The sequence below is a fragment of the Electrophorus electricus genome, chromosome 2 (genome assembly GCF_013358815.1).
Source record: "Electrophorus electricus isolate fEleEle1 chromosome 2, fEleEle1.pri, whole genome shotgun sequence".
NCBI lineage: Eukaryota > Metazoa > Chordata > Actinopteri > Gymnotiformes > Gymnotidae > Electrophorus > Electrophorus electricus.
The window spans coordinates 20,004,138-20,148,316 of NC_049536.1; the positions used below are offsets into that span (position 1 = coordinate 20,004,138).

Sequence of the window (144,179 nt, forward strand, 5' to 3'; positions counted from 1 at the left end):
TGACCTGTGCTATTTCTGTGCAATACACTGTGGAACAAATAGTAAACAGAGATGAAAATATCAGGAAAACTCTTTATAATTGGCCAGGTGTGGGTAAGAGTCTGATGTGTTTTGTAAATCTGTGTCTTCATTCAGTTCTCTGGACATTTGGAGATCACTGTCTCTCTGCCTCTGAGAAGAAGATGAGCAATGTGTGAGACAACAGCAGTTCCTCCCTGAGCACGGCTGGCTTTTCATCTGGCTCTGAGCTAATTCGAGATCAGTAGATTGGCTGAGTTCAGGAGTGTCTCTCTGAGGAGCTTCACCTGAATCTCATTAGCTCTGTTCTGGAAGCTGTCCAGGGTCCTGAAGCACACTGAGTTGCATGTTGCTGAAACAGATGTCACGACCCAGTCTAGATAGGGTCAGTGACAAAAATGATTAAATAATGAGTTGGGGTTAAATGGCAACAAACAAACAATGAATAAAAACAGACTGACCACATTTACCTTTTGTATGTTTTTACGTATCAAAGCTGGACATGCAACTATCAAGTGCCCTCTTTCGTGACAGTAAAAACTCCCATTTCCCAGGGACTTCACTGGTTTTCTGGACTGTGCAGATACACTGATCCTGGATCAGCTTGTGTACATGGATAATATGTTTAACCCACTGAAATCTCAAGGCATTGTCTCTGTTTTTGCATATTTATCTTCATTTCACTTTAAAGCTTCCTGCTTATACTTACATTTACTTATATTTAAACAAAAATTGAGTATTTTCAATTAATGATATTTTTACTAATCCACTTCCTAATACAGTTACTCTGCACGTTCATATTTTTTTCAGTGTAGTGTTTTCACAAGACCAGTGGAGGGCAGTCTCACGTTGTTCAATGCATCTTAATTTTTTAAAATGGCACTCTCTGTGACTGTTGTTTCTGTTGATTCTTTGACTGTTTTCATATTTGTTTTCATATTTGTTTGCAAATGCTGCCAAACAAAACAAGGCAGTAAATAAATAAACATTTTATTGGAGCATTATTTGATTATATAGCAGAATTTCACAGTAAATTTAACAGGACTGTTCAGATAGAGTTCTTTAATAAGTTCTCTTACTTTTCTCAGCATTGTTTATTGATTCTGTAAAATTATACTGACACATCCAGAAAATTTTATCAAAAGGTAATTTTATATTAAAATACTTGTTGACATTTTAATGACCAAATGTCTATTTGGTTACATATATGCAACTTTTGAAGCTGTATAAAATAAACAAATCCAATTTGTATCAGATCTCTTCACTAAATTCTTGAATGGCATTTACTCTTCTACCCACCTATGACTTCCAGTCATGTTTACTGTAGGAATTTAAAATGGTAGTGGTACCTGACTTGTAATCGGAAGGTTGCTGGTTCAAGCCCTGCCACTGTTGGGCTCCTGAGAAAGGGCCTTAACCCTCAATTACTCAAGTTGCACTCAGTCATAATTGTAAGTCATTTTGGATAAAAGCATCAGCTAAATGCCATAAATGTAAAATAATAGGATGGCTTTGGAGTAGGCATTTCAGATGTGAGCTGGTCTGTGCAGGCCTGCAGATGAGGCTGAAACTCCTTCAGGGCCAGGTGCTTTCTTCATTTTTTTTTTTTTTTTTGAATAGTCACCCATCCTCCTCTCAGATCTTCAGGGAAGGCTTAATGGGTAGCTGGGGGTTGATGAGGTGTGGATTGTGGTTGAATAGGTGTGGGGTGCTGGGCTTTTAAGGTCGTTACCAGCAGATGATCATACATTGTCTGGAGGTGTTGTCTTTGGTAGCTGGTGATGTCCTGAAGGCTTTTCCAGATGGTTGATGGCTTTTGGTGGATATCCTAAAAACTACTCATTTTTACTGAGTAATTTGGAATTTGGAATAATGGGGTAGCAAAATTCTGTCAAATATCTATTTGGTTCCATATCTGCAAAATTTGAAGTTCTATAAAATAAAGTATCCAAATTGTCATCAGATCACTCATCTGTATTCTGGATATACGCATACTCATCTACCCACCTATGGCTTTCAGTTAGTTTTACTTTAGTAGTTTGGAGTAATGGGATGGCAAATTTGTGTTTATTGTCTCTATATATCACTTTTTATACTATATATCACTTGGAAGAAAGCTAACTGCTGTAACAATTGGCCACCCTCCTGACATCCCTGTTTCCGTCTGTTTTCCTTTGCTTCCTGAGTGTTCCATTTCTTGGTTTCGTTTTCTCCGCCCCTTGTCTGTTCCTTAAATCCAGTCCTTGTTTTGTTGTTCCCTGTTCATACGTTCACCTGTGTCTAGTTAGTGCTTGATTGTCTTGGTTATTTAAGCCCTGTGTTTGGTTTCCCATGTTGTCATTTATTTTGGTAATTCTGGTCATGTGCGGAGTTGTCTTTCTTTCTTTCTTTCTTTCTTTCTTTCTTTCTTTCTTTCTTTCTTTCGGGTTTTCCCCGCATATGTGTTTTATTTGCCTCCCTGCCTCTCACCTTGTCCCTGCTAAAATGTTACAGAATAACCAACTGCTAACGAGAATTCAGCATGAGGGCCTCGTTAAGTCACGTCGTGTTCTGTCCGCTTCAGTTCAGCCACCTTCACGCCATGCTGGGAGGGGCACTGGTCTGCTCCCACAAGAAGACTCCGATTATCTCAAGACTGTTCTCTGTGCTTAAGGAGGGAGGCCTTTGGTTTTGCCCTCACTTATGGCCACCCTGAGAGAGTATGATGGGGAGGACCAGTCAGTGGTGAGATTTATTACGCAGTGCCGCATATACTTTCGGAAACTGACCCGCCTTAATTCCCCTGAGCTTGTGAAGGTACTGTTTATGAAAACCTTTCTTTGGGGTAAAGCAGTCCTTCCTGGCCCGGTGTTTGCAACAGCTGCAGGTTGGGACCTGCCCTCTGCGGCTGTTGCACCGCTGGTCCCCCAGCCAGACTCTGTTCCTGGAGTAGAGGATGCTGCTCGGCTAGTCCCTGTTTCTGGCATGGAGATCATTGCCCTGCCCACTCTTGTTCCTGGAGTGGAAGAAGCTGCTCCGCCTGTCCCTGTGGCTGCTCCTCAAGACTCACCTGTGCTTGGGACTCCTTCTGCCACACCTCGCAGCCAGCCAGTGACTCTTATGGCCTCTTGTGCAACTTCCCTGACTCCAATGGCTCCTTTGTTTACAGTTCATGCCACTCCTGTAATTACCTCCTTTGCTCCCTGAGGCTGCTGCGCCAGCCCCTATTACTGCCCCAGTGTCTGCTTCTACTGTTTCCTCAGCCCCTGTTTTGTCCATATTCCTGTCCATCCATCCTTGCCTATTTGTTACCCCAGTGAAGCTTGTTACCCTACCTTGTGGCATTTAGTGTTCACAGCGACACCTCGTATGAATGTCTTCTCTCCCTACTCTGTACTCGCCTCCTGTTCCAGCCATATTGCCGGTCTGACTCCCTTTCCCCGTCCTACCTCTGTCCCTCAGTCTGCCCTGACTCCTGTACCTGTTCATGGTTTAACCCCAAGTCCCATACACACTCCTGGTCTTGTCACATTCCCTGACCGCAGTCCTTCTATGTCTCTGTAGTCCTGAAGCTGTAGCTTCTTTGTTTACTCTACTCTGTCCTCCCCCATCTGTTTCTGCTCTTCAACCAGGTTCTGTTTCTATGCCCGCTTGTGTCCCTCAGGCTTCTATGTCCAGATCAACTTCCTCAACCGCCGATGGTTCTGTTTCCTGTCCTGCCTCATCATCCCTAGCTTCTCTTTTGGTCACGTCCCTGTCTCTGCTTTATGTAGTACTTTTATTCCTGCTCTCTTACTTGAACTCCTGCCTCTGCTCCTACGTCTGTTTCTGGTTCTTGTCCTGTTCCCTCGATTTCTATCCATTCCTTTTCTCCGGTTTCTGTATCCGTCCCCTTGTCTTCTCATGTTGAGTCTCCTGTTTGTCTGTTGTCTTGTCTGGGTTTTGTCCCTGCTCCGCGTCTTGCCTGTTATGCTCATCCGTGTCTTGTCCTAGTCCTATGTTCTGTTTTTGCATGCTTTAGTAGGGGGGCTTCTGTAACGATTGGCCACCCTCCTGACGTTCCTGTTTCCCTGTCATGTCTTTCGGGTATTTTGGTAATTCTGGTCATGTGGAGTTGTCATTTTTGCCAGTGTCATCCTTGTTTTGTTTGTTTTACTTTGGTGTTTTCCCTGTTTGTGTTTTATTTGCCTCCCTTGTTCACTGCCTCACCTTGTCCCTGCTAAAACGTTACAACTGCAAGCGCTGACATTTCTTGCATTGTTCACCATTTTTAAACAGAAATTACACTAAGTACATTTGTGAAAGTTTTCAAGTTATTTTCTATTATATTAAATGATTCAGCTGCTTTACAGTGAATAAAACTTTTATATATTGCATTTGTTGTGCAGGGATTTCTTTTTGTGGATATTGGAAGCTTAGGCTACAGACAACATCTTAACCTTGCTCCACCAAGGTCTTCAGGTCAGCAGTGTTCAGATCAGGTCATATAGGTCAGGTTGCTAGGGCAGCCATGACTAGTAACACCCCCAAATGTGGGTTTAAGAAGACTGGTAAAAACAACTCCTGTCCCATGCCATGGATACAAGAGTAAGTGTACTTTAAGAATCTACTAAAGTGATTTGATCATTTTGATTTGTGTATTTTAGTGAGCTTCAGGTAGTGATCTAGTGAATGGAATGGACATTTAAGAGCATTGTTATCCCATGACTCCAAAGTCCTATAGTAAAAACACTATCATATTCTGAATATGTTGGAAAGCTTTCAAGAATATATAGGAGTGAATTGATGCATTTGATTTGTGTATTTTATGCAATTTTAAAATGTACTCTAGTGAAATGATTAGCCATTTGCACAATATTGTTACAATATTTCTCAACCGTAAATATTTCTCACAGTAAAACATAAGGAAATATTTTCATGAGTAGCCAAGAAAGTGATCTTTATGAATATGGTGGATTTAACTGAAAATAAATAGGTTTTAAATGGGAAAGTATGAATTTCCAACAAATTTTAGACTTTTCTACATGTCCGATGCATTATACCTCAGTAAGATATGTTTAATCTGAAGAACACATTTATTTTATATTTTCAATGTCTGCGCTAAAAGTGCAATAAACCTTCCCCTTACGTCTTTTCACAAACTGGATACCGTAATACAAAATGTAGATGCGCACTTAAGCCGTCATTGTAGATAGCGTGACCGCGGTCTGTTACTAATATGGCAGAGAAGCCCCCGAAACTACTTGCCGAATTATTTCGTATTGCATATTTAATTAATCAGTATTGAACTTTTTTTTCATGCTATGGAAAGCAGACTGCATAATTACTTGTGCGCATCTGGAAAGCAAAAACGTGTTTACGGCGCCTTTGGGTGTTCGCTAGCTCGTGGGGTTGGACTGTACATAAATATTTGACGTAGCTTGAATGGCCGGTGTTTATATTGTCCTCAACTTTCATTCATACGCTTATTCGCGTAAAACGATAGGCTGCGCCGAGTCCGTTGGCTACTTGAGACAAAAATCCACGTCGTCACCCCATTGGAAAACGGTAAATGTACTATTTCTTATAGCTTTTAAAAGCTAACGTTTACAGCCAACTCCTCAACTAGGGCTAAAATTGCAGCAGTATCCTAGCTATGCAGTGCGGCTCTTCCACCAGTAACTAGGCTAAAGTGCACAGTGAGCCCACTTATGTTGTGTAACACCTTACAGGTGCACCTGAAACAGTGTTGTTTAGTCTTAATGCAGGCGTCTTAGCCAACTTAATAAATTGTTTAAAACCCACCATAAACATTAGATGATGTTTGGTTTACATTTAAAATATTTATGATTGCAGATGGTTGGCTTCATTATTTTTGTCATTTTTGGCTTCCTCAATCATGCCATCTTCTAAATTGCCCTTTTCAGCACCGTGTGTTATGCCACAAGGTCTCTGAGAGCAATAATAAACATTGTAAACGTGGTGTCAACACGCACAACGGTATAACAGGGTTAGTAGGTGCCCGTGTATTAAGGGCATTAGTCCAAAGTCATTTGAAATTAAATAGTAAGGGCAGTGTGTGTGTTTATAGATGAACATAGGAGTCCAACACATGCTGTGTAATGTGTCTCACATCACAGTGACTCCACGCTTTCAAAAAGCGGTTAAATTGTGAACGATTATTTTATATATTTTTAAGTGCATATATGCGCATATATATATAAATATATATATATATATATATATATATATATATATATATATATATATATATATATATATATATATATATATATATATATATATAAATATATAATTACATACACAGGGATTTTATTGTCTCATCTGTTGTAATAACGCAACAGATCGAAGGTAAAATAAAGACAATTTTAATAAGCCCAGTTCTAAAAAGCCATAACAGGTAATTCTGAAAGTATATTAGGTTCTCTCTTTGGGTCTCATTAAACAAAACCGCGCTTATTCTTTTCCACATAGTCCCATGCTACAGCACGATGACCTTTCCCCTAGTTTCCAGTTGCACCGACAAATCATGTGATCGCGGGAAAAGCGCTGGGGGATGGGGCAGTGAATTATGCTTTGACCTAGTACTGGTGCCTTAGCGTGCCCTTCATACGACTTTTTATATAAGCTATACAATTATATAAATGTATAGATTGTAAGTGTTGTGGCGTCAGTAATACTGTTTCAGCAGACCCTATTGTTTATACAGTAACAATAAGATTGTCTATGCGGAAACATGGAATACTACCAAAGTACGGTCAAATACAAAGATATCTGAACCAAACGCACCTGTAGCGTCCAAGTGTAACTAAGCGCACTAGTTTATAAAAAACAACAGTCAACTTAATGGATAATAATTTACCACTTCTGTTTTCACAGCCAGCCAGTTTGGTGCTAAAAGGACTATAGCTAACTGATATTCGGCAAATTTGTCCCTCAGCCCATAATGTGCTTATAAGGAGACTTTATTATTCGTAAAAACAAACAAACAAACAAACAACAACAACAACAAACAAACGGCATACCAGTTCGAAAGCAACTCGCGCCTTACACGTGTTGATGTTAAATATCTAATGCTGTCACGTCCGTTTCCATGATCGCAGCAGTTATAACGTGACATTATGCTCAGACAAACGGCTTACCTGTTTTACCAACAGCCTGAAGTCATTCATAGAAAAACCAGAGGTTTTTGCTGTTACTGTGCTGAGCATCCAGTATAATTCTTTGGTATTTAAATCCAAATTCTATTAAAAACAGGAATCGCTGCCCCCCAAAGCAATTTTGCTTTCAGGTTTATCTTCAGGGAGTAAAAATGTATGTAGATAAGCCCGTGTTTTCTGGCATATAGTTATATTATTGTTCTGCTACAACGACCAGCCACTGCATTTTAGACTTTTCATTAGAATTATTTTCCTTACAATTCTGAATTCATCCTGCTCCTGTTGGTGAATTGTGAGTTGATATGGTAGCCATATCATGATAAGGTCAGGATATTCTCTCCACTAACACATCTGCCAGCTATAAACCATTATTGATTTATTCAACAGTACTAGTTATTCACTAATGTGGTCTTGTCAGATTGTTTACTACCTGTAATTTGACCAGTGTCCTTCTGTTACTCTCACCAGTGTACGGTTGCTTTTGACACAACAGCCAGTGACTGATTTACTCTGTATGTATTCCACCAAGGATGACCTGCTATGCTGTGTTTTGCTATGCTCTAGCAACAGGCTCTATATGAAAATGTCATATCTAGAACCGACGTTTAATCAACGTTTATTGTCTTATCTCTTCTTTGAATGAACTAATGATGCAACAACACACCCTCCCCCCCCCCCCCCCAAAGACTTTCTTTTCTGTTACATATACTCTCCCTGAAATGGCAGACATTGTTTAAGAAAACATAATGCTGGCTCAAGAACCACATCTTTTTTCCTTTCCTTTAACAGTGAGTGTTTGTTGCCAGCATGGCAGAAGCTCACCAGGCTGTGGCCTTCCAGTTTACAGTCACTCCCGATGGGATTGACCTGCAGCTATGCCATGAGGCCCTACGGCAGATCTACCTGTCTGGCCTTCACTCCTGGAAGAAGAGGTTCACTAGGTTCAAGGTATTCTCATGGGATTTCCTTGTTACTCTGGAAAACATTTATCTTGGTGCTATAAGAAAGAGCACATTGTTATTACTAAGTTTATTGCGTTATATGAGCTATTAGGAAAGATTATAACCTAATGTGACATTTTATGATAATAACCTTGTTCAGTTTGTTGAGAATTATATTATATGCTAATTTTCTTTAAGGATATAATGTCTTCTCATGTTGTGTATTTTGGTAGAATGGTGTCATGACTGGAGTATATCCTGGAAGTCCTTCTGGACTCCTAGTTGTTGTTGTAGGATACATGTCCTATACGAAATACTCCAAGATAGACCCCACATTAGGACTCCTCACAAAACTTGGTACTCATGTACCGGTCAGGTAAATTATTTTAAGATTCATAAATTTAAGAATATTACATTTCTTAAGTACAAGATTATGAAGTACTTAGCATTGGGAATGTTTTGGGAAACCCAACCTAGAGTGTTCAGATGAAGATGAAGTTCAGATTACACTGTGATAACCTGTGGCTGCCACAACAGCTCAAAAGTCTGTCCTGTTTATTGTTCTCATGAATGGCTTGTGTAGGGAAGTAAAACCTGAGATAAAATATCTGCTATTTATTACCCGATCTTACCATATACCTGGGTTAAGGTCTTCCTACTAGTAACAATCTAAATATTTTATACCACCTAGAGATCTAATGGTGTGCCATTGCCTCATTGTGAATGGTTCTGTCTTCCTGCAGTAGATACATAACCACAGACGGCCAGCGTGCTGTTGGTGGAATACTGGTTGCTACTGGGTTGTGGGTCACCATCATCTTTATCATGAGGAACGTCCTTAAGCGCCTGCTATCCTGGCATGGTTGGATGAACAATCGCCATGGGTCCATGTCCTTGAGCACCAAGATTTGGCTGGTAAGATCGATCCTAAAGGAATCCATATGCACTAAATCTTACCTTGATAATGTATTAATGAATGAAAATCTCCCTACAGTCCATTTTAGTCAGTGAATTTGGTCTCTCATTGATCAGAACTATTCCTGTGCCCCATATCATTTGCACATATTGTCAAAGTATTGCACGTTGTGGAAGGTTACGTACTTTGAGCTTTATGGCATGCTCTTGTGTTTCCACTCAACCTGCTCGATGCATGAACCCCTAATAACTGCAGGTGCTGGTGAAGCTCTTCTCTGGTCGTAAGCCAATGCTCTACAGTTTCCAGACCTCACTGCCACACTTACCTGTGCCCTCTGTAAAGGACACCATGAAACGAGTGAGTTTGCTCTGGTTTAATATAGATAATTAGAACAAATATCTCAAGAAGACACACATAACACCTTACAGAACACTAAGTCCAGGTAGCTCTTTAAATATAGATGTTTTCCAAAGGTGCATATTCTGTTTAAGAACTATAAACACACTTCACATTTTACTCAGGTTTGCCTATGTCCTTTTTGTCTAGTATCTTGAATCAGTGCGGCCCCTCATGGATGATGAGCAGTACAACCGTATGGAAGGCCTAGCAAAAGACTTTGAGAAGAACCTTGGCCCAAAACTACAGTGGTACCTAAAGCTCAAATCCTGGTGGACTTCTAATTATGTAAGATAGAACCATTTATAACCATTAAGGTTAGTGTGATATGACCTTATCTTATATTATTCTTTAACAATTCTACTGTTGATATTGGCAGGTCACTGATTGGTGGGAAGAGTATGTTTACCTTAGAGGACGTGGGCCCATTATGGTCAACAGCAATTATTATGCCATGGTGAGACTTTTTTAGTTATGAATGGAAATATCAACATCTATGTTCTCTTAATGTACATATGTTTAGGGAAGACCCAGTGATCCGGTTATGTATCTTGTCTGTGGTACATGGTGTTTCTTGACTGAGCTGAGAGGGAGTGAGAGACAGAGAGAAATAGAAAGAGGGAGGGAGGAAGGAAGGTTTTCTCATAATTCCTTAATGTCTTACTTTGCATCCATAACTGCATCAATTTCCAGGGCAGAGTTGTGCCATTTTCAGCATGGTTAGCAATATCAGATCATCTGAGTTAATATTTCTCACTATTAGGAAGTACATCTGTTAATAATTTAGACTTTTTTTTATAGCTTAAACAATTTTTTGAGAATAATTAACATCAGTTTGACAGCTTTGATGTACGTGTCAATTCATTAAATCTATCATAAACCTTTGTAACTGTTGTAAGAACAGTCACTAGTTTTTCACCTGGTGACGTTTGTCTTGAAGTAAGAAGAGGGCATTGTAATCATAACTCAGTAACTGGAACTCAGTGAAACAATGCAATGAAAACAATGTCCTAGCATGACAGCAGGACTCTTAATTCTATTTGAAGTTGCACAAGCAGGCAATAGGTGGCATTATAACAGTTCACTGATCTTGACATGATCTATTTATATTTGATCTATTTATTCATGCATTCATTCATAAATCTTTATAAACAAACATTATGAAAATGTAATTGAACTCTTATGCACATGAAAACTGTTTGAATTTTACAACCACCAGGATTTTCTGTATGTCTTCCCTACACATTTGCAAGCTGCCAGGGCTGGAAATTCCATCCATGCTCTCATGTTGTACAGGAGGAACTTGGACCGAGCTCAGATCAAACCTGTGAGTCCTGCTTCCCTTCTCACAAATCCGCTGTATACTGCAGCAAAAATGCATCACAAAGTCTTATGGAGAGCATTTTCAAGGAAAACCTTTTACACACTACCCTGCACACATACAAAATATTATGTAAGGCAACACAGGCTTTTTCTCAATATATAGTGTCATCTGGTCACTTTCTTGTTCTTAGAGCTATCTATTAGTTGCAAGGTTGGCAATGATAAAAATATAAGGCTAATGTGACATGCAGGTCAATGGCAAAATCCAGCAGTAGAGGTTATCCAAGAAATAGATAAGATAGATATTTGAACCTAAACAAAGTTTGAAACTCAGATTAGCTAACTGAAACGCATTATAAATATGACATAAATAAATGAATTATAAATTAAATATTACTATTGTGTAGATGCAAACTAGTACTTATTGTATGTATCTTTTATATGTGCATTGGCATGTGTGTTTAGCTATTTTGCACTAATATGAAAAATTACTCCAATCTGTAGATGTCTAGCATATGCACTGAGAAGACTGCGTTTTGTCATTGTTTTCCTACACCTCTCTCTCTCTACCTCTCTACATCTTTACACTTCTCTCCCACTTCAACTTTCAGCTCCTATCTTTTTTCTTACCATCATTTGAGTGCATGGTTATTTATGAGTTCTCCTAAACAATGTTGTGTTTTTTCCTTTGCCCTTGGATCTCACTGTGTTTAATGTGTGTACGACAACGCGCGTGCAGGTTTACTTGCTGGAGAACAGAGTGCCACTATGTTCGGCACAGTGGGAGCGGATGTTTAACACATCCCGCCTCCCAGGCCAGGAGACAGGTAAGAGAGTCAGGTGTGATCAAAATCTGCTCTCCAAACCTCGCAGTGGGCTAAGCAACAGCATGCATCCTCACGTCACTTACTACTAACGATTTTTAGCTTTTAGCTAAATAATTGTTTTGTCATACATTTGGGTCTAAAATAGCCCTAATAAACTTTCAAATTGTTTTCTTGCTTTTGACAACATAGTAGGCAGGGAAAAAAAACAACAGTATGTTTAATTAGAAACAGTCTGACCAGACTTTAGTTCATACTCTGACCTACTGTCATGTTTGCTAGTGGTGTCTAGAGGCTGCATCTCCATGGTCCTGTATGCACTTCTCCTTCCCACATGAACCACTCTGGCATCCCTCCATTCGTTCATTCCGTCTTTTTTTTTTTATCCGACTTCTTCAGTCACCCTTTTCTCCGTGTCTAGGTGTCGCTGTCATTCGCTTGGGATTCCCCTCTGTGGTGTCTCTTAGGGTTTGACTGTCCCTCTTACTTTACAGCTCATGGCTCTAAACACTATTCCCATGTGCTCATCACAGTATGAGCGTATGTTCAACACAAGTCGAGTTCCAGGTGTAGAAGAAGGTAGAGCTCTCCTCTCTCCTCTGCTTCTGCACTTTATCCTCAAATCCAAATGATTATTTCAACAAACAATGCATGTGGGTGTGGGGTATGATGCATGTTACTACAGAACTCTGATCTGGCATTAATTTGTGTTTAATTTGGGTTTATATATCAAGGTACGAATTTTGTTATAGTTCTAACACATTGTCAAATAAGTTATTGATGAATTATTATGAAACTTAAAGAGTGGAGTGAGGTTAAGAGTTTATTTTATGTTTCACAATGGCAGGATGTGGGTGTCACTATTACTCAGATGCTGATTTACTGACACTAATTACTACACCTATGATAAGACAAGTGGAAAGCTCATGCCTGGCAGATTGTTTAAACTCTGATTATTATTTAGCTTTAACTAAATGTAAAGCCTCAACTAATTGAATTAGGACCTAACAAATAAATGCATAAACAGCATACTCCCATAAGCACTATTTTGTTGTGCAGTGAAGAGATGATTGATATTAATTTATAACCATTAAAGTTTATTTTGTTGAAATAAATGTTTGTGCACTTTTTCTATGTGCAATTATTATTTTTATAACATAGATATTGTATTAAGTGGACAGACTGACCTCAGATTGAGGGGTAAAACATGCATTTCAAATCTGAGGTCATTTATTAGGTTTCCCTGAAGTTGAAAAACTCTTGTGGCTGAAGTTTTAAAGAAGATTCTCCACAAAGCTCCTTTTCATAAGTGTTTGAACTTTGACCCCTCCTCCACCCTTATTTAATGTCTTCGATTTGCTTTTATGGCATTGTGAAACAGCTCCAGTGTGTGCATGCACTAGAGTAAATGCACAATGCTTGGCAAAAGTGCAATTTTCAAAGATACAACACATTACTGTGGCATGCACTGTTCCATACTGTACCACATTTTGTGGTAATTCTGTTGTTCATCTTTTGATTAGATTGTTAATGCAGATGTATTGGGCAGTTTGCTATTCATATTAAATTGAAATAGACTTTTGTTTGGAGAGTTATTCAATGTAACTCAATTCTATGTTGCATGCTGCTCAGACAACTCCACATCTCTCCCACATGTCTCGACAAGTAGATGTCATTCAGCACGTGAACGAGAGCAAGCACATTATGGTGTACCACAGGGGGCGCTATTTCAAGGTGTGGATGTTTTATGATGGTCGGTTGATGTTACCCAGAGAGATCGAGCAGCAGATGGAACGGATTCTGGCAGACAAGTCAGAACCTCTGCCTGGAGAAGAGAAACTAGCTGCACTCACTGCAGGAGACAGGTGAGGGAGCTGTCTGATCCTTGCCATGGTATAACACGCTGAGGAAGCTCAGCTTATTGAAGACCTAGTGCTAATGTTTTGTGTATTTAATCTTAGATTGGTTAACGTAATATTGTGAAATATCTGTGATATATATATATATTTATTTCTTATGCTGGCCAAGCAGGCAGATAAACACTGCAAAATGTATGTTTTATTAGGACTCTGTTGCCTCAGTGTGTCCCCTAGGGCTGTCATAGAAGGAAAGCACTGGCCTGTGTTATGCATGTACTTTTTTCTTTTGCTCTCCCTATTTTTCTCTACATTGTTATGGAAATGAAGAACTTGTGTAGATGTTAATGGTGAGGATTTATGTAATTGTACGTGTCACCTCCACTGATTCTTTGCAGAGTGCCCTGGGCTAAGGCCCGCGAAATGTTCTTCCGTAAAGGTAAAAATAAGCAGTCTCTGGATGCTGTAGAGAAGGCAGCGTTCTTTGTGACGTTGGATGACACCGAGCAGCGTTATGAACCTGATAACCCTGTCCAATCACTGGACAACTATGCTAAATCTCTACTCCATGGGAAATGCTATGACAGGTCAGAATGACTCCTTAGCTAATTTTCATTGGTTGTCTGGAGGATGTCTTCAGTGATATATTCTGTCTAGATCAAACAGACACAATGTTTGTAATTAGGTATTTTGAGAGTGGTTGTGAGATATACAGTAATGTAATGTAAATGTAACTTTATTTGCCTGTCTCCAGATGGTTTGATAAGTCCTTTAACCTGATCGTGTTTAAGAATGGCACCATGGGCCTGAATGCTGAGCATACCTGGGCCGACGCCCCCATCGTGGGCCACCTGTGGGAGGTGCATGCCTAAGAATACACTATTTACGTAGATGTGTTTATTAATACAAGCAACATAGCAACATGCTTACAAATCGAAATTGTCTAATGTCTCGTGTGTATAGCAAGTGTTAGCTCTGGATCCTGTGAAGCTGGGCTACACTGAGGATGGTCACTGCAAGGGTAAAGTCCACCCTAATTTGCCCGGACCCCTGCGCCTACAGTGGGATATTCCAGAAGAGGTATATAGCCACGGACATTGCAACATTCATTCCTTTTTTGTCTTAAATATTGAGTTCCCAACTGTTATTAATGTATTTATCCAGTTATGGCATATACAGGTAAATTCCATTATTGTATGTTCCAGAAATGCTTAATACCACAACCATTCATTGTCAGCTTTAATACTGTTTGCACTTAGAGGATGTTCAGCAGTCTTTTGTGTAGCTTGTCCTTGATTGCCATTTTCTTCCTTGCTTCAGTGCCAGTCAGTGATTACCAGTTCTCTGGAGGTGGCTAAAGCCTTAGCAGATGATGTGGACTCCCACATCTTTCCCTTCAACAACTTTGGCAAAGGCTTGATCAAGAAGTGTAAGACCAGCCCAGATGCTTTCATCCAGATCGCCCTACAGCTGGCCCACTTTAGGGTAACCATACTGACCACTATATTTGTCATTCTTGGATGAAATTCTGCGCATGTCCACAAATCGTAGCTCTAACTTAAAAGATATTATAATAAACGAGCCTCTCTCTATCCTCTTGTCCATCAGGATAAGGGCAGGTTCTGTCTCACATACGAGGCCTCCATGACACGGCTGTTCCGAGAGGGCCGCACCGAAACCGTCCGCTCCTGCACCGTGGAGACCTGTGACTTCGTCCATGCCATGATGGACGGAAAGCGGAGGGTACGACCCACAGTCGCACTTCATCATTACAAAGATCTGGCCATTTCCCCCAGTTTCTAAATATCGCCTTCATCATTTACTTCTCCAGAACCACAGGAGCCGCGTGAATAGCTAATAGCTAGTAGCATAGTCATAGCTCATTGTAGTCAACAACAGTGAATGCATCATGCAGCGTTCATCACACAGAGTTCCCTTCGCTCCTTCTCTGCTCAGAGAGAGGAGAAGCTAAGACTGCTGCATGTGGCCACAGAGAAGCACCAGATGCTCTACAGAATGGCCATGACGGGTAAAGGCATCGACCGCCATCTTTTCTGCCTCTATGTGGTGTCCAAATACCTGGGAGTGGACTCTCCCTTCCTCAAAGAGGTGAAGCCCCTCCTGCAGTCACAACTGGTTAATTTAGCTAATTTGCTAATATTTTTCACTGACAAATAAGATAAAAATGAAATATTAGACAGCAGAGTCTTTAACTACATAACACACCCCATGTGTGTAGGTTCTGTCTGAGCCCTGGAAACTGTCTACCAGTCAGACCCCTCTCCAGCAGGTTGAGCTGTTTGATCTGAGGAAGCACCCTGAGTATGTCACCAGTGGAGGCGGCTTTGGCCCGGTATGTGTTCTGCCGACAGAATGTATCCATTTGCTTATGACTGTGGTTAAAGTCCAGGCTTTTATTCAGGTTTAGTCAAAGAAGTGTTTGTAAATTTGTACTTTTTTAAATAGGAGCTTTAAGGTATGGATCTCAACTGGTACAACTCAGCAGGAAGCCAGCATTACCCTCTGTAATTTAATCCCTCTAAGAATGTGTTGTGGTTAAACATTGGCCTTGAAGCACTGGTCACACAAAATGTGAATGAAGTTCAGATTTTTACTTTTATGTTGCATTATTAGTATAACGTTCGTGAAATAAGATTTGGAGTAAATAAGCTTCATGTTTCTAGTAAGGAATTTGCTAATCTGTACCTTAGAAGTGTGGAGATGACACAGAAAACATCAATGGAATGCTAAGAGGTCAATGCTAGAGTGTAGTGTAGAATTTACATATCATGGCATGGTTTGATTATGCCCACCCTATGGCACATAATCATCTTAATCCTTAGTTAACAGTCCAAAGCATGGATTAGATGAGGTTGGCACAATATTCACATTGGGGTGTTCATGAGAGGTGTTTAGCTGAAATAAATACATTCTCACCTTAGGTGGCAGATGATGGATATGGAGTATCATATATCATCTTAGGAGAGGATCTCATCAACTTTCACATATCCAGCAAACACTCCAGTCACGAGACTGTAAGTATTTTTATTTCTTATAAAATCCATAGCATAAATGCCCCTTGGGTTTTGTGTGTTCACTGAAAGGAAAATCCCTCCTCTGTGTGTTTGTAGGACTCTCACCGGTTCGGCAGCCACATTAGACAGGCCATGCTGGACATTATGGATCTGTTCCACTTCAACGAGAACGCTATTAAGTGATTATTTATTCTTTTCTTTCACTCCATTCACCAAAAGGATTTCATTTCACTGAAATGCTCTAAATATTTGAGTACTATTCCTCCGTAGGTGTGTACAGAGGCATGTGCAGAAGGATTTGTTTAAATTTATGATTGATGTGACGAGAAATGGGAATGTAAATAGTTTAAATGAAGCATGGTTGATATTCATATCCTGTTTATTCATGTTATTTTAAGCTTGTGAATGAAAGAAACTGTTTAGTGGGACTTTTTATAAGATATTGCAATAGCCTTCTTTTTTTCTTCTAGTATTATTTGTTATTTCCATTTAGGCACAGAATGACCATCTCAGAAACTCTGAAACCCAGATAAAACTCCTGAAATATGCACAGCCTTTGTGATTCACAGTTTTCTGACAGTAGGTGCCCTATATCAATACAATGCAATGTTTTGGGCATGTGAAACTACTGCAATATATTGTAAGAATGCAGTAGGGCAGAATAAACACTAGAGGGCGAGCTTAGATCATGTAGCTCTTGCAACACTGACTGTGAGATCTTCAGCCTTGTGCTTTGCGCCTTGTACTGCAGGGATAGGCTACTTCCCTCTACAAGCCTAAATTGGATTAAGAGGTTTGGAAAATGAATGAATGACGTGAGATTTCTTCTGCATGAGTTACAATGTATAAATGATGACGATGTCTGAAGTCTTTTTTTAAGCTTATGCCTGATAGTCCTCACTAAAGGCTCTGTTAACTTGATATAGGCTGAGAATTCTATACTAAGCAGTTCATTATAGCACATCCTTTGCAGCTTGTCATACAAATGTACACTTGCAAGCATTTTCAACACAACCTGGAGAAAAGAAAAAAAATGGTAAACTACAACCAAACAATGTGGAACTATTGAAGTTATTGGCTGTGAGGTTTGTTGGTAGTTGATGCCTATAGGCAGCTATAAGACATAAAGTGCTAAAAATTCCACTAGAGTGGTCTGCCAAGAGAGAAGGTACTTCGCCCAGATGGGAATGGCACCATTTTTGTTGAAATAATGGGAACACAAATAAAAAGGGCAAAAAGTTGTTTTTTTTTCCTATATGTTCTCTTCAGTGGCAGAAAAATGTGTTATTTATTTATTCACTAAATCATTTTCAGCTTGGATTTTTATGCTTTGGTTTATTAATGGAGTGCTCCTATTCTTGGGAGCTGCTGCTCTTGTGTTCTTTATTACTTGTTTAAAAAGAGGCCTGAATGAAAATAAAATCAATCTTAAGAAGTGTTATTTTCACTCGATAGTCTTCTACATTGTAACTAGAGTATCCACTGAAGCAGCTGGCAAACCAAAGCACAATAAAATGTGTTTCAAAACAGACCTGGTCTAAGTCTAGAATGCTTAATTTGGATTGTATATCCTTTAGTTACAGAAGCACTAGATTGGCATAAAAAAGTCTTAAAAATGGGAAAACCACAAATGTAGTAACCTATAAGGTGGTCATTACAATTATATAGAATCAGTCATAATTGCAAAAAGCACTCATTCTAAGAAAAGAAAGAAAATGCCATTATGTTTTCAAAGTATGAAACAAAGTCCACACATTTGAGAAAAGGCCTGTTTGTGATTGCCTGCTGCAGTTTTCCACCAGAGGGAGCTTTAGATTGGCACGTGTTTGTCTAATACTTTTAAAGTAGGGTTACTACAGAACAGATTAAAATAGGTAACAGGAACAACATCATGTTGAAAATAAAATATTTTTGAGAGATGGATACACATGCTACAACCATCAGAAACATAGCACCAACAAATCAAATATAGGGATGAGTGAACTGAGCAGTTCTTTTTGAGGAGATATTTTTAATAGATCAGGCAGTATCTATCCGTTTACAGGAATTACACACAAATAGAAAAGCACAAGATACTGGTGAGAATCTGTGATGGTTTGAGGTTAGCCTAGGGTAAGAGGTCAGTTATTGCTTTGGCCAGTCTGCCTAAAGAGAAACATTCACACCTTAAAGTTTGTCTGAAAATAGCTATTTGTCCATCAACTTAAACATTTGTAACAGATATCAGAACCCACCCACCCATCCTCCAGACGGGATCTGGAGATAGAGCCTGGAACAACAGGGACATCTCTAAGTGCTGGTGGACCTTTTTCAAAAGCCCTACCTCTTCATCACCCATCAGCCCAGTCTTAAATGAGCACCTTGGGGAAAATGCCTTCTTCTGCCTCTGCCACTAATGAAATGTGTTGAAATGCAAGCCCTCCATACTGATCTGAGACTAGCAGTGCAACATATATTCTAAAAAATTCAGATCCAATTTAGAATTTTGGAGGCTTTTATGAGATCTGTCTAAAAGGGAACCCTCTGTTTGTGAGTTGGGATACTGCTGAGGTCCCAGACTAATCAGGAAGATGCTTAAAGCCATCATGGGGTGACAGATTTCTCATCAGGCAGAAGCAGGAAGTTGCTTCATGTGACCACAATGGTACACTTGTGTTACCCAGCAAACTGTTTCCGCTGGCCGGTTTACATTTCAAGGCCGCATTCCTCGTGCCCTCAGGCCCCCCAAAGGCACTCTGAGCTGTGAATCTTATATCATGACATGTTCAACAAGGGCCTCACAGTATATTTAAAGTAGAGATACTGCTGTTGACTAATAATCAATATTTAAATTCTTAATGGCTTCACACCTGGACTTTTTTATTGCCTTCTGATTGGCAAGCTTGGAAGTGTATTCAGTCTACCACAGAGTGAAACGTTACACCTTGACTTGCACTTTCTAAAAGTAGCCTGGGAGCAATGGCTGGTCCCATGGCTTGTCACCAGCTGAATCCATCTTCAGTGCAGCAGCCTGCCTTCTGCCATGCAGACAGAAAGCACTACTATGCTTCATTTGTCTTTCAAAAGTTATGATATTGTGCAATGCGTTCTGCACCAGTCCCCAGTATTATAGTACTTTGTCCTTTTAATTTTTCTGCAAAGTTCACTTGGTTTTAATGATCAATTGCAAAGAAAAAAAACAACAATTTCCATATTTAGAAATTCCAAATATTGCTCATACTAAATGTAGCCTAGCAGTACATACTATTTAGGTGGAGAAGTGAAAGTGCACCCCTTGGTGGAACAGGGCCAAGGTAAGGTGAGGGAGGGGTTCTTCACTGTGGTTTCCACGTGAATCCCGTTGCACGCTCACGCTCACTGTAGCTATAAATACATTTTATTGGCTTTAAGTGGAATTAGTAGAGATGTTTGTTGTCAGCATAGTGACTGGGATACTGTGACTGTAGCATAGATATGCACATTCACATACACACACACACACACACACACACACACACACACACACAAATATACGCAAAATACAAACGCTAATGTACTATATGGTGGTGCACATTCTTAAATACCTCTTTTGGTAATTGTGACATACTGGAATGACACCGCCTTTTTTACAGTATGAAATGTAAACTTTATTGTAAATTTACATTCTAGTTCTCTGTTTTACAGACCACAACAAACTACATAGCAGTTATTGCTGATTTGTTCAAAGCATTGCCAACCCTGATTTGTGTGAAAACACAGGGCTTACACTCAGTTAAAACTCGTGTAGCAGACAAAAGGAATAAATGAAAGCCTTAACATTAGGAAAACTCTTTCAATATAAAATCTAAGCGAGAGAGAGAGAGAGAGAGAGAGAGAGAGAGAGAGAGAGAGAGAGAAAAAGAAAGGCTGTTTAAATACAGATCTAAATAAAGACATCACAGTTTGATTTGTTTGAAATCTATGTGCTCACATAAAAAAAAGATTAAGACATTTAATCATGTTCCAAATGGGACCTCACTAAGACTTTGTTTAATGAATTTGCTACCTTTGACCTGAGAGACATGCAGTTACAGTAAACATTGATAATCTCACTCTGGATTAAGAAGAGATTCCCAGAAGGCTACTTGTACCAGTCACACTGGTCAAGCTCTCTCTCAGCACTGAAACATTGGGTGATTCTGGTTTCTGACTTAAGGACCAGCGATCAAATTAAGGGCTCCTTCAAATCCCTTCGAAAAATCTGTGTGCAAATGAATCAAGTGTGCAGAAGTTTGAAGACAATAAGTATTGAAGCATACCCTAAATGTACATCTGACATATGGCACTACAGAAATTCTTTTATTTCTGTGTTCACTTCTATAACTGGTGGATCAATAACTTAGACTTAGCTCCGAATTTAAAAAAAACCCACAGTTTGATTACATTTCTTATTTGAAACTCCTATTACATACATCTAAATCCATCAGATTAAGTTACTCAATTCATAAAATAGTTTTATATTAATGAACATAGATGTGCAGTACCTAAAGACGAATCAATATCAGTAAAGTTGTCTGTTAATTTTATCTATTAATATGATATAGTGCAGATTACTAAATTTAAATGTTAAAAATAATATTGGATCACTAGAGTTGCAACTTTTTGGATGCATAATGAAACAATCCTGAACAAGTGAACAGCACAATCATCATGACATAAAAGGCATCTGAAAAAACAACAACCAAAAATTACATTTGTAAGACTGTAAAGTGTTGATGATACTGAAGATGGACCATCTCATAGCATGGAAAGTGCTCACCTTTTACCCTACTGACACTGACAGTGGTTCAGATCCTGCACTAAAGATTTTTTGATTATTCACTTTCATATGTTTCATTTTTTAAAGAAATGAAGTGGCATCTTTGTGTTGTGTCACTTAACAAACTGACCAGGAAAAATCGGAAAATAATAAACAAAGTGAAAAGCCTGCTCAGACACTTAGGGGAAATGTTTCATAAATATTTCTGCTCTGCTTAATGTCAGTGTACAGCTTTTTCCTTAGCAGAAGGTCTATTGTCACTAATTGTTTGGTCTTCTTTTGAAAATTCATTGTTCTTAAACAAATGAAGAGCTTGATGTTTTACTCCATTTAATGAGAGGAGGAAACATTTAACATTTAAGGCTGTAAGAATTTATCAAGTGTAAACCACAGCTCTAAGAAAACAAATTGTAAATAAAAATATGGAAATTGCACAAATAAATAAGCAGCAGAGAGAGATGAAACCAGGTGGATTAAAATAAAAAGAAAATATTTATAATTTAACATCATTTTTCATTTATAAAGTGCATAAGCAGAACAAGACCCTGTACCTAAACCTCAAGAGTTTGTCTTAAAACAGAAATAGTCTGTGTGGAAAGTGCAACTCGAGATTGGCACATAAGAAAAAAAGAAAAGAAAATTAAATTAGAAAAATCAGCTTTGTGATAGCAAGCTTTGCATCAGGGCTTTTGTACAAACACAGGCACCTCTCTGAGACCAACAGGGTAACTAGCAAGGAGCATTCCTCCATCAAATACTTCAGCATTGTTTGTGTTCTGCCATGGAAAGTCACTCTTTGGCAGGTAAATATCTCTCTGCAAAACTCCCTTTTCTGTCACTGGTGCAACAAGTACCTGAAAGAACATATGACTTAATGCCATAGTGGTGTTTTTGGTATATGGCATAACAACTGCTTGTCATTTGCTAAAATTAGCTATTCATCCTTTATTCAAAAATCAAATAAACATGAACAATTAGCAAGGGGTCATTCTACGACGCGGGTAACAGTGGTTAGACACCAACCCAGACATTCTTATTCATATTTAGTACCAATTATTAACATGATCTCCTAAGAAAGACCTTTGTAAAATGAACAATTCTATTTTTAGGTTTCTGGGGTAATGTCAGGTGTATTGTAACATGGTGTTCCCATTATTCTGTCGAACTATATTTTTGTCATGCTGGTGGTAACTGGCGAGACAGAAGCTTACCTCATCTCCGATGAGAAACTCATCATTAATGGTGAATGTGGCCGGGTCATCAGGACTGATCCACCACAGAGGGCGGTAGATGGGGTCTCCGCTGGTCTGCCACTCCTTTGCATATTTCTCTATCAGAGGCACCACAAAGTTCTGGTGCTTATCTATGTAGAATCTGGTGAGGTTCATGACCTGTAGAAATCAGTCAAAATGCACAGAATCTTGGTACTCTGGTAGGATGCAACAATGAAGAAAAAGAGAAGCACTCATAACAGCAAGTATGGAATATCCATGTCAATAATAATGTAAATATATAAATGAACAGCATAACTAATATGATGTCTTCTCTTTTTTGAGCAGCCTTTTGTTTTGCTACAGTGATCTAAGAGTTAAGATTAGACACAAAATATGAACCTTGAAACATTTGTCCCTCTCATTTAGTTAACATTTTCTATGCCAAAGGCACGCTGCTTTAAGTCATCAGCTTCCATATGCCTAAAACCTTTAACCATCAGATTGTTCCAACTGGCTTACATCAACAAGAACGTAATGTTCTTCTCCATTTAATATGGAAAATGGATGCAAATATTTTTGTATTATGGTTTGACACTATCCAAATGTATGTCTGGTGTGGAGCATTTTGAACATTCCTAGAAGGGTCACATCCTTAAACTAACATCCCACCCAGCACTCTGGTGATGGAAACAAAATAAGACCACATTCAATAAAAATGTATTTTAAGGACAAGAAAATGTTTTGTGAGATGAATTTTGATATCACAGCCTAAGTTCAATATAATTTCCAATTGAAGAACAGGCCTGTGGTTTACTGGTTATTCTGGGCATTCTGCTTATAGTTCTATTCAGACTCATCATGCTCATTGATTTAATGATCTCTAATGGAAGTTGGACATGTGCACCCACCCACACCCAAACGCAGACACTCACACCCAGACACACACCCACACCTAACAACTTTTAGACACACAGACACACAAAGACACACACACACACACACACGCAATACCACACCTGGGACACGCCCGTACACACATAGGTAAGTCAATAACTCATTACACAGAGTACAGAGTAGAAAAATAAAGGTGACCAATATTATTTAGAAGCAGCTAAACTTGTTAATATGACTAACAACTATTACAAGGATAATATGCTTCAAACTGTATGTGACTTAAAAGCATTGTCCACCTATATCTTATCCTCCTGCTTTCAACAGAAAAAAAAACCCAACATAGTTATTTGTCCTAAGTTAGCTAAATAAAAACCTTTAATCACCTCTGTAAATACTATTTATTTTTCAGTTCATGTCTTGAGTGCTACAATGACTGTCATTACAGTCAAAACTGAAGACCACAAATTTGAAAGGAAAGCTAATGTAGACCAGATGGACCCTTAAACCACAGGTTACTGTTGGGGAAAGGCCAAGCAATTGCTCCCTAAAGCCCAAGAAAAACAGTCATCTGTAAGATCCTCTACATTTGTCTGAAACTTGAACTGTATTGCACAGACTCAGATACACCAATAGGTGTGACTGGACAGGATGAACTGTGAGGGCCAGATATTTTTCTAACCCTGTGTGAGATGTGGTTCTCACAGTCCCACACAGAGAGATCGAATACTTTATTCTGCTGCTATGAAGGGGGAAAGAGGCATTCTGTGAATCAGCCCTACAAGCTGACCAGTGCACCGAGGTAACTGTAAAACCACTAAGCCTTTTGGAGTTGTCATGCAAGGACCTGGTGATACAATATGCTACTTAGCACTGAATCACATTTTAGTTAGCATTTAGTTAAATATAAAAGAAAATAAATAAGTTAAATATTGACAATTTACTAAAACTATAATGGAACATAGCCAGAATATTTATTTTGCATTTCAACTAAATGTTTTGCTGTTTTAAATAAATAGCTCATATTGTTCAATATAAGCCCAAGCTGGTAAACAACAAAGGTTTTTGGCTCATTTTAACCATCTGGAGGCCACTTGTCCAGAATTGCTTGAATATTTTCGTGTTTCCTGGTTGAAACACCAGTGAGATTTTTGTTATAAACAAATACCAATCTTTTACAAACCAAAACATCAATAGCAGATGAAAAAAATGTCAGCATTACCTAGGCCATTCTAGACTCTTATCTCACAGCTAAAACATTAAGCCATAAGAAAAATTCCTCTGTGCATACTACAGCTTATTATTAAGAGAAAATATGATGTAGCAAAACCATTCAGTCATCCTCTAGAATGAGGTGCACATGTCTACAACGCAATAAACTAAAAGCTAGCTAGTAAAATGAGCTCATATGCACAACTGACAGCTATTCACCTCATCTTCTCCAGATGCCCATGGTGGTGTCTGAAAATTGAGGACAGGTAGAAAGGCCACAATCTGGAGCCAACGAATAAAAAGCTCCTTGTCCCTGATTAGGTCAGTGGAGAGAGAGCCTCCTGCAGCCCAGAAAAAAAAAAAAACATATTATGAGTCCAAACTTACTTCAAGAATCATACATGGAATAGAAAAGGCCGGAAAGGCATATCACATTCACCTAAAGAAATTATACATTGTATATAGCTTTAAGTTGACTCATTAGTGGAGCACTGGAGTAATAGCAGTATAGATGTATGAGTGGGTTGGAGGGTTAACTCATGTATTACCTACTGCATCAGGAATGAAGAAATTATAGCCCAGTAGGCTGTGATGCAGCAAGGATGGAATGATGCCCTTGAGGCCAGCATAGCTCCAATCAGGCTGCAGTGCACTCATATGGATGAACAAAGGTTTATGGCTGGACCTGAACTCAGAAAATAACACACAGATTACAGAGCCTCTACAAAAAGAAAAACATTAGAGGGAATGCAACAAATATAGTTGAAATGAGATATGTTTTAAAATGATGATGAGGGAGTTATTGAGTGTTAATGATCTGTTTGGATGTTAAGACTCTTGAGGTGAACAGAAACAGTGCCAGTAAAGTTAGGTTATTTCTAAATGGTGAGTAAAAATAACCAAAACATTAGGGATATTAGATGTAAAAAATGATCTAGTTGAGACTTTTGATTCAGTGGAAAAAAAAGAAAAAAGAATTCTGGCCAATACCTTGTCCCTACACTCATAATGGCATTGTCCCCAATCCTCTCAGCAAGTCCTGCCAGTAGTCCAATGTACACGTCTCCTTTCAGAGCAGGAGAGGGCCACAGGGCCTGCTCCTCAAAGGAGTCCCCTTCTCCCCCTTCCAGGAAGATGTATTCCATGCCCAGGTGATTGTGCAGGATATCCACCTTGTCTAAGAACCAATTCATGGCCTCTGGGTTGGTGATGTTCAACTTAACACAGTACTTTCCTCTCCAGTGAGTTAAAAGAGGTATCTGTATTGAATGGAGAGAAGGAGAAAGATAATTAGGAAGAGATAACAAGTAAACGATATCCTCATGGCTAAACTGCACAGTGGTGTAACCTGTATAAGCGGATAGGTATAAATGTACCAGATGGGCATGTGGGCCAGAGCGCAGACTGAGCCAGTAATGCTGCATTCCATCTTGCATGGAGGACTGAAACTGCTGTGAGTCCACACTCAAATATGGGGACAGGGTTACGGAAATGTTCAGATGCTTCACAAACGGGAGGTCCCTAGTCTCTCTCTTAGAAGACCTTTTCCTGCCACTGAGGTAGTCGTGGTCCTGCAGTCAACAAAGAAGACAATGGCAGTCCTTTCAGCACTGTTCAAGTACACACTAGCTTAGAGAAAACAGTTAATTTTGCTTATTAGGTTCAGGAAGTTTAGATTAGATTAATCATGGAACATACAAAACTATGAGATTTTCATTATGTTACTAGATATAAGTAGACGACAATCACACAACTGATTTTTGACATATGCTCCTATTGACTCTGCACATTGCTTTTAAAAATATACATTTATCTTGGTTCATTCACGCAAACAGTGTAAGGTCTTGGATACATGAAGAGTTAAGGTTATGGAAATATTCACAGTCTTTAAAACCTATTAGGGCAGGAAGTATTATGTTAGCATTATGGTAAACATGTGACACTGTGGTTAACATAGAATTACAGCTTTATTTAAGATGTGCATTATTATTCAAGGCCTAACTTGTACCTGGGGTGACAGGTAAGTAATTAGGAATAGCCAGGATTAGAGGTTGTGTAATGCAGTGAAATTTGTATCAGACCATACAAATTACTTTTTTGTTCTTGTATGAGAGAAGCACCCCTTGCAGCATATCTCTCAGCTGCTCAAATAACCTGTGGCAGGATGTCTGAGCAAGTTAACACACATCAGTATCGAATCCTATCATATAACCAACAGATGCCCATGCATTTATGCTGGCTAATGCCTGTCTGAGTGACTGTTTTCTCAGTGGCTGTGGAAGGACACTTGAGATCGGAACATTAATACCCAGAAGTGGGGTTCTGCTAAGGGGCAATTTTTTTGCTCCCTTAGTTTGTACAATTAATGTATAACATTATCTTACTACTACTGTTCTAAAAAGCAGCCAGGCACCAGTGATAATCATCAAAATTTAGAGTTAACACTTTAGGAATTTTATTTTACCAAATATTTGGGAAATTATTTAATCATTGTTGGAAAAAACAATGGGGCTTTCCTATTGGATTTACCATAACCCAATCTACAACTGCATCAGAACATTAAAGAATGGTCTAAGCTTAGGTCAATCAATCTGCTTAGTTTTGCTATGATCTGTGGTGCTCTATGCAAATGAAGGCATTGGGACAATAACGGAGACCACTGGCAAAAGTGTTTATAACCAGAATCCTTTCAGGTCAAGCTATTGATCCTGCTTATGGCTGTTATTTTAAGCTAATATGGAAACTAGAAAAAAAAGAAAAAGATCTTGCACAAGGCCTGTGGATTCCTTGAAATCTTGTTAAACTATCACATAATGAAAGACTTTCCTCAGTGATTAGATGGTTATACTTATGCTGTGCTACTCCTGGCTGGAAAGTATATACATTACCTATGGATTTACATAGAAAAAGAAGAAACATATTTTCTGTGATCAAAACTCAGTTACAAGAAGTCCAAGACAAAACCCTTTTAAGCAAACTGAAGATAATTAATGAATCTCACTGTATTCACTGAGGATAGTTTTCTGAACATGTCAACCAACAATGACTTTCAAATAAGAATAACAGAAGAGAGAAAGAGGAGCCAATGAAATGGACAAAACATATTTTAAAAATGTCCTTTAAAACATCTTCAATTCAGAGGTGGAAATCTAAATATTATAACAGCAGGTTTACAAATTGATTTAAATATTTCATATATAAAATTCTTCTCATTCCCGGGAAAGGGGAGAACCACAACTCTTTTCCCTCTTATCTCCTCCTGGTTGCCACTTCTAATCTTCCCTGATGGAATTCTGCATGGAAAGAAAGTATAACCTCAATGAGGTGACAGGCTGTGCTTCTGGAATAAGGATCCAGAGAACTCCTGCTTCCCCTCCTGGGCATATGAGCAGCTTACTGCATTACTGTAATATTAAACTGAACTGGAGAAGTTGTTGTTGGCTTGTCGCCTTCCCACTCTGTTATTCCCACACGCTCCACGGTTTTACTCAGATATACCTGGCTAAGTAATCACATCAGCTGCCTTATTGTTCAGGGTAAAGTTTTTGGTTATGGGGCTGAAGAGGTGTAAATTAGCACTACCTGGTGTGTCAATATTCAGATGGAACTTCACATAACCACAATGGCTTAGCCACCACACAATTTTTATACATATGCCTAAGATGAGTTCACATTTTTATATGCAAATGATATATGACCATATGAAAAAGAGAAACCTCTCATAGAAGCTATACAGAAAGCAAACGCATATCCTGGCCTATCCTCAGCATAGCGAACTCAGTAGAAGCCAGTGTCTCGTTGCTGACATTTCAGTGAACCTGAAAAGTGTCTCTCCATCTCTGGGCACTCGGCCCTACAACCCTCTGCCCTCTCCATGGCTGCCACCGATCCGCTCCGAAAAATAAAACCCTTCAGGTCCACGGCCACTATCACCAAGCCATTCATCAGCCAGACTGTTATCAAGTTGACAACTCAGCTGGTGGTTTTAATGTTAATGTGTGTTAAGCGCAGACCTGACCAAGTCTTGGGGAAACCCTTCTACCAATGCACCATGGCTCTTGCCAGGCCCCAGGCAGTGGCACTGATTATCAGTAACTTCACATACTTTGGATCGCACAGAATGTCAAGCCGATTGCACATTCCCCCTTTCTCATGCTCAACTGGTAAGCTGATCAAGTGCAGGCTTAACATTTTTTAAAGGTCAAACTAGGATTTAGGTTTAATGAAAAACAAAGTACAATCATTGCAGATCTGATTAAATCAATAAACACAACCAATTCATTGCAGTACAAAATGTAACTATAGGCAAGACTAATAAAGGATTAAAATCTGGAGTACTAAATATGGTCAGACAACAAGCTCTGCATTACAAACTATTGGTTACTTTTATGTTATCCAAATAAGTTAAGATCCAATAGTGATACAATGAGATCAGTTTATTGCATGTTACCATACACAAAGCTGTTAGGGCTGTGGCACCTAGGCAGCACTTGAAGGCCTTTGGGCCCTGGCTGCTGAAACAGGTGCAAGGCTCAAGCCTGCTGAGAGACAAAGATTATTCAGCTCAGAGCGCAGAGCTGACCCAGGCCCTGGAAGGTCAGAGCACAGAGCTGACCCAGGCCCTGGAGGGTCAGAGCTTGGGGTAACACACTGCCAACACACTGACAATGTTAAGCATGAAAATGGAGACGTGCAACCTGAAGGGCTCTCCCGCAGTATGGTGTTTGGTTTGTTTTTGTTTTTTGGTGTTAATCTGGATTACTTCTTGATACTTACAACTACTTTTCACCCAAAGCTTTTTCAAAAAAGATTAGCCACTATGGATTTTTGTCTTACTGAAAGTGGTTCACAGAGAATAAAACTGGTTATTGTCTGACATCTGACCAATGTCCACCTTGAACTATTACTGATGGAAAGAGGGGAGTATCCAAAAAACAGGAGAGTCACCCACCACATTTGAGAGGAGAGATGTGGAATGTTCATCAAGGCTGATGACCCCCTCCTCCAGATGGTGGCTTTTCAGCTGGTTAGAGAAGGTTCTCAGCTCCCTCTCAACCTTTGCGCCTGAGTTCACATTTGTCATAAGCTTCCAGAAAGGCAATCTTTACAATAGAAAGATCACATTATTAAGTAAGGTCACTGGTTTACAAGTAACACACTTGGGCATTCACAATTCATTGCTTACACATGTACAAACTATGCTAGATTTATTGAAACTAAATGTACAATATGAAGAAATTCATCATTAACCCTTTTGCTTAATAATGATTAACCCATACCGTAAGACATTCATGTTGGGCAGTTCTCGAGCAGGTACAGACAGCTGTTGTATTGAGTCTTGGTGGATGGCTTTGATATTTTGTCCAACGCAGACAGTGTATTGCAGAGGCATTCGCTGCATGTTGGGTCCTGTCTGAAGACAGAACTGCTTCTTCTTCTCCACCCCAACATGCAATGGGATATGTGGGTCAACAACTACTGCCACACCTTTAAGAGACCAAATGAAACATAAATATCCAGCTCATAAATCTTGATTATGCACCCAGGGTTATACTGAAAGGCAATTTTTGACCCTTACAAGAACCATGCAAATGAAAATGTATAATGTTGACATCAAAACTGTTCTGAGAGTTCAGATGATTTCAAACTTTTAGCAGTTTGGTACCTCACTTTTTTATTTAAGAAGAAAAACACTTTCTCATACATCACAAACAAGACTACTGTAGTAGGACCGAACACATATGTTTCATTAATTAAACCCCACATTTTGAGAGTGCAGGGTTTTTGTCTTCCTGTGTCAAGTACCTCACACCCTTAAACTTATTATTAAGTTATGGAGCTGAGTTAGAGCTCCCCCTATTTGAGGGTGAGAGTTGTGTGTCCTACTGTATTTTGGACCTTACTTTTTGTAGCCCACATACTTGAAGCATCTCAGAGTAATGTGGAACTCATCACTGTCCATTCAAGCATATTCAGTTGGATAATGAAAAGCAAAACTGATTCAATCATCTTTAAAAATAGGAAGAACAACTCTGCCAAACAGTGCTATATTCTGTTAACTAATGCCCCAGTTAGTCCCATCTTTAGAATTGATCTTTAGAATTGATCCCATAAAGCAGGGCCCTGTGTGCCAGCCACTGTGAGAACAGCTTCTGAAAACCTACATTATAGTGTCTCCCAGCATGCCTTGCACCTCTCTGTAGACTTATCTAGTTGAAATGTAATTTTTTAAAGTTGTTGGATTGTATAGGTCTTGGTTCAGTTTTATCGTGTTCTTTTCTTGCTCTATTGAGCATTGTGCTGGATGGTTTCAGCCAGCAGTGAGTGAGGTGGCTGGCTGGGGAAGAGGTTGAAGAAAGCAGTGTGGTAAACTCAACGGCAGAACTTGGCTGGTGGCCAGGAGAGAGAGTAAAGCAGCAGGGAGCATGACTTCAGTGCTGACTGGCACCATGGCAACAGCAGAGACAGCACACATCTGCCTTCTACAGTGGTGAGGTTGTCTGGAACCATACTTTGTACAGCTGGAAGTTTTTCGTCCGGCATTGTGACTGGAAGGTGGCTGTCATTGCAACACAGCTATTCTTGTAGCTGCATGGAAAAGCACTACAGGTGGTTGTGGATATGCCGCTGAAACAACAGAACTACCTAAAGGCATTGACCATGGCCTTCCAGCAGCATTTGGAGCAAATGCCAGCAGAGTCATCGGTCAGGTGGCAGCTTCCGGATACCACAGCTAGAAAGATTAGCTGAGTGCAGAATAACCGGGAAAAAGCTCACTGCCTTTAATGACGCTGACTTGTTCGTGTAGCTGCTATGACTGGGTGTGCACTTTCACACCTATAATGGCACAACCGATGATTTTGATGTAATGACTATCCAACTAAAGGCCATCACCTGCAGCTTGAGTGGACATTAGAGGAGGAAATGGCATATGGTCAAGGTGGAGGGTCTGAGCTGATTGCACGAATTCTTTCTCACACCTATTTTAGCCATTCATATTGGCTAAAAAAGAGGCCATGGAGCAGAAAGTTTAGGAGATGGGGATACAGGAATCATTGAACCATCAAACAACTCCTTGGCAATGATGCTCATCCTGGTGCAGAGAAGGATGGAGTTTGTGCATGAACTATCAGTGGCTCAACATCGTTACAAAGCCTGAGGCGTACTCACTCCCACACATCAGTGACTCCTTGGATCAGCTCGTCGGCTCTGCCTGGTTCACGTTTCTGGCACTGGGGAGTGGGTATTGGCAAAGAGCACTCATTCTAGGTGCCAAAGAGAAGATGGCAGTCACATGGTGATGGCCTATTTAGTTTAAATGTATTATTTTAATGTTTTTGTTTAATAGTTGGCTTATGTCAATAAATAGTTGGACTGTGTTTTTAACTTTGTTAACGTGTCTATGTGGGTTTTTTATATGCTAGAAGAGAATTCATGAGCAAAATTAACAGTCAATGACATGGATGAGCATTTTGGCATTGGAACTGCGGTGGACCAATGACATTCTCAAAACCACAAATTCAGACAGCCAGGGTTTCGTGCATCCCAAACTTAAGGAACCAGTCCCGTCAACATGGCGGACGGGGATTTTCATATCATTAATATAATGCTATCGTCAAATGAAGGGTATCAGAGGAAAAGCCAGGTGTAGTATTGTACTTGGCTAGCTATGGCTAAATTCACTATTTTCACTATTTTCAGAGCAATGGTAGAGATGTGTTCTCTTTTTGGTTGCAAGCAGCAAAAGGAGAAAATGTATTCATGCATTTTCAAAGTATCTGATAATTAGAGAGAAATGACTGCAGTTTATTTGGTAAAAATTGGACTGTCCCAGCCAAACATCCAGAGAAACTCCTGGTTTGAAGTATCCATTTTACAGAGGATTTAATTAAAAAACAAACAAACAAACAAAAAACAACTTTTGTTAAAGCCAGACCCTGTTCCGTCAGTTTATCCTGGAGACACAGGAAGTATGGTCTTGTGTTTTATACGTAGCCAGTTTCTGACTAATGTTAGACAACATGAGCCTGCCAAATTACATGATAATTCATGTCGAATGCTGACAGGATACTTTATATATTGGGGATGTTGACAAATAAAGACTGAGCAAACATTACTCAAAATAGTTTGCCAGACAGATAAATTATATGATGCTAATTTAGATGATGGCTATATTCATTAGGGTAATTCTGACAGGAAACTACATGACTACTGACTACTAATTCTATAGTTCAGGGTAAATGCATATATAAGGATAATACCATTCTCTTTTTTGTGCATTTAGAGTAAACGTCTTTAAATAGCTAGCTAGTTAGTTAGCTAATTTGTCAGAGCTGGACTAAAGACTAAAGTTGTCTAACATTAGCAACACATATCTTGTTTGATAATGCAGTCCATCCTAAGAATCATGTTACCTTTATGTTCTAACACAGAGGGTGATAAGTACATAAATTACCCTACCATTCTGATACATAGACTTGTGGGCAACCTGTTATAATTCACTCTTCTTCTGAGTCATTTTCTGGTTTGAACACGCATGGCCGCAATACATTAATATTAGCACTTGCCAGTGTGTAGCATAAAGTAGCTAACAGAAAACAAGCAGAGTTTTGTGTTTTATGAGCAGAGTTGAAGGTGAGCAGGTAAACGTGAGATGCAGATGAGATGTGGGTGCAGACAGAGGTGGAGACTATTTGTTTATACATAGATCTGCATGTACTGATTGAAGGCAAAGGCATAAAAGTTACATCTAAACCACTTTTAGGGTATTGGGAGATTGTTTTCTTGGAAATAACTTTGAGATATGTAATTTTGATAAACAGAGATGAGTTTTTGGGGGGTTTAATCAATGACAGCACCTTCAATCAAACTAAAATAGTCAGTTTAAATAAGGTGTTGAAAAGGTTCTACCCTGCTTATGTTTTACTTTTCCCTATTTTATAATTCCTTTTCTGTTATTTTTCTGTGTACTGAGTCTTTCTGAAGACTTAATATTGCAGTAAAAGAGATATTCCTTCAGCAGAATTGGCACTCTCTGGCTCTTTTTCCATTACAACAGTATGTAATCTTAGATGTACCAATATGTTACTGTATCAGAATATTACACATTGCGGGCTATTGCAAGTAAAACATAACCTTGGAACATCTTAAATAGAGCAGTGCAGGCATACCTACACATAGGCTATGAGTACTTCATATAAGGATGGTACCAAGGTTACTGCAGTCAGCAGGTAATTTTTATAGACATAATCTTGGTCTAAAAAGAGCAGACGTTTCAGAAGAGCGTGTTAAAGGCTTCCTCAGACATTTTGGATGGAGTATCCCTGCCCATATGAAATGATGTGAACCAGATAATTGTGTCCACAGATGTGGCTGCCCTCCCAGGAATTCCTACTGCCTCTCAGATTTCTCCACCATGTCCGAGTAGTCTCTCGTACACACACACACACACACACACACACACACACACACACACACACACACACACACACACACACACACAGTCTTGTTTACTATCTTTGTAGGGATCTTCAATTGACATGATGATTACTGTAACTAATTAATACTACATGTACACCTAACCCTAACACTAACACTAACCCTAACCCTAACACTAACTCTAACACTAACCCTACCCCTACCCCTACCCCTACCCCTACCCCTAACCCTAACCCTAAGCCTAACCCTAACCCTAACCCTAACACTAACACTAACACTAACCCTAACCCTAACACTAAGCTTAACTTCAGTAACCAAATAAAATTCATTAGTTCTTTTAGGTTTTCAAATGGAAGTACCCATTTTTGTACAAAAAAGCATTTGTACCCACAGGGACCACAATGTGGTCAGAATAATGTTAGATCAGATGTTACTATCCCTTTACTCCCCATGGAGATATATAAACATACACACACACACACACACACACACACACACACACACACACACACAGCCAATCGTCTAACTCTCAACTCAAAACTCTGTAAAAAAAAAAAACACAATAAGCTTGTGACTGGTATGAAGTTTCTTCTTCCATGCAGCAGTTTCTCTCCCACTCAAAGCAAGAAAATTCTATGATCACCTTTGCAGCTGTTTCTCATTGACAGAAAGAGCATTAACCCTAACCCTAACACTAACCCTAACCTAACCCTAACCATAACCCTAACACTAACCTAACCTAACCTAACCCTAACACTAACACTAACACTAACCCTAACCCTAACCCTAACACTAACCCTAACCTAACCCTAACCATAACTCTAACCCTAACCCTAACACTAACCCTAACCTAACCCTAACCATAACCCTAACACTAACACTAACCCTAACCTAACCCTAACCATAACCCTAACCCTAACCATAACCCTAACACTAACACTAACCATAACCCTAACCCTAACACTAACCCTAACCTAACCCTAACCATAACCATAACCCTAACACTAACACTAACCCTAACCCTAACCTAACCCTAACCCTAACCCTAACCCTAACCCTAACCTAACCCTAACCATAACCCTAACACTAACACTAACCCTAACCCTAACATTAACCCTAACCCTAACCTAACCTAACACTAACACTAACACTAACACTAACCCTACCCTAACCCTAACACTAACCCTAACCATAACCCTAACACTAACACTAACCCTAACCATAACACTAACCCTAACCATAACACTAACCCTAACCTAACCCTAACCCTAACCCTAACACTAACCCTAACCTAACCCTAACCATAACCCTAACACTAACACTAACCCTAACCCTAACACTAACCCTAACCCTAACCCTAACCCTAACCCTAACCTAACCTAACCCTAACCCTAACACTAACCCTACCCTAACCCTAACCATAACCCTAACACTAACACTAACCCTAACCCTAACACTAACCCTAACCCTAACCCTAACCTAACCTAACCTAACCCTAACACTAACCCTAACCTAACCCTAACCATAACCCTAACACTAACACTAACCCTAACCCTAACACTAACCCTAACCCTAACCTAACCTAACCCTAACACTAACACTAACACTAACCCTACCCTAACACTAACTCTAACCCTAACCCTAACACTAACCCTAACCTAACCCTAACCTAACCCTAACACTAACCCTAACCCTAACCCTAATCCTAACACTAACACTAACACTAAGCTTAACTTCAGTAACCAAATAAAATTAATTAGTTCTTATAGGTTTTCAAATGGAAGTACCCATTTTTGTACAAAAAAAAAAAAGGATTTGTACCCACGGGGACCACAATGTGATCAGAATAATGTCAGAAAATTCTATGATCACCTTTGCAGCTGTTTCTCATTGACAGAAAGAGCATCAAACTAAGCCCAAGCTGATCTCATGAAGTAAATGAGTCATGTATTACATCAAAACAACAAATTAGAAAACACACTGCAGAAAATTAATCAAGAAATTTATATGTTTATATTTCGATATAAAGTTATTACTGTATGGGTCGTTGTATATTGTTTTTAAATCATTTTTACCCCCCACCCCCATTTTGTATGTGATCGAATTGTCAGTCATTAGAAGGTCTGAAAGCCTTAAAATACCTTAAGAGTTTGCCTGATACATTTTAGGCCATAAAAATTATTTGGGTTTAAGAAAAAAATAAGTGGAAAAAAGATCAAATGGAAAACTAAGGGATACAAAATATAGGCATGTAAAGTTGTGTAGATCTGCACATGGTTCTATTTTTGATATCAATCAGCCCTGAGTCAGAAAGATTTTACCTATGAGGCCCCTTCTCTCAGAGCATATAACACAGAGGAATCTGCAGAGTAGAGAATCAATAACTGCCATTTGGCAAAATTTAAGAGACTTTTAGTTTGAGTTATGACCAAGGTGGTTTTCTAAGTGAGCAGCCTCTTATTTTTAGTACAATTCCCTACAGTAAATGCTACCAGCTTTGCTGAAATATTTTTCCAGAGTTTTAATGGAAAGAAAAATGCTTATTTTCCTTTCTCTTTTCCCTAAGAAACATACAACCTTACAGAGGACCCTTTACAAGAGTGAAATAATCAATTAAGAAATTGCTAAATGAGCCTGATACAGTAACCCCTACTTTATGCTTAACATTTATTATGTAAGCAGTTCGGCCACATGGAAACCATTAAAACTGGATTGAAACATTCCATAATCTTATGCTGTGCAAGGTCAAAAGTACACCACTGAAGATCTTTTCTGGGATGAGAGGGGGAATTAAATGTGTCTATCACCTGGGCTCTTTTCATGTATATATTCACACACTTGCTTAAGACCCAAGTACATGTAAGGGAGTAATGAAGATGTGGTTAATGTAGGTTAAATGTGTTAGGATGCCTTTGAACGTTCTGGGTACTGAATGAACTGGGAGAGTAGAAGTTTGGCTTGGGGAATCTACCACACCTGTAATTCAACAAAAGTAAAAACTTAGAAAGGCATTACAGATATGAAAGAGCTTTTAAAAGAATTAGATTATTAATAATTTTAAATGAGCAATTTTTTTTGAAGACTGGTTGCTAAAGCTCTGTTAAGAGATAAAAGATTGCGGTTATGCTGGACTTAGTCTCACAACAAGCCAGAGAGTGGAGATGAATAGAATCAGTGATTATGAAATTTGGCAAGATGCCACGGTATGCTCCCCTTCCCACTGATCACGTGGTACGGCCCGTCACATGCAGTGGGAGTCTATTGTTGACTGTGTTCAGTGTGACTGCCTTCTTGTTTATTGCTTATTATTCGTGTCTTACATTAATAAATGTATACGTTTGAGAGAGGTCTGTGCATCTTGCGCACAGAAGAAATTTGGGTCACATTTCTATGCTGTATTGAATCTGTTTACCACGTTCTGGATAATCCATGCACAGGTCAATAATTTACAATATACAATAATTTAAACTTTTCCGACCTGCCTCCTCATGTTGCAGCACTCAAACCATTGGCAGTTAGATTATTGGCTATTACAATTATGCTGAATTCAACTTGATCCTCCCTAACAAACCTTGACTGTAAATGCTCAAATGTTTCTATTAAAAATGGTCTTAGAGCAGCTATAAAGAATTTTTGCAGACCTCTGCAAAAATTAGTTCTTAGATTCTGCCATAGTGGATAACTTTATCCTATCTCATTCCTAGGTTTGAGATAGCATGAAAACAAAAGCTACAATATGACCACACTCTTTCTTCTGGACTGGCCGGTTTAGTGACAGGTGCACTACTTAGTGGACCCTGTACACCATCACTTATAAGTGTAAGTCATGAACCTTCTGTTCCCCAAGTCTAATATGTTGTCATACACTGTGGAAACTTCAAAGTATGCCAAAGGATCAAAATATTATTTAGTAGAGGTTTCTTTGTGAGCCTCCAGTAGCCTATATTGGGGAAAATAAAAGTAATGAAATGATACTTGCTGTAGAACAAAAGGTTACCGGGGTTAGCTAAATGAAATATAAACACATGAAACATCTATGAAAATACATCTAATACAGTCATGATAACAGCACAGTCCCAGTGTTAAAGCCCCAGTTAATAATGTTTTTCTCCAGTACCATGTATTCTCAGTGTACCCTGTGTATTCTATGGCACACTTAGTGTTCGGCAAGAATTAATATAGCAGAATATAAACATGTAATAGAATTATGTGAAGTATGTGTCAAATTTCCTTAAACACTTCCTTTTGACACTATTAACAAACTCCAAAAATGTAGAAAAAAGCATAGCAGTGAACAATAATCAAAGGAAATAGATTTATTTACTGACAGTTCTACAGTTTAATAGATAATATATGGTATGAAACAATATTATATTTACTGTCCTTAAGCAAATAGGGCTGCTTGGGCCAGCGCTGAACGTTTATTCCAAACTGACCAAAACAGTCTGAGCAGAATTCTCAGGAAGCTGTCAGTTAGCCTTCTAAATCTCTGACAACACAGCAGTCATTGTTATGCTACTTTATACAGTATTATACATGGATAGATTTTGTTGTTTGGGCTCTGGATTCCAGCCAATTGGATTTGAAATTAAACAGTGTCTGTGAAGTTAACATGAAATTAACACTATTGTAAACATGCTCTGATCATATAATTCAATGCATTATGAACAGTATAACACTGTTAAAATGGTTTACAGCATGATGAGACACGTGTAAAAATGGCTTTAGAAATGCAATTAAATATAACAGTAACCTAATGTGTAAATATTTATTAAAAGTGATGCATTTTGGGAAAACTTTAGTTGTAAAAGATGTTGAACTATTTAACTTAAGCTGCTGAAGGGGCTGAGATTCCCAATAGGTTTTGAGGATTTGCAGCTTAGTCACTTTTTTAATAGTGTCACATGCTGTTATTGCACCTAGGTAATAGTTTGAGAACTGCATTAGTTTACTGTAATTTCCTGGCTTTAAATACACCCAGGAGGTATGCATGTTCTGTAAACCATGAAACCAATCTCAGATCTGGATAAGAGTCAAATGCTGTAAATGTAAATTAGAGAATATTTAAAGGTGAGGCAGTTGCAGTAAAATACAGGAAGCAGATGTTGCCAGTAATATACTAAATATTTAATCTCACTGTCCTATCATTGCTTTACATGGACTAAGTGTACAACAAATTTTGATTTAAAGCACAGCAGCTCCTCTACAAATAATTCTCAGCATGGGCATGTGTAAGGGCATCTATAAGTCAAATTGGCTTGCTTGACTTTATAAATAATGCAGTTGCTAACAGCACCAGTATGATTAAGTTTTAAGTGCATACAAGCTTCCAAATTGCTCAAATCCTCCCAAATTCCTCACCTTTCAGAAGGACAAGGAACCAAACCATACTGCTTAAGAAACTATTTTTTATTTTTCTTAGGCAAAGTTCAATATTCTTAACGATACTTGAAGACAAGACTGAAGACAAAAATTGCCCAAAATAAGCTTGAACTGAAAATGGCTACATTACTGACCTAACAGAGTAGGAAAGCTACTAAGTGTCTGGGGATGTCTATGGCTCAGTGTAAAGATATTGGGCGGGGGCATTCAGATGGTGCAGCAGATGTTTGACACCACCAGAGAGACCCAAGTTTGCCTTCTAAAAGGAGTGCATCCAGTTTGGCCAGGCACCCACTGGAAGCAATTGGGCACTGCGAACGGGTCAGAAGCCAGCATGGGGAATTGTCCTCCCATTTGCTGCAATAGTGATTCCTATGGGTTGGTTCAGGAGTGCCTAAAAAAGTGCTGATTGGATACATGGAGCATAGTCTGGTCATCTGCATACATTGAAACTCCATACTTTCTGGTGAATTGCTATGGAACCGATGGAGACATGCAGTAACCTATGCTCACCTGGCCAGCATGGGCACTGCACAGTGGCAGAAAACAGCACTGCAGTACAGTGGGAACTGGAATGTAATTATGTTTTTATAAGACTGCAGAAGAAGGCAAATTATGCTTAACCGGTCAGTTACATTTGGTTGGATGAAATTGGGAACACCTTATATATAAAGGGATATAGTTCTTACATGGTTCACACAACATGGCCAGACATATGCTCAAATAAAAGCTGATGGTATGCAGATTAGCTTCACAAGCATTGTTTCATTAAATGTCAATACAACAAAAACAAAAGTATCATTGTCCAATTGAGAGCCATGCTATATACAAGGGGTGTCCAAGTCCGGTCCTGGAGGGATGAGTTGAATCAGGTGCGTTTATGTATGCACTCACCAAACCACACTGGTGTCTGGCCCTCTTGGAATAGAGTTTGACACAGTGCTACATTAACTAATATTAGTTAAACACGCCTGATTTAACTCATCAATCAAGTGCCAGGTTTTGAGGACGTTGCAGGACTACGGCCCTTCAGGACTCAACTTAAACACCCTTGCTATATACTATATGAAGCTTTTATCTGCCTGTATATACTTAGCCAACTACTTTGGCCAGGTGCTCAACATTTTTTTCTCTTAAAAAGTTGGGCAGTTAAAGAGAAACATGTCTTCCTAATAATGGCAGTCCTTTAGGAGGGTGGAGAAAGGATTCAAATCATGCAACTATTTCAGCTTAACTCAACACACTATAACATAACACCTGAAAGCCCATGCAAACAGTACTCTCTAGGAAATAATAACAGACCTTTGTTTGAGTCACATGCTGATAATTATGTCCTGTAGCTGATGTCATGCCATTTACTTTTAATTTAATTCTGTTCAGCTTTCTGGAGCATAGATTCCCACTTGCTCAGTTTGTCTAAATACACACTTGGACAAGTGAATGGATTCAAACACACACACACACACACACACACACACACACACACACACACACACACACACACACACACACACACACACACACACACACCACTGCACAGGCACACTGTTTACATGCTATTTAAAGGTCTCATTAGTTTTCTACCATACATAAACTTAATTACTGAGTAGTGTTTCGGGGAAGTGTATGTCTACATTGTGTGAGAAAGTGCATATATGCATTTAAGGTTTGGTGCTCAGCTGCTCAAGCACAAATGCCTTTCATAGCAGGCTCAGTGCTCTGGAGTCCCAGGGGCCTCTATGATGACCCCTCCAATGAATAACATTAACCATTTGCATCTATTGGCATGGCATCCTTCCACCCGATCAAACTCACACCCAGAAATAACCACACACATAATTACTATCACCATAGTTCTGGCCTGTTTGCTGGCCTGCTTTTAGAGGATCAAAAGACAACTGTTGAGAGGTTCCAAAAGGTTAAATAAAGACAGTGTGCTTTGTTCTGTAATCAGGAGACAGCTTCGAGTGTTTTGTTGTAGGCCATAATCCTTATGCCCATATTATACAAAAACATACCATACAAACACATTTTTATGTTGTTGATTTACTCACTGCCGAGCACATTCAACCATAAGGACAAGTCATGAGAATAGGTCAACAATTTTGGCAGGGGAAGATTTGTTGGCATGAACTCACCTGATGAGCCAAGAAAGTAACGTTCTAGTACTGATCCAAAGCCTGAGGGGTTGTCCCGCAGGTCACTGATGGTAAAGGACTGCATGGAAACATCCAGATCATTTATTGGCCAGTTTGGTGCATGGACACTGGCCCCACCATACCATGACACGTTGACCATAGAGAAGCAATCCTGACATGAAAGAGGGATAGAATAAAATTGGTCATTTCAAATTGTGCCATTTTTATTTGTTCTCTTCTTTTATACACACATATATATATATATATATATATATATTATATATATATATATATATATATATAACTTACTAATGGTTTTGTCAGGGTTTTGTAACCTTATTGGTAGAGAGAAGAGCTAATATGTTGAAGGATTTTTAAAAATCTGTTCTAGTTTCTGTATATTTTTTGTCAAATGGGATCGCATGTTGATTTTATAATGTCCATTGTGCTTTTTCCGGCCACAGTAACACAATGAATAACATCTTTTTTTTTTTGCAAATCAACTATAAAAACACATTATATTTATTGATACTCTCTTTAATACTCATATTCTTAATATTCTAACTAGACTTTGTTTCCAATCAACAGGATGTGTAAAAATCTGTGGCGGTATCATCTACAGAGGCAACAGGCTTTGACAGTACCCAGCATGCCTAACAGACTCATGTGGAGTTTGAGTCTGGATTTTAGGTTAGCACATGACAGGGAATTAGTGATGTATGGAATGTACAAAGTGATGGGATTAATCACCAAAAACTTCTCAATTGCTTTAGGACTTAGTCTTTGCAAAGCAAAAAGAGGTTTGCACATATGAACTTGTAAAATCTGATATGAACTATTGCTTGTGTCTAAACCAGCAATCTGTATGCATGCACAGTCAACTGTGCACTATATTAGGATTAATTCTATTGTTTATCTTCAATAACCTATAGTATTAAAATGACTATAACCTAAATATATATGTATATATGCATGTATGTGCAATATACAAACCTGCACTGTTCAATTAAGTGCTCAGACTAAGTAGAGAAGTTTTGTGTTCATAGCCATATAATAAACAAATATAAATTAACCATTGAATTAATTAATTGATGAAAGGATAGTAAAGATGACGACTAATGATAATGTATTACAAATTATTTTACCTTCAGTTTTAAATTACAATGAACTGGGGTCCAGGTCATACTATAGCATTCTGTCTCTGATTCGTCAGACGTTTCCAGCGAGATCTTCACCTCCGCAAATGAGTCCCATGTATAGCAGAATTCGGTTTTATTGAGCCAACACAAGTTTCGCACGAACGGAACCTCTGTATCAGGACTCCCAATATTCCCTACGTCAATTTCCACGAACGTCTTGTCTTCTGCGACTGTCTGTATGACCAGAGAGTGCGTCCTTCGCTCCCAAACCAGTCCACTAAAACTGCCCTTCAGGATCCAGTTCTTGTTGGGTTGATCAACAACTTGCCAATAGATGATCCCAATGGTCATAACAAAGAAGGCAGCTACTCCCAAACACGCATAGCTCCTTTCCAGGTTTCGTCCATTTCTTTCAAACCCGTATCCCACGGTACCTCTGGGATTGGACTTGAGTTTCTATTTCGAGTTTGAGGCATGTTGTTTTCAAAAGAGCAAGAAACTAGTCAAAAGTGAAGATAAAATGTTTACATAAATTTGTAGATGCTTCATCATGTCATTGCAATGACTATGACAGAAAGAGGCTGATATTTGTATTTATTCTGAACTTGCCTGTCCTTTCTTGCAACCTATCTTGTCCACAAATGAGCTGCCATGTGAAGATCACTGTCAGGTTATCCCAAGCCGGATAATGAAAAAAAGAAGCTGATTTACCGCATGCTCTTAGCAGCATATATTTAGTTTAATTTATAGCATTGATCGCGGAGGAGTGAGCAGTCGTACACCGGTGTGGGAGCAACGCCTGTGAATAGATCCTTCGCAGTTTATTTGCTTGCCATGCAATTTTCTCCGGAGTCTGACGTAATAACAAATTGCTTCTTCAAAAAGGAGGAGAGGAAAGTGATTAGGGTACCACGCGCTTTGTAATTCCCAGGCCACTGTTTGTGGCGAAAATGACTTTGTAACGTTAGAGTCACGTATACTCCAACCTCGTAAAGCGCTCTGCTCCAAAGTGCATGCCAATCATTTGGTGTGCGCGTGTAAACTGCACGGGAGCTGAAGTTAGTTTGAAATAAAAGTAGGTTTAAATATAATTTACTTAAAATTACTTATATTATTATATAAAGTTTGTCATACCAAACGCGAGGTAATTAAATGCATATTGCGAGTTCACTAATGGATTCGCCAGATGCACGCCATTCTCTGCGCAAAGGAAGTTCGAATTTTAGCGCTTTTGTGGACCTTTTTCAAAGCGTATGCGTAATGTGTAGTTAAATAGGAGCTTTAGCTCTAATCAATAGAGTATTTTATTACATTTGAAGTACATTTCTAGTAGCTTTACATGAACTGACACAATCCTATAAATCATATGACAAAGAATCATTGTTTGTTGTTTCTTTGTTTTGTTTTGTTTTTTGTTGTTGTTTTTTTTTACTACAGAATTAGGACTGGAAGGTCTTGAAAATTAATGTATTTATGTAATTATGACAAAGTAGTTTTATTTCTGTTTATAGAAACCCACCAACTGAGATATTTGCTTCTTCAACATATTTAATCAGATCCTTACACTCTAGACATTGCTTAGAATCTTTAAATGTACTGTGATGTAGAATGTAGTTCACTCCTGAAGGCAGCTGTGGAAATCTGTCTTTTAATATTACCACTGTAAATTGTTTTGCATTTAAAATATATTTGCATTATTGTTCAATAAATAAATAAACAGTCTTTGACATCTGCTTGCATGGTAAAAGGCTGCTCATGAATTTTCATCAGTTGTATTATGTTAACAGGTCTACATTTAGAATGAACCACATCCACATATAAAGCAGTAAAGGGAACAAATACATAAATGCTTCAGAACATAGTGACCAGTAGCTGGAGCAACATCCTGAGTATCTTAAAAATATATGTGAGGTCTGCATGAAGTGTAAAAATAGGGAATTAAAAAATAATTTTAGAGCTCGGACTCAACATTGGCTGCCACATTTTTGAACAAGTGCACTTAGGTTCCTTACCATTTAAGCAGTGTGAGTGTATGTGAGTAAACATGTGGCTGTATGTACATATTTATGTGTGTGTGCAGAGGACAGTGTGTAAAATATGTGTGGCTAAGTCAAGTTCAACACTGTCACTGCAGCCATGGTCCAGTGTCAGAGTTGTACTGTGGCCACGTCTAGTGACCAGGTGTCACTTTACATGTCAACTATATGACTCCATTGAGCAGTAGTCTACTATAAATAAAAGTTTGAATGATTGTTGGCATGTCCTACTTTCCATACCATAGAGTATGGTATTAGAAAAACTGTGGGACATAACTTGCATTGGAGCTATATGTATTCACATTGTAATATGAAAATTCTTGTACAGTATGCACTATTCATTTAAAATAGGTTTTACAGTTCTTGTCAGTTTGAGACGACAACACAGGAAAAACATGATAAAAAATGCAAATTTTGGAAAGTTACGAATACCAGTGATACCGCTGGATATCAATGATGTTATGCTACCTCTGGTCTTTTCCTTATGGAACTCTACATGCAGTGATGTGCCCTACTTTCGGTGTCATGGCTACAGACCTTTGTCAAATACATTCATGTAAAATTACACTGCAATCAGTGCAAAATGGGAATATGCGAAAGGTAGAAATTTGCTTTGAAGGACAATATAAAATACTGCTTGACGAAAGTAATAAAAAATTGCAGACCTTTACAATTTTTACAAACCTGCAGAAATTTACAATTTCCCTTTCCTTTAGGAAATTTAATACACACACCTAGCTGAAAAGGTTTCCATAGCTTTTCTTCTGGCTCTGCAACTGGCATTTAAGCCATGGTTAAAAAGAAAGAAAGTAAATCTTTTATAATATATTTTTGTCATGTTTAACAAAATCTATTTTCATCTTGCTTAATTACTATTATACTCTGTACAAACATACTACTATTTGAATGTCTCTACACCTGTCATTGAGGATTGAAATTATTTGCATATATTTGGAGATCAACTTTATCAATGAGAGTATGTGACATTTTTTCTGCTGCATTAGGGTACAGCTCTGGTCACCAACAAACTGCTCTATCTAATCTATAAATGGAAGAGCCTGAGGACAGTGTGAGAGCAGACCTTTGGTTGAAGGTTGAGTGGAGTCGAGTTGCATGTGCACAGCTTCTCTAGCCCATCTGAGCCCACCCTTTCCAAAACATTGGCCACTTGTCAGGAAGCGCATGCTCTGTGATTCCAAAGCAGGGACCTGGCCAACGACCTCCTGGCATCTGAGACCGGAGGTACTCCCTAACTTCCAATCATTCATCTAGGCCATTGTTGGAACATGAGAGGTGACTATGAAGACTATACTAAAAAAGACTGAAGCTGTTTCAAAATAAAAGAGGAAGAAATACAGCATTATGATGCTACCTTTGGTAACATTAATTCCAATTAACAATCAGCTAAAACAAAAATATTGACTTGAGGAAAAATTAAAAAATCTCAACTAGAAAAGGTGTTTTACAGGTAGAATTTACACTAGTTGTATATAGTGTAAATTACACTGTTGTATCAGTTTCCCACCAGGAATCAATAATCTTAGTAGTAGGTGACTTTTTATTTGGAGGGTTAGAGGGCATTGTCTGTGGTTATTCAGCTTCACACCTCTGATTCCAAATGATATAATATTGCTTTGATGCATACAACCACTACTGTAGAATCACATTCTAGTGCAGAGCTGAAATCAAGGCAGAGAATCACACCAGGATTAATGTGTTTTTGTTGAATGTCTCCACAGTCCATAGCCATTTCGTCAGAACCAAATAACAATATGGACTACTAGCTGTTATCTTAACCCACTGCTACACACACAAAGCATGTCTTGATTTAATATTAGCAACCATAAACAAAAGTGCTGATATTAGGCTCATAAAAAAGTGAAAGGACTTATTATACATTTAGTAGAATAGATGCACTTGTGTTGATGCTAAACTTTTATTCACTGCTTACTACATGGCTGTGTTCTTTGACTTTCTATGTCCTATTTCCTGAATATTTGTAGATTGTAGTCAGTTGGAATGAAAGTCTATGTGACATGCTAGCTCTTGAAAAAAAATATTTAACATACAGATGTAAAGCATCCAGTCCTTTACTGTATTATAAAAAATAACACATATTCAAATTTTGAAATTTCTCTAGTTTACTGATGAACTGGGATTACATCAACATTATTACTTATACAAATGCTTTGCCTCATACAACCTCCTTGCATCCACTGGGCATGCATAGATTTAGCCTAAAAGTAGTCACAAAATTTAAACCAATGAATTTATCAAACTCCGATAAAAAAGCAACCGAATATTTTCAAATGTTGATCTCTCCTGTGAGAGTTTGGAGCGTTTACAGTGTCATAATGGCAAAAAGGCCCCTCAAGTTACCTGATATGGGCAATTAGTGAGAAATTACTGCAGCCAGACAAGAACGGAGCCAGATGCATCTACAACTGCCAGAGTATAAACATTTAATACTCTGGGTTAAAGATCTCTTCTTAAAGAGATCTGTGTAAACTTCCACCTAAACTGAGCCCCATGTGGTCACAACCTGATTTAGATGTATAATAGAAAATGGAATCAACTTTCTCAATGTATCAATCAATGAACAAAAACATTTGCTTTGATTTGCATTGACAAGATTTGTCCAAATGTAATACTGCTAATTTCTTTAAGAACTGACATGATAGTAATATGATCACTGAGTGATTAAGATTAGATTACGTAGGCTCTCTGAACAGGTTAGAATAATTTGTGGATATGTTTATTGCTGAGCTAACTCTGCCTGTACAGTGACAACTTTGTGCATGAACTTTGGCCATGACAGGAGTTACAGGCTGGGAAAGCAATCCTGGCCATTAAGATATTGGATGCACTGAGACTCCAATAAGTATTCCTTTCAGGAGATGGTTAGTGAGTTTTACACCCACTGCAACACTAGATTAATAGCAGGTCAGATGTGTGGGACATATCCAAGTGTTATGTTGAAGGAGGAAAGGGGCAAGGTCTCCCTCTGCTGTTAAAAGGGGTCTTACCTAGAAGGCTTACTAAATAAGGGTAGCTTTTGTAATACAAGAAGGGCAATAACATGGGCTTGGTACAAAACATGTTGTATTATATGTGAATTATCTGGGAAATAAGTAAATCAGAGGTATTTGACTCAAATGTTGTAGTTGTAGTTCAAGACCTCATGCCAGCCAAAACAAAATTCCTGTTTTAAGGAAAAGTGTTCTCAGCCTGGAACATTAAGTTTGGTATGGAGCAGGACATCACAAAAATATGAGAACTTTATCAGCTGACTTACCTAGTATCTGAAGGTATATCCACTTACGCACATGACAGTGAACTGTGGAATATGCCATATGCTATATGTGATTTTACTGCCACTGACAGGTTTTAATTATGGACACCAAAACCCTCATGGGTTTTATGAAAAATAAAATTAGTACTGCAGAATATAGTCCAGTGATACAGTAAGACCATTTGCAATGTCATATTATACAACAATAATCTGTCCTCAGAAGAAATATTTATAAGTTCATAGTGCTGAGCATACATACTTTTTGACTGAAAAAAAAGAGGTTGACATTAAATGTCAGAGGATTTCAGATTAAGATTGTAAAAAAAAAACTGAACATCCAAAAATAATACATGCAATCTAAGAATTGTCCCACTAGTCAGCATCCAACTGTTGAGACAATTCCCAGCAAAGTTCATGACATAAAGACATCAGTTTTGGAATTTCTCTTGTAGTTTGGAACAGGGGTTTGTGGAATTATCTACACTTTGATATTTTATGTGCATCTACAGCATAGGAACTTATTTCCACCTCGTTGTATTATTATCAACTCAAACCTTTTGTCAAAACAACCAAAACAAACAAACAAACAAATAAATAATGAAACAAGTTCAGACTAAGGCATGACTTAAAGGACAACCGCAATTTTGATGAGCAACTAGAAACATAAAGCACATAAAGAACATAAAAATGAAAACAAAAACATACAAAAAAAGATATAAAAAAAGGAGAAAAGCTTTATACTTTGCAGTGATTCATTATGTTTTGTATTTTATTTTAAATTGTTAATAATTATATTAAAATTAGCAGTTTGTTTACAAATCTGAAATATGTCATTCAGTGCATTATTCTAGAAAATAATGTTTTTGAAGCTAGTTTGCTAAAGGCCCATTATACAAGCTGTAATAATATCAAAACTTATATTTGTAATTTAAGCAAGGATAATGACCAGCTAACTGTGTTTGGAAAATACTGCAATTCCAATATGCCATCACATGGCAAAAGCTGTATCCATAAAAATACACAAACATTTGAAGATATATAAACTTTTCTTAGTAATTCCAAATAAATTATTATTTAGTAATAAATTATTTAATACCTGCAAAAGTATTAAATTTACTTTTATTTTGAAACTTAACAAGTCAAACACTTCCTTGCAGTTACTGGGAACGTTATAGAGGACCTTGAGCACATTTGTTGGAAAAATGTATACAATATAATTACAGCATATGTATCACTCATAGAGAAAATAGCTGTAAATATGGCAAGACGTCTAATGTAAGTGTTATTTTACATCTACTCAAATCTGTTTTAATATCATGACATATAACAGTTGCTGCCTTCTGTTAGGTGATATGATAGTTGCTATGTAGCTAGCCAGCTAGCTCGCTAGTTAAATACATACAGTGTAATTAAATGAATTAGCTACCTAGCCTGCCTGCTACGTAGTTAACTAGCTAACACTAACTGGTTTTTTTTTATAGCCAACAAGATAACTCGGTGTAGTTCGTATATAGCCAGCTAGCTACCGACTTATTTTAACTTAGCTAGCTATCTAAACCCTAGGTGTCTAACCTCGCCGTTTTCTTTCGGTCATGTGCTTTTTCTAACGTTAGATCTCAGGCGCCAGCATCTTTAGCTAGCTGACTAGCTAAATAATTGAGGTAGCTAGCTATAACATTACTGGCTAAATAAGATAGCTCTCTTAGCCCCTTTCAGTGATGTAGCATTAGCTCAAATCAGAATTGGTTAATGTGGAAACTAGGAGACTAGCTAGCTAGCTAGCGTTAGCTGTCGATGAATGAAAATTCATGTGTACCAAGTAATTAGCTGGTTCAAAATCAGACCTTCTGCAGGGGGACTAAAAAGCAAATTCAATTAGGTTATTGTACTCGTGCAAGAAGGGTAAACTGGGTAAACTTGTTATCTTAGCTAGATTAGCTTGATAAGTAGCGATAAGTTTGAATTCTTGTGAGACGTGACGAATCAATTTTCCTTTGCTTTTGACCTTTGTTTGTAAACTTAGCTAGACATACAGAAGACAATATGTCAAGGAGCTACTTAACCAGATAGGTTAACCTAGCTAACCCATTAGTAAACACAACTCAGTGAAAGTTATCATACGTACTACTGGAAAAAAAATCGTTTCGCCATGCTATGCACTATGAGATGTTTTATTTCTTATTTGCACAGCTATCCTATTTACCAGCTGGGTAATCCTCAGCTGAGAATATTCCGTCCCACTTTCAACATGACACTCGTCAGACCAGGAAAGGAACAGCCACCCGACACGGTGCAGTTTCGAATATCAATGGAGTAAGTCTTCAAAGTTTTTTCCAATGTTTGTGGGCATGTTGACACTGTGTTTTTAATAAGTCAAAACAAATACCCAAAGCATGTCTTTGTGACAGTCTATAGTGTAATATTTATTTTGGCCACTAGGTGGAAGTCAAATCTTAATAATAAACCAATATTGGTCGTGTGTAACTATAAAGATAGTCTTTCCAGAAGAGGTAGCAGGATGCTTAAAAGCTAACATATATATAGAATAAGATGTATATATGAAAGTGTTCTCCTCTTGCTTGCTTCAGCTAAGGTAGTAGCATATCTGGCCTGTGATTTTCAGCCTCGTGGTGAAGAGGAAAGCATTAAATATATATGCTTTTTAAACTTTGCCGAGTTGCTTTTCACTTAATCTTTTTAGACCATGCAGAACACATCCTTCTTGGTGTGCACATTTTTGTTTGTGAAATGGATGTCTTTGTTTACTGGAGATTATGCTGTTTCCGATATTCATTGTGGATTCTTCAAAACAAAAGGAAGACAAAATAAAACTATAGCTATACAGGAAAGTCTCTTAGAAAAGGGGATCTGTGTGGATGTCCAAACATCACTTTATATCCTGAGTTGTTTGTGAGGCATAATTCAAAAAATAATACCTGATCTAAGATATGGTGTGTCAATTAGCCTTGTTAATGTATTACCAACCTGATCACCTTCCAAGGCAACAGCCCTTAGCCCACTGATTATGTTTTGTTTTTGTTTGTTTGTTTGTTTAGTTTTTTTTTACCATCAGTAACGTCCAAGCATTTGTTATTTCACTGCGGCGGTGTAATATGAAACAGGCAGTCAACCTGTAAATGAGGGCTTGAATAGCAGAGCTCACATGCGAAGAGGACAAAGTCTGCTTTGTTTTCAGTTAAACCTGAGGGCGTGCATCTTACGCCATGACGCTCAAGCGCTGCATCTTACTTATTATTCTGTCAGAGCGTGTTCCAGACCGCACAAGTTCGTAATCCTGCTGTGTGTTAGCACTTGCGTAAGCGGTGAAGAGAGGATTTGATTTATTTATTTTTTTTAAACCTGCGAGAAGTTCAGAGTTTTGTTTTCATACTCTTTTGTGACCTTGAGTATATCACTCTGCACTAGGCATTCTCATCACCTGTAGCACCATGCTAGTGGCAGCCAGCCAAAGCTTGAGCATAATGCGCTTATGCTTTACTCAGCCCAGTCTTTGAGTCCTCAACATTGGGCTGAATGCCATCTGTCCTCGTGCATTAAAAGTGGAAGAAGGGGGGAAAAAGGGGGGGGTTCAAAACACCGTAACCACCCTCTTATCTCTGTTTGACCACAGACTTCCTTGCCATTTTATCATCCTGGCTTTAAGGCCTTAGACTATTACAACAGTTCTAGGGCTGATGTCAATCTTTTGTTCCCTCAAAACACTCTCTTTGCCCTGAAAATGTATCCACTATATTGATGTTTGTTTTAGTTTGTCAGATATATGAAATAAGTAAAGACTTTATGCTTTTCATCTGAATGTAATATTTCCTTATCCATCATTCATCTCTATGGTTTTAAACCTCTGTGATGAATCACATACTTAAAAGACTTAAAACAAGCACTGTATGTATGTGCGTGTGTGTGCGTGAGAGAGAGGGACGGATGAGCTGTGTTTAGAGATGAGCATCTGCGTTGTTTTGAATACCTTTTATGTGTGAAGGGTGGAGTCCTTCTGAAACTTGGAACTGGAGAGAAGTTAGACCAACAGGGAGCAGACATCTGCTCTGTGCTCAGAGAGAGCAGTGTATGATGTGATGAGCTGCACAGGCCCGAGGGACTTGCTTAGATTTTCCACCTCTAATAGCCAGGTACTGCATGGCATTATAAGTGTTAGCTGGAATAAGTTGTCCTTTAGCAGCGAGAAGTTGTAATCCTGTTCATCTCTCTCTCTCTCTCTCTTTATATTTTTATATATATATATATATATATATATATATATATATATATATATATATATATATATATATATATATATATATAAAAAACATACATTTTTTAAAGCTGATAGGACCATGGGACAGGTGTGGCCAATATGGCACTCTGCTAATGTTATCAGCTTGTTACCAAACCCTACAAAAATATATATTATAATGGGTGATGTGGGGAAATGGTTTAAAATATGCTATTTGTATGATGTCACCCATCCTTAGCCCTTGATCTCATTTAACTAGTCATTTCTCCTGCTGTCTTGTAACAAAGCAAATGACAGTATAACCCCCCCCCCCCCCCCCCCCCCCCCCCCCCCCAGCGAGGTCCACTTTGTCAGTTAGTGATGACTGCTTTTGCCTACAGTTCAAGTGTCTTACAATTTGTAGGCTAGGAGAAGGAAGAGTATTACTACTGTTAAGAAAGCACACAAGCAGTATAACGTGAGGGCAGGCAGAGGGTTGGGCTTTGTGGTGAAGTGGTAGAGATTGTCAAGCACAGGGATTTAAGTGTGTTCCTGGTTTCTAATGAGATGCAGTTTTTCCACTTGGATGACTTGGAAAGCATTTTGTTCTGATTATCATTCACCACACTGCCTGCTGAGTGTGTTGCTTTCTAGGAATTGCCTCTGTCTTCCTCTCTCTCACACTCAATCAATCTTAATCAACCCCCCCCCCCCCCACACACACACACACACTCACCCTTGCACTGTTCTTTCCTTATCCTATAAATTACAAGGCCAGCATCCATACTGTCCTACAGTAGTCTGGTCCTTACATTGTAGGCATGACACTTTGAGATACAAACAAACTTCCAGGGCCTCATTCCACAGACCTGATTTAAGGTCATATGGCTTAATGTCCTCTCTTTCCAGCATAAGTGCAAGGTTTTGTCATTTGTTATGAATTTTGTTTTTACTTAGGTCAATCATTTCTCTGTACTTTTGAATTGCAAGTGTCCTGAGACGGGATTTGTCGACATTTGGCACAAAGCGGCACGCTCGACCATGTTTTGGTGTGCTGGAAAACGATTAACCTGTTTCTACATCATGCTTTAAAATGGTTTTTTTTGTCCATTATGCAACTGTTATTGCAGCTTGAACTTGCTCGTGCATGTTTTGTTTAAGTTAATGCTACAGCTTGATCTAGTAAAACCTGAGACAGCCTGACTGAGGCTGGTAATGCTTCAAATGTTTGACTAGGATGAATGAACAAGAAGGAGCCATGTTTGCTGTCATTCTAAAAGAAAATAGTGGATAAATAAACCTGTGATGGACTTTTTCATGTAAAATTATAACAGGTTTGTGTTATAATTAAACATTGATGATTATTTAATTGCCATGATTTAATGACATGGTTCTTGTAAATGTTTAGACAAATTTCTTGAGCAAACCTTGACCTAAAATTGTCTAAAAATACCTTATCCCCACTAATACTGAACCTCAAAGGCTAAACAACTGCAAACATTGAAACATGAAACAGAATCATGGACACCGTGACTACCCATGTTGATGACATAGATAGTCGGGGTCGACCGATTATCACCCTGAGCAATAATCAAGAGCTGATATTAAAGACTCTTCCCATTATTGGAATCAGCTCATGAACTTATTGCCTTTTATTTATTTCTTGAACGTATGTGCATATTTAGCCACAAGATTAGAGTTCTGTAGCTTGGTCACATAGACACCTTCATCAGTATACATTGTCAGTATTCTTTTTGCAAAGTTTTTTGTTCTGATGCACAAGTATAATCTAGCCAAACAAATGTGGCTCATGCATGCAATATGAACCCTGTCTGAAACAACACATTTGTTTAGTATGAGTGAGGTCTCTGTGCATGGGAGCAAATGCAGTGTACGGACCCATACTGTTTCTTTAGTAGTCTGAATGCATTTGGAATATGTGCACCTAAAGCCCATTTTGCACCAGAAGCACTGCGACGAGCATGGCAAGTTGGAGCTACTCTGTGACCCTTGACATTTTACACCAGATATGCCTCACCACAGTGTTCTGTGTTTATAGGGACACAAAGAAACATTGCCACAGAGAAAACAAGAATTGGGGATGAGCTTTACCGAGGACTGCTCGATGGAAATTGTAGTAAAATATCTATCTATAACTGTGTTGTTCCCTCATGATTTAATTTAAAACAGCTTATGTTCTGACGGGTTTTGTCATAATTTTTATTTGAAAAGTTAAAATATGGATGAATATCAAAAAACAAAGTTAGATCTTTGCTGAGCTCTCTTTTAAACACCTGAAATCAAAATGTCCATTTTTTTTAACCTGTTAACTCGTATTCTGTTATATTAATCATGATTCATAGTCACAATTTAATAGACAAAATTCTTATTTAGCAAAAATCTTTAGTCAAAGTCCAGTGACACTTGCCCACCTCTAAACGGCTTCTGACATTTTGTTGCATTGTTGTGGATCGAAGGTGGGCAAAAAATAATACTAACAAATATCATGGCATGTTTCCCTGGCTAGTTTGCACTATCCCAGCTGACAACTAGGTGTGGATTTGTTTTTTTGTTTTTTTTGCAACCAATACCCTTGTTCCCCATACCATGGTAACGAGTCTGATGGCTCCATTTTTATAAAACTTTGAAGAAGGTGGAATACTGGAGAATAGCCAGGATTAGTTTGCAACTCGCCTACACTCTGCGGCTAAGGCAGATTTTTCAGATAGCTAAAATAATTTTGTTTGCAAATGCCCTATGGTAATGCTCTGCTCCTCTTTTCACTTTTACTAAACTAATATTTGTTACCTACCTACTGAACGTCTAACACTATGTAATGGTAACGAGTGTAAACATGGATTCATTATCCTCCAAGATAATGCTCAGATCTGAGTCTTTTCACGATCCAATTATATGCCGGTTGATAAAATCATGTCCTGTCCAGACTTTTTCCATTTCGGTTGAAAATATGTTCTCTGGTTTCCGATTCATGTTGATGTTAATTCTGATGAGTAAAACCATAGCCTAGGCTAGCTATTTGCTGTTTTGTTTATGGGCCTAGATTGCATGATATAACAAGAGTACTTAGTTTGGTACCATTTTTGGGCAGAAACTCTGTTTGCCACATAGCAAGCAGCAAAAAAATAGACGCAAAGTCTATATGCCGCGTGTGGCTGGTTTCAAAGATACAATGATTAACATAGGATATTGCTAGCAACTTGAAGCGTGTGTTATAAATGTGCCGTGTACGCATGACCAACTTTGCAGACAATCTTCCAGAAAGCAGTAGCCTAAATTACTTGCAAAACAATAACATAATGTTTTACATTTAGTAAGTAAGTTGCACACAATTTGCAGTCATTTTTCCATTATCGCTTGTTAAAAGAACAGACAGATGCTGACATGCTACTTCCAAACATTCCACCACTCATCTTGTGCTAAACGGCCCATTTCCATGGAAGCATGCGTTTTCAAGAACAAATTGGTTTGACACATTTAACACATCTAACTACTAGCTGTTATTTTATTAATTGGTTGAACTACAAATTGCTTTTTAGAAAGTGACAATTTGTCCTGCATGACAGATATTAAAGTCGTGTGTATGTGTATATGTATGTATGTGTGTGTGTGTGTGTGTGTATGTGTATATATATATATATATATATATATATATATATATATATATATATATATATATATATATATATATATATATATATATATATATAAACTTTGAAATGTAATTGTGTAGTTTTCTTAATTGAAATGTTTTTGAGCCCCCTTTTTGAGCTACATCTTTCTTACAAATTGACTTGACTTATGTGTACTGTTATGCAAGATAATTTTGAAGGTTAGACTGAGCAATTAGCTGGCTTTTAAGACATACAGCAAACATGTAAAAAACATGCTGAGAGGTTGTGCTTTCTATGCAACAACATTGTGGAAATACTGGAGACTGGAATTAGATATTTTTCTCATTTTACTAAATTTTCCACTAAATTTATGCAAATGCGTCTATTGAGGAGCAGGTTGTTGTTGTTGTTGTTGTTGTTGTTGTTAGTTACCTATAGCACTTTTCTCAGACTAGCATAAGATACTGGAATAGCGCAGTCTGATTTACTGTCAAAGGGCTTTAACTGTAGAAGGAGATGTAGTTGAATAAATACGATAAACATTGCACAAGTCTCCATTTATTTCTCATCAGCTTGGGATGGTTAGTCAGCATGATCATCAGGAATGAAGCGATGGGCAGTGGTAGCTCAGTGGTTAAGTTACTTGGATTGTAATTGAAGGCTGCAGGTTGAAACCCAACCACTGCCAAGATGCCACTGTTGGGCCCCTGAGCAAGACCCTTAACTCTCAATTGCTCAAGTTGTACTCAGCTGTAAGTCTAAGTTGCTTTGGATAAAAGCTTCAGCTAAATGCCATAGGTTTAATTTATTTCACTGAGATGTTCCTCACTATCTACTCATCTGCCATGTTTGTTTCTTAAACTTCAGAAATCGTTTTTAAGTATTTTTTTCCAGAACTTATTTACTGGTGATTATTATGTAGTAACCACATTTAAATCAAGGTTAAATCTTAAAATGAGTTCTTGCTGATACTTGGGCCTTAAGTAATCTCAGAAATCAAAAGACTGCCCTACCTTTTGATATATTGTTCGTATATTTTGTGTTTCTCACCACCACCTCATGCCTTACCTCTTTCCAATGTTTCCAAGAATGACCAAATGTGATGTCAGGAACTACCTTGAGAAGATCTACAGTGTTCCTGTTGGAGCAGTGCGCACAAGGATTCAATACTGTGAGTGAATCAGATTCCCAAACCTTTATTTATGTCAGCTGAACCTCCTTAGCCCAAATTATATGACTTTGTGCAGTCCTCAATTATCAGACCATATTTGCTCCATTATGATACTTTAACAATGATTTAAAAAAACAGTAACAAAAAACAACAGTGAAAGGTCATTCTATCGACTGGTGTGATATTTATTAGCACACATCAACAGCTGGACGGTTGCTCCACCTAGAATGTCTTTTGCACAAAGCTTATAATTACATGCAGTTAAATGTCTGCATAGTTCAAAAAGGTCAATATTTTCATCTATGCAGTAGTCGCTGTTTAAAATGGTAGCTTTCAGATCAGACCTGGTTAGAATTTATGCAGTATCAGCTTGTGGATCTGTGTGAGAGAGTACAGTTTACCACAAAAAATGCTAAATCACACCCCTCAGCAATCAAGACACAAACCCCAGAAGTGTGCAAACTACCATTGGGAACCTATACCAAATAGATTTATCATGTGTTTAAGATGCTTCTACAATTTTCGCCTAGATCCCACATAGGTGGCAATATGCAATGAGGAAGAAAAGTGCTGGTAATACAAACAAAAATCAGAGGACAAAAAATAAAGGACATGCAGTTGTTCATTAAAAACATTACTTTAAGGAGTTTTTACTGCCTCAGTATTTGCTGATTCCCCACCCCATCTCTTTTTTTTAATACCACACTATGAAAAATTGGCTAAGCAACCAAGTTGAAGAGGCCTCATATTACAGAGAAACCATGTTCTCTGATAACAGGCAGGGGGAGGGAGAAGAGGCACAGTGTAAAGACGGTAAGGAGTGGCTTGCGTGATTTGATGCTTTTCTCATAGCCACTTATCTGCAAATCTGCTGCTCCAGTGCTCTGACCACCAGCTGTCCTAGAATGCCCTGTCAAAGAAGGCAGCCAAGAAGTTACACAACAAGTTTTATTTTTTATGGTTGTGTTTGAAAAATCATAACAATAAGAATAATGAGGATAACGAGATCAAGAATAATAGAAAAATCAGCTTTCTGTATGTAACAGATTTTATGGACAAGCAGGATTTTCTTGTTACAAATTTTGCAAGCTTGCAACAAGACTGATCTGCTGTATACAAAGGCAGAATGGTAAGACTGTCACGGTTAGCCTGGTTTCCCTGCAGTGCCTCTCTGCACTAACATGGGGAACCAGGGAGGAGGCAGGCTGTGTTTTTACGAGTGCCACGTTAAACCCCCCCAAAAGTAGTGAAATGCCAAAAACACACACACACGCGCAACAAAGGCTAAGCAATGCTTTGGTGCGTCAGAGCAGGTATCCCTCTCTGCGTCACGGGTTCCAGTCCATTGATGTTGTAAAGGATGTGTGAGTGGACCAAAGGGCCTCTGACTGCTCCCCAGCACTCAAGGGTTCCATTCTTCCCTCCTTGAGTGTGGTGGGGTATTTTGGAAGAGGTTGCCATAGCTACTCTTCTGTCCTGGGATTTGTAATGTGATTGTAGCCAAGCCGCAATCCCAAAACAAGGAGGATATATTTCCTGAAGCGTATGGAGTATACGTGGGGTGGGATTTTGGGTTACTGTGAAAGACAGGAGGTTCATTAGCATGAAAGAAGTGGCTCCTTTTCACCTGGTTTTGGGGAGCAACTTGGATGACCCTAAATTGGGGGGTTCCCGATCCTGCTCTTGTCTCTATTCAACCATCACCAGTTGCCTCAGCGAGGCTGTTAGTGGGGGTGGATTTTACCACCCCTGAAGGGCTTTCCCTGAGTGCACTACCATGATTACATGTAATACACACATGCGCTCATATGACTCATTGTAACAAACTTGCTGCATTGCTCCAGGGCTCTTTTCCTTGTGTTTGGATTAGGATGCAGTCAGGGAGATATTTTGTCTTTTCTTCTTCTCCTTTGTTTCTCCTTTTTTCTTTTGAGCGAATGTGGTAGAGGTTTAGGAGTTTGTAAGATGTTTTCCTCCTGATTCCTCTTTTGGAGCTAAATTGTCCAGGAGGCCTTTTAAGATGACATCATGCCTAGCTGGAAAAAGGTTAACACGCTTTTCTCAGTCAGCAGGACAGAAGGCTTTTTGACAAAACCCACCAGAACAGTTTTAAAGAAGTCAGAATTATATATACACAAAACCCTGCATACATGTGACCATGCATACACAAGATTCTAACCACAAAGCTGGGTGCATTAAACTGGAATTTTGAGGTTAAAATACTCTCCATTTGTTAGTGCTGTTCAGATACTAAGTCACAAGCTGACAGACAAGATGCCTTTAGAAGTGCACTGCTTTTGGGGAAAATTGGTACTTATCAGCAAATGTATGTTACTATTCTCATTTGTAGAGCCCTAGTACAATTGGTAAAACCAGATGACTAATGCATTAATGAGCGTCTCTCTCTATCTCAGGTTCAAACAAGAAAAGGAACCACTTAAACCAGCGTGTGAAGAGGCCAGATTACAAAGTGGCATATGTTCAACTGGTGAGTGTGATCCCTCAGGGACTAGAAGTAGGAAAAGCCCCACACCTACTGAGAAACATCCTGTATCTGCTGTAACTGACCCCACTCGCCTCCTTGATGTTCAGAAGTTGCCTGTCATCAGCGTTGAACAATTTAAGGTGGGGGGGAGTCACCTGTAAATGAACCTCCAACGGTGTCTCAATCACGCATTCATTTTTTATTGAGTTCAAGTTATTAAACAGAACAGTTTCCAAGAGAAAACAGTACTGTATGGGCATTTGTGCACTGAGCTTTTGTCTCTTTTCTGAGGGCTTGTCACAGCTTATGTTCCTTTGGAGAGCCCCGAGGCGCAGGTAGCCTTTGATGCAAAACCTCATCTTATTATGGTCTACTCCCCGCATCCCAGTGCTGTTTGTTTACTTACTGTCTCTCCCACACACTTGGCCCTGCACTCCCAAGAGAAGAGGCATTCTGGGTTCTCACTTGGGCTGACAGGGCAAGAGGTCGTCTTTGGTTACAAGCCAGACCTATTGCAGGAAGTATAGTATAACGTTCCAAGCAAGGTATGGCTATTATTGCAGACAGCTGAGAGTGTTGTTTCTGAGGGCATCAGAACGTTAAGGTTGGGCTTCTTCCACAGGCAGCAAGAGCTGCTGAGTTCACACCTGCGCTTGGGGTGAATCCTGGGCCGCGGCCATGACCCTGCGTTTGATGTATGCTGCATTGAAAGCTATGAAAATATCTCCCATCTGATCTGCTCTGATGAATCGAAAAAGCATTTTTCGTTTCCTGATGTTTTAAATCAGAGAAGCATCAGATTGTTTATACTCCGTTTCAAGCCTCAATCTGGAGATAAATAAATAATTAAACTTGTCAAAACACCGTTTGTAATGGGGATATATAATTGAAGTACATATTAATATTTTAAAGGGGAACTTTGTGTTGTGAAAACTGAGTCACTTCCTTTGTGGCTCTGTGCAGTCAATTTAATCTTCGCTTAAATCCACCTTCGGATTTCATGTGTTACTATCCCAGTGCAGTGCAGAATTATTGACACTTTACATTGTTTACTTTACAACTCAAATATATTTGCACAACGGAGAAAAGATTTATATTTATATTCGAAGCAATTCTTTTTCACTCAAAATGTCATGTTTCAGTTTTATTAAAAAGACTTTCTGAATAGCAATAGTCATTTAAGTGTGAATGATTCGTGGCTTAAAAAGCTGGAACTGTGCTTAAATGCATTAATATGAAACCGAATTTCCGGCATTTCGGGGTGGGGGGTGAGGGGGTCTGGTGGGACTGCAGAGAAAAAAAACACGCTGCCCAAGAAAAGCCCTCCTTTCTTTTCAGTGGTGGGTAAAAAACAAGATTGTTCCTAATTGACACCACATGTGGGGGAATGTTCTGTGGTCTGATACCCACAGCGGTTCCCCCTGTTCAGCCCCTCCTCCACACACTCTATGAGCTAATATTCTAATGCTAGCATGGAGGGGACCTTTCTTTCCCTTTCAACCACTGTGCACCCTTCCCCACCCTGACATTTTTTTTTATTAACAAATGCCAGGCGTTCAGTGGAGGGCCCAGCCTCAGTTAGTGGTGTTCCTTGTTGGCCACTCACAGAGCAGACATGGGCTCGGGCAACAGGAAGGGCAGCTGGAGGCAAGAGGGCAGGGAGCAGTGGGAGGATGGAGGGCTGGTGCATGGTTTGCTGGGTGAATCGAGAGAGATCACTGCGTATATACGGGTGCTAGGCCAGAACTGGGAGATCCAGGGCTTGGGGCAAGGAAGTCTCAAGCAAAATTTAATCTTGAGAGAATATATTGACTACAAGTAGTTAATGTGTATGAAAAACATGTTCCTGTTAGCACATCTTGGATGTTTTGGAATTCTCCAAAAGTTTGGAACCAACTTGAGCCCTATAAAATGGAGAGTTTAGATTTTTTTTTTTTATGACTGTATTTTTCATATTAACATATTAGGCTACTGTTTTGAATAAAGCTGAAAAGAAGCTCAGGTCACAAACATGTTGCACAGGAATTCTTAATAATGCAGATAATTAACGCTTAAACTGGCCAGAATATATTCAAAACAAGCAAACATATTACACTGGTATATTCACCATTTGAAGTTATGGTCCTAACCATAGGACTCGGGGCCTAGATTTTGTGATTTAAAGTCTTCTGCTATCCAACCATTGTTGGCCTAGGGACTTGTAGAGCCTGACTGATGATACAAAGCCTCAAGATTATCTACCCTGCAACTACTGAAAATTGCCTGCATGCAATACCTTGATATTTTTAATGGATATAAGTGAGATCATACTCTTTCCATTGTGTGTCAAAGGACACATAAGGTACACTGTACAATTGTTGTATATAGATAGAACCTAACATGCCAGATTCAGCACTGGCAGTTTTAGATGTACAGAATACACAATGTATATGAAGGTTAGGATAGAAGTCATTTTTGCAGTACCACCAGCTGTTTAATCATTTGGTATTTGGTGAAAGACAGTTGATGCTTATATCCTTAGCATGTGATGTTTATCATATTTACGAGGGAGAGGGCATCTGACGTTTAGTGGAAAATTAAGCAGAAAAGTACTAGCAGAAAATGTCAGTGTTTTGGCTTTGCAAAAACATCAACCAGTCTGTAACTGAGCAGCCAGAGCAACTGTTTATCTAGATTTTAATTTTTTTTCCCCCCAACATTTTCCCTACACAAGTTTTTCCCCTTGTCCTGCTAGGGTCTTTTTGTGTGTGCTAGCATTTGCCAGACTTAATTTTATTGTTGCCGCTAATTGGTGGCTATTTGTTAGCGATCTTGTTGCCCAGTCTCCAGAACCAAGCATGTTTTTTGGGGCAGTGTTACGGTCTGGCCCTGCTTGTTTCCAGGCTACCTTTCGGATCAGATCACCATGTTCTACCTGGGTTTGGATCACACTCTGCTCAATTACCAGGGAACAAAACACTGTGAAACTCAATCTGAGTGAGGCACAGTGTTATTTTCCTATTCAGATAGTTTCCTTCTTCTTATACTGTCACCCTTGCCCCCAGGCAAATTAACACCCTTTCAGTTTTCACTGGAAAGCATACATTTGCTGAAGTACAGAGCTGAACTGATCAACACTAGGTGGCAACGTTTGGCTTCACTGATTGTGAACAGAACATCAGACCCCAGGACCTCACTGTTATGGATTCTTTGTGGCTAAGAGTACAGTAAGCTTGAGCCATCAGCAGCAAGGGGGAAAGTAAGGGGCATTTTTCCTTGTGTCCAAGTCTAGTCAAGAGCAGGAAAATCCTGCACTGTTCCTCTTCACAGTTGGCTTACTGCTGAACACTCTTCAGCAAGTTGCTGAATCAGTAGATTCAAGGTGGAAGGTGGAAATCCTGTCAAAGTGGAAATCCTGCGATCAGCGAGGGGTTTTATTCAGGGATATCCCTATCCAGTTTTTTTGCTCACAGTCCCGATCCCGGACACTTTAATGTTAAATATTGGCCAATACCAGTCACATCCAATACTTTTATTTTTATTTTTGGAGATAATACAGCTGCACAGTGCATACTCAAGTATATTAAATTGTATATACCGATGGTCTAATCATTCTTATTTATTAAACAAACATCTATATAAATGTTTCAGCATCCTTTTGGTCGTCTCCATTACATGCTCTGCTGTATAAGATACATGAAACTAACTAGCATGCAGTACTCTGCGCTTTAAATGAAAAATGCCGATCCAGTGTGTGGTCAGGCTATGCAACAACATTGGGCAAACATCCGAACACTAGTGTTGGTGGTAAACTGCAGTTACATCTACAAGACAATATTGCAGATGATCATGAACTTATCTGAAAAGTAATGTTGAGAGGGGAGGACATATCAAAAATTCCAGATAACAGTGAAAACCTACTACACACATTGGGTGGTCATCCAGAACAATGAATTCACGTACTATCTTGATAAAATTCCATGTTTAGAGGAAACGTCTCTTGCCATTTGGAAAATAATAAATAATAAATGTTTGGTGCTTCAGTGCTGCATTTTCTTGAGCGACTTGCGTGAAATCGCCATATTTCTTTGCATGTTTTCTTTTCAGAGGTTTTATGTTAGTCATATTGAAAGCAGCTCTGTTCCTGCCACCACGTGCAATGCTGGCATTGCAAACGGTGAATGTGGCTGTTGTGCTGTTTTTGTTTTCCATTGTGAAATAGTTCCAAACACCAGACATTTTCAGCATGTGATTATTCCTCACTATTGCAAGTTGTGGAAAGTTTCCGTTTATGGCACATGCTCAACAGTGGTGTGAATAGAGGGCAACAGGGTAAAATAATGGCAGCGACGATTGGACGTGGATCGGGCTTAAAATAGCCGACACCCGATGTGTTCAGATATGCACGGACTGGCACCGAAACCGATTCTTTGGATAGGCTCAGGGCATCCATAGTTTTATTATTCTCTTCCACTTCGATCTTAAGTCATCCGTCCCTTCCTTATCATGTTTTTGTCCGAGCATGGAGAAACGTCACTGACAAATTACCACTGCGTGGTTGTTAAAATTGCTATTTCTTTGTAAAAAAATTATTTTTCTTTGGAAAAGATGTGTTTGCTGCTACCTTGTCTTTTCGTGGAATGAGGCCCCATCAAGAGAAGAGAAATTCTTTTTTTTCCATCTCTCCCCTTTTTAGATGTTTATGTTGAATTATGAAAAGGTCTACAATTTCTAACAGGATTTTGCAATTTGTCAATAACTTTACATACATTTCATAAGAAGGCTGAAGACTGAAATGTGAATAATGAAGGAGTAAAGTGGAGAGTCTGCAGTGGCCGGGAGCTGCCATAGGGCTTCAGTGAGAGCCAAGGAAGGACATGATTTTTTTTAAACCCCACCCTTATGCTGTCCATTTCTATCATTTACTTCAAGGCAGTCTCATTTAGATATCACTGTAAACATTTTCAGTCATAAAACCCTTTTGATTATGCTTGACCTTTTCCTGCCCCATTGCTACTTTGATCAGTCTCTCAACATGGAGGCACCACCCAGCTTTATTTTGGTATCGTTTTCAAAATAAATTCCTGAGATACTGGCACTGCTCTTCCTGTTATGGTGCCAACTCCTCCATCTTCCTGCAAGATGGCTGTTTGTTCACCACACTTAATTTTTTTCTTTGTGCATTTCTAATGCCGGAGATGGCGGGAGGGGCCCAAACGTCACAATTGTAGGTGGAATTTCAACACAGTCCAGTTTATCTTTGGATGCTGTTGAAAGGGTTCAATATCCTGGTGACCGAAAAAAAATAACCAAGACTCAGACAAGTCTCAACAAGTGGACCGGTCATGCTGTTGTCAGGCAGAACCTTGTGGAATGAGTGACTCAGTGTTTAAAAAAAAATATGCCATGACTGATTTCTGATACTGCACTAAAAGTAGCCACTGCCCTCCTTTCCTCAGACTGGCTCCTTGGCTAGGCTCTATTTATTTAACAAGTTAGACATCATGCAAGCTGATTATCTAGAACACAAAGCAAAAAACTATTTCAGTTGCAGTGGAAACACACTTCTGTTTTGCAGTAATGGGTGAAGCGTCTGGCTTATGGCTGTCCTCAGCGAGGAAACATAATACATTTTGTTTCATTTTTCCCTAGGACCACTTTCCCCTGGCATTGAGGTTTCATTAGACTGGTTACGGGAACAAAGACTCAAAAGCCTTTCCCTCTGCTTGGCTCTCTTGGGATAGCTGTGTTTTGGCAAATCGAGTACCATGCATGAATCATGTTCTCAACTGCGGTGGGCAGTTGGTTTTTAACAACTAAGTCGCTCATCTTGTGTACAGAGGAAGTGTGTGTTGCAAAAATGCTGGCCTATTGCTTTGGGGCAGGGAAGCATCTGGGTCAGCAGGCGGAGAGGCAGGCTGGCACTCGCCCACGTGGACATTTGATGGGCCAGATCCCCTTGTCTTTACAAAGCTCAGTACAGTAGTGCCACTGGGTCCCTGCACCTTTTTTTTTTTTTTCTTTTTTTACTTTATAGTGGGGGAAACCAAATTTGATACACTCAAAAATCATGCCATGTGTATGAGAGAACATTTGGCCACATTTCCCTGTTATAATGTTTTCATCTTAAGTTCTTTTTGTTGATGATGATAATGATGATGATGATGTTATTGTTTGATTTTTGTTGTTGCTCCAATGTTAAAAACACAGTTCTGACGCATATGACCTATACAGTGCTATTATGAATGAAACAAATACTCTCCTTTTGAAAGTAGATATTGAGACCCTTAATGGATGTTTCTTAGGGCTTTCTTAGGGTACTTCTTTGTTAGCGTTAGTGTTCCAGAAAAATTATACCAAGTCTTTTAAAAACAGAAAAATAATTTCCAATGGAGAATTGCCATTGGCAGAATAATTTAGTCCAAGAGTAGACTTGTGTTCAGAAAATCAGCAGTTAGTGTTTTGCTTAATGTAGTATGTCTTTAGGCCCCATTTCAAACACAGGCATAAATCAGCAAACCCATAGTAATTTGTCGGTCACTGTGGCTGGAGAGTTTAAGATGGAGAGGAGGTCATGGGCAGAGTAAGAGAAGCTTGCTCTTGACTTGTGGTGAAGTCTGGAAGTCTTTTTTTTAATTTTTTTTTATTTGTTTGTCTCAACCTGCATTTTCTCTGCTTTTGACAGACTTTTTTTTTTTTCTTCGCACACCCTTGCCCCTCTGTAACCCCAGCCTGACATTTGAATTACCCCTAAAGAGCTATAAATTACTTCCTAATCAGCTGAGTCTCAAACACTCCTCCCTACAACTGCTCTCCCCCCTAGCTTGATTAGGGCTAATTTCTGGTATGGTGTGCGTCAAGAACCAGAGATATGAGGCATCTAACGGCAGCCAAATAGTTGTGGTTCGTTTGTGTAAGTTGACAGGCCAGGTTTTGGACCCAGAGGAAGTTACAGTGTGGCCCACCCAGTGAGGCTGGCAGAAGCAGCTGTTTACAAGCATCTCCATGCATTTCCTGCTTTCCTGTATAAAAATGAACTTGTCAATAGACTTCCAATATTACACAATATGACACAAACAGATCTTCTCAAAATTACACATGAACACACATGCTTGAAAACATTTGATTTATTAATTTAGCGTTTGATATGATTGTGATGCTAAGTAACATTAAGAAAAGAGAGAGGCAGCAGGAGAGAAGGGAGCTTTCTCTCGGAAGTGTTAAAGGTATTCTTCCAGGTCTGAATACCCCTTATTTTTATGGGAGTAAGTTTTACTGTCCTTTGATGGAGGCTTGTCTTTTGACCCACTCTGTTAACCAGCAAACCTTTCCATATCTTTAAAAAAAAAAACAACAAAAAAAAAACCTCTTTACAACTTCTCAAGTTTGATTATGCTGTAATTGCAGAGCAAATATTGGTGATAAAGAAGTAATTGAGGAGAGAAGGGTGTTGCTGTCAGAAACTTCATCTACTGCTTTGATCCTTTGTAAACCAGCCCAAGTCATGCCAGTTGTTCTGGTTTAACTGATCGTGGATATGATTTTGAGACGTTTGAGGGTGTATATTTAGATATGTTACATAGCATGCCACAACTAGCTAAATGTTTTAGTCTTTGATCCAGCATGTTTTTGACAATTCTTCTATGTTCCTCTAATATGATATTTAAATGGCAACATGTCAGTTTTATCTTATCAGTTCTTGAAGAAAATCAACCCCACATCTCCACAGTGCTGATATCACATACATTCCTGTCCTGCAGGACACACATTTGTCCAAACAACATTCTTTGCTACTCAATAACATCACACCCTTTGTTCTTCTCCTGATGCTGTTTTTTGCTGAGTTGTTTTTTTTAGCATTTGTCATGCACTACCCTGATTCCTTAGCTAATTGCTATTTTTCCTGCAAAGGATTATGCATTCTCTGTTGTAACCTCTTTGAAGCTTTGTGAAGTTTGTGATGTATATATTTAAGCATTGAATGTGATTTTAGAGGGAAGAAAGCTAAAGAGAATGATTAAGTGGAACACGAATTGCTTCTGTGCTTCTTGATAGATTGAAGATCTATATGGATTGGGGTACATTCTACATGAGGAGGTGGGGTAATGTAATCATTTCCCATCGTCCTCAGCAATTTTGTCTCTGTGTTGTCAGTTTATGAACTGCACACTCTGGCATTATTAAAGATTCTGGCGTCCTTTACCTACTTTAAAATGACTGGTATAAATAACCCCAGGTTATTTTAATCGCATCTGATTTGCCATGTCGGTAAATATTATAAATGTTATATTCTGGGGTAAAGGGAGTTTTTGTGCTTTTTCCCATGTGTAGAATTTGTTGAGTAAGTATTTCTTTGCTTTATATTCATTGTTATTTAATTGTCAGAGGCCTTCTCAGAGGAACATCAGTTCTGGTTTCAGATCTTTAGCAAGATTTTACTAAATGTAGGTATCCTGCTAATGTTCAAAGCCAAGTTATTGTTACTATAAGTGGTTTTATGTCAACATTGTTCTTAGAAGATGTGTGTAGGATTACACAAATGATTGAGTAAGGAATTTAGACCAAATTCGAGCCTTCAGGTTCATAATATCCCTAGATAGATAATGTTTAATTAATATTTAATGCAGCAATAATGTTTTGTGATTGTAACCAACAAAAGCAGCATATTATGCATGGATTATTTTTGTGAGATGGCAATATATAAATCAAGAAGCCATTCCCATCTGTAATTTATACAGAGATTTCCTAACCTGTGCGAATAGGTCATAAACATTACTGAGGGCCTATGGTAAAAATTTAGGCACTTATCGAAAAAACAAATCCAGTCCGAATAGCACTTAAGATTGCAATTTTTCTTCTCCTTTTTTTGTACATTGAGGAAAAAATGTTAATGCCTAATGGAGTATGCCTATATGTAATGGATGTGTCTGGCACGTTGAGGAAAGATGTTTTGAAAGTGTACATTTTGAGGCTTGTCCTGGTCCTGCTCATATTATGCAATACAATATTGGCTTTTAAAGGAGTGTGTAGTACAGTGTATACATTTCAGATGGTGATATTAATGTTTTATTCCAGTGGTAAATCAAACTAGGATAGTGGACTTCACAGCCACAGACATCAGTTTGTACACATCACATGCAAACGTATATGTAGGCCATAAGCTGCTGCCAACAATAAGAGAATTGTTTAATGTATGTAAATGTTTTGATGACCTAAAAATGGTGGCTTTTTCCTGTCTCTGTCAGTATTCTTCCAGTGTTTATGCATGATGTCCAAACTTCTGAACCCAGCTCTGGATTGTAATGCAAACAGGGTTCCCCTGCCGCTCGAATGTGTTTTTCCGCAGCAAAGTTTACTACAGGTGAAAGGAATAGGCATTTTTGGCATTAGTTTTGGTACTCTGTTACCAAGGCCCTGTTTTAATATGTTTGGTTATTGTACTTTCACTTGGCTGGACTCTGTGTTTATAGTGTGAGGTTTCACATTCCTAGATGGTTGAATTTAAACACCACTACCAAGCTTTAGAGGCCAGTCTGTTGATATTAGCCACCCCCAACCAAACTTCAGTGTAGTGCTAAAAGTCAGGCACAAGTAGTAAGAGCTCTACCCACAAGAAAATCAGGAACTCAAAGTGCATTTATCTAGAGCAGCACTGCTTCTCATTAGCCATGGCTTACAGCAGTCATTGTGTCCTCTTGCTGCTGCCCAGTGGAAAGCCCTGATACACAGAGGTCCAGCAGCCCTGCCAGTATGTAGTACTCCGAGGGACCAGCACAATTCTAATCATTTGTGGATTTCTCCCCCCACCCCCTTTCTAAGAAATGACCTTCTCGTTGTCCTGGTGCGACTAGACCCTTGAAATGTAGTGATCTATGCCTTTTTGGAGTGTTGGAAAGAGAACAGCATTCCAGAAAGGGGTCATAATGTTCTCGCTCTCTCTCTCGCTCTCTCTCTCTCTCTCTCTCTCTCTCTCTCTCTCTCTCTCTCTCTCTAATGCCTACTCATGGAAACAAGCTGAATATATGAAAGATTAATTTATTTTTCTTGTCAATTGTTAATTAACAGATAGGCTCCCCCTCTCAGCTTCTTTTTAAACTCATTCTGTTGCAGTGATTTGAGATAATGAGAATGCATATGCAAAAATTTAATTACACAGAATTCCTAGGATGCTTTTCATTCACTTCAGTATTATGGGTAATGTGATGCATTTCTGCATATCTTCGCACATTCTCCATAACCATTTTGCTGCAGTCTGTGCCAACTCCTTATCAGTTCTCCAATTTAAATGAATTTGCTGCATATCAAAACATTTCTGCCTTGTCCTTGAGTTAATTTGGGATTAAGCTGTTGTGCTCTCAGAAGCCTCAAAAAGCATTTGTTTAGTCAGGTGTGTCCTAACTTTTGATTAGTTCTGTAGATGCTATTTATCTTCCACAATATTGATAAACATGTTCTTCAGTCACTTAAGGTGTTTCTGTTTCCATCATTAGTTGATCAAGACAAGTATTCAATGAAATGATTGTTAAATAATGTGAATATTACATGACACATCATGGTCCAAATGCATTACGCTACAATTCTGTGGGTTGGGTTTGGGTTTGAACACGCCAAAAGTAAGCATTAAAGCATAAAATAAGCATAAAATTCCACACTTACCCGTCAATCAAATAGTCAAATCATCACTTATCAGCTCATTAAAAATGCAACAAGGCAATTATATCATCATAATTACAGGACTGATCTAGAAAAACTCAAAGGTTTAGAACAGTTCCAGCCAAGGATTTTTGAACATATAGCATTTATATATTGAAATATATATGAAATAGTTTTGATGGTAAAGATTTTTCATGGTCTAGCATGGCAATGCACTTTGTTATTAAAAAATAGCCAAACATGACTGTACCTTTTTAAGGCTTGAAATGTTTAACATCCTAACTGGATGCAAAATGTGAAATGTCCATATGGTTTGTAATGCAGGACACCTCAAATACAAGTGAGTATCATGCCACTGAAAATTCTGCAGTAACAGAAGGTTGTAAAGATCAGAATGCAGCATCTTCAGTACGTTGGGCTAAGCTGTTGCTTTGCTATGGACTAAATAAAGGATGTTCCTAAGTCTAAATAAAAGACCACATTTCTGATTATATGAGTAAAATCTTACTCGTGGTATAGATTGTTTATGCTGACAAGCAGTTATGCTTTAATTTAATCTCCCCATTGATTTGGCCTAGCCAGCTAATTCCTCCCTTTTTTGGATAGATTTTGCAGCCCACTCTGAAACCATGATGTTTTTGGTTGTATGATGGTTGTAATCCACCCACATCTAATAAGTAAAAAGGACATAATAGATGACGTTTGGAGTGAAAGTGTCATTTTTAGTCTTAGTAAAAGGGTGAGAGATTTGTATCAGGGAAGAGAGGTTTATGAGCAGGGGAGCTCAAGTTAAACAACTCTTATTGGTTATCTCCCCTTAAACTTAAAGGAATTCCTGTTTTCCCTACAGAGCAAGCAGCAGACTTTCCAGTTTCCAGATATCTTCCCTGAGAAGGGAAAAAAACATGAGGAGGGCTCTGTGGAGGAGATTCAGGAGAAATTCATGGAGGATGAGCGACAGAGGCAGAAACCAGACCCTAGGAGAGGGGGAGTCACTGAGTGGTTTGGCCTCTGAAGACAACCTCCCCAACCCAGGACAGGAAAAGTAGAGAACTGTGTGTGACATGTTGCCAGTTTATTTGCAGAGATATGATATGAACCTGGCCCATTTTAAAAGAGGTTCCAGGACACAGTATGTTCCATGCTGGCTTACAAAATGCCTGGACTCATATTGTGTCCCAAAAGCTTAATACAGATCTTGCATCTACATTAGAAAATTCCCTGTGAGTCCCAACATCGCTGACTTTTTCTTTTTGTGAATTTTCTCTCTTATAGCTTTATGCATTACATATAAGAGGTGTGGTTAGGTGTGGTTATTTATTCAGCCTTCATTCATCATGTCTTGGATTCCAGCAACCAATGTCAAAAGTTTAAAAGTCAAATTATCCATGTTTTCTATTAAATTTATCAATAAACATCTTTAAATACTAGCAATGTTTCTGATGGGTTTTTTCTAGAATATATTTCAAGAATTTCTGAATTGATGATTTTAGCTATGCCCTTTTACACAAACGGTCATTTTAGAGCAACTGTAATGCTATAGTGATTTGCAGTTACACTAGTGTTACAAACTAGCCAAAACTTAAGTCAGCTCTGATGAGAACAACTTCGTTCGTCCCCACAGATGTTATGTAATCCCTTGGCACTTCTCATACCAGAAAGACTGACCTCACCCTGCCAACCTGGTGATCGCCAAGGAGAATGTCAATATTGATAGTGTTTGTCCATTGTTTTGTGCTCGGAAACGAGTACCCCCTGCCTTGCTATAAAGCAATCCGATTTAAGGCAAAACAAAAATGCTCGTACGGCAGCAGCTGGACAACAGAGAGAAGAGAATAGAACTCCAGATTCTTGGGCAGTGTCGTCACTGCCTGAAGAAACCCTGCATGAAAATTGGGAAATATTGCACATCACTTGCCAAGCCCCCACATCAACAGTACTGTCTCTCTTACCCATTCCTATTAAAGACTGAAAAGCACAATGCCTTTCACATAGTGCCTGTGATGCATCTGGCAGCAGTTTTCTTGTTTGTTTTTTATTTGTCAGAGTTGGGAACCCTTATGAACTGAATCTAACATTAATGGATACTTGCAAGTCAGTACCTGAAAATTTGAATAATTGCATCCGATTTTTATTCAGTGCCTCGGAAACAGCATTGGAATTGTTTTGGAACTTCAGGAGGCCTGGGTGTAACTTTGATTTGAAAAGTGCTGGGGACAAGAATGCGGACCAGGTATTCAGCTGCCCCTCAAATTCGTGTTCCCTTTAATAAAGGAGGTCCTTGGGCACACGTGCTCACTGAAAAGAAATTAGTGGTGGGACTGAGAGGAATAGGTTCATGAAAGCTTTTATGGTCGTATTTGTCAAGCTTATCTGTGTTGAACAATACAAGACGTGTCAGCAATTTGCTTTAACTAGATTTGTAGTGCAATTGTTTTCTATTTATTTGGAGCAAAAAAATGATTCAAGAAACGTCAGTTGTGCCAATGTTTCTTTTCTCGACGTTGTGTGACAATTTAAGCACAAACATTTTCTGATTTTGTCATTAGGAATATAGTATATATTGACTAAAACAAGTATATTATTACTTTAATTATTGTTGAATAAATGAAGCCAAGGCAGTTTCCAGAGGAAATAATATTTTCAGAGTACAGTTTTTAAAAAGTGGTGGACACAAAATGAGCTATTTCAGAAATTGGTGAATGCGTCCCCAGTGTATATTACGCCTATGCTGGGAGGGCACGTTTGCATCAAATTGAATAAAATTCCACAGTGGAAAATGAGCTTTGACAAAATACAACAATGTTTCAAAATAATATTATAGCCATACCTGGGTAAATGAGTAAAATAGTGGGATAAAAAGAATATTTAATTTAAATTGTACTGGAGTAAATTTGCGTTACGTTTACAACACTCCTGAAAAAAATGAATATTCATGTAACCTACCTGTGATATGTGTGTAATATTCCCATCCTGCTCTTTTGCTTTGATCTTGTCTGTAGCACGCCTCCTTGGTGCATCCTCATCACTTCCTGCTTTTACCTTCTCTGCTTTTTGTGTCTGTCCTATGAAACCTATAGCACAAGTTGTTTCCGCCGGTGAAATGCTAAATGAAAGTGGCAAAATATTTTAAACAACCTTTGAAGTGTGTTCCCTTGCCTTTTTGTTTTCAGACTTACATTAGGACTGTGAGAATGAATCTATTGATTTACTTTGAAGTTTGGAACTGATATGACATCAGTTTAGAAAATGAGGCAGAAGAAAGTTGGAGCACACACAGCGTAGAAACCTAGTCGTTTCTTCTGCAGCTATAACACCCCATCTTCACAATCCAGTAGTATTATGTATTATGTAAACCATGGAATTCAAATTTCAATTTAGAAAGTGCTTAAAATGACATAGATCCATAGGTTTAACCCATGTCAACCACCCTTTAAAATCTTTTACAACTGTGTTGGTCTCCAAGTGTCAGCATCATCTGACTGCACAGCACAGATGACCTATTGCATGTTCTGCTTTGGCTCGCCATGTTTTCTTAAGAGAGGCAAATTTACAAGAGCTATCAAGTAAGATAAACTAACCTTTTCAACAATATGAATATATTGTGGTTTCTGTCGGTCTAATAAAAATGTGGTTCTGCAAACATCTTGTGTGGTCTGGTATTTCAAACTGTAATGGGGCTATTTCCCCTTGATAATAACAGCTGTTGTCATCCTTGACTCATAGATGGTGGCTGTTTTTTCAGTGATACTAAGTGATACTAAGTTTTTCAGTGATACAGTGATGCAAAATGTACAGTCTACTCAAAAAAAGTTTAAATCAACCGCCTCTTCTATCCATCAAAAAACCTCACATTGCCTGAGAAGAACTTGATATGTAGTTGCTCCTTTGCCTTCAGCATCTGTAGAGGCTTGGAGGCGCAATGGGAGATGGTCAAAGATGGACAGGACAATAAATACTCCTTTCCTATAAATAGTTGCAAAGCCGGCCTTTAAAAACCCCTGCATTTACTACGCATTTCACTGTCTCCTAATGTTCGCTAAGAAAGCCGAGCAGACTGCGCACAGCCGGGAGTGTTGGACACGAACCATGCACATTCTTGACTCCCCCAGGTTGCTGTTGGTTCATCTGAGCTCAACCAATGCACTCTGTCACCCCATGTCTTCTCTCTTGGCCCCGTCCACAAACAGCGTAGTTTCTGGCCCGGCGGGAGACTGCATCTGAGTGCCCGTGCACACAGCTGTATTTTACGACATTTAGTCCGCTGGCTATATATTATTACTCAGAAAACTTCCATAGGAATCTACCTCTGTAAACATGGTAAATAATGTAAAGACTGCGGAGATGTACATTGGAAAGGCTTGTTATTCGAAAAATGCTTCTTTGAACGTTTTGCAAAGTTTCCCTTAATGGGACAATTCATGGAAAATTTCTCATTTATTGTGTGATACCTTACCATGAAGAGTAGCCATCATTCTTTGGACTTGGATCTGGAAAGGAAGCAAGCAAGTACAAACAGCCATATGACCTGGTGAATTAGCGTAAGGAAATAAACACCACCGAAACCCAATTTTAAGACGAAGGATGACAGTCCTGGCTTCAAAACAATGATTAAATAGTGTCAAGTGAAAGGTTTTCAGTTAAACAAAACACATTGTCAGTCACAGAGGCCATGATCTTCATGCCCATATTACACATTAAATTGTCTTCATGGTCATTGGTTATATGTTTGCGATGCAACCAACAAGCCTTTTTCCTCTTAACCCAGATAACGTCATTACACTCTGTTGAGTGGTTTGCATTGTTGGACTCTGGATGTGTTTGTGAGCCTCCTGCCTAGAAATCTGCTGAGACAGTGAGAGAATATCCCTCCTGCCATCCCATTATACTGCTTGTTTGCAATCAACAGTGCTTAATGCCTGCTGGGTGGTCGTGGGCTTGAGCAGCTGTTTAAGAAATACATTTGCATTTTAAATAAGTTAATAATAATAATGACATGAAGAGAAAGTGAGGCCAGGGGAGTTGTTTTGATGAATGGAATGTACTTAGGCAAAAAAAAACAAAAACAAAGATTAAAACCTGTAGTGAGTTGTCTCATTGTCACAAATCAATACCTATTTTGTATGCGGCCACCTACCCTGATTGTTTGAAATACATCATCAGTGGAAAAGTAAGAAATTTAGAAGTCAGTTTCATGTTTATTCATATTGCAGGAATTGCTGCAGGTTTTACTGCACACGTGCTTGAGATGGTATTTTATTGATTGATAACACTGTTTACTGCATATTTCAATGGTCCTTTTATTTTATATTACACTTTACAGTATATATATATATATATATATATATACACACACACACACACATACACACACCTATATATATATATATATATATATATATATATATATATATATGTTGCCATTATGATAAATGGTGTACCAGTCCAGAACTGGCAAAATAGCACGGCAGCCAACCCCAACCATGACTACCTCTGTTACCAGAGATTAAAGTCAGTGTAAGATTTGGTAGCTCTAGTAACATGGTTGTTATTTAAAGATTTTCCTTTTAATACTCTGAAAATGTAAACAGGACAGATTTTTTAAGGTTCACAGAACATCAGTTAAAGATCAGGGTCCAGTTAAGCATGACCCCTAGAGAAATACAGTAAATGTTAAAGAATTACATTTAGAAATTCTTAAATGTCTGAGAATGCTGTGGTTTTTTATTTAATGGTTATCTGATGCCCCCCTTGGTCCTGCTCAAACAGAGATTCCTGGGAATGCTTTAAGCATTACACCAGACCTGTGCTTCTCACCCACACGCACATGCACACATGCATGCAAACCCACTGATCTCATTCAGCCAGGACCAATCGATGATTGGAATGCACAGCCCCTCAAGAGTCTTTAATGTGAAGAGGTGTTTTTGAAGGGTTGGTATGTGAATTGTAAATTGCTTTTGCTCGGGGGTGGGGTGGAGTCGGGGGGGCGTGTGAGGTCTCTCTGGTTTCCATTTCAGTGCTACTCCTCTATCCCAAACTTCTCAGCCAGGCTCTCTCTCAGCAGTGGAGACTGCTGCCTACTTTGGAGATGAAACCATAAATGATGAGCCAAATGTGTGGCCTCAGTCCTCAGTGAGCTTACGCACATGTTTGTCTCCCTGGGAGGCACATAAGGTGATGGCAGTGTCTTTCCACACCCATTGGACTATGGGTGGTGGAGATCCAAGCAAACCTCTTTGATTGCTTTGGGCTCGACCTCCTGACCTCCGCCTTTCAAATGGCAGGCAGGGGGAAGGGGAACCATGAGGGTCTTGTGGATTTCTGAGACGAAAGCGAGAGGCTTTGGCGCAAGACCTCAAACAGATCTTTAGGATAATTAAACCCGATGCGATGCAGATCATTAGTGACTCCTGCTTAGGTTAGTGGACACGGGAGCGATGGAAAAGACGACTGATTCAGATTGGTAACTGCCCCCTTCTCACTCCATATTGTGCTTAAACCACATTCCTGAACACCCTTTAAAACAACCATGTGAAAGGGCATCAGAGAAATGAAGGAGAGCGATGAAGAGAAAAGAGGAGAAAGGAAGAGCAAAAAGAGAGCGTGAGTGGAGAAAGAACAGAACAGGCGAGACAGGGAGGAGTTTTGTCCTCAGTGCTGGTGTGGCATGGTTCGGGTTATTTTGCGGTTGAAGTTTGGAGAGAGGGAGGCGTAGTGGTGAGCTGAGCAGCACATACCCTCAGCACTCAAATGCATCTCCCATTGGGAGGTTTTAGGCTTCAAAATGGTTTCCTGTGACGTCGATTGTATGTTTGATTTGCGCTTTGCGGGGTTAGTATTATTCTCCAGAGGGGAGAATCTAGCACGCTTTCATTTCCTCTCCCCCAATAGCCAGCATAAAGTTGGCAGAGAGAAGCCAAGGGATTGTAAAGACAGATTTTCCCTCTCTGTTAAAAGCACATTTTTGGTATGTGTTCCTTAGTTATAACTGTTCCAATGCTTGCTCTGCAACTTGACGTATTGTTCCCTATAATTGGAGCCGTTCATATTAGAGCCTTTTTTCAGTACTCCAGACTGTTCTGTGTTTGCTTTTGCTTGGGACTTTGAGAGAAAAAAATCAACCTGTCCCCATTTTTTAAAGGGGGGGGGGCTGTAAAATAGTAAGTGGGGGGGGGGGGGGGGGGGGAATTATTTTTCAGAATTCTCAACCATAGGGTGAAATGCCTCAGTACTAATTGCGGACAATGGATACCGGATGGGAAATGGCTGCAGTGCAATTGGGTCCAGGTTATGTTAGTTCAGCTGGCACTTTTGTTGTGTGGGAAGCCGCGCCGTCCCTGTAGTAGTCCAACAGTGCCCAGTGTAAGCACTTTCTGTTGTAGTTGGAGTGAAAAGGCAACTCTTTTAGGGAACCAGCTCACTTTCTTTGAAAACGTTTTCATTTATTGCCCACACTACACATGAAATAAGATGTCAGAGTTGCCATCTGTCCATCTCTTCACATTCAAGCAGGTGGTCTGATGGGCCTGTGGGATCTATAATCTTCAGAGATGAAAATAACAAGACCAGGGGCAGTTAATGTACATAAAAACAAAATAAATAAATAAGTAAAAAAGTAAAAGTTTATTTCATTCTCTGAAATGGTTTTGGTCTATAAACTGTTTTTTAGCAGTGCAATGGAAAAATATATTCTGTTTTAAAGTGGCAATTGTTCATTATATATCCAAAAAATGTTGTACTGTGACTTTTACATTAATTGATCACCATGTGTATACAGTAAATAACCAAATAAACAAACAAATAAATTAACAATAAATAAAGGCCAGAGGATTGCAAATGTAGTTTTATAATCGGCCACAAACACTATGAGAGGTAAAGGACACCCTGGGAACAGTGAGAGGACAGGCATGGTTAAACTGTACTGGCTATGTCAGTTCAATTACCTAATTTTACCTGCGCGCACACGCACGCACGCACACTCTCTCCTGAGAGTGACTTCTAACTGAATCACACAACAACTTGTACAAAAAGATGAAAGAATCTTTAGGCTGGCCTCATGCCCATCGACCTCCTCTGCACAGTTATTGTGGAACTACTACAGAGGTTTGGTGGCGTAACCAGTAAAGCCCATCATAGTGGCCTATTATTCAGTGTTATTGTAATTGAATCCTTGGTCTCAATAACAAAATAAAACAACAATGTTAGCCATGCTTCTCTGAGGGAAAGATCAAGAGACAGAACCAAACATTACCAAACATTTTTGTTGCCTCTGGGGTGTCCTACGTTTGCTGTTCTTTACAAACACTGGCCCGGTTTGCAGTAATTCTGTTTTTTTGGATGACAGACAAAGATAGTGTATGCATGCTAGAGTCTCAAAGCAAAGCTCTACTGTTTACAAAAAGACCACACAATATAATCACAGTAACCAATCTATTTAGAATTAAAATGCTTTTTTCTTTTGTCATAAGGTATTCCTACATACTACAAACCTATGAACGCTGACTAAAAATGTTTTCCTGAAAATCACCCATTTATTTATTTATATCAGTCTCAATTTGACAGATGCGGTGTCTATGGCAGCCTTGATATCAGGGAGCTAAGAACTGACAGCTTTTCTATGGACTTAAATATGTATTTGACTTAATCTTTTCAACATGGGAAAGCAGAGCACAATAAGAAAGTAGGTAATTGCATTAGCAGGCGTCGTTGCAGTTCACATGCTGTTTTTCCTCTCTTCCATGCTGAACATATGTGGCATACGTGGGCTCAGACAGGAGTCAGATGATTCAACTTTCCCCCTTGTAAGCAGATTGGAGAGTGCCTTTAAACCCTTCAACCCCCTACTTTTACAAGAACATTAAGTATTTAATGGGAGCAAAAACAATGCTTAAAAAACCCACTGTGCTTCCTGTACTATTTTTTGCACACTATTAAAGGTGAAGTCATATTGTGTATTACTAATTGGGTTTGTCTTTATAACTCTACTGGATATGTAAAAAAACACCTTCTGCTAGCATGCTGGTACAGATTTAGCATTGCTTTCAAAGCTCAGTGATTACTATGCAGCCTACATACTGGCAATGAGAAGCAAGGAAAACCCAAAGAAAAGAAACTCTAGAGCGAGTCTCAAACTTTCAAAGTTGCTGACTTTCATGAAAACCGGATTTGAAACTCTGCTCTGTATGTTGCTTAAATAAAAATAAATGAACCTCAAATTCAAAAATCTTTTTTGTGGGTATTGTTTTATAATGATGAAGGTGTACTTTCTGTGGACTTTCATTTGTTGATTTTTACTTTTTATGTACATTACTTCTGTGTTGTTCAATCAGCAATGTGAGGTACAAACAGGTTCAAAGATCTGCTTGACCAACAAGACTCTCAACTGTAGGCTCTTTAATCTAACTTAGGAAAGGTCCATACATTTATTGAGGTTACTTTAATGTACATTTGGGCAAAATTACATATAAATAATGTCCTCCTGCATTTTTTTGCATAATTAAAGTGGCAAATAAATGGTGTTAAAAATGAAATTTTATCCACATTATAGCCAGAATTCTATCTGGCTATATGAAGACATCCTTTATATGAATATATAATTTATCTTCATATAAATGAAGCATGAAATCTTGTTACTTGATACTTCATTTATATCTGAACATCCATTCTACATATAAGGCAAATTTGCTGCTTATTTTCTGTTTACTTATTCTACATAATGCAAACAAATTGTCTGAAAACCCTGTTTAGTCATAGACTAAATGTTACATATAATCGTAGAAACCGGCCTACAGTTCAAATCTGTTTAAACCGCATTAATGATATGATGCAGAGTTTAAGCAGCTTTAGTTTATGACTGTAGATTCATGTAGTGTTTTTGAGTGGGGGTCTTTCTAAGAAATAAGCTCAGTGTTTGGAGAGTTGCCATTGGGATACAAAGCAGAGCAAGCAGACTGATGACCCTACATGGAACTTTCCTTTCAAATATTTTCATCTGAAGTTTACAGCAAGGCAGCAACTGGTGGGATCTGAGAGCCTTTCGCGCTTGGCCTCGCCTGGGGGTCTGTGTGTCCTGAGTTTAACTCGGGCAAAGATAGATACAGCTTGCCATGTTTGGGAGTGTTCCGTCCTATGCTGGTTGAGGCTGGTGGACCTGAAGTTGCCCCTTGTTGCTTTACATACTATAGTCACTAGTGCTGTCTAATTACATTCAGAATCTCTGATCTACTGTTTTGATTACAAAATGCACATCTACATTGGAGGAGGCCACTCTACCTTTTTTTTTGTTAATACTGATTGTTTTTAAATGGAATATACAGTAATATTGTGAAAAATAACATGGTTATATGTAAAAAAATGAATAACTGAGTGAATTGTCTGCTGGATATTATTATGCCATATCCTTATATAGCATTTCTAACCTGTTGTGTCTAACAATCCTCAATGATTTCCTGACAGAATCAAAACCGGATTTCCTCTTAACCTACAGAGAAGCATTTCAGCTGCGTCCATTGAGGCAGCGAGAGGAATACAGGATGTCAAGTGCTATAACAGCTCTGTTTTCGGGATTCTTTCTAAACGTCAGTGCTCTGTCTAAGGGCATAGAATGAAATATCACAGGGTTTCATCTCTGGTGGCTTTTTCAATACTGGGAAATAATTTCTCTTGTCTGCTGTGGCTCAGAACGTTTATTTAAAAACAGCCAGTCAGAGGTCTGAGCACTGTTATCCACTCTTTCTCAGAGACATTGATCAGACCCAGACTGCAAAAGTTGGACACCTTCAGGAAAAAAACACATCCTTTGGTGGTTACAACAGCAGGAGGGAATGAAGGGGGGAGTGTGTGTGAGTGTGTGAGTGTGTGTGTGTGTGGGGGGGGGGGGGGGGGGCTGGATTCTGGGGAATACTGTAGACAAGCACTCTAGTGTTTTGAGAATATATTATATGTTGCCAGTGTTTTGGCAATATATAATATAGTAACCAAAACAAAAAGGAAAATATTTGTTGCTTTCCCAACCACCAAAAAATTCATACATGTGGGGAAAATTCATAGGAACAAAGTGCTGTGAATAAGGGAAGAACGATAACTTATTGTTAATATAAGCCTTTGAAAAGACTTCCAGGAATAACCAGAGTATTTACAGAGTACTTTTACTTTACACAGAGAAGATGTAAACTTTCTGGTTTAAAAGATCTCTTGCAAAGGTTATGACTTTTTTCACTGAAGTAATTAAAATGCATTGCTTTATTTTTATTACAATAAATAATCCAACATGATCCTATGGTTCCAGACTAGTAACAACTGGCATGACCCTTCATTCATAAGTGTGGCAACATATATGAAGAATACTATGAAGAGTAGCTTGAAGAAAATATGCTAATATTAAGAATATAAAAAAATTCGAGTTGGTTGCTTTAAATGGCCATACTGAATATGAATGTCACTGCTATTATCATATGTGACGTTTACCAAGATGTCAGTATGCACTTGACCCATACCTTATTTTTTCTGTAAACTCCAGACTCAGGTGCACAACCCAATCAGAACTTATCTGAACCTGCATACAGCTTTGAAAGGTATAAGTCTCCCCCAAAAAATGTATGCAATTTTGTTTCCAGTGACATTTTAAAAACTTTAAAAAAAAAAGAGGTTTCATTTGTTAACTACCCTTCCAAATGGAACACTTGGATTTTTTACTTTCTCTTTTGTCTGTCATACTTATGTGCTCAATATGTTTCTTATTCTGCGTGTTTCCAGATATGTGGGTAACAGGAGCTCTTTATCTAGAAACAAAAAGTGCACTGTGCCTTTTGTCGCCTTTCGCGCTGCTTATCCGTGTCAGTCCGTAGTCTCCCCCTCCATGGGCCTGCTCTCCTTATGTGGTTGCCCACAAACTATTGTGCCGCTACTGTTGCTAGATACCAAATCTATAGACGTCAGGGGCTGGAAAACATGTCTGAAGGAGATGGATTGGGAGATGATGATGAGAGGAGCTTGTTGTGGGAGAATGAGTTGTTTTTCCCACTCCTTTTTTTTGCCTGACCTTCCAAGGCATGGTTGCTGTTTCTCCTGCCTGTGTTTTCTCCATACACAGGCAGTTGTACGATCACCCGAGTAGAACCACCTGGAATCGCCCCCCTGTCTACACCCCCGTGCTGGCCACGTGCCAAGTAGCCAAGGTCACACACAAAGATTACAATATGAGAAACAATACTACCCTTTTTTGTTACCCATTTTATTTGGTTAATGCCTCCATTCTTAGAGAAACAGATAAACACCAACCCTACCACCTTGCATTTGTTGGGCAGTAGAGTGAGAGAGAGACGAGAGCAAGCTCTTCTTACCCACGTTTCAAGTCGGGAAAAGGAGCGGCTGTTTTTTATTACTTTCCCTGTTGGTTCATTGAGACATAATTGCACTCTGACCTCATCTGAACCTTAGCCCAACCCCTTGCTCCCCTGTCAGATACACAGGTATGCACAGACCTTTTCAAAGTCAGAAGAGATCACACACTGCCAATATTACCACCAGAATCAATAGACGCAAATCGAGCAGCCCCTGGAAAACCAAAGGTTTTTTTTCACTCTCTCTCTCTCACACACACACACACACACACACACACACACACACACACACACACACACACACTCATACATACTTACATAAACACACACACACGCAAACGCAGAGTTTTTCTCCAATTAGGCAACCTGTCTCATTCTCTTTGACTCCTTCCACTGGCAATGGTTCCTAATTACATGCCATTTGTGACTCCTTACCATATTTCTCTCTGTCTTCTCCTCCCTTCCTCTCTCTCTATGTCTCTCTTTTACAGTGATGTCATGGGTTTTCCAGTTAAACTTTGTGAGGGTTTTTTTTTTTCTTAGTTTGAGCAACAGGGCTCCTCCACATCAAACTACCACAGACCTTTTCTCCTTTAAACACCATGGACCAGCTATGAAATCCAGCATCCAGATGACTGCTTTACTGTTGATTTTCAATCTTTCTTGATTTCTCCTTGTGTTTGTTCTGCCTAAGGAGAGCCACAGAGGATCTAGCTTATTTACCAGTGAGCAGCGGACTGACGTCAAATGCATGACCTGATGTCTGGAATCAAAGTATTTCCCTGTGTTGTGCCTCAGTGATATGTCTAAACATATAATAAATATTAGGCTTTGACTGTTGGCTGGACATCTATAGCCAATAACACAACAACAACAAAAAATGTGCACAATTTGGTCCTGTTACATTTTAGAAATATCCCATCTGGAATTGGAGGCCCTCCTTCAGGGTTTTCCTAAGATCTATCAGCAGCATTTTGTATTAATTCTGTATGGATCTAGATTTGTTGTCATTTTGAATGATCACTATATAGGTTTACATTTGTTGTCACTTCTTTTTTTCCATTATAGTTTGTCTGTTTATCTATTTCCACTTTATGCAGTGCTACTCTCTCTGTGCATCTACCACATACAAACTGAATGTTGTCATCCTTTTAATAGCTCCTTGCACATAATGAACATAGGTTATCTTCGTACACATATGCATGCACACGTGCTTACACACACATACATACAGTATATTTGTAATGCCTAATCACCACTCTCCTACTGGGCATAAATACTGAAATATATCAAGCAGTGGACCAGTGACAGATGCATTTGTCAGCTCATGTTGTGATGAGAAGGAAGCAGCAGACCCAAATAAGGAGTAAGGATTTGAATGAAATGCTGAAATGACTTTGAACATCTTTTTGCCCCAAAGTCTACAAAAAATAACTGTTCTGCCTCTCAATCACTTATAGTGACCAACTCAAATTGTATTAATTCTGTTGTCTTTAACAGATTTTCTATCTGGCTTGCTGCACCACTATATTTTACACTGTTCAAATGTCATAATAGGTGAGCTGGCCAATATGTCTCGGCTGCCTGCAGGGTCCCCCGCTGCTCAGAGCAGTGTGCGAATGCTGTAGAACATTCTCAGTGAGCAGAGTCAGAGGGCCCTGCACTCACGCACAATCATGAGGCCAAGTTGGGAGCTGCAGTGCAACTGAAATGAATGACTTGTTATGTAAGTTCTTATGGGATTGCAAAATTATGTAAATGGCTCCGTTGCTACACAACAATGGTTGGCCTGTCAAAAACACCCACAAATGTATAAATGGGCAATTTCTTATAATGCTTAGCTTTTGTTGAAATTTACTCTTTGAGCAGTTTATAGTTACACCTAACAATTTAACAGTACATAATGGAAAGGTTTAGCAAAGCTGGATCAAAACCACACCGAAAGGAATGGATAATGATAATGTGTTTTTCCTGTGTATGATTTGATGGATTCAGTGCATAGGGACTACATTTGCGCAAAGTGGTGACGATAGGTTTATGAAAGTGCGGCGATTTCCTAATGTTTTGCTGGGAAATGCTTTGAAGACAGAACTCCAGCTGCGTGTTATCATTTCACATACCCAGCCAAGTTCTACTCCAAACTTACTCTGTCTGCGTGTCACTGACTGTTGGACAGATTTTCATTAGGCTAAATAACTAAATGTTTGGCATTGAAGTAAACAGGGCAGACCCTGAGAAAACAGCTGGTTGTGATGTCAGAGCCACAAATGCCAAGTTGTTACTGCCCAGATTGGAACCTCAAAATGGTTTCTCTACACGGTAATCTAGGAAAACATGGCTCAAAGCCAGTTTAAAAGCACATTAATTAAAATTAATTGCAGAAGTGATGTTGTTTTAACCTTTCTCGGATCACTTGGGTCCATTGTGTTTGTTTAAACCTGAGGATTTGCCACGGTCTCCTTGGACATAACACAGAGCTGTTGTGTTGTGTCTAATCATTTTCGCGTCTGATCATTTTCATGCCTGATCATTTTCATGTCTGATCATTTTCAGCAACTCATTGATTGCTGCTTTTCTTTTTCACTCCAAAAGACTCATAGGTGACCATTGCTAAATAATCTATAATCATCTTGCAGAATATAGTTATGCAATGTCTTATACTGGCATTGCCACAGTATCACAGTATCTATTTAAATTGCTGGGCATCTGCAACTTGGACTAAGTAACTTCTTATAATAGCTTATTCTCTGAAATAAAACAAACCCCTTTATCTCCTGAAAACTTGCAGGATGATAATCTGAGGTCTGTACATCATCTCCTCATAACTCTGTCTATCCAGTCATTCATGATGTATTCTAACAGACATCTTGAGCCTCTCTGTCTGGTTCGCTGATTACGTGTAAAGACCCTGCTTATTATCTCACTGTGGCATACAGTTGTTTTTCTGTATCATCTGTAAAGGAAGAAACATAGCAGAAAAATATGCTCCATTAGTCACTGTTCTCAGTGATTCTTCTGAAAGAAAATGTGTAAGTTCCCCGCAGAGCACAGAACTCTTCCAAGATTTTGGAATTCCTTCATGGACCGATGAGAAATATGTGACAGTGTGACGCATCCAAATATGAAGAAATAAGGCTTTCCTCTCCTCGTATCTCATTAGAGTATTAGTGTCTGGCAAGAGTGATTATGGAGGTCCAAGGAAATGTTCTGCAGTATAGAGTAGGAGAAAAAAGACAGCAAAATATGAACAAATGTGAGAGGAACACCATGCCAATTTATTTAAACAATATTTTAAACAAGCATTTAAACAATAATGGTGATCAGGGTCAGTGGTTTATATGAATCTAGCAATGATGGTAAGAAAATGTCAGTGATCTTCATATTTGTGTGTGATTACTTTTGTGTATGTTTCCTGAAAAAGCTTGGCGTCATTTAGCAAAACTCACATTGTCCTGTTTTCCACACTACTGCCAAGTTGGCCTGAGAGGCAAGAAGCTTTTGAACAAAACACATGCACGAAACATCAATGAAGACCTGAGGAGAAAATCAATGCATGTGTGCAGTTGGCTCAAAGATATGGCAAACACCATGGTTTTTTCAGCCTTCCTTCCCTCTAAACTTGACAATGAAATATGACAAATGTGGCTTTCCGTAATGCTTGTGCTGTTTGGTGTGTTTTTCTCCCCCCCCCTTCCCCCCATTTTCGAGAAATGCTGCTGAAGAGATGGGTTAACTTGTCACATTATGTGTATTGTGTGCTACACGGAGGTCCAGCTTGCTTCAATTAAAAGTCATAAGCGGCTGGTTTTGATCACGTTCCTTGGCAAAGCAAAGGTGATTCCTTTTTCTAATGAAAAACAACAGAGACTTTGCACTCTAAACATTGTTTAAGAATAATAGCACGTCTTCAGGGAGAGTTTCCAGCTCTCACTCCACTTCCTAATGAGCTTCCTTCCTTTTGGCCTATATAGCAAACATGTCAGATACATGGACAAAATGAATGAATATGCTGTATGGTTAGAAGAAAAAACAGCTGTTGAGGTTCTTGAGATGAATGAGGTTAGCCTTTTAGTCAGAGGGAATGGGATGAGGCCTGAGAAGGGGTGGGGGGCCTATGTTTTTGGAGGGCTTTCCTAGTAGAAAGTACTCACATGTGATTTGACAACCCACTAGGCAGAACTGTGGTTGACTGTTGATGGTTGATTTTAGTTGATATGCATTCTCATGGGAGTAGTATATCACATTTTGTGACCTTGTCTGAGTTCAAATTCCAGATCAACCATATCCATTGACTATGCCATTATTCTTTTTTTTTTTTTTTTTTCTTTTTTTTTTTTTTTTTTTAATATTTCAAGGAATTTAACCAAACCATATGGCATTCAAGAGTAAGCACTAGCATTTATTTTTTAATGAGCTTCATTAAAGAGGAGATGAGGTGGGATTCCTGACTCATACACAACCATATGATGTTTGACAAATTTCAGTGATTCATGATCTTATCAGGGAAATTATGGTAATTATTTGTCTATCATTTTCAAAGAAAGGGTAATCTGCAGGAGACAGAGAAGAACAAAGCATCACCAACACAGGTTTGGCACCCACCCCAAATCTTTTATCTCACCATATCAAAGATTAAAAGTATCCTTCTGACTAACTGTTACTGTGGGTGGCTCATCTGAGCCTTCATCCAAATGGAGAGTCCAGATAAGATCAGATCCAAGATACAGCAAGAATAAAGATATAAAAAAGAAATGGAAAACTTGATGATGTTTCATGATCATTTTGGAGACTTTGGCTCTTATATGGTGTGAAATGTAGTTGGGAGCTGTGGAGGCTACATTTGTTTAACCTCAGGAAAGTCAAATTGTCTAAATGAGTTTCATGATTAGCATTGTAAAGTGGTTTCCTGTGCTTAATTTGAAGCTACTCCTGAAAATCTTCAAATGATCATGTGTGTCGCATATTAGTGTTCCTTTTATTTTCTGAGGGTGCATGCTGCAAACAACATTTAAGTCATTAAAAACATCACTGGCTCAAATTTTCCAAAAGTATCATGTTAACATTCATGAATGTGAATAACGTTTGACTGGCTTGGGGATTGTGATGACTTTAGGGTACCTCTCAGTCAGTTATATGGATGACATGTTCTTTGCATGATAATACTTTAAGAAACTTCTCTTTAAGTTGCCTCACAGTAAGGAAGAACCCCCATGACAACACATATTGAGTTGATAATAATTATTTCGAATGCAGACATGAATTTCAATACTCACAAAATAAGAAAAATAGGAGATTATGATTTCAAGGTGACCTGGTGATCATATCCAAATCTGAATTCAATCACTCAAGAACCAAGTACAGACATTGGATCAGATCTTTTTACACATAGCTGAGTTAGGAATGAGATGTAGCATAGCTAGCTAGATTTGAGTTCACACCTATTATGATGCTAATGACCATGGCTAATTATACTAATGAAAATGGACATGCAATGATTTGTTGTGCAAGAAGACCATTAATAAAAGAAGACCAATGAATAAAAGAAAAAGACAATACTGGAAAATAGAGGTCAATAGGTCCTACAGCAATGAAAAGCTGTATGTTATAGAGCATCTTTTTATGCTTTTGAGTCTTTACAGTGTAAGACACTTCAAATATGTTCCTTGTTGCCAAGTGACAGGACTGTTTATTGCATTGGTATTTGTTTTCACTTTACTTTGCAAAATAAAGAAGTGAGATCAGTTTTTTTCACAGAAGTAATCTGACTCTTCTAAAACTGCAATATTTAAAAGATTACACCCTATGAGCAACTACTATTACACCATTGCTGTTGAACAAAATAGTGACAGTGAGATCATAGCCTAAGAAAAGCCTGCCTTTATCTCAGAGTATGACCAGTTAAAGTAAGTACATTATTGCAATCTGTAAATTGGACATTGGCGTTTTGGAGTTTTGGACATTGGCTTTGGACTTTTTGGAGCTTGGGGTGATTATTTATCACATTGTGTTGGAACTGAAACAAGGACTATGAGATTAAAGAAAATTTCAAATCCAGAAACAGAGCATTTGGTGTTTAAATTATTAGAGTTTTAGTTTGAGGGGGTTAATAAATTCCATCAAATGGTTCTAATGTAATGAATAAGCCAGACATGCAAGCTGTCTAATCCTACATTTTTGAACTATGTTCACAGTATTATATATGCCCTCACTCCAATGCATCACTTGAAACTCACAGTTTCAATTAAATGTTTGTTTCAAGATAAACATTTGCCTGCGTCAGCCCCACTCCTACAATTTGCATATACGTCTGTCCCCCTGCAGTTTGCATCACAAACTACCTGGATATTAATGAAGTGTAAACAAGTTCTCCTGCGATTCACGCAACCTGCACATAAGCAGGGTCAATGACACATAGAATCACATGCAGGCCAAATCTCCTGGGGAACTCTTGCATACTTTTGGGCTGGCTGTTGCACAAGACCATTGGTATTTGTAATGGAAGAGAGTGTCATGTCTTGATTCCATCGTAAGGGTAATAATCTTGTTTTATCACCAATGACAAGCTGAAAAGGTATTATAATTAGTGATATCTACCCTTGTGGCAATGTGAAACATCATTCTGTTCCTCATTCTTTAGGCTCAGGATAGCAGGCTTAGTGGTCACCAAGGCTTAGTCCTAGAAAGCCTAGAAATACTCTGATTACTGAGCTACAGAAAAGTGAAAGGAAATGCTGTCATAATATAACCAAGAATTTGTGGCAATTTCAAATGAGCTCTAAATGACCTTCATGTAGCCTGCTGCAGAGAAGCAACTGTATAACACACCCTTGTTTTCAGACACGCTTATAGTAAATACCCGAAGAGGCATTATTATTGGAAAAATGTTGGTTTAACCAAAACAAAAGGGTCATAATTAACATAGCTACTGTTTTGAAGGGCCAAATTTAAGACAGATAGCAAAGTGTTGTGGCCGGCTGAGACAATGTGTAAATAGGAATTAATGAAACAGATATTAGAAAGGATTTTTAAATTATTGCAACCCTTCATTATATGGAAGTTGGCAAAGATAAATGGCTCATGAAGTTACCCCTGTAGAACACCAACATTGACTGGAAATACACAGGATGGTTAGCAGGTCAAGTGATATACTTTAAATAGACAAGAAGATCAAAAACATAAATAAACTTGAAGTAAAAAAACACATTAAAAAGGCATGTGCACAATCACCATCTTCACTTTGTTTTTGCTTTTCATACTGTTATTCAAGTTGTTCCAACACAGAAGTCAACCATTGAATCAACCGGTGAATAAATAAATGAATGAATAAATGAAAAATTGATCAATATTTTCATTAAAGCAAAATAAATGTATATTTTTATAAACTGTATATTATGACCTGATGTGGATGGCAAGTCAAACTGACCATTTTATTTCTGCTTTTGTTTCTTTTATTTAAAGTAATCTATATTGTATAATCAGAATTCTATGGGGTTCATTTATTATTGCCTTTTTTTCTTTTAAAAGCAACCCTAGAACTCCTTTATGAGCCATATGCATTGCTAGTGTCTATTGTAACTGTTGTTCACTTTTTCTGTGAACTGTCGGCTCCAGAGAAACAGGCCCCTTCCAGTGTTTATTTTGGAAAGCCTTCACCAGGACAAATAATTGAAGGTCAACTTCAACATGCTTGTGGTCTTATGTGCTCAACAATGGCAGAGAAAGTGAAACAAACTTGTATGAGTTACAAAGGAGTGATCATAAATGTAAACCACTTCCCCTCTAATGTCATTCCTTTTTTATAACACGCAATTTCACAGCAAATTCAAAGAGTATTGTTTTTTTTTTTCAGTACTCAGAAAACAGAGAAATCCTTTATACTGCCTTTCTAGTGTACAACTTGTTTCTTAAGTAATTGTTTCTTAAAGATAGTACATTATCTATCTTATCAAAAATATTTTAATTTTAATTGGGTCTCTGTCTCTGTCTCAGGGCATTTTCTCTGTTTTTGCATATTTTCTTAAAGTAATTTTAATGTTTTGAGCATGTTTTGAACATTGTTTCATTTTGAAATGCCTCACAATATACAACAACCTCCCCTATACCTCAGTATATAACAATGGCAAAACCAGCTGTTGATATCTAACCTTGAATTTTCATTTAACCCTTTTACTGTTATTTTTAAATATACATATGATTCACTCCTGGAAAGTATTAGAACAAAAAAAAAAAAACTGAAGCAGTTTTAAAACCAACAATGTCTATTACACTGCCAATCCACCCAACACTGTACAACACGAAGCATAAAAGTTACCCTGGCAGCCAACCCAACATGTCTGCAGAGCTGCCAGAGTGGAATATGATTAGTTCGTATTTTCCTTGAGTTGAATGGAATTAACTATTGTGAGATGTAATCCATGAAAAGTTCATTGCATGTTTTATAGATGCACCAACACTCACCCCATAAATAGGTCATCTGTCTGCACTGCAATGTGTCATATGCTCTTTTGAGTTTTATAATGACTTCTTTAATGAGGCCTACTGAACTTTCAGAAAAACACCACAGCCATTTTCCAGTAAAGCCTTTTTTGCTTCTGACCATGCATGAGAGAAATAAAAGCTGTTTGTCCTTTTGGGAGAGAGGGAACTCTTCCCATTACTCAAAGGATTTATTCACAGTTTTATTGAAAATTAGATCAGCAACCCTGTGAGTTTTACACTTACTTAAACACTTCTGCTTACTGTTTTCTGCCTGTTCAAATGCAATGTGCAGTTTTTATTATAAATATATGCAGGGTTTTCTGGGATCGTCTGCTGTCACTATAATAAAAAACATCACATATGATTGTTATTGTGTAGCAATGGTAGTTTGAGAATACAAGATGCCTGGACATAAGCTAGTCAGGTTACTTAAAGACTAAAGTTAAAGTGGCAGACAAACAAGAGCGTCAGTGATATGATGAATGGAACACTTCACTAGCAAGTCAGAATGTGTCCCCTGTTGGCCTGTGCTGTTGATGTGTGTCCAACAAGTGGGGGGCATTTGCATTTGAGGGCTATCGCTGCGTAAACAAACTCATCTCGTCCTCTCTTTCCCTGGGGTGGGGTGGGGTGGGGTGGGGTGGGGCGCAGGGTGGGTGGGGGAATGTGTGTACACGCTCGTGTGTGTGTGTGTAGGTGTGTGATTTGAGGTATCAGTGTCTAAATTTTTCTCATTTTTGAAACATCAACACTGTAAGTATTACAGCAACATGTAAGTGCTGAAGGTTGCTTTTAGGATAAGGTTTGGATAAAGCGTGACCCTTGATAAAGTCTCTCCAGGAAGCTTGAGAGTCCCCATGCACAAGGCCCTCTCCTTGAAGTATATACCCAAACAACCAGAAGTGTTTACTGCCTGTCTTGTGAATGAGCTGGAGGATGCAGCTATTGTTTAAAATGTCACTGGCAAAAGGACATATAAATAACAAATCCCTGATGTGTCTCGCAGAGACTGTCCGCATCTTGTAATGTGAATCATTCACAAGACTCGTGTGATTCGTATTGTTTTGCTATTGTTTTGCTTGTTTTTTTCCCCACTGCATTTTTTGTCAGTAGTTGGTAAAAAGATTAATTAATCTATGGAAATTTCTAAAGATTTCTACTTTTTAAGTGTGAATGTGTGTGGTGTGTTTTTTGCATGTATAAATGCGCACACTCATGTATGTATGGGCAGGTATACATTCTATCTCCTCTGGGTCTTTATTTCTGAGGAGCTGTGCATTCTTACTTGAAGCAAGCCAAGTGACACATTAACCTTCAAATGTGGCTGGGACTGTGAACCCTGGATTAAAGGCTTTGATTTGTGGAGCCAAAACCAAACTTTTTTAACTCTGGCCATGGGTGATGTGTAGGGACCTTTGCAGCTGGGCTCAGAGGTCACAGAGTGGGAACCCCTGACAAATAAAGGACCTTTGGAATAGACGGGACATTTTTAAGATACTGCCAATCTCTACTGAGGTACGGTTAAAAAGAACATTTTGGGTTAATCCTAATTAAAAATGGAAGCAGCTTTCATCTTAGCAAGCCAAAGTGACCCACCATGAACTTTTGTCCACTTCCTTTCAGACAGAGTTCTAGCGTATACCAGGGCAATTAGACCAACATTACAATGCTGCTTGGTTTAAAAGGTGGGGACAAGCTGACCCATTGGTTTGCCAAGCCTTCAAAATCTGACTCATCATGAATTTCAATAGGATGCTTAGTGAGAAACAAGGGGCAAAAAATGCACCTCACAACCTCAGCCAAAGAAATACCAGGCTCTCACTCGGCATGAAGGCTTTCAAAAACAGCCATTAGATAAGAAACTGATAGACTGAAAAAAAAAAAACCAACAACAACAAAAAAAACAAAATAACTTTGCCACATGAAAAGGCTACAGCCACATGGGCACGTTCTCACAAACTTTATCTGCGCACAGATCGAAGAAAATATCAGTACAACCTTAAGAATGGAGCGACTGGTGTTACCTCTATTCAAAATGGCACATGTAAAAGGGGAACATTTAGTCAGAGTTAGTGAAAATTTAGGATGAATGTCAACTGGTTTATATTATTCACTGATGCCCTACATTGCTCTTGGAAAGAAAATGTTCGCCACAACACGCACATATGCCAAAGCACAGAAGAGCGCATTAACAGTACTCACTGAGAGCTTCAGTTTTTTTTTTCTAAAGCCAGAAATGCTTCCAAGTTGTAGCACAGAGTTACACTGATTTGTAAAGTCAGACGGATAAACAGTTTTCAAGGGTGCATCTTTGTAATACCAGAAGGTTTGTTTCTCAAACTTGTTGGGGGAAGTTCAAACAGCAGGTCTGGGCTCCGCAGACGTCCCTCGCCTCGCTTCCTTCAGTGGTTATTTGATACTTGTTTTTGGGGAGAAAAACAATGAGAGTATTTAGTCAGATGTCACGCAGAGTCTAGTTTGTCTCTTTCGCAATTCAAACCTTTGTTCATTGGGGCTTTCTCTTCCGTCCCCTGGTAGCTTTGCTTTTCTGACTCAGTGTGTGTTTTCAATTACAAGGCCTCGGATCGCTCCTTCCCCCGCCCTTAAATCTCACAAACCAGTGCTTCCTTCTACATTCGTTACCACATGAAAAACGGACACAGACTGGAGGGAAAAGAGGAAACAGGGAATGAGGGGTCCCTGATAAGGATGGGGTGCACAATGAAGTTGTTGTTTTCATCAGTTCATGTGTGGTTTCCTCGGTTTGATCCTCTGTCCTTGGCTCTCACTGTGGCCACTTGTGGTTCATGCTGTGAGGAAAAACTCTCCTAGGTATCAGAAGAGGACTATCATCCCAGAGACTGAGCTGTCCTAAGGAAGTTATATTGTGGTTTTCTTTGGAAATTCTGACCTTTGTTTCATTTCTCTAAGACACTGTTTTGCTCTCTTACCTGCATATTTTGGATATTTTGGTGCACCAAATCTCCAGTAATCATGCAGAAAAGGATTGTGCTTCTTTGAAAACAAAAACACTTAACAATCAAATCTCAAAGCAAGCGCCCACAGATATTTAAAAGATGAATCCACTGAGAATGCATATTTTGAATACATCAATTTATGTCTTTGCCAACACAGCAAAACGTGTCTACACCTCTGGTTTCTTGGGATAATTAAGGGTTACAGAAACAGCAAAAAAAAAAAGTTTCATAATTTTGAAACTGAGCAGTCCTGGCAGGAGGCAGAGTGCTTTGTTCAGCTCCTGGACCTTAATCAAGTGTTATTATCCAAGTTAGTACAATGCGCTTGACTGAGGTAAAGTTAAATCCAAATGTTGACCAGGCCACTTAACAGTATTAAGAAACTTAATCTTCTTAGTCAAATGAAATATTTCAGGTTGACAATCTGTCCAATAATGTGGTTTCTGGGCCTTTATTACACTGAAAATAAGAAGTCCATGTTTTCACTCCCTCTGTTTCTGAAAATAAGTACAAAAGGCAGGCCCCAGTATAAGCAACCCTTTCCAATATACCTCATAATCCTCTCTCTCTCTTTCTCTCTCTCGCTCACCTCTGTGGATATAATCTACAGAATATTTCATATTCCCCTACTTCCACAGAAATGAATATATTTCAAATGAAATATATTAGCAAAAGCTATTTTTGGTACATTATTAAATATGGATTTGTACAGAATGGACAGTTCGTTGTTCCAGTGTGTCCAGGTCAGTAATAAATGTAGTGTACACCAATTTTAATTCACCAAATGAATGTTACTCTTTGAACCAATATAATATTCATGTGCCCTTATACAGTAATGACTTAAGCACATCCAATAGCAACAATAACAGCAATAATGCTGAGTAAAACTGCTAGATAATAATCAAATAGTAATTAGTACTTATCAAAAGGAGCGACAAGAGATTAACTAGTGTGAGGGGAATGAAGGCTAACCTCTCTGGTCCAGTCCCGCAGATGAGCTATTGTAGCAAAGATTGCTGAATATGTTAATGCTGTCTATGATGGGAAGGTATGAAAACACACACTGTATTATGGCCTGCTGCATTTGGGATTCTTCTCCACCACCAAAACGTCCTACAGTGGGCACATGAGCATCCGAACTGGCCAGTGGTGCAATGGAAGAAGGTGGCCTGGACCGATTAATCTGTTTTCATCATGTGGGCGACCAGGTGTTTGTGCTTTACTTACCTGGGAAAGGGATGGCATCAGGATACACTATGGGAATAAGGCAAGCTGATGGAGGCAGTGTAATGCTCTGGGAAATCTTGGGTCTTGGAATTCATGGGGATGTTGCTGACTAAGTACACCCCTTCATGTCTGTGGTATTCTCCACTGGTAGTAGCATTTTTCAATAAGATAATGGTCCCTGCCACAGTGCAAAATTATTTCAGGAATGGTTTGAGGAATTCAAAGTTGAATTTAAACTTGGCCTCCAAATTCCCCAAATTTCAATCTGATCTGTGGTGATGTGCTAGAAAACCAAGTTTTCCATAGAGGCCCTACCTTGCAACTTAGAGGACTTAAAGTCTCTGCTGTAACCAATAACCTGCCTGTCTTCCATAATATGTAATCTCTTGTCAGTAATATTTGCCACCATCCTGAATGAGTATATGTGGAATTACATGAGCACTGCCCATTAGGCGTTTGGAAATGCCACCAGAGGCTCAAATCACCAGCTACTGACAAAACAGAGCTGCCAGACAATCCAACATGAGTGTTGACTGGATCATCAAAAAGAATGGGTTTGGATACAGATTCAAGAGCAAAGCTACCATCAACTACCCACTGGAGGATAACATCCACCAGACCAGAATCAGTAAGGACACTGAAATAACTTTCAGCCTGGAGAAGTTTGAGCAGGTGATAGTATAAGAAGGAAAGTGATCAGAAGAGGAAACTGAACTACTACAAGGTCACATAACAGAGGCTCAGCACAGCTAAAATGTCTTCAGTTAATGGGAACCACAAGGCAGAAATCCAGTGTACAGTAAGATCAAAGTACATAACACAGGGAACAATTAGATTTTAAGATCCAGGTTAATGTGAATAATAAGTTGAAAGTCATCAATGTATAACTCTACAAGTCATCAGATACCCAGCAGGCAAAGTAAGCTGTCCAAAAGAACTGAATACTTCTGATATCAAGACCTGAAAAATTCCTCACAGTTCATAGAGTAGTTCAAGTGTAAAATCCACTATTGAGGATGAGACTCAAAATATCCATCAGGACATTCAAGCAGCAGATAGGGGACATGGATCTCCTGAAAACAAGAGAGGTTCCATGACAGGATAAGCTCTAACATGGAATGTATCATCATCAGCTAGCAGAGGTGACTGACATGAATGCCTGAAAAAGGCAAGACTGAAGGTGAGCACAGAGGCACTAATCATGGCACCACTGGAACAAGCACTAGGTGCTACATGAATCGAAGCAGGGGTGTTCCATATCAGACCAAACCAAAGGTGTAAGAAGCAGGTGGTGAACGTTTTATGGGCTGGACACCTCCAAGGCCAAAGAGGAGCAGCACAAACAGCAATAAAGAGATGATCTTGTGAGACATCCTGATCTGGATGTATAGTCATTGGGAAAATAACAGATACAGTGGGATAATAGACATGGAAAATCCACAGGAAGTAATACATGGGGGAAAAATGGAGAAATACCTGCTACAGAAAGAGGAAATAAAAATGTAGAAGGCTGTCTGACTAGTAATGGGGTACTTGTAGCCATGACTCTACGCTCGAAGAGGAGGACCAACAAATCTCAGGAAAGACAACACTGAGTTCTAGCAACATGCTATTAGTATATGAAGAATTACTCCTTTGATGCTACTGCTTCAAAAACAGGGTCATGCAATGAAAGCAAAAAATGATCAAATCATTCTACCAAGCAGCTTAGCAGTTCTATTACAGTTGATCCATATTAAGCAAACAGTAAAATAACCACTGAAATGGATCTACTAAAATGGACTAATAATAGTACCTTTATTAAAGAAAGTTGTCTATTATAAGGACTTTATAGTGCTAGCTGTTTATAAGAGCACCACAGAAAGCATTGTCTGCCTTAGTAGGAAGTAAACTATTACTAGGCCCAGAGGAAACTGTGTTGCTCTGCCACTAGCCAGAAGAACAGCTGAACAACATCAATTGTGTGTGGCAAACCCCACATGACCCATTAGTTCCCCTTCAGCACCTGCCATGGTTTCTGCATTAGAGCCTTGGCTGAAAAACATGTCCTACAGAAACATAATACAGCGTGAAACCACTGCTAGGCCAGTGTTATGACCTATAACACTGTAAACAATTTAGTTTTTTTTTTTAATGGGTATCATTTAAACCTTCATTTTTATCATTTACACACTGAGACACTTTAAAAAAGAATAGTGTGCAAGTAATGTTATAGAAATTATACTTAACCAATATGACATTTTTAGTAGAGAAACAAAGAATGCAGAAACAGACTGTTCTAACATGTACTTAAAAAGTCAATCTAATCATCTTTATTGAAAATGCAAGCCATGATCTAGATATAACATCTGAAAATTATGCTAAATATTCTGTTTTTGAACATGAATGTAACGCGTGTGACCCGAAGGGCGAGATGCAGGACGCACAGGCTCCAGGGACGTGGACAAACATTTATTAAAACATAAAGACAACGGCACTCACGTGCATTACAAATGATGAACATGAACACAACACGGTTAACATTAAACAAACACAATAAACATAGATACATTTAACAATGACGAGAAAAACTTTTAACATTAACATTAACACGCTACCTCAACAACACTGCACACAATGACAAGAGTTTAAATACGCCAAGGCTAACACAATACACGTTTGTGCAGGTGTGGCTACGAACAAGATCCTCCCACTACATGTGGCGGGCCAAACCACGTGATTCGTGGGAGGCAAGCATTCCATGACAATGAAAAGCAGTAAAACACAAGATGGTCAAGAGAATATAATGGAACGCTATAGTCACAGAAAGACTAAACCTTGCAACTGATTTCTAGTTTACATTTGTTAACAGGCCAAACCTTTTTCTGTTGAAATTTTTAGAAGGCGTTAATGTATCTCGGCTTCTATCTCTGACCTCTGTGTGTGTGTGTGTGAGTAATCCTACTGGTTGTGTATAGTCATAAATCACTGATATTCACTTCAAATAAGCATGTTTCAACCTTAGAAGAAGTGTTTTCAAATGTAAGTGCCCAGCAAAAGTGAACTTGACCAATGAACAATACCTTTGACCTCCTACTGGCATAATTCACATAATTCACTAATTCAGTAACGTGGATAGTTGGTCCACTATGCATAAAATGCATAACCCCTCTCATATCTAAAACTGCATTAATGTGTCACCTGATGACCACAAGCTAGCAAACAGACTAACAAAGGTCATCCTCGAGCCAATGTTCAAACCTAAATATTTATATAGAAATAAACATTAAAAATCTTCAGCGTCACATGGGATGGAACACATAACTGCAGGTGGCAGCACATCACTCATTTTACACAATTTGACTCATAAGCAAGTTACAGTCAGCCCATGCACACAACCTAATTCACTAGTGCAGACACTTTCCCTCCAGTCTGTAGTCTACCTAAATTAAGAATAAAATAGCTCTGATTATTAAAATAGCTCTGCAGGATGTTTACCTACAACAGTTAGTTGTTAGTTGTTAGTTGTTCACAATGCCTTTTTTTCAAATCTCTTAAAATGATGTACCAGCTGCAATACGGTCTCTTGTTTCACATTTTCAATAGTCTGCTGCATTTTGTCACTGTTTTTGTAAAAGCTGTAGATCAAAGAGCAAGGAAATCAAACATTGCTATCTTTTTTAGGTTGACTTTTGGACAGAGTTTCCTCCCTTTACTTGCAAGTCTGATTCCCTTGGTATGTGTCTCAGACAGTTTGTAGAATTTCCCACATATGGACACAGAATCGAAACTATACAATTTAAAAATTGTCCATATAAAAGGTTTAAATCTTCTATAGTAGAATTATTAAAAATATTACAAATAGTAAAATAGTAAAATAGTAAACATGCAGGAGCTCAGGGGTCTGAGAAAAACAATTTGTAAATGTACACTCCTTTGAAAATGTGATGAATAATTTCAGTCATTCTAAAACTCAGAACAGAGCATTATTGATCATAATGCATAAAGATTACAAAGCCTATATAAAAATCTGTTACTAAGGTAATTCAAAATTTTGGCAATTTTGGACTGAAAATGTCTTGAGGTAAAATAAGTAAAAAAGGTAAGATAGATAAATAAAATGTCCTTTATCTTAATTATTCTAATCAATCAGGTGATTGGACTGGTTACAAATACCTTTATTAATATATCTATAATGGAATTTGGAATAAAAGATTACGCATAATAAACTGTCCAGACTTTGTAAAGACTTCACTGCAAACTGGGACCCTTCTGAGAGGTGGAGATGAGTTATGATTGTGAACAGGAGTTTTGCAGTGAGGCACAGGTGTCGATGCTTAAAACACTAAGCCACTGTGGAGAGGTGCCTTAACATAATAGTGATTGATGAGGTTATCTAGTTGCTGAACTGGCAAGACTATTAAAATTGCACCTTCAAATGCAACAGGTTTCATGCTGGTTCTATTGATGTTTCTATACATCTAAGGGTAAATAAAAGTTTATAATTTAATAATAAATAATATGATTTCATAAATTACAGTTACCGTTGTTATAAACCTCTAAAACATTTCCCAAATATACTTTTTCCTTTTTTTTTCCCCCTAAAATGCTCCTGCCATGGAAGGACTCATAGCTACAGCGAACTATTCAAATGTTGGTAACTCTTTAGTTCTTTGTATGAAGTGGTCATGCCTTTCCCATTTCCCATCTTGACAGTCCAGGTGTCTATGCTAGAGTTCTGCTTTTGGACTTCAGCTCAGTTTTTAATAGAGAGGATTATCAGATGTAGTCTGCCAACACTCCAGGACAAATACAGAAGCAAACTCATGAAGCATGCTAGCAAGATCAAGATTAGTTGATCTAGTCAACCTAGATACCACCTTCCAACTCCCTTCCAGGCAGAAGACTTAAGAACAACAAAGCCAGCAAAAGCAGTCACATGTACAGCTCTTTCCCCAGGCCTATAGCCATCATTAACCACATGGACATATTCCACTTCAGTCTAAAATTTAACACAATTTAATACAATTTGGCTCAGCGTCCCAACTATATCAATATACAATTGGCCACCTCATGCAGTAATATACTGTAGATACTGTATAATAACACTCTATAGCAGGTCATCTCAGACTTTGCACATATGATGTGTACCTGTTTAGTATTCCTTTAACTTCTATTTTAAACCATCTAAATATTTTAACTTACATAGTCTTACATTGTAAAAATAATAATAATACTCATTGGATTCTGATTTTGACTCTGCAAATGATAGACTGAAGCAAAACATGGAAAAACAAGGCACATGTGAAATAACAAGTGAGACTGCATATAATATATGGCCTAACATTTGCAGTACATGATGTTCTAATTAATTCTATCTACCAGATATTTTTCTTTCTTTGGAAGAAAGTTTCAAGTATATCAACTGTGGACAAATTAAATATGAACAGAAAAGTATGTGTAATGCACTGTATATATGTCTTTTTTTTATATATATATTTACCTTTCATAACTTCTTAAAAGTCCCAGTAAATCTTTAACCATTTGCTCAGGTCTGCACATGGTGGTGAACTAATTGTGAATACTGAATTCCCTCTGAATTTGAAGTGAAACATGAACGGCACAGTAGGTACAATTTCACTACAGGAAACTGCCAGCATTTGGTGTGCAGCTCGGTTCATTGAGTTTAGCAATGACGCTTTCAGTGGTCGTCCAACTGCAGTCAGGGTGAGCTTTAGCAGTATTTCACTTGGCTAAGTTATGTACACTGAAAGTTAATCATCACTGCAGAGAGCGGACTTTACTGTGTCTAAATCGATTAATGTCATGTGCATTCAAGACTGCACAAACATTCAACGCTGCAGATTGACCTTCTTATTTTGGCCAATTTGAAATGAATAAGCTGGTACTTTTTCTGAATATTGGTCCTGAAGCCTACTCACTATCCACATGGATATAAAATGATCACAAACAATTCAGACATTTTCAAAAATATAAATAAATATACATTTGCTGATTTCTATATCAAGCAGAATTTTGAGTGTTTTGAATATGGTGGAATATTATAATCATTTAAATCTCCTGTTTTTATGAGGGAAAGGAGAACAAGAACATGTACATGTAGAACATATCATCATGAACAATCACTGTACAGAGCAATATAACCTTATGCAAGACTGTCAGAACATGACATACCCCTATCTCTACATTAAGCAGTGAAAAATGAACTGAGACTGAGCATTTTGCTCTATTGCCTGGCATTAATAAAGTTATGTGAGTGCCAGTGATCATCTCCAGTGATCATCCCCACTGTTTGACTTCAATATCTTCAAGTGTTATCTTTCTGAAGTTAAACTGTTACAGAGACCTTCTGCTGAAACATGGCCTCTTTCCTTGTATTACTAACAAAAGCTCACAAAATACAAAAGAATCAAGGAAAGTTGGCACAGTCCATATCAATGTTTACAGGGTGTTACCAGATTCAGGGCATGGGAAAAATACCTGAGAATAAAATGACTAGGTACTAAGTGCTATTTTCCATATCAGAAACCCAGTCATTTAGAATTATGTAAAAATAGGCATACCCACACATCATAGCATTACATAGTGTTAAACATTATTGATATAACTGGTCCAATGCTGCACATGTTCTTCATTTGCATTCACCCCCCCCCCCCACCCACACACACAGCTGAAGTATTTACATTTACACATTGCCAGACTTATAGTTGCTTATCTACAGCAACATGCAAGTTCAATCATGTTACCGAGGTATGTGAATGTAGTGCTAGAAGTCTGGGCCAAGGACTCTTATGGTATAATGTGGTGCACTTGGAGGAGAGGCTGCACTGCTACCCACTACACTATACCAACCACTAAGTATTTGTGTATAGTAAAATAAGCTTATATGATTTTAGTAACCTTAGGTTATACACTTTTTCCAGATTTTGTCACTTTATCTCTTTCGTGGTCTTACCAACAAGCACACTTCCACCACCGTGGAGAGCACATTCACAATTTCATTGCTTTGAGGGCTCAGTGATGGTGTGGTTTCTACAGGTGATTTAGAGGACCACATCTGTGAATCCCCATGATTTCCTTCACTGTGCAGTTCCTCAGAGCAGATGGCCTTCATAAATACTCATGAACTGCACCTTCATTTTCTGCAGACCAGAGTCCTGGTGAGCCCTCTAAATTAAATGGAGCTGTCGCGCCTGTTAAAATCAACCAGAAAATCAAACTAGAAGTGAAACTACAAATCGAATGCGGCAAAAAGAGCTAAAAATAGAACTTTATAGAAAGCATCAGTTTGTCGAATATTTCGGATAGATTAAACTTAATTTAATAGTAATTCAGATCATTTCATTTTGCCTGTGTGCGTGTGTGTTTGTTTAATGTAACAATGGTAGGTGTTGCATGAATGGAGTAAAAGTAAAAAGTAGAAATAAATATCCTAATAAAATATTCTAATAAAAGACACATTTTTGTCAGAAAATTACTTTTGATGGAGACTACTATCTGGATGACAGGAACTAAGTCGATTATGCCCACGCTCCTGTATCTCATCTGGTAGCATAGTAACATCCTAATAAGGCCAAGGTCATTCGCAGGATGTACAGATGCTGTCAGTGATAAATGCACAGATGTTGTCATAGTGATGAATGCTCGTGGTAAATGCATAGTGGCAAATGTAAATGGTTTTGCTCTGAGTTTCAGAACCTAGTCAGGGGGTTCCACGTTTAGTTTTCTCATAGGCTTTCATTTAAACTATCTTAAATGTATTTGACTTAATTTAAAAGAAAAAAAAACATGTAAAACAGGAAAATGGTTACTCCTTCAATATCTCAAACTGATTAAGACATTCTCAGGACCTACACTGTTTTCCTTATTTTGTGAAAATCTCTTTTGTAAAAACAGGATACATGAAAACTTACATGTCAATGCTTTTTATTTCTGGCAATCGAACTTTACCATTCAGTATGACCACAGCTAGCCATTGCCTGAGTGCCTGAGTACCTGGTTTCATTGTTAATATAACCATGACACACTCATCCCCAGCTCTTTGTTGATCAGACATAGCAATTGGGTGTACAAGATGCTTTGAAATAAAAAAAAGTCCAGACTGCTTCATTTGCTTTCAAAAGACTATGAGTGGTGGTTTGTACTTCCTCCACTGCAACGTGGTCTAGGGAGATCTCCACATGTGCAGTATTTTGCAAAACTATCCTTAAGCTTTCTAAGGACTATCAGTGAATGGCCTAAGGCCATTATTAAGATAAAAATGGAGGCTTCTGAGACAAAATGCTTCATTTTATTGATAACCAGTTAAGTTTTAAAATGTCAGTCCAATTAATCCTGTTAAAATGTGCAGTTCTCTATAAAAGTACATAATTGGAAAATGCAGGCTTTGTCACATTTTGACTATGTATTGACTATATTCCCAGCTGCAGGTTTCGAGTGCTTTTTGCTTGAGATGTGTTAATATCTCAAGCCTTTCATATGGCCTTTCAAAGCCATATGTATAGAAAATAATAACTAATGACTCGTGCTGAAGGGGCTGGAAAACTTAAAACTGTCCTTAATTCTAAATACCCCTGAGCCACTGCATAGCAAGTCCCAGAGCAGTGCAGAATTGAAAAGGTCTGTGAGTGGAAACACTGCGCATGCTGGTAAACACAGAGACCAGACTCCCCAGGCAGGAATTTTGTGCAGACATGTTCAGAACCACGGACAGCGCACAAGCGACAGTTTGACTGCTGAAGGTTAAGTCAGTGCTGCCAGAGGTTAGAAGGTTTCCAAGGGAATTAGAGGACAACCTCAATATGCACATTCCACACTACCAAGGCCTTTAATGCACTTGGAATTAAAGACAAAAATCTGCCTTGGGAATGGGGTATGGTGAATTATAGTTATTGGCTATTTAAAGTCACGCTCAGCATTTTAAAAATCTTTGAAAAGACATTTAAGATGCAAATTTAGACTATCAAACTGTTGGTTGTAGAATTATATTATTATGGTGTGCAATTTAACCCCTAAAAATCTTTCCTGCTTTGAAGTCTTCATCCACTGCAGTGGTGTATTGTTGTGCAACTTTCAAGGCCTGCACCAATGGGAACAGGTTTAGTTCATTTTATTACAGTCCACTTTTGTTGTGGTGTTTTCCAGCACCAAGCATAAGCGCAAATTGTCATTTACAGCTTGTTCAAAAAGACATACTGTGTTAGTAAAATATACAGTGAATTATATTGTCCCATTAAGTGTTACAACTCTTCTTGTTGTTTCAACTTTTTCAGGCTGGTATGAGCTGTGTCATTTTTGCCACTGGTTATTTGATATAGAATTCAAGTTAGAGAAGTCATCCTCTTTAGATTAACCAGGCCTCACTATTCTATAATAGTAACAATAAATATTTAACTAAGAAATTTTGTTATAATTCATGTTTTCTTTCTGGTGCAAAACAGAATGCATTTTTATGGAAACGGCACAAACTCTATCTTTGTGAAATTTACATTTTTTGCTTAAATGTTAATCAGCATTTAGTTTTGATTGTGATTACAGTAAAAACCCATAAATCAAAACAGATATATATAGAAATAAAATTAAAAAAAACACAATTACACTAAGTGAAAGCATGATCTACTCAGTGAGAGAAAATAATTATGTTGACATTTGACACATTTTTTTTTATATCACATCTGTCCTATAAGTTTACCAATTACAGCCAGGCTTGTAGGCAGGTTCAAAGTGAGATAAGACCTATTCATGATAAGACAGCTGTGCTGAACCAATCCAGCGTTCCAGTCAAATGTTTGCTTATGATATGGAACCAGGGTTTTCTGCCAAATGTTTCTTTTTACTGATTAGCTCGGCATCTGCATAACAGTAGATTTAATTTAAGGAAAAAATGTTCAGGCTTGATATATTTACTCAGTGATTGTCATTGTGTTATTGCTCTGCAAAAGTCCAACCCAATATGAATTCACAGTGTATGATAATCACATATGACTTATTGTCAAATGAATTAAACAGAGTTTAAATAGATCTTCCTCAAAAGAGAGAAAAACTGCTTTACTTTCAAAAGAGTTTTGGAAAAGGTCATACTGCCTATGAATCTCTGTAATGAATGAGTAATACTTTTCTTTGTACTGGACGTGCTTATTCACCATCCATTCTTCAAATCAGCAAATCTATGACTAGTGTTGGTCTCTTTTAAAATCCAGCATTACCCAATATTACAGGAAGTTCTTTTGCCTGGAATTGTTTTATCCATGAAAAAAATCAATAAACAGGCATATTCTTATCTGTAACATTTGATGTCAGCTGAATGGTGCATGTTTAGAGGATATTATGAAATGTGTCTCATCAGAACAAGGCTGGCCAACAAAAGGTTCAGTAAATGTCAAACAGAAAGCCTTTATTTTCTCCTACATTCAAATGATTCAAATGAATTCATTACTACATTACACTTTGATTAGTATATAAGCATCTTTGGAAATCACACAGGTGTCATGTCACAGACAAATATCAGCCAAAGCACACCTGGACTACCCTCTATGTATTGTCTTTACTGATCTGGATGGCATATTCATATAGTTCAGCTTAGTTCTGGAAACAAATTGCAGTTGTGTACAACAGTATTGAGCAAAGTTCAGTGCTGGATTCATTATGATGAACATCTGCACCCAATAAGAGGCCCACTAAAGAATGAATTGCAGCAGTGTTGGAGCACTGAGTGACATGTCGGTACTCAGCTTTATTACTGCTGAAGACAAGGGTATGCCACATGTCAACACAGCTTTTTTATGCTAAAGCCTCACTCATGATTCATAGACAAGAAGTAGGCTCCCTCCTGGCCTCACTACAAGTCTTCTCCTGTTTAGTGACCCTTTGAACCCATTCTCTTTGGAACACTCTTTCCATATTTTCTGTTAAGTAATGTGGCCATTGATTACAAAATTCTACTTTATTGAGAAACAAAAACCTTTTTTTCTGATTAGAGAGTCTATTCTTACCGGCATCATTGACAAGTTCTAACACATGAAAATAAAAAAAACAGTGCTATGCAAGTCATATATGTTTTGCTATGCTGATCACCAGTAAATACTTGCCACTTCTAATTATAAAAAATGCCAACAACTTCATCTTTCAACAAGAGAACAAAAATATTTAGTAGCACCAGCAAAGCCCCCAAAATAATTCTGGAAATTACCGTCCCAAGACAAAAGAGTGAATGTTACCCACTTTATTACCAATAAGCTTGGGGAAAGCCACTGTGAGCCAATGTTTACACTGTAGAAAACACTCTCACCATTTCCTTCTCATTTCCATTCCCTCCCCTTTATGGAGAGAAAAAAAAAACATTCCTTTAAGTTTCCAACTCTGGCTGACGTGGGTTCACAAACTCTGGAAAAGTGATGTAATTTCTTGACAAATGACTGGGGTTACATATGCTCCGAAGCATTTAATGATCCCATGTTGGTTATGGAAAGGGCACGTGTCTTGGTGGGCTCAGAGAACCCGGAAAGGTAGTAAAACATAATGAGCATTGAGTTTGGGGCACCTCATAAATCTAAAAAGAAATTCTGATGAAATAATACCAGAAATATCTATGGTGGTCAAAAAAGTAAACATCTTATAGGCAACATCTTGTAATGGTTTTAACAGAAAAAAACCTTTTTAATTTGAAACATCAGTCTTTAGATTCCAACCACATGATCTGTAAGATTAATAATTTATGAGTGATTTTCATTACAGATATACAAATATCAAGTTCAGCATCTTTTAACAAAAATACAATTTGTTTTTCATTCTAAAAAGAAAATGATGTGGCTTTTCTAATGGATACCCCATGGCTACTACAAGCTGAAAACAACCCAAAAGGAGTATAAGGGGAGTCAGAAGCAGTTGTGAACTGGCTTGTGCCTCTATTACAGAGAAATGGGCTACTTTTAGGCAAACTGCCAATCTTCACCCAATATTATTCCTCAACCTCTGCAGTGAGTACACTCAAAGAAGTTAATATTCCTGACCCACTGTATTGGTCAACTGTTCCAGCACAGTTAAACTCTGGTATCTTCCTAGTGCCCTCAATGGTCACCCTTTGGAAAATGGCACCGCCCAGGATAAGACTTATTCTATTTACCATCGAGGCAGGCCACACTGAACAGCTCTTGCTTACAAGTTGGCTTCAATGTAGTTAGGGCTGTGGCTTTTTGTTCATCTGGAAAGGGCAATGTGAAGGTGGAATCAGACCCACTGCTACTTCTAAGGGGCTATGGAATACTAGTCAATAAAGTGTGGCTTTCAACAACATATTTACCTCCATCTTCCAAGCAAAACATTCATCCGCAGCCCATAACACCCTTTAAAGTAATCTGGTAAACAACGGGATATCATACCATATGCAAAGACTGACCCAATTCCTTCTGCCTACATCTTCCTCTAATGCCAGTGAACCTTGGATCACTGCAGGAGGTAGAGCCCCTTATTTTAGAACTGCAGGCCCTCATTAGTAATGAGGCCCCAGCATATGCAGTGAGGTATCTAAGGAAGAGAAGGGTTCCCTCTGACACTTGGTGGTCTGGAAGCCATAAGGTCTTGAAGACTGCTCTTGGGAACCTGCCAATGACATCCTGGATCCCATAGTAGTCGCTGAATTTTCCGTCACTGTCCAGACTAACCTGCCTCACACTCCTGGAACCAGCCTCTAGTTAATCATCCAGGAGCCTCAGAATAAACCCTTCAAAATGGTGAGCGACACACATTTAGTCTATATAGCTTAATTAAGCCTCTGGCATCCAAAAGTATTCTTTGTTGCTCTAATTAACACACAGGTTTCTGTATCTAATATGTTTCCCTTTTTTACTATAACCTTACAACATACTTTTTCATGGTGCTGCTGGTTTTAGAAGTTGACAAGGAACAAAGCTCTAGACCCACAAAAGCTCTGAATGACCGATAAGGCTTTGTCCTATACTCCACCGCCTGTATTACCCCCACAGCTCCTCACACAACCATTTTCTCTGTGTAATTATTTCAAATCACCATTGATAATAGAGAATGTGACACAAAAGCATTGAAACATTTGCACAGAGTGAGGGCCTAGTGACTCAATCAAAGAGCTGTGGGCCCAGTAAGAGGATTCATCGGGCTTGCTCCCCTTGCTCTGTTCTTGCACTTACTGTTTTCCTTCTTTATCTCTTTTTCCTCCCCGCCCCCTTGTTTCCTTCCTTACTCCTTTTCAGCTGCCTGGCTTGTGCATGTCACCGACTGAAAGGAGGAAAAAGGTCAAAGGTGACTTATTTAGGAAACTCAAAACTGCCAAAGTCTTCAAAGAACGCCACCTTATTTGGAAGAAAAAAAAAACAGCCTTAGAGGGCCCCCTTCAGACTTTGCCCTCAGTGAACCAGACAAGCGGATGTCATAGGTCACATTCCATTGTGGAACTAGACCTGCCCTCTGTTCGATAGCAGGTTGCTGAATCATCTCTAAGGTTGGACCCAGAATTTGGACAGAGGCTGCAGTGTCTCAATGGAGCTTTGTACCATCACTTAATCATTTTTCAGAATGCAGTTCATGTTTCCCTTTCTGAAGCCAAAATAAGTTTTAAATTTAAAGCTGTTGTCTTCCATTCTCCCTTATTGATTTGACTGGCACAAAACTGTCTTTGTTAGGTAAAACATTAAGGTCCTCATATGCTTGCCAAGAGATGAAACTGGCGGTGATCAGGCAATATAAATGGAGTGTGACCTCCTTAGAGGAACAATGAGGCTTCCATTGTGGGAAATGGAGAGCAGGGCAACAAATGCGAAGCAGACAAGGTGAAGGAAGGCAAGTGGAGTTACAGACGTGTTGGGTCAAGATTAGGCAGTTGGGAAAACCACTGTCACAATGGTTTATGCTCCTGTAATTGTAACGCAATATCAGAATTCCGAAGCTTTAGGGGAATTTTATTGTGTTTCCTCTTCAACCTTCCACAAAGCACGGCTTCCACATGGTAATAAACAAAACACACAAAAATGTTTTTTTAGAAAACTTTAAGGAAGTAATAAAAATGAACTGAAAGTCACAGACAAACTGGTGAAAGGTCAGCCACTGACTCCCAAACAGTCAAAAACACAAAGTAAGCATGCAGAAGCAGGATTTATTCTGTTGTAATAACAATTTTGGATGTTGACTTGTGCCACTGAAAACTTGCAAACCCCGTAGACTCTATCACTCATATAGAAAGTACTCAAAGTAAAACCAGCAAACAAACAGCAAGCTGTCATAGTTCAGATAAATTCTGCCTAAAACATTATATTTGTGTATCTGTGAACATGAGCTGAGACACTCAGAGAGTGAATAGCCTTGAAGAGGACTTCATGTTTGTGTGTGTGTGTGTGTGTGCGTGTGTGCGTGTGCGTGTGTGTGTGTGTGTGTGTGTGTGTGTGTGTGTGTGTGTGTGTGTGTGTGTGTGTGTGTGTTTGATTTGCAGCAGCAATTGGGAGTTTTCCATCCAGACCACAACCTCATTCATGTTTTCTTTGGCATCTGTTAAACTCAGCGCCCATGCCATTTGCAAATAACACGCTATTAATAAAACAAGAAACCAAATTCTCTTTATGGTTTATTTGATTCTCTTAGTTAGTCTCCCTATGTATTGTTTTAATTGTCAAAATTTGTGGCTGATGCTCTGAATTCCTGATTTTGAAATGTCGTCTAACACAGGCATTACTGGAACTTCAGGCTGTTAAGGAATGTGCAGCAGCACAGTTCAACAACATGAAGAGCAAAACCACGTCAGCCTTATCTGCATGGCCCTTGAAAAGAAAACACAGAAAATGAATGGTATTGTCGGGAATAAGACGACATTAGTTGACTAATATGTTTTTTTTTCTTCGTTTCTGTGAATTGTTCTGTGTTTTCAGAGGGGCCTACATTTTTAAAGGCATGATTAATTTGTTTTCTTTGTGTTTGTCACGCAATGTTTTTACACCCACAATGATTTTAAAGTCACTATGTTACAAGCACACATATTTGTAGGAAATTCATATTACGTGCTTTACACGTTTCAAAGAATCTCTTACATTATCTTTAGCCTGAATAATCTTTTTTTTATTCCATTCCTTATAAACTTGGATAAAGTAATCAAAGAATTTATAGCTCTGTTTATGAATTTGAGGACAGTATCAGTAAATAACCTACATCCCAAAGCACTACAGTAAAATAAAGCATTAGGGCTATCACTTTGTTTTTGTGAAGATTTTGGCTCTAAGGTCAATTTCATGAGCTTTTCACAGTTGTTCTTTGAACTGTAAAACAAACTTGCCTATTCAGAGCCTGTTCACTCCCCAAGTTTCTGGGTTGGATTGAATCTTAGACCCTGGAACCCTGCCTGGCAAAGGCAATTTCTAGATATAAATGGGAATATTTTACTGTATTTTTAGAAATACGGGAATGAACCATTTGAGACCAAAAATTATAGAGAACACAATCTATCTGATGAAAACAAAGCAATTTGATTTGTTTTAACCAGTCAACACACTGTGATGAGGCAATGGATAAGGGACAGTGTGTCTGTTGCATTCATCCCCTTCACTAGAATCCTGGAAAAGTTCTTTCAGTGTTTATTCTTCTGTTATTTCTTTTCTTGTCATTACATCTTTATGGCAAAATAGTTTGTCTTTCATGAATCAATCAGGAATCTGCCCTAGATCTCAATGAGGAATCTGTCCCAGATCTCAAACAAGGGTCTTCTCCAGGCCTCAGTGAGGAACAAGTCCCAGGCTTCAATCAGGAATCTGTTCCAGACTTCAAACAGGAGTCTGTCCCAGACCTCAAACAGGAGTCCCCCCAGTTAGGTTTTAAAGTTTTTCTTTTTTCAGTCCTAAGCCATACCTGCATAATGACATTAATATAACACTTATTTTCATTTGTTCTGCATCCATTTCAATGTTATATTGAACCTTTAAATAAACAATGATTGCTTTTGAATATTAAGACACAAAGTATGTTATTCAGTAATAGCAGTATTAACACTGCAGCCCCTTTTAGGTGCACACCATTAAAGTGCAAAAACAGTTATTATTCATTGTCTTCATAATACCTACATAGGTTAATGCATCAAAAAAGAAAATAATTTGTCAGTTATCCAATCAAATGCAAAGACACGAATTTTGAAGTAAACTGTTTTGCAGATACCGAAAGAACGGGCTATAGGAAATGACCACTGTGATTTCATTTGACCCTTTACCTAAACAGCTGTGTGAAACTGAATGATGACTATTGCATACTGAGATTAATGTACAGGGATCAGTAACTTTAAGCTGTCTGAGTTTCCTCCATATCTTCTGCTGTCTATGAAAGTGCTGGCTGACTTATACCAACACAAATAACATGGCTTGGGTTATGCGCAGACAAGTAAACGTTCACTTAAGACCCAAAATTACACACCACACTCATGGCACACACGCACAGTCTGTCTGGTGCGTAGGACATAATACATGTTTACCTGCACAGAAAAGCCAAGCACATCTAAGAGTGATTGACTTACTAACATAATGACGGCCTTTGGGGACTGAAAGCTCACAGATCCTCCAAAGGAGATTTTTATAAAGCAAATATGAGGGGAAAATAAGATGTTTTATAGTAAGAGATGAGAGTCCATTATTGTCCCTTTTGACGATAACATGTGGGCAAAAAAATCTTCTTTCATGCTTTCCACACCAAAATAATGCACTTGGGAACAGGACTGGTTGTAATCTGCCCATGCAAGATTCACCACAACCTGCTACTGTGAACAAGAAAACAGCCCTCTCATCCCCCTTCTGATGATGTGATATTTTGGGGCTCATAGTATTACACCTGCCACATCACAATGTGAGTGCTGTCATGTTGATAAACCTAAAAGAGCATTCCTTAGGTTTAATTTTTGCATGAGCTAAAAATTGCAAAACAGAAAAATTGCAGGAATAGAGGTAAGGGTCTCCTTGGTTGGGGCTTGGGAATGCAACCTTTTTCCAAGGCTTGAAAATATCACACCAATTTTTGTAACTTTTGATCAATCACAGTATAAGGGAAATGACAAACTCAGTGATGTTTCTACAACAAATAATCATATAATGCATCAGATATTTATTGATGATTATACTGTGAAACCAGCAGGACAACTACATCAGCATTAACGCGTAGGGTAATGTGGAGAGTTTCAGAGAGGACGACTTATAGAAGTAGTAACAATAGTTTTGTTCCCAGAATGAGGTTGTCAGAAATTCAGAATTCTGAGACTAGCTGAAGATCAATAATTTAACACCTTATGAATAAGGAATGTTGAAACAGTCAATCTTACCCTCTTTTTTGATTGCCCTAATGTTTCTATAACTTTTAAAATTCCCTAAACAATGTCACCTTACAATGCCAGGCTTGGTTTTCAAAACACAATGTAAATATTTTATGACACACTTTAGTGTGGTCTTTAAAGTAGACCATTACTGTAACTGGATGGCTCTTCTCTTTTCTTTAATAGCTTCTGTAGCAGTTGGCTTCTGATTTGCACCGTCCAATAATGCCACTCTTTCTGGAATCCAACACACCATGATGCCACCCATCATTAGTCACAAAGTCTTGTGTGCAGTTCCCAAACAGAAAAGACATTGTCATTTGTGATGTGCAAGTGCAGTGGCCGGCCATGTGCTGACGCCTTTCTGGATGCTTGCCCGCTCGCATTTATGAACCAACAAAATGAAGCTGACAGTCTTCTTTGGAGAGAGATGATGCAGGGGTCGGTCAGCACATATCTAATCTGCATGCCTTCCCAGTTTGACTGAACAGACAGTTATTTGGGAGTAGTTAAATAGTACAATTGTAATGTCCCTTTAAAGTTTACATTTCACCACATATTTGTAGTGCAGTTTGCATGTGTGTGTGTGTGTGTGTGTGTGTGTGTGTGTGTGTGTGCGTGTGCGCACATGTATGTATATGTGTGTATGTGTTGTATATTTGATTGCATTTGGTTATTGTTTTAGTGGTTGCCTCCACATGCATATGATTGCCACAGAGTAATTTGATAATTGCTGTTTTGTCTTCATTCTGGAGAAGAAAGAAAAAGCACAGCCCTCTTCACAAAACACAAAGCTTCTCATCAAACACTACTACAACAGCCACTGACCAATCAAAGCAAAAGCCACTTGTAAGAATCAAAAGGCATTCGTCCAGATACTGAAGAAGGCTGAAAAAAGCATTTCTACGTTAGAACCTGACGAAATGTTTAGCAGTCCAGCTTCAGTGAGAGGATCCAAAGCAAATATGAGGAGGAAATGAAACCTCTGACACATGCCACCAAGAAAAGTGATACACACGGTGTCTTGTGCAAGACTTTGGCTGCAGAAAGGCATGTATTGCTCAAACGAAACAATTTAACATTTCAGTAGAGACCTTTATTTATTAATGGTCTTCAAGGGAGGTGACTCTATTGTACTTAACAAAACTGAATCAATTTTAAAAAGATTTTTATAGTTATATAGAAAACTAGAAACAGTAGACTACTCTAATTATGTGTAATGTGCAATAATGGTACTAAATGCATTTATACTACACTAAAATATATATTTGATTGATGTCTACTTTATAAACAGAAAACATGTAATTTTTGAAAAGCATGGTTATTATTATAGTGTATTATAGGCAAAATACATTATAATTTTAGGGGAAAATAAAATAAGTTTTGCTCAGTAGATTATGCACTTCTGCCTACATTCAGTGTCTGAACTTGTTGTGATAACACTTTTGATTCTTTCTTTCCTATATTTGGGGAGGAATGCACATATGACTTCTGGAGCGTATCTGCTCTCTAGGCTACATTTAATAATCTGTAATGTTTTGTTTGTCTTATGGTAGAGAATGGGCATGCATTTATATTACTTTACCCCATTTGTATTGGATGTCCATAAAACGCTTTGTCCTGATCTGACTTGCACATAAACAGCACTGCACAGTCATCCATCAGATAGCTATAAAGGGGTTAATTGGTCTTACAGACATTTAGACATTTATATCAAAACATTAGCCTTAGCAATTCATTCCACGCATATGCCTTTGCATGGTATTATGGTAACACAGTTATTACAAAGGCTATGGTGGCATGTTATTACTATAGCCTTAGAATGACTGGTGTAAAAACTGGAAAGTTAGGCTACATGAGCCCACTGGGAAACTTGCCTATCACCCAGATGCTCTTCACTGGGAGAGAGGAATGTGCTACTCAATACCAGTAATCTGAGTTCACAAACACAGCAGTGCACATTCAGGGAGAACAGACTGATGTTAAATGTCTTGCAATCAAGAAGTGAAGATTAATCCACTTGAATTCCAGATATTGTCTAGATGCACAAACAAATTGTTGTAGAATCAGTCCTTCTTTTTCAGAGAATTTCTTTGAGAATTATGGCTGTATCTTTCCTCTCTCTCTCTCTCTCTCTCTCTCTCTCTCTCTCTCTCTCTCTCTCTATCGATCGATCGATCGATCGACAGATAGATAGATAGATAGATAGATAGATAGATAGATAGATAGATAGATAGATAGATAGATAGATAGATATGGTATGGTGAAGATATTGATAAATGATTTTTGGCTTTACATTTCCTCTAGGCTGCTTTTATTCATTGAGTCACATTGTTACTAACAATACTTTGCTCTTTTAGGGCTTAAACTATTTTTTTTATTATAAATAAGTGTAACAAATATAAGTGTTTGTGTCCTTGCAGGACTAACCCACACCTAGAGATCTCAGACATTCGACACTGTATTGTGCAGGCTTTAGGACCAACATTCCCTGAATTTAAAACCAACTGGCCTCAGATCAGTTTTGAAGGTTACCTAAAAAAAAACCTCCTTCCCCTGACACCAAACACACCCACACGCACACACACATACACACATATTAGAGTTACTTGTGGTTGGTCGAATGCATGGGATGCACTAAATGCCCAGCCAACTATTGAAAGTGGATTGGCAGCGGTAAGCCACGCCAGAGAGGCTAAAGCTGGTCTCCTTGGGTAAAGCGTTCTCACGCATTCTTTGCCAAGTATCACTGCTTCTAATTGCTCTAGTCTCAATAAAGGGAAGAGAGGGGTCATTTCATAAGCTTGCCTAGACCTGTACAAATGCTCCAAATGTTTTTAGCAAGTTTATGTACTAACATTTTTTTTAAGTGCCAGTAATGCAAATTCAAATGTTTTAATCTTTTTTGCCCAACATTGGAATCATGTTGGTCAGAGCAGGGCCACTGTATAAAGATAAGATTGTATTTCTTCAATGTTCCACAGTTACCTAATTGTCAGTTACCATCCAGTCGCTATGAGTATGGATTCTTAATTATGTAACCATAGTTTCTAAACAAAACATGCTCAAAAGTTATTACAATAATTTCCTGCAACTTTCAATAGCTCAGTAAATGCATCACAATAAGTTTCAAATGCAAACCTTTCTGAAATAATCATCTGTTTTGCATATGTAAAATCTATTGGAACAGAATTTTGAAGGAGCATTAATATTTAAATTGTCACACAACACAACACCTAATTAACAAGCTGGTCAGCATCTTGAAAGAATCTGTCTCCCTTTGTAACATTCCATGAGGAGACCCGCAACCTTACTCAGCACATTTCTTAAAGCGCAATTACATTACACATGTGATTTATCTCTCCTTTTTACACTCATGCATATACACATTGTTTTAAAACCTCAGTTTCTGAGGTCATAAATATATGTGACCTATTGGTATTAATTATTTATTCATCCTAACCCTAAACAAAAAATCTAACTTTGACCCAATAAACAAATATTAATTCCTGTAATTTCAGTTTTAAAAAATGATACATAGCTTTTGTAAGAAGAACTTTACCCAATTGATACCATTTTACTTGTCCTAACAGGAAGTTTGCCACTATTTTTCTGTAGTTTTCCTACATAGTCAGAACATTTTTGTCCTAACAATATAAAACACACATACACTCACACACACACACACACACACACACACACACACACAAAAGACATACTGGTACAGTTGCTAGAATTACATTACACTGAGCAAAAAAGAAAATGAAAAACAAACTCTATATGGCCAAAAGTATGTGGACAGCCCTTCAAATGATTAAATTCAGGTATTTCATCCACTATCATAGGATGCCACCTTTACCACAAGGCTGTTCATTCAATTCCAGCACAACTAGGTCTACCCAGGTCAACTACATTGTGAAATGGAAGCATCTAGAAACAGCAACAGTTTAGTCTTGAAGCAGTAGACCCACAGAACACGGCTGCTGAGTGATGAACTGCGTAGTGGATACAAATCCCGTCCTCTGTTGCATCATTTGCTAGAGTTCCAAACTGCCTCTAGAAGCAACATCAGTACAATAACTGTGTGTGAAGCTTCACTCAATGGGTTACCATGGCTGAGCAGCTGCACACAAGCATAACATCACTACATGCAACGCCAAGCAATGCCAGCACACTGCTACTGGACTCTTGAGCGGTGGAAACATGTCTTCTGGAGTGATGAATCATGCTTCACTATCTTGCAGTGTGATGGATGAATGGTTTCAACATTAAAGCTTGGTGGAGGGGGGATAATGGTCTGGGGCTGTTTTTCAGGATCTGGGTTAGGCCCCTTAGTCCCAGTGAATGGTATTGTTAATGCTACAGCATGCAAAGACATTTTGGACAATTATATGGTCCTAATTCTGTGACAAGGGATGGCACTTTCCTGTTCCAGCATGACTATGCCCCTGTGCACAAAGCTTTGATGTGAAAGAACACCAGGGGCTTGCGCAGAGCCCTGCACACAGCCCTGCACAGAGCCCTTATCTCAGTCTTTGAGATGAGTTGGAATGTTGAACCAGGAGTAAGGCCTTCTTGTCCAAAATCGGCGCATGAACTCACAAATCCTTTTTACTGAATGAACACAAATTCCCACAGACACACTCTAAAATATTGTGGAACACCTTCCCAGAATAGGCTGTTATAGCTGCCAAATGGGGGCAACTCCATATTGAATGCCTATGCTCTTGGAATGGTATGTTTAACAAGCTCATATAGGTGTGAAGGTCAGGTGTCCGCATGCTTTTGGCTATATTGTCTATCTGTGAAAAATAGTAAAGTGTATTATCATCTGGGAGCAACACTTTGGTTTGGTAATAGCCAATCATACAGTTTACAGAGGCATATGCATCCCGTCAGCCTATGAGCCTGTACTAAGCTATCGGTCACTCAGAGACTTATTGTTAACTCTTTGGGATGCATGCATGTGCCATCAAAGTCTGGGTGAAGTCCTAAAAGATGCTAAAAGCAGAACTGAGAATACTTGTTGCAGACCTCAAGGACTACTAAATTATTTATACTGCCTCAAAAAGAATCTCTAAAAATTTGCATACGCATATGTATGGACATATACTCAAACACACACAAACGTCTATATGACTAAAAGACATTTTGTTATTCGATAAAATGTTTTCTTTATTGATATTAAAATGAAAGTACATGAAATGTGCATTTCGGATGTTCTAGCGTGCAGAGGTTAAATCAATAAAAATACACACAGGCTGAGTGGGCTACTGACACTAATATGTTGCATTGACAGGCAAAAGATCCCTTCATACTCAGCACAAAGAAGTTTTTTCTTCATGCTGTTCACACAGAAAGAAGCCTGTTCAAAACAAAGTGTGAATGCAGTCCTAGCAGGAAGTAGGGAAATAATGCTATGTCTCCAAATAACAATAACAATAATAATAATAATAATTGCACTGCTTTATCACACAACTGATATGAATAACCAGACAGATACTGAATGGGTTTGTATGAAAAGTGGTATGCTGCATGATTATGTAGTGGCTTCAGGACACTAAGCAGTGTAATATTTTCTATTACAGTACAGGCTCATTTTCCTCCATATCTATGTGCAGGAAACCTTTGTGATTAAGTTGGTTGAGGAGCACTGTACTTTAGAGCTGTCTTCTCTCAGTTCATCTTAGCTCTCTGCTGTTTCTTTACATTGTCCCACTTCAAAACATTCTCACTTTATACTGTTTTAAAAACATCTTTCATTTCTTTCTGTTTTTCATTTACTTCCTGGATGTTGTGTAAATTAGCCCTTTACCAGCTGAATAGAATTTATGTTGCTTGGGTGGTTTTGAGAGGATGAACGAACCACGGCCATCAAAGGTAAGACGCAGAGCGTGCAGAAAAAAGTCAGAAAAAGAGCTCAATAGGGAGACCGCCTGAGAAAGAGAGACAAGAGAGAGAGGATGAGGACATGGACCTCTCTGTGTGACCTACGTTACGAAGGCTAGTTACCACCTCACTCCCTTCAGTGCAGATCAAGAGGCTGACCATCGTTCAGCCAGGGAGGAGAACTGTGTTAGCAGAATCCCCTTTACACTGATCTGTGACCAGAACACAATTCTTGTGGTAAACACTGATTTAAAATGACAGTTTCACCTTCTTACATCTCTTTCCGGCTATTGACTGAAGGCTCACCTTTAAACACCAAAGTCAGTATATGTTGTAATCATTTAACATCTGTACCCATGTTGTTTCATCATATATGCATACTGCAAAGAAACCAAATAAATGTCATAAAAAGGCAAATTACCATTTCCTTTTCCTCTAGAACAAAACTGTCTTAAATTATCAACTGAGTACAATCACTGAATATTAAACAAGTGTGAAAAGTCAAGCATGAGTATTTTAATAACAGAAATCCATTTGGCAGATCAGAAATGCCATGTAAGAGAAGCCGTGAGAGAAACAGTCTTTAGAGTATGTGCCTATTTTTGTGTTATAACATGCCTAAACAATCCAGGATACTTCCGCTGTTACAATATTGATTTTAAAACAGCTCCATGGCAAATCAAAAGGAAAAAAGGAAATATTTTTGGTACAGCGCATCTACAAAAAAAGCCTTACAAGTAAAATGGGAAAAGGAGAGCATATAAAATAAAATCCATCAGTTGAGCATCAGTGCTACGTATATTACTGTATTTGGACCAGTTTTCATATATATATATTTTATAACAAAATAAATAATGCCTTTATACAGTGCCCATATTTGTACTTAAACAAACAAACAAAAAGCTTGGCGGCTCATTACGCAAGATACAGCTCAGACTAAACGAATATAACGATGTCCCCAAGAAACTAATTTTATATATATATATATATATATATATATATATATATATATATATATATATATATATATATATATATATATATATATATACACACACACATATATATATATATATACACACACACACATATATATATATACACACACACACACACACACATATATACACACACACACACATATATATATATATATATATATATATATATATATATATATATATATATATATATATATATATACACATATATATACATACATATATATATATAAATCTAAATATATGCATGCATATATGTGTGTATATATATATATATATATATATATATATGTGTGTGTGTGTGTGTGTGTGTGTGTGTGTGTGTGTATATATATATATATATATTCAAGTATCAAGTATTTGTTTTCAGGCAAAAGCATGTGAATACTACTGATAAACATTAAAAATAAATGTTAGTTGACATTATTGCGTTTTTTTCCCTTTGAATTGATATTTGTGCCTTTCTTCAAACTGCAAAACAACATCACAAAAAAATTAAGAAAAATAATTAAAATCAAAAATGCCTATTTTGCAACAACAGGAATGTCACGGTACCAGAATCTGAACAGGTTTTTTTTTTTCCTTTTTCCTTGAAGCATATTCATGAAAAGAAAACAGAAAAAAACATTCCACTTATTCCATGTCCTGAACTCCCATTTCCTGCAGTGCAAGGCAAGGGCTGCGTGCAGCCATGGCAGAAAGCGGAAGAGCTCTCCCAGGCCTGTACGTCATCCCTTCACTGTCCCGACACTGCTCCCTTCCACTGACCCAGGGACAGCACAGGAATCCGGCGCATACAGCACAAGCGCTGTATGTTTCGATGCCACGCATCACTCCAATGCATCAACACACAGTGGCATCCCCTTCACACAATGCCACAGCCCAAAGGCTTTTTTTCTTCTCGTAAAAATCACTTTCCTTAAAATGGAAAGTTTAGTAAATATTCAAAGAAAAAAAAACCATGCTTTTCAAACCTCCTTCTCTTTGAGTCCATTCACAAAGCTAGCACCATGACATTTTTTTGAGCTACACGTTCATTGTCCATAAAAAAATAGTGCCTTTTTTATTTACTTTACAAGAACTTTGACGTAATCCGTGGCGATGTGCAATTTGCAGACTCTTCTCTGCTTTTTTGTTTGTGATTAGAAGGTGCTGGAACAGGAATCTAATTTCACAAAACAATTCCTTACAGTGTGGATGTCCATTTATAGTTAGCGGTGCAAAGTAACCAATAAAAATAAGGTCTAACTGGAAGAAACAACTGTTGCAGGAGAATGTTGTGGAATGCTTTTTTCTCTTGTGCTAGCAGTTCTTCACCTTCTGATGTCCTCCAAATCTGGCAAAACCCCTTCTGGCAGTGGTGTCCTCTTGACTCATACAAGCATGTATCTCTTTCATCATTTGTTTTCCTTCACTCTTCCTGTTTTTAGGATCCACATGAATTGCGGTCAACCAAATTGTTATCAGCCAAACTGTAATGTTTTTTTTTTCTTCCTAGTTTCATTTGAGATGTGCCTTTTGTGTTGGTGAACGAAACAGCAAGAGTAAAGACAGGAAGAGTATGAATAGGGAGGGATGCAGGGATATAGAGGACTGCCGCAGAAATGACGTCAGTTACAAAGCTATGATCCCCTTTTTTTTTCCAACTCTGTGCATACTATCCTGGGTTCACTCATGGCCAACGTACTCTTCTGTGGGAGGCAATAGGGGAGGAAGTTTGCTGGGGAGTGAGATTAGAGGCTTGTGGATGTCCGACATCTCCTGGGCCTTTACCTTCTCCCCTTGCCGCCTGTGCTTCCTGGATCGCAAGATGGCAGGGATGCCCCTCCGTAGCCTCTGGGCAGCTTTCCGCTGCCATTGCTCATATTTGGAATATTTCACGGTCACATGTTTTCTTGGGATATCCTGAAGAGAGACATCGCAGTGAGTAAACAAAATCTCCATCATGTTCAGTTAAGAACTGTTTATAGTATTTAAGTTTACATTTAGGGGAAAAAAACAAACCATTGAGGTTTCTACCACTTTATCACTTTCATAACTCTCATCATGAGGACTAAATATATCAGTGGTTTAAACCAGTTTTGCTGTTTGTGTTTTCAGTAAGGCAGCTTGACATCATGCATTTTAAGCAAGATGAAATACACAACAGGAAATTTCCCCAAATTATGCTCTTCACCAGTACAGTTCTTACCACAGTAAATACTGGTGGGTTCATACCACTATTCTAGAATAAACTTTCAAACCATGACTGCCACAGTACTAGCACATTAAACAAAACAATCAGACATAAAAGGTCATCTATGAAACAGTGGCATCTTGTGCATGCCTGTTTACCCGTTGTCTCCTTTAATGGATCACTGGAGCACAAAGTTATCTCGACCACATTATGCTGCATTTCCATAAAGAATGCGGGCCAATCCTCACCGTTTTACACGATACCTCATGCGTCATTCGACAACAGCTAATCTCTCTGAAGAAACCTGCAAGTGACCTCTACTCAGCTGCTCCTATTATTTTCCGCTTGGTCAGCCCTTCCGAGGGAATACTTGCTTACAATTTCAGTACACTTGCTTATATTTTCTTCTATCCCACATGACAGGATGTATGGCTTCTGTGAAAGCATGGAGCGTGCTAGATGGCAAGTGCGATAAGGCAATCACGAGGTGTTCTTTTCCATGGTGGTAGCTACTGTACCTGTCTGAATGCTGGTATCACTTGGAGGGAAGTGGCTGAGAGGTCCCTTTCTGATTTAGCAGGCTTAGCACAGTACTGTTCCAGCAGTGCAAGGTCACAGCTCCTGAAACAACACTCTTCCACGATGCCGTTGTTCTGAATGCGCCGGCTATTCGACCTACTTACCGGTCTACCTGTGGACAAACAACATAGATGACTTAGCTGTTGGGTGGAGAGAAAAGAAGGTCTATATTTAAAAGAGAGTAAAAGCCTGTGCTATGTAGGAACAACATTAGTAACCATTGATTCAAATACTTGCAACGGAACAGTGCGGGGAAAGGTAGAGGCTCAGAAAATGCTGCTTTGGGCAGCAATCGTGTCCAAGATAATCTTGTCAAGATGCCTAATTCATCCATTTGAAATTATTCTTGATTATTTCAAAAATAATGACATAAGTATACCCTGCAAGCACTGAAGTTAGATGCTGGAGAACCCAAGCTGATGGCCACAAGCTTGCAGGGATAAGTAAATATTTAAAATATCCGAAAGCTTTTGACCTTGTCCTTCACTAGGTCATCATGGAGAAAGAAAGAGAAAAAGAAAAAATATGCAGACAGCAAGGTGAAGGCAGGACGAGGAATTCAGGCTTGAAAAATAGAGAAGTGATACATGACAAACAAGAGCATGGAAACTGTAGAGAAAATGTGTTCCCTCAGGAATCAGTTCAAGCTTCTGAAATTCCTAAAGGTTAGAGTTGGGTTTTGATTGTAGGACACAGAGCACGACTGAGGGTAAACTGAACTATGGTGAGGGTCATGTAGGGAAGGGTCTGGGTTGGGCGGGGCAGGGTGTGAAGGGATTGACTATGTCCTAAATTGTATAACAATCTATATGGGTAGTCTTCTGTGATCAAAAGAACACAAAGAACACTCTCTTTGTGAATGCTCTTTTTGAAATTCTAAAAATATTTAATAAATATTTTTGCTATTGCCTATTTTTTAATCAAAAGTAATGGGACTGAGTAATAGCAATGGTAGTGGTAAGTGTTGCTGTAAATGCAGTGGTAGTTTAGTGGTTGTGGTACTTGACTTGTAATCCTGGTTCAAGCCCCACCACTGCCAAGTTGTCCCTGAGCAAGACCCTCAAGTTGTACATACTCATAATTGGAAGTTGCTTTGGATAAGTGTCAGCTAAAGGCTGTAAAAGGAATTGTGTAAACAAACTAAATGATATTTTAAATGAGATAGTAAGCATAAAACAAAATGTATCCATCACACTATCTGGTTTTACATCAAAATAGTAACAGTATATTCCATCCTCCACAAAGAGACAAATAAGTTGTAGACCGGGAACATTTCGGGCGAGGTGGATGGAATGTCACTTGGGTACTATTACTTTCATTCGCGGAATGTGCAAGTAAACAAACGGGCCATTGTGGCTCATTTAGCACAGCGCGCCTTAACTGTGCGCGTCCCTTTCATATGCAATCAGAGATATGGCGAGAGAATGCGCTCAGTCAGCACAATCGCCGAAGCTGGCGTCTTCGCCCTTACAGCTGGTCATTTGCAAGTGCGCGCTCTCGAGTACCTGCCACAGCGGAATCCCACCAAGCAAAGCACGAAACGCGCTCTCGTGCACTCCATTTCACCCCCCTCCCTACATAACCTCCCCCACACGCGCGCGCGCGCGCGCACACACACACACACACACACACACACACACACACGCACGCACGCACGCACGCACACACTTTTGATTAAGGGAACATTTTAAGTAAAATGGGTATGCTAAAGTACTTACTGAAATAGAAACCTCTATCTTCACATACGAACTGCAGTGCGTCTACCAGTTCTCCGCCACATAACGTCTCAGCTGAAGCAATTTCAAAGACGTACAGTGACAAAGCCAGGGCGCACATAATCATTCGACTTGACCAAGACATTTTTCTGACCTGGTGAGAAACAAATTGAGTATTGTCACACATTATATCAAAGTACAAACCATTAAAAGTAAATGTGCAAATGTATTTCAGCCCGAAACCTGTATTTCTTTAGACCTAAATATCCCAAATTCCAGCTCGTCGTAAACTTGTAACGTTACCGTTATCAATTCTAAAGTTCCTGTTTGCAAATTTTATTTGTAGCATATATTGATGAAATACAAGTTAAAACATTAGGCCCCAAGGAAGCTATCGCATTCATTAGAGAAATTCACGCCATCACGACAAGAACACTACCTCCATGGATATCCAGAAAATGGAGACAGAACTGCTTGTGCTGGGCGAAATCTTAATTTTATCTCCTTAGGCCACTCTTACACAATGTTCAACAAGTTGCTAACTACCCAATACTCAGCTGTCTCAGCCCAGAGTCAGCATGTAATCGCCTTTACTCTCCCGTCTTGGCCCAAAGTATTGTCGCCCCCTCGTGCTGAGCATGTTTTCTGTGCTTTTTTCAGCGAATAGACGCGCCAACACTCCTGACTGTGGTGCATTGACATAAAATATTAATAAACGAAACTCACTATTCAGAAACCTGAATGCATCATCATATCGGAAGCGCACTGCAACCTTCTTGCCTCTGTTCTACTAAACAAATGCCATAAATCAGATTGTGTAATGAATACTATCCTGCGGGTGCAGCTAAACTGCCGATAAAGTATTCCAAACGATTACCTTATTTATGCCACTTTTTGTTTTCAAGCAGGTGTGGCAAACAGAATGGTAACTGTGGTTTTGCAGTTCCTCCATGTCAGTGGTTGTGAAAATACAAAAAAAGGAACTGCCGTCGTATTTGGAATAGAAACTGCAGGTAGTTCCCCAGATGGTGCTGTAGAGATATTGCGTGAAGCTGTCCCAAAAAAAATCAGGCGACGGGCAAAAGTTCTCAGAGAGAAGTATTATATACCAAGCCCCGCCCCCTACTCCTTACCCTCCTCCCCGTACACCGCCAGCCTCTTGCGCATGTCTGGAGTAAGGCTGCTTAGAACTGGTTCACGAAGGACTATAACGCAAATTCGGAGTACCGTGCGTCTCCCCGTTGTCATTTCCTCCGATATTTGACCGGTGTATTGATCCTTACACGTATAGTGGCTGTTATGCTGATAATTCACTTACAAGCAAAGTGCTCCAGACCCGTGCAATGCACTGAGCGGGATATCGAGGAATTAGCAAGGTCTGAATTGAACTTGAGTTGGTTTGATTGAATTACATTAGCCTACCTGGAAATGTCATCCATCACTAAGCGAAGCAATTATATACATTAATCGATGCAGGCAATTTGTGGGAATAGTTTACCCGGTCTGAAATATGGCCCCTCTATAGGCTACCGTAAACCTCCTATTTAGTTTGTACTATACACCACATTCACACTGACATTAGGATCCAGAGTTAACGCTGTAGTCTATACTTTGTCTACCTTGAGTTTAGACAAGATGTGCGCAAGTTTGTTCAAATATGTGTTTGATGTTAACGTCCGGTACTTCGATATATTTCAGTGGTTTTTTGCTATTGCAATTATTGGGATCGTAAAATTAATTATATTTTGTCAACACAATGTTGTGAAGCAAGAGTGATTCCCCATCAGTGATTCTCGCATCAGAATAGCGCCTCTACTGGACCTGAAGAACAGCGCGCCATCTCGAGAGTAGTCCTGTCATAAATTATCAATGATCCGAGTTACTGGAAGCCCCATTACGAAGACATTAAACCGCTTCCCTTTGCTTTCATATCATCCATCACTCGCAGTGAACAGGAAGTCCTGGAGGTTTGTAGAACAATATCATAAATCATTTACCGCTCCATTCATTCAACTGTGCGCTGTCATTCATTTTCACCACAGTGATTCTCTTAAAATGAGTGCTAGTTTTAAGAGTAAATGCTCAGAGAACGGAACTGATTACACATTACAACTAGCTCTGGATCTTAAGGATCTGTTCGAACAGGACGGTGTATTTGTGAACTGTGATGGTTTGACTTAGTTGTAATGAATGCATTCATCTGATCTAAAACATCATTATGCTCTCTGGTCAACCCAAAAGGAGACACCCCAGTTGCCAAAGATCTGAAATCAAAACACAAAACATTGTTTCAGAAATGATTTCACATATTAGGCTACATCTGAGAATATAGCATAAACTAAAGACTTTCAAAAATGTTTTTTGCTTTTAAGTATCTAGCTAAGGGTTTCTTTTTGTAATAATAATAAAAAAAAGACTGAATGGTGATTCCAGGTGGTTTTTGGAAAAAAAAAACAAAAACCTAGGTAAATCTTGGTGTTATGATTGTCGAAACGGGGTATCTTTTAATTACTGCATTTTCAGAATGTCTTTAGGAGTGAGTATATTGAAACGTCTATTCCAAAAGTGTTTATTGACTGCCATCTGGTGGCAACAAGAGCATTGTCGCCAATTCATAGTTTATTTTAATAGTTCCAATGAACTTATTATAGAGCATTAAAAATATTTGTGTGATACTAAATTATAGTGCTGTATTAAATATCAAACACATTTCTAAATAGAAAAGGAACATAAATATGATAAAACAGTGTTTAGAAACAAAACAAATATACATCAGTCTTAACTGAGAGCAAACTGTGTGTGGTCCTAATATTACAGTAAGTATGCTTGATTGACAGACCGCTGTCAACAGACTCAAAGCCTGCTATGCTGCTTTAATCAGACCTGATCATCACTGCACAATGAGAGAGAATCGGGAATATTAATACCATACATGTGTGAAACTATCAGTGAGTATACCGAAGCAAATGATTCTGAAGTTCAAGCATTGGCTAACTCTTTTTCTGAAAACAAAGCTAAAGGTTTAAATACAAACAGCTAAGAAACAGTGAAAAAAAATTTAACAGATTTCACTGCAAAATAACAATGCATAGTATCGACATTCAAGTTTTCCTGTAGTTAATATTTGTGATCTATAAAATAATTTTAGATATGTGCAGAATCTATTACTCCAAGAAAATCACTAAAGTATGTAGATCTACATGTACAAACACCGACGTTTCAGTTTGACAACACAGCTATGCGTACAAGCTTAAAACAACCATCCCAAAGACTCAAATTAAACAGTACGTTTGGCTAAGACTTGTGCTCACTAGGTAGCCTTCGCTGGCATGCTAAGTGGAAAGTTGTGTGAATGGTCAAGTCATCATTTTAGGGGAAATTGTTTTGAGAAACATATGTCCAAAATCAGTTTCTATGAAATTAGTATATTAATTTGCCTAAAGGTAGTACAATTTTAAAATGGATTTATGAAGAAATGGTACAGTGAAATGTGTCCAAACTTATAATGGTGATAGCCAAGGGCTCCTGCTCTTGTGTGGTAGTGGAACTGTTTTGGCATTGTGGAAAATGTCTGAGAAATAGATAACTATACTGTCTCCAAGCCCATTAATGATATTAATATGAATTTAAATGACATTTAATATTAATGTTTGAAAAAAAAAAATGGTACAGTAGAATCTGTCCAAATTTGCACTGGTGATAGGCAAAGGCTACCTCTCTTGGATGGTAGTAGAACTGTCTTGGCATTATGGGAAAATTCAGTAAAATATGTAGCCATACTTTCTCTGAATTAAATGGGCATTTAAACATTATTACAAATGCAAGGAATTCAATATAGAATTATTAAAAACTGGTGCATTAGAATCCTTTCAAACTTTATCTGGTGATATGGTGATATGGTGAGTTAGCAGTGGAGTTTTTCAGCCCTGGAGTACACCCTGCCCTGCACATTTGCAACATTTCACTAGTGATAACCCCTGTTTTATCCGGCAGTCAAGCTCTATAATAAACTTCTGAGAAGCATATAAAAAACATTTTGCACAATTCTTATTAAGATGTTTAAATATATTACTAATTGTGTTTAATGTAATGGTGCAAGTTAACTAGTTCAATCAAATAAACTGTGTTTCGTACTTTCAAGTGTACTAAAAGCGTGTCTCTACACCAAACCTCTTCAAAAATACCAAAGTCTCTGTTTCTCTTTGCTTAGGGACTGTTACTTTGCGGTGAGCAGTGAAATAACGTATAATCACGCATATAGGCGGGTTCGGATTTAAAGCACGAATCACATGACCATGAATCGCTAAATCGCGGCTAGCTTGACCGCGCTACTTTTAAGAGGATTTTTCCCACCAGAGCCAGTTGGAAAACATCGAGCGGGAAAGTGTTTAAAATCAAGTCATTAAGCACTACAGAGGCGTTTGGTTGCAGACACAGACACTGACTTGCAGACACAGAGGGTGGAAACTGACAGGATTTCCTCCACTGAAATGTCCCCAAAAACAATTATAAATACTGAGTCCATTGTTATTCTAGCACGTCAAAATACACTAAAGTCTACGTCACCTTAAATAATTGATTACTCCTTTACTTTGAGGTACTGTTTTCAGAATGAATGTAATGTGTGTGTGTGTGTGTGTGTGTGTGTGTGTGTGTGTGTGTGTGTGTGTGTGTGTGTGTGTGTGTCATTGTTTTATCGTGTAGGTTGGGGAGTTTTGGAACTAATGTTTTTAAGAATGTTTGAAGTACTGTCTACTTATATAAAGAATGAATTTATGTAACAGTATTGAGGACTTTTCAGTATTGCAGCATAAGTTACAGGTTTCTTAAGGAGAGAAAAATAAGCCACTCATTTTAAAATTTTTAAATTTTTCATCATGCTGATTTTATTTTAGCAGCACTTGGTTTGCTTCACAGGTGACCATAGATGAAATTATGGATTTGAATCAGACACAATGCAAGGAGCATGACTTTTCACATTCGCCTGCAAATTAGAGCCAAAGCATAAGAATTAAAGAGAAATTTCATTGCTTTGTCAGTTATATAGCAATAAATTCACATTTGAAAAACCTCTGACAATGCATGAGAATAAAATATGTTCACTGACTTCAGAAGAATACTTCAAGTTATTTACACTTATGCTCACTGTATACGTATATTGAGAAGATACATTCATAATTGGAAGAGATGAAGATTTAGGTGTGTTTACACAGGCTTTCTTATACATATAGTTCATTTTTAATCTTTATTCATTTTTTAATAAATAGAATGTGCATTCAGTAGTTTTCACATCTTTGTTACAGTGGGCAATATCTTTTGGGATCCATTTTGCACAAAATGGATCAATAAATCTTTGGAAACTAATTCAAACATGAGGTCTTGTGGTTAGAAGTCCCACCTTAGAAGCAACAACTTCAATTGCAGCAAAACGTATGTGAATCAAAACAGAAGGAAAATGGTACACAGTAAACACTCAGGGGCAGAGCAGTGGGAGGCTTGACCCGGGAAGCTCATGCCAGCACATTCAAGGCATCCGTGAGGATCTTTAGTTCATCTTTCACCAATTCCAATACTATATTGATCTTTAAGGGGTTGTCCAGCACTTCTATGCTGTTTGTGTATGGGTCAAACCTCACAGAAAATGGCCTCTTGATACCCGTAGAATAGAGTCTGTCATCAAAAATAAGCAAATATATAAAAACATATTATTGCTATTAAAACATTTTCATAAATATATGCAAAAGACTTATCATGTCTTTCCAGCAAAAAATATCCAATGCTCCTAATTCCCTTGTGATGCTTTTTACACAGAATGCCTGTATCCTGTTAGATTTACAATCTGAGAAATAATTTGCCTCCTTGTGCTGAGACCATCATGTGCTCTTTACCTCAGTTTTTCTTTAGCATCAGAGAAGCTCTGAGATACAAAGTAGACGGACTGGTAAGTCTGGTCTTGGTATGGCTGCACAGCTACGGTTTCTGGATCAAACTCACGTTTCTCTGTTTCCTCTAAAAGAGCATGCTGGCAAAAAGGAAAACGGAAGAGGGCCAAGATAAATTCCTACTGAGATGATAGAATGCACCCGTATCACATAAGAAAGGCCATCTGTGACACAGCACAATAAAGCTAAAAGCTCGGGTTAGCTCCAAAAAAGATACTTACCACCAGCTCACCATATGAGGAAAGGAGGCCTGCCCCATAGGCTTTCAATGTGTCTCCCTGCTTACAGAGTCCAAACTCCACTGTGAACCAATAAAGCTGAACACACGCACGCACACACGCACACACACACACACACACACACACACACACACACACACACACACACACACATACACCAACAACCAATCAAGCAAATACAAGCCCCAGTATCACACTACACACTACGCAAGAAATTCAGTTCCATAATATAATATTATGACAGTTGGAATGGGAATGAGAGGACTTGTACTGAGATACTCACTGTTGACAGTTTCTCGATGTCTTCCTCTGATGCACCAAGAGAGGCAAGACCAATGTTCTGGAAATACAGTGATACAAGGTCCATATTTAATATTGCACAGGCCAGTCATATATCTATCAAAACAAGCAAGCAAACATCCAAACAAACACAGAGAAGGCATAGAACTTATTTACCTGAGAAAACTGAGCAAATGCTTTATCAGCTAACATAGGGACATGGCCAAGGAGTTCATGCACACAGTCCCTGGGAAGAGGCCATGACTCACTTTGAGGTTCAAGCAGATACATACAAGGAAAATATTACATTTTAGGAGATTTGAATGTGAACATTTAGACAGCAGATCCTTACGGTTCTGGGGAGTGCATTGGGGAAGAGGCATGCCGGATGTACTGCGTACACTGAAACACACGGAATGCCAGACTGGCCAGAAAGTCTCGTGCTGACAGAAGACCAGCCACTGGTCTCAGCTGGAACCCTGTACGCTCTGAGATAGAGCAAAAATGTTTGTTATGGGTACAAGAATGTCTGTGGTGGATGAAAGAATGTTTGTGATGGGTGCAATGGGTTTAGTTTCGATTTTCAAGGATTTTATGTTGGTCTGATTTTATTACATTCTTGATTAACTATGAAGTACTGCAGATGTGGAATATAATTGTTCCTAGTTTGGAATTGCTTGAGAATCTTTGACAAATAGTTCTGATTTTAGATTATCTAATCTGTGTCGTATGTTTTCTAGGACAATTCTCAGAAAAATCTATAGCCACATAAAATGCTTATACATTCCATTTTTGTGCTTTATTTATTACATCTACTGGATATTATTGACCATTAATTTAACTGCAAGTTAAACTGCTCTAGATGAGAACTCCATCCATCCATCCATCCATCCATCTACCTTTCAAAAAGTGTGAGACATCCTCTAGCTGCGGGATGCAGTTGGGACTGTAGCCACAGTGTTTCTCCAGCAGCTGAAAAGCCTCTAAATGCTCATTACATGCATGAGTGGTGTACAGGTTCCTAAGGGTACTGTAGACCTCTCTCCTTTTAATATATACCCAACACACAGATGGAGAGACAGGGAGGGGAGGTAGAGATAAAGTGGGATCAGTTAAACTATATAAAGCTAATAAATTCATTTTACTTTTACTTCTGTCACTTCTGGTCTTGCCACAGGTGCAAGACATTCTTCAGTGTGGTATCTACATCAAATCACAAATCTCATTACTAAGACAGAAAACATGTTAACATAATACACAGCTGGGCAGGTGATCTGTGTAAACCAATTCATCTTAAAAGTGGTCAGCCTGTTCTGACAGTGATTGAGTTAGCATTGCATGTTGCTATTGAGTAAAATCAGAAATCCACCAAAAGACTGAACAGTTAGTCTTAACAAATCAACTTATCTATAAATTTAGTCAAGGAGATATATTAAGTTTGCATATCTAAAGGCATGGCTTTGAATTGTTTCTTTTTCTTTTGTTGCACTATAAACAATTTAACAGCTCATACCATGTTCCAATTTCCTCTTCAGTATACTCAACTCTAGGGATTGGTTCACCACTGAAAGAAGACAAATCAAATTTTGCAAATCAATCAGATTTCTCTAAAACACAACAGTGCAACAAGAAAATCACTGGCAAAGGCTACTGTGTTGCCTTGACGTACTGTTTGTATTTGAAGGCAATATCCCCTATCATCTTTCGCCGTTTTCTGTACACAGGATCTGTGAAACCCTACAGGAGAGGATGTTACAGGTTCAGAATTTTATGAGTTCACTCTTCCTTGTGATGAAGATCTAAATGTACTTACTGGGTGATCCTGATCCAAGTCTGGATCAAATTTAGTGACCAGATGATGGCATTTATCCAGTTCTGCAATTTTCTTTGGAAACCAGTGAACTTAACAGAATAGAATGAAAAAAAAATATATCTCAAGTGCAGTTCCAATAGAAGGCAACTTTTTATGCATGTTGTATTGATAAATAGAAATATAAATCTTACATTTAACCTCTTTAGTAGTTCTGACATCCTCTGCAATCCTTTTCAGGGAACTAACAAGTGTGCTAACATCAGATAGATGAACTTCACATCGCACAAAGTATTCCAGATCCTCCAGACAATCCTTATGCTTCCGTCTTGTCTCAAGATGGTGCATCCTGGCTTCAAATGTCTATACATGACACAACAAGCATTGATATCTTTTGAACAGTGAAACAGAAAATGCTAGAAATATTTGCATGACCAGATTACTATATCGAATCGGGAAGCATAAATTCAAGTTCTTGCACCACTTTGAAAGTATTCTAGATTTTTCAGGCCTATGACAAATCTAAAAATAATTTTGTGTTATTTTGTATTATCTGAATTTGTATAATTCCTAAACTTACATTTATTTCATAGAACCATGAAACTATCTGACGACCTAGCCATATTACAATATTACATTTTTAAAACTATGTTAAATGTTGAAGGACCTCTATAGACAAGCACACATTTTTGCTTGAATTGTAAGGTGATCATTTGATAACACAAGCTACACTGGTCATATTTATTGCTTCACCTTTCCACATCATCTTAACAACACATTTGTTACATTTTTAGTGACAACAGCCTATGGGTCAAGGTATATGAAAATATGATATATAGGAACAACAATCTATGCTATAAAATGTATATAGTTGTGTGTGTGTGTGTGTGTGTGTGTGTGTGTGTGTGTGTGTGTGTGTATGTGTGTAAAATATGCATACACATGTATATAAAACAAGTTGTCAATCAAGCTGATTTTCTTTTCGGAGCAAGGTTAGAATTAATACATTTCCTACCCATATTACATCGACAATGACAGCTAAAGTCTGAAGATTTGATTTTGCTTAACTTCTAAGCTGCACTCAATAATGATTAGAACCAAATGCTGCCAAATTGCCAGTCAATTTTCTAATTTGCAATTACACACCACTTCTCCCATAAGGTCCAGCAAAAAATGAAAGTACTACAGCAGATTGTCCACGGTTCTATTTGCGTGGACTGTTCCTACCTCGAAAACCTTCATCGTACGGGACAGCGCGGGGCCCTTTGAACTCCTCAGCGTGAAGAACAGGTTGAGCATGGCCTTGCCATCCTCCTCCTCAAATACAATCTGCTCGTTCGTCTCGGCGGCCTCTGCCGCGGCGGCCGCCGCCTCACGCTCCTTCCTCGCGTCTTCTATCAAGCTTTGCCGCCGACCCACAAACTTAGGTGACTAACAAAAAGAAAGGTGTGCTTGAGAAATGCAGTGGTGGGATAACGATTTTTGTCATTCTAACCTTAAACTTTTCTGTGAGATGCTGCAACTAAATGGTTTGCTCTTGCAACATCGCTTACATTTTGCACATCACATGGAAGCGATTTACATATCCAAAATCACCTACAAAATGTGCGTAAAGCTTTTGACGATCATTTGCCTATCACAACGCTAAAATATCACTAAAAGACTAAATATCACTGGAAAACGTGTAAATCAACCTGTACACGTAGAGGGGCACTGCTTAGTTCCAGGATGAATATGAAACGATTTTCATCTCCAAAACATTTACATTCACATTTACGGCATTTGATCCAGAGCGACTTATAAAAGCTCATATAGATTTCACTACAGTCTATGTAAACCTGAAAAAGCTCATATAAACTTCAAAAGCTCATATAAAGTTCAATGCAGTCTTTGTAAACCTGATTTGGAGCTTTAACTTAGTATTTCGCGCTTGAGCTGCTATAATATTTACTTCTGTACTTTCTGCCGTTGTCGGTTAAATCTGTTTAGCATTCAGGGCGCAACACCTAACAGTTGGGAATGCCAAAAGACGCACGCAAGCGTGTCCTCCAGGGACCGTTGCGCTCTCAATGACAAGGAAAATAACGGAGAGAAAATGTTTTTTGCTTGAGTGTGATAATCAGACCAAATTCCTATAGATATATCAATATTGACTCTTACCGTGACAGAATCGGAGCGCTCCAGTTCAGATGTTGCTCTACGCATGGTTTTTGTGGATGATGTCGAACTGTTTGAATTCTGCATGCTCAACTTTCAATTTTTTTTTAAAGATAAAGTTCTCAGAGATGTCTTGGTCCGCCTCAGTGTGCCGGTTATGTTTTCCCATCAGTCGCCGCCGTATCCCCCATATTTATAGTGGCAATTTCTCTTTACTGACGTCAAACACAGACCTTCTCATTTTCACCGTAAAACATTTCATCGCCCCTCATACCCTTGTTCTTGTTTAATTTAAACCTATTAGTGTTGCTTCCACTGCCATTTTCCAGTTATTGATGAGCAAAAATTGTACAAATCTGTGACCAATAAACACGGGCTCATGGAAAAATAACGAAAAAAGGAAACATTTACACTATAGTTAATTTTATAATGAATTTCCCAGATTGGAAATGATACTTTTACTTATTTAATTGTTAATATAGAAAGGAAAACCACTTATATTTAACGAGGGTTGGTGGGTTAGCATGTGGTTATTACATTTATGTTATAAATATGAACAATATAAAAATAGATATATAAAATAAGCACTAACAGGTTACATGCGCAATAATAACTTTATAGATCTTAGTATGCTCGTAACAGTTGACAGTGTGAAATCCTCTAAAGCACCCAATAAAGTACACAATAATTTAAATAGCAATTTATATATTATATATAAAATAAATTACAGTATTCATCTCAGTACAAATTACACCAATGTACATGAAACACTGGTGATTCTACTGTGAAACGTTATATGGAAATCTTTTCGGACACATTTTTTCCGGATGTCTTATTTAGAATACAAACCCCTGTATCTTTCTCTGAATTTCCCGTAAGTCTGAGTGACACTGGTACATTTGGTAGCGTCCACATTATGAAAAGTCACTCATAAGACTAAAGGCTAAAGTCAGCTCAAGAAAATCGAGTCACTTTATCAGCTCAATTCAATATCCAAGGCCAGCCTGCTCGCTAAATTTGATTGCGATTAAAAACTGAGAGTTGTTTTCTGTCCATCTACCTGAGCACCGAGTAAAGCGTTACTTTCAGCCGATAATAGTTTAGTGTGTAACGTGATTAAAGACAAGGGGCCCACAGGCTTGGCCGCTAAAAGGATTAGCCACCGTTTTGGCCTCGGATGCTATTGCAGCTTCAAGTGCCGGTCAGACGCAAACGGGTCTCTAGTGCGTGCAGCGGAAATGCTAAAGAGCACGGGTGTTGCCCAGGGGCTGCACACAAAAGGGCTTCCTTTATTGAGAGGGACAGGGAGGCAGAAGGAGATAAAGCCCACTGACATTAAGACAAAGCGCACCGATTTTCCACCTTGTTTTCTATCAGACTGGGTATGAAATCTGAATGCACTTGCATCTTATATTTTGGGGCTGTATGCTGAAAGTACGCTGTATGTATATCTAACGTTACAAAAATGTGCATTAGACTTTTGACAGCGATTTGAAGCTCATCAAATTCTAAATAATAATAATACATTGTATTTATATAGCGCTTTTCAAGGACCCCAAAACGCTTACACTAGTCAGTACAAAAGAAAATACATTGATCGACACAAAACATATACAGTATCCAGAACATTTACAAATAGCACCTACAGAACTTGGGAAAGAGCTGATGAAAGAAGAGTTTAGGTTTGAGGAATGTTATAGGCAGGGGGAAATACAACCATATCATCAATGGAGAGAGAAAGAGAACAAGCTTTTTTGAGAATTGATTTAGAACCGATTAGCATGAGTTCAGTCTTATCACTATTTAGCAAGATAAAATTGCACTTAATCCATTTCCTGATTTCTAATAGACAGGTTTCTATCTGATCAAGAGGTGGATTTTATTGCATTTAGTACTAAAATAAATCTGTATGTTATCTGCATAGCAGTGGAATGCCCAGCTCACACAGCCTTGGCATAAGGATAGACTGGCTTACTGTGTCAAAGATCCACAGACATGAGCAGATCATTAGTGGTCTTTATTAAAGCAGTTTCAGTGCTGTGGAAAGGACAGAATTCGGACTGGAATGGCTCAAAGAGATTGTGGGTTTCAGAATAGTTTTGAAGCTGACTGGAAACGTCGTTCAAGAATTTAAGCAAGAAAAGGAAGATTAGAGATATGCTGGAAGTTATCCAGAACTGAAGGGTCCAAACCAGGTTTTTTGAGTAAAGGAGTGACCACAGCGATTTTGTAGATAGCGGGAACTTGTCCAGTAAGATGTGATTGATTAATAAGAGTTGTGAATAACTGAACAGGTGCCTTTTATCAGCTTTGTTTCAAACAGCTTGAGTGTAGTGTTTTACCACTGTCTTTCAGCAGTGTTCTACTGGGAGACAACCTATTCCACCTTCTTCATTCTCAACTGGTTCTGTTTACTATAGAACATTTTATTAATGACTTGAATATTTCTCGTCCCTTTTCTCTGAGAAGTAATGAAACCCAGTAAGTAATAACGCAGATATATACATTGTGCATTATAACACTAAATGCTTCCCAATATGGTCACTGAAGGCTTAAATATCACTAAACACTGAAAAGGAAAAGAGCAACTTTTACAAATAGTAAAAAAAAAAAAAAAAAAAGTGGCAGTGCCTCGCCTCAGATAAATGTGAGTTACATTTGTATGAAGAAAGATCATCTGAAACAATTGATCTAAGAATTCATCTAAGACTGTTCTATATGCCTGAAGAGCAAGGAATAGCCTGTAATTATGACAGGCAGTCACAAACCATTTAACTTACTTTTAAAAGCTTCAATAATGTCTTTTCTCCATACGTTTAAGTTAGTAAAGTCAAGATGAATACAGCAAACACATTTTGCTTACCCATATGCAAAAAGTCAGTAAACCACCATAAGGATCACATCATATACAATACTTAAAAATAAATATATTGTATAGAATCAATTTGTACCTAATTCATAAGGCACATGTTCTGCATGTGATCTGCATGTGAAAAAGAAATACAAAGTGTATTAAAGGGGGTATACAAAAACAAATAGCTAATCAAATAAATTAAATATACAAAATATTCCAACCATTCAAATAATAGCTGTGGTAGTGTAGCATGCAACTGCTCTAGATGTGCTACATGTAAATATATTAACATAACTGGCAACAAAGGATCAGTTGTCATCACCATTCCTCCTTATGCATCACTGCGGGAGTTGTGTACTGTATTACTTGTAAGAGATGTAATCAACTTTACCTTGGAGAAGGCTTGCTGATGCGGACCATCACAATTAAGGATTTGTTGTTTTCTATGGCAGGATCTTTTAATACTAATATTAATGACATCTGTTTGTATTGCCAGTTGTTGATATAGCAGTAATGAAATTACTGTGTATATATATATATATATATATATATACACACACACACACGCACACACACACACACATACATACATACATACATACATACATATACACACCACACATACACACACAGTACAATGTTTTTTGATGTAATTTTATAGTAAGAAAATCTATAGTAACCTATTGTATTTCTGGTATAAAGATGTCATTTTACAGATTTTTTGAATTTTTCCACAATTTAAAACCATTAATGCACTTTACTGTGAAATATTGCATTAATATTGAGATTTTATGATTATCAATTTTTCAATTCTTTTATTATGATAAACCTGACATTGTTGGCTGCAAATCAAATTTATTTTGCATCTTATCCACTATAGTTGACTTTAAAAAGAAAACCTTACATAGATGTTATAATAAATAAACCTTATAGTATATAGAATATATTATGATCTTGGTGTGCATAGTATTAGCTTTTAACTCTACCAGCAACAGAATAAACAGCCCTCTGACCCATCAAAACAATCTTCTAAACAATCATTGACAACCATCTGACAGAAGTGGTCCTTTTTAGGTTTGGGGCATCAATCACAAGAAAATAGCAGAGGTAATAAATCATACTCATTTCAAGAATATAAAGCAGTTATTACTCAATAGAGCAGTAACATGGAGGCAGTGATGACAGTGTTGCTGTTTACTGTTATAAATATTTTCACATTTGCATAGTATGATTTTTTTCTTCTCAGAAAATAAATAAGCCACTCAACTCTTCAGGTTTCACACAATTTTTTGTGGTCCTCTAACTCTAGATCTACACTCACCAGCCATTTTACTAGGCACAGCAGGTTGGACGCTCTTGACCTTCAGATTTGCCTTAAATCATTGTGGCATAGGTTCAACAAGGTGCTAGAAACATTCCTCAGAGATTTTGGTCCATACTGACATGAAAGCATCATGCAGTTGCTGCACAGTTGTCAGCTGTGCATCCATGATGTGACTCTCCTGTTCCACTACATCCCAAAATGGACTGAGATCTGGTGACTGATTATTTGAGGTTTGTGACATGGCACATTATCCTGCTGGAAGTAGCTGTCAGAAACCACGTAGGCTACACTGTGGTTGTAAAGGAATGGACATAGCCAGCAACAGTAGGCTGTGTCAGATCGTTTCCCCATGTCTATATGCCTAAATGCATTAAGTTGCTGCCATGTGATTGGCTGATTAGATATTTGCCTTAATGAGCAATTGAACAGGTGTACCTAATAAAGTGGCCAGTGAGTATATCAAAACTAAGGAAAAGATATAACCAAAACAGAAAACAAATATGAACAAAACAGAATACAATGAACAGAAAGTAGCACATCTCTGAAAGGAGCACAGCACAGATATCCTGCCAAACATACAAATATATAAATACACATACACAATTACACATACACAAAGAGATTGTGGAACACTGGGGTTTATTGATGAAACAAGGAACAACTGACATAAGGAGACTGATGAAACAACAAGGAACAGCTGATTGGGATAATAAATGACAATGAACAGGGTGGAACCAATAACGGTGAGCATGGTAACCTGGATGGAGACAGACACACGGGGAGGACTAGGTAAGCTTGACAGAAAAAGCTGACAAGCGAGCACATGCTGCATGTGAAGAAAAGACAAAAGCTAAGCAAAGAAAGATAACCTGCACACTCCTTCCTTAGCAGAGTGGCGGGGTTATGGATGTGAACCGTCACAGGTATGTTTGTTGTGTTAGGAATTCAACAAAGATTACTTACAATAGGAGATTGATTTCAGGTGATGTTTACTGTGCATCAGTTAAAAGTCTAACCACGCAGTCTAATGGCAGAGGTTAAATAGAAGTTGGGCAAAGGGAAAAGAGGAATGGGTGACAGTTACATCTGATTACGTCAGTGTTATCACCTCTGACCTTGACGTACCCTGCCATGCAGACACACAGTTTCAAGTCTGCCACTTTTCTTTTGAATTTGAAGCAAAAAACCTTCTGCCTAAGAAGCAGAGAGAAATCCCCCTCACAGCTCCCAAAACCCCTCTGCCTCAGAGACAGAGGGGGTAACACGACACACTCTACTGCAAAATAGTCCCTGCATGGATGGTGTGTCTGCTGGTGAGGGCCAGTGCTACCTCTGCACCAGGTGACTGACCGACAGCCTTTCCACAACCAGCACAGACTCTTTGTTACAGATGTCACTCCTGAGAAGATGACATCCCTCTACCATTCATTGCTCACTTACTGTTTTATTCTATTTTTTCTCTCTTTTCTGAAAGTTAGAGAGGATCCCCGACACTAGGTGCACAATTATCGCAATTATGTATTGCTTCGGTGGTAGCATCCTCACATAGAGCGCAGTGGCTCATTCCCACTGTATAATTGTTAGTGTAATTGCAGCATGTGCCCAGCTGGGTGATTGTTCCTCATCCTCAATTCTTTTCTTTTGTTTTGGCTATTGAATGATGCTTCTGTCAAGCTGCTGTTTCTGTGCAGATCATTAGTTTTGCAAACTGGGGAAAAAAAAAAAAAAAAATCTATATCTCTCTCTTCAAACATGATACATAATTGTTTATTTAATATTTAGAGTGTCATCATTCAAAAAAAAAAGGGTTCTAAAGGAGAACTTGTGTGACTGGCACATGTATGTGTAATGTAAGCCTAGGCTGTTTTCCTAAAGAGGAAAAATAAAATGTTCAGTGGAGTCACCATGAGCCTTGCCAACAAACCTTAATAATGGCAATAAAAACAGTAGCCTCATGGAAAAAAGAAAGGGGGGAAAAAAAGCAAACAAAAGAATGATGCCCTTGTGTGAGTTCCCACTTGTGTTATCTGGTCATGTTTCCTTACCAGTCAGAGGCCACATGGACTGCTCCATGCTCCAAACCCTGTAAACAGCTGTCTGGCTCTTATTTGTCATAGCCCAGGGCTACAAACATAAACTGGTAAGTGCACTTTCATTTGATCAGGCTGTGCAGCCAGTCCAGCTTCTAACTCTGTGTTCCCTGAAAAGAGGAGGGTATTTCTTAGATAATCCTTTTAGTTTAGAGGGCAGTGTTTCTGTGACAATTATGACATTGTGCTCTTAAATATTCCATGCAAAAATAATTTGTGTAATTTTACATTAAATGAAAGTCCCTGGCCTGATTGTGACACAAAATCAAAATGACAAAAGTAGTTAAAATGCTTTGTGCTTTCCTCTTTTGGTTCAGAGTGATGTGTGTAGTGCGAATGTAATTACCCTTTTGCTTTCCTGTGTGTCAAAATACAGCTGCCAAACAAAATGGCTAATCATGTAGAGTGCACTTTCATTACTTTTTACCCATGTAATTTGTCAGAGGTGGCTGAGTGTTCTGAGGAGGATGGCTGCTCAGTGAATTGTGTAGACTGCACTTGAGTCATGACGGCGTGATGCTAGCCTGGGATACTAACACGGACCATGTTTGTTTGAATTTTAGCTTAAAGCAAAGGTTACGAACCACTTTCAGTCTCTCTGTTGTCTATTCTGATTTCTGTCAACCATATTTAATGTGTTAATTTTGTAGATTTTCTAGTTTCTGTGTGTGTGTGTTTACATGAAAGTTTGTTGGCTTGTGGAAGGTTGTCTTAACTCATGATTTTGATTTTCCACATAAGCGATTTTTGCAAGTTCCAGTTTTAAAGGTGATGTACAAATCCAATAAGTGGATTTTTGGCTCAACAGTTTCACAGCCTAACTTTTGTTACAGATCCAAATTTTCAGTAGCACTTTATAAACAACAGAGGGACTGAAAGATGTTTGGTGATGGTCAGAGAAACCCCTGCACAGAACTTGACCGTTTAAACTTCTGATGTTGGTAAGCTCTCTACTATGTATGAATAATGCTGAGAACCTAACGGAATGCCCTAATATTCCAAAATCATTTTTTAAAAAAAGTGATTAAAAAAAAATAGGTAGGGCTGTGTCTACCATTTTATGTGGATAAAATGTACAAGTAGTATTAACCCTTGAAATATCTTATGTCAATTATGCAATTTATGTAATTATGTATTTTTATTTTATTTTTTGTATTTCTTCCATTTTTCTTACATGTATTTTAAGCAATACAGTATTACAAGATGGATGGATTTCATATAGGTCTGTCTGAAATGAGGGCTTCTCTTTTTGCTGATTTACATTCATTAGTCACTATGTAATCAGAACTAAAGCGAAGAATAAGAGTCACAGAAACAACTCATCACATTCTCACATAGTATCAAAGATCACACAGCTGGAATAAAAAATGAAATAATTCTGGTATTAAATTACATTATAAAACTAAAGCTAAATTTCTATATTAAATATTTAATGAGTAAAATACAGCTTACCAGTCTCCCTCACTTACTCTCTCACACACAATAGAAAAGATAGGTGGTGTTCCCTTCAATACACACAAATGTCAATTTTTCTGTTTTATGCTGTTACACCATTGCGCTTTAATAAAAACAAGACCATTTATCAGCTATCCATTCATTCATTACTATCTATTCAAAGACTGTGTATGAAATCTGTGTGGCATTGTTTCTGATCATGAATTGGTAACTATACTTAGGTGATGGATATTTTTCAGAGTCACTGTCGTAGATAGAGTAGCCAACTTTCTTGCTCCTCATTATTAAATGTACACTGTGAAGAGAGATTGCTGGCAAACATCCAGGTCATTTATTTATATATATCTGCACTAACATAACATTTCAAAAAGACAATATATGGTGTCTATGTTCAATAACACGACGAACACATGTTGGAGTTGAACTGGGAACTCAGCATTACTCGGCTGTTCGCCTAAGATATACAAATAATACTGCCCCTTACTGGTGCACAAAGATGACAGATATGTGTAAGTAATACACAAAATTAATAATGCACAAAAGTGTTTAAATTTTTTTTTTTTTTTTTTTTTTTTTTTTTTTTTTTTGCTCGATATAATCTGTGTGTAGAATATATATGTGGCAAAATCATTGGTGTTTTATCGAATACCATTGTTTAAACCCATGTTCATATGTTAGCTCAGCTAATGGTTTTATAGCTATGTAGCATCCATTTTAGCTAAATAAAACTATGCTTTATTAATGCCATAATTGCACTAAAGATGCAACTCCTTGTGTGTTTGGAACTATAGAAAGAAATAGTATATGAAGTCTTGTTTCTAGAAGAGTCTGTATCGTGAGGTAAGCAAGGTATTTACTAGGGGGCAGCATAATGAATGACAACAAGAAAAACAACCAGTATTGGTACTGTCGTCCACTCAGAGCTACCCAGAGTCATTGCAATGCAGTGGCAACTTGAAAACCTGAAAACTGAGGTGAAGGGAGTCCTATATAAAGTGAGTACAGAGCAATTAGTATAAATCAGTGATTTTCTCCAGATCCCAAAAGCACCACATCAAACGGCAATAGTGAAAACACGCAGTGCTCTGATCATGCACATCATCAAGCATCTTGAGAGAGAGGACTTAACAGAATTTAGGAATGAGGGCAAGGCAGAGCTCTTGGGTGTAAAAGATGATGGAAGTGAGGGTTTGGAAACACTTAAGCCTAATTCAGTAGAAAAACAAGACAAACTAAAATGGGATCTAGACCAAATGGAACTCATTGCGCAGCTAAAAGAAACTGAAACGCAAAAACTAATGAGCAGAATGGTGCAGCACAAAACTAGTGGAGACATCACTGCCATAGAGAAATCTTCTATCCAAGCCAATAGCACACACTGACATAAAGACTTAAAGGTTTCTGAGCAGATTGGGGAACTGGGGCAGAATGATAGACTGACATCTTCCAGCTTTGCACGACTGAGAATGGCCTCAGTATAGATCATTCAGAGTCAGAGATATAGATGCAGTCATTTGGGCTATAGCTCCAGGTCCCCACTTATGGAGTTACCTTGAAGGTCCAAGTGATCTCTCCTTGCCCAATCTTAGAAGAATTCTGAGAACACATTATCAGGAGAGGAGTGCAACTGAGCTATATAAGCAGTTAGCCATGGAAGCTCAAAGTAGTAAAGAGATCCTATAAAACCTTTTGATTAGGACAATGGACTTGAGACAGAAAATCTTGTTTGCATCACAAGAGGCAGAGTCTAGCTTGAAATATGATCTCGCTGTTGTGCCGAGCCTCTTTGTGCACACAATCCTCACAGTTCTACAAAATGACAATATCAAGAGTGATTTACAGCCTTACTTCATGCAGATGACTACCTCAGATGGGCTGTTTTGGAGAAACCTAACATCATGTGCCAATGAGAGAGACTGGGAACCAGGACAGAGAATAGTCTGATAGTGTAACAGTCCGGTAGACTGAACAATATGGACATTGGCAGACTTCTGTCCTGGTTCCCAGATGGTGAAACGAACTTCCACTGGCTGTCGGGACAGCAGAGTCCCTTGCAGTCTGCAAACACAGACTAAAGTCTTATATTTTTGTGGAATATTTTAAGATGACTATTGTTCCTGCACCTGTTGGGTAACCAAAATTTTTGATATTGTTTCTTATTGTATTTATTGTTGTCTGACATAGAGCTTATACTTGTTTTGCACTTCTAGGTGTCAGCATTGATC

At 38.4% G+C, this 144,179-nt stretch overlaps 5 protein-coding genes across 8 annotated transcripts; 2 read left to right on the forward strand and 3 right to left on the reverse strand.

Annotated features, from left to right (window-relative positions):
- The first annotated feature begins 5,217 nt into the window (after window positions 1-5,217).
- On the forward strand, window positions 5,218-17,947 carry cpt1ab (carnitine palmitoyltransferase 1Ab (liver)). Of its 3 annotated transcripts, none has more exons than XM_027029205.2 (19): window positions 5,219-5,544; window positions 7,947-8,105; window positions 8,332-8,474; window positions 8,842-9,013; window positions 9,270-9,371; window positions 9,561-9,698; window positions 9,790-9,867; window positions 10,630-10,737; window positions 11,473-11,560; window positions 13,227-13,422; window positions 13,812-14,000; window positions 14,168-14,273; window positions 14,377-14,493; window positions 14,734-14,898; window positions 15,022-15,156; window positions 15,370-15,522; window positions 15,653-15,766; window positions 16,356-16,448; window positions 16,545-17,947. In XM_027029205.2, exons 2-19 carry the CDS (start codon window positions 7,965-7,967, stop codon window positions 16,629-16,631), a joined length of 2,325 nt encoding a protein of 774 aa, XP_026885006.2. In that variant the 5' UTR covers window positions 5,219-5,544; window positions 7,947-7,964; the 3' UTR covers window positions 16,632-17,947. The 3 variants fall into 3 exon arrangements, with proteins under 3 accessions (XP_026885005.2, XP_026885006.2, XP_026885004.2); XM_027029203.2 differs by lacking the exon at window positions 11,473-11,560 and adding an exon at window positions 12,052-12,136 and having other exon boundaries at window positions 5,220-5,544; XM_027029204.2 differs by lacking the exons at window positions 11,473-11,560; window positions 15,370-15,522; window positions 15,653-15,766; window positions 16,356-16,448; window positions 16,545-17,947 and adding exons at window positions 12,052-12,136; window positions 15,245-15,357 and having other exon boundaries at window positions 5,218-5,544.
- A 2,102-nt stretch (window positions 17,948-20,049) lies between these two features.
- On the reverse strand, window positions 20,050-43,510 carry si:ch211-236l14.4 (SITS-binding protein). Its single transcript, XM_027029201.2, is given in 11 exon segments — window positions 20,050-22,079; window positions 22,437-22,616; window positions 24,762-24,883; window positions 25,091-25,227; window positions 25,533-25,801; window positions 25,919-26,113; window positions 29,494-29,644; window positions 29,822-30,029; window positions 41,501-41,672; window positions 42,646-43,022; window positions 43,025-43,510. Coding segments are annotated over 11 exon segments (2,076 nt in total). The 5' UTR covers window positions 43,116-43,510; the 3' UTR covers window positions 20,050-21,905.
- A 5,608-nt stretch (window positions 43,511-49,118) lies between these two features.
- mrpl23 (mitochondrial ribosomal protein L23) lies at window positions 49,119-71,548 on the forward strand. The gene is made up of 5 exons (XM_027029199.2): window positions 49,119-49,242; window positions 50,158-50,280; window positions 56,919-57,001; window positions 59,416-59,489; window positions 70,969-71,548. Exons 1-5 carry the CDS (start codon window positions 49,226-49,228, stop codon window positions 71,131-71,133), a joined length of 462 nt encoding a protein of 153 aa, XP_026885000.1. The 5' UTR covers window positions 49,119-49,225; the 3' UTR covers window positions 71,134-71,548.
- Window positions 71,549-120,924: 49,376 nt separating this feature from the next.
- igf2b (insulin-like growth factor 2b) lies at window positions 120,925-124,867 on the reverse strand. Of its 2 annotated transcripts, none has more exons than XM_027029207.2 (4): window positions 124,682-124,867; window positions 123,808-123,958; window positions 122,029-122,201; window positions 120,925-121,239 (listed from the first exon to the last, which is right to left on the reverse strand). In XM_027029207.2, the coding sequence occupies exons 1-4, from the start codon at window positions 124,754-124,756 to the stop codon at window positions 121,003-121,005; spliced, it is 636 nt and encodes a 211-aa protein (XP_026885008.2). In that variant the 5' UTR covers window positions 124,757-124,867; the 3' UTR covers window positions 120,925-121,002. The 2 variants fall into 2 exon arrangements, with proteins under 2 accessions (XP_026885008.2, XP_026885007.2); XM_027029206.2 differs by lacking the exon at window positions 124,682-124,867 and adding an exon at window positions 124,244-124,371.
- A 3,878-nt stretch (window positions 124,868-128,745) lies between these two features.
- th (tyrosine hydroxylase) lies at window positions 128,746-134,368 on the reverse strand. The gene is made up of 13 exons (XM_027029208.2): window positions 134,235-134,368; window positions 133,302-133,505; window positions 132,269-132,437; window positions 132,078-132,166; window positions 131,934-132,001; window positions 131,778-131,828; window positions 131,164-131,309; window positions 130,617-130,752; window positions 130,442-130,511; window positions 130,269-130,325; window positions 129,968-130,063; window positions 129,693-129,826; window positions 128,746-129,474 (listed from the first exon to the last, which is right to left on the reverse strand). Exons 1-13 carry the CDS (start codon window positions 134,316-134,318, stop codon window positions 129,315-129,317), a joined length of 1,464 nt encoding a protein of 487 aa, XP_026885009.2. The 5' UTR covers window positions 134,319-134,368; the 3' UTR covers window positions 128,746-129,314.
- Window positions 134,369-144,179: the final 9,811 nt, after the last annotated feature.

Excerpts from the sequence above, each read along its gene's own strand:
- mrpl23 (XM_027029199.2), top strand. Across the intron at positions 57,002-59,415 it reads GCGCACAAGGATTCAATACT|GTTCAAACAAGAAAAGGAAC; the intron begins GTGAGTGAATCA and ends TCTCTATCTCAG. Across the intron at positions 59,490-70,968 it reads AAGTGGCATATGTTCAACTG|AGCAAGCAGCAGACTTTCCA; the intron begins GTGAGTGTGATC and ends TTTTCCCTACAG.
- th (XM_027029208.2), bottom strand. The coding sequence starts at position 134,318 with ATGCAGAATTCAAACAGTTCGACATCATCCACAAAAACCATGCGTAGA. Across the intron at positions 132,438-133,301 it reads GTACGATGAAGGTTTTCGAG|ACATTTGAAGCCAGGATGCA; the intron begins GTAGGAACAGTC and ends TGTCATGTATAG. Across the intron at positions 129,827-129,967 it reads CCTCATATGGTGAGCTGGTG|CATGCTCTTTTAGAGGAAAC; the intron begins GTAAGTATCTTT and ends CCTTTTTGCCAG.
- cpt1ab (XM_027029205.2), top strand. The coding sequence starts at position 7,965 with ATGGCAGAAGCTCACCAGGCTGTGGCCTTCCAGTTTACAGTCACTCCC. Across the intron at positions 9,868-10,629 it reads ACAGCAATTATTATGCCATG|GATTTTCTGTATGTCTTCCC; the intron begins GTGAGACTTTTT and ends TACAACCACCAG. Across the intron at positions 14,001-14,167 it reads CATGGGAAATGCTATGACAG|ATGGTTTGATAAGTCCTTTA; the intron begins GTCAGAATGACT and ends GCCTGTCTCCAG.
- igf2b (XM_027029207.2), bottom strand. The coding sequence starts at position 124,756 with ATGGAGGAACTGCAAAACCACAGTTACCATTCTGTTTGCCACACCTGC. Across the intron at positions 123,959-124,681 it reads CAAAAAGTGGCATAAATAAG|GTCAGAAAAATGTCTTGGTC; the intron begins GTAATCGTTTGG and ends GTTTCTCACCAG. Across the intron at positions 121,240-122,028 it reads TGATACCAGCATTCAGACAG|GATATCCCAAGAAAACATGT; the intron begins GTACAGTAGCTA and ends GTCTCTCTTCAG.